This window comes from Prionailurus bengalensis, chromosome C2 (genome assembly GCF_016509475.1).
Source record: "Prionailurus bengalensis isolate Pbe53 chromosome C2, Fcat_Pben_1.1_paternal_pri, whole genome shotgun sequence".
Classification (NCBI taxonomy): Eukaryota; Metazoa; Chordata; class Mammalia; order Carnivora; family Felidae; genus Prionailurus; species Prionailurus bengalensis.
This window is the reverse complement of record NC_057350.1, coordinates 110,838,964-110,960,859: the sequence shown is the minus strand read 5'-3', so window position 1 is coordinate 110,960,859 and position 121,896 is coordinate 110,838,964. Positions and strand designations below refer to the sequence as shown.

The 121,896-nt window shown below is 35.9% G+C and overlaps 1 protein-coding gene and 1 pseudogene across 1 annotated transcript; both read right to left on the bottom strand.

Moving 5' to 3' along the window:
• Positions 1-624: 624 nt before the first annotated feature.
• Positions 625-69,679, bottom strand: GPR149 (G protein-coupled receptor 149). The gene is made up of 4 exons (XM_043595079.1): positions 68,171-69,679; positions 66,854-67,046; positions 61,767-62,224; positions 625-2,092 (listed from the first exon to the last, which is right to left on the bottom strand). Exons 1-4 carry the CDS (start codon positions 69,185-69,187, stop codon positions 1,517-1,519), a joined length of 2,244 nt encoding a protein of 747 aa, XP_043451014.1. The 5' UTR covers positions 69,188-69,679; the 3' UTR covers positions 625-1,516.
• Positions 55,819-55,958, bottom strand: LOC122492558 (annotated as a pseudogene).
• Positions 69,680-121,896: the final 52,217 nt, after the last annotated feature.

The following is a 121,896-nucleotide window of genomic DNA, read 5'->3' as shown; positions in this document are numbered from 1 at the left end:
ATGTCAACTCAATAACTTTGGAAAATAAACACTGAAGTAATACATTTAATGTATGTTTGAAGAAAGATCAGAATAAACCTTTTTTTTTTTAATTTTTTTTTTCTTCAACGTTTATTTATTTTTGGGACAGAGAGAGACAGAGCATGAACGGGGGAGGGGCAGAGAGAGAGGGAGACACAGAATCCGAAACAGGCCTCAGGCTCTGAGCCATCAGCCCTGAGCCTGACGCGGGGCTCGAACTCACGGACCGTGAGATCGTGACCTGGCTGAAGTCGGACGCTTAACCGACTGCGCCACCCAGGCGCCCCCAGAATAAACCATTTTTAAGAAACAAATTAGTCTATAGTTTTTGAGATATACATTACTAATAATTGGACAAGGTGATTCCTACATTTTTGCAATGTAACACATTTTAAAATTAATCTTGAAATGTATATCTTACACTCATTTAATAATATATATTGAATTTTCTTGAGATACACATCTTTGAGAAAAAAAACAAAAAGTACCTAAACTTAGGACAATATTTGTACTAAAATTTTCTATACTTTAAGAATAGCTAAGAAAGTTTGCCAAATCTGCAGCTTTAGAAACATACAGTTTTACTTTTTACTTAGTGGATTTTCCTCTGCTTTACCTGGAAATTTGTTAATCTAGTTGAGCATCCCTCATGGAACTTAATCTGGCAGTGTTTTTCCCCAATTTCCATTAAAGTAAAACAATTCTAGAAATGATGATGTGTACATATACAACCTTTTCCAATAATATTTTAGTTATGGACTACTAATTCCGCTTATAACACACAACATTTTGTTTCAAGGGCAGTCTTGACATAGTAAAAAGATGAAAGGAAAATACATTTTAGAAAGGAAGAAAAACATTTAGTAAGCAATTCATATTTTATGGAAATGAAGGAAACAACTATTTACAGATTATGGACATGCATGTTTCAAAGATGGAAGCTAGCTAGTTTGCCATTTTACATGAGAATATATTTTCTAGACATCAGTGTAAAGCTAAAGCAGTTAACTGTAATGAGCTTCTTTTGCTAGGCACATGTAGGCAAGTCTCTTCAAATACAACTCAGAATTTTGCTACATTTCTTCCATTCCCAAAATATCTTTTTATCCTTTGCAGTAAAGTCTACTATTACGTGTTGAAACATGAGAATGGGAATAATATATTTATTGAATTTATACAACTTTCTGTTTACTCTGAAGATGACAAATAGGCAAAAACGTTAGTATATGAGGCTGATATTTGATCTGGAAAACAGCCTAGGAATCAGATAAGAAACAAACCTTTAAATACCACAGTGTGTGATCTACAGGTAATACATCAAAAGCACTTAAGTGTTTACACTAGTTCTAGCTGCTCCTCCTAAAAACAATTAACTACTAAATCTTTAATGCTTATGTAAACCAACAGGTTATAAAGGAAATCAAATAGCCTCAGAACAAAAGCATTAAGTAGTTTGAACTTGCAGATTCGTTCTTGCCTTTATTAGACCAAATGATCACAAGTTACCCTTGCCTTCTTCCTCTCTTTTTCTGTAAGCTTTATTTAACAACTGGATTTCCTCCTGGTAGCCTTCCTTCTCTTGATGCTGCCTTTTACTGTTCTGCCTGTGTGCTTCAACAGTGTCCGGAATGGAGATGTTGATATCACCATCAGGATTACTTGTAGGTAAAAAGAGAGAGTATGAGGCTGTTTCCCCTAAATCACAAGAAACGAATCTGTTTTCTTTCCTCGAGTAGCGTAGGGATGGAGATCTGACCTGAGTAGAGGACTGGCTGATGTTGCTAATGATTGACACGGTATCCAAGGCTTCTTCGTTATCACAAATTTCAAGAACTTCCAAGTGTATTTTCACACTGGTGTCCGCAAATGTGGAGGGAGAATCTTCTGAGTTTGGTTCATGGCCAACACTTTTGGATCGATAGACTTCTATTTTCTTAGAGGCTGGGGTTATCTTTTGTCCTTCAGCACTTACCTCATAGGTAGAAAGAGATAGGGTTTTCCCTGTAGGTGCTTGGAGAGACACAGTCCCCTGGAATGCACACAAGGGAATGGCAAGGGCACCACCAGAACGCTGGGAACAAAAACAAAATTGTTACTATTGAAACCTAGTTTCTGAAATTAGGCCATTTAAAAATTTACTTTATTCATCAAAATGGTAAAGTTTTTTGTTTTTTCTGTTTCAGACCCATTTCCCTAGATACCTTTATAGATATGGGATTTAAATTTTGCTATTAAACCACTATAGTTTAGTTTCTCCTAGGTCAAATATAACACCTAAATGAGGACAGCCAGGAACCTTTGTTTGAAGGTAAAGAACATAATTCCACAGTTTAAGGCAAAATTTGTGTTTTGATGGGGGCAGTGGTAGGTGTTTCCAAAAGCAGAATTTGGGCATAAAATTGAATGCAAATTTACAATCTGGAATTGCTTTTGTATTTTTTGTTACAATAAAAAGTTTGCATAGGTTGAAAGAAATGTAGACTGTAATATTCAAAATGTACTTTTTGTTTTTCCTGTTTAGTATGTCAGAGAGAATGATAATTGTGAAACTATGATTCAGAGGTAGTATAAAGTATATTTCAGCTGTTAGTTTTGAGTACACAGAAGAGGAACCAAATGTCTCCAGAACTGTGCTACCCTGTGCTCACTTTTCCATAGAGAAATCACAGTCATTAAATTATATCCAATAATAGAGAACTCCCCCACATCTCAGCAAAAACTTTCCTGCAAGTTAGAACCTTTTATATTATATTTAAAACTTTGTATGTTATGATTTTTTAAAATTTGTGCTCACCACTGAAAAGTGCTTAAGAAATGAAAAAAAAAAGACTAAATCTTAAAATAGTCTGTATTTTAATTTTTTTTTCAACGTTTATTTATTTTTGGGACAGAGAGAGACAGAGCATGAACGGGGGAGGGGCAGAGAGAGAGGGAGACACAGAATCGGAAACAGGCTCCAGGCTCTGAGCCATCAGCCCAGAGCCTGACGCGGGGCTCGAACTCCCGGACCGCGAGATCGTGACCTGGCTGATGTCGGACGCTTAACCGACTGCGCCACCCAGGTGCCCCAAAATAGTCTGTATTTTATATTATTGATTCATGCCTTCATGCTTCCAATTGACTTGTTTTCTTTTTTGATTACATGTTAATCTCAGAAGAAGGTAGTAATATGCCAAACTTCTAAAGCAATGGTTCTCAAAGCTAGGTCCCCAGACCAGTGTCATTATTACCTGATAACTTGTAAGAAATGCAAATTTTTGAGCCCTACCTCAGATCTATGAAATTAACCAGCCTTTTAGGTGATTCTGTTGCATGGTAAGGTTTGAGATCCCTAACTAAAGAAATGTTACAGTCCAGAAAAAAAGGGGGAAGGAAGATGGTTAACAGACACTTTTGTACTTGTGCTGACCACCTAAAAAGCCTAGAGTTACTAACTGGATTGGCTTAAATGTGTCTTTACTGGGGAATTGGCGTGAAGGCTCATGGTATTTTGCCAATTTAGGATGATCAACTTTCCTATTTGCCTGAAACTATGCCAGTTTTAGCACTGAAATTCTTGCATTTTAGGAACCCTCTCAGTTCCAGGAAAACCAGAATAGTTGGTCATCCTGTTTGCTATAGGCATTTTATATCCAAACCTAAGTGTGGCTAGAGGAAGCCCAGGATTAAAATTTGCATTCTTTTCTAAGAGAAATTGTTAAGGGAGAATGTATCATGAGCTTCATTCAGGTGCCTTCATGCCCAATTCTTTGAATTTAGGGACAATGAAAAATATAGCCTAGGGATGTGAGACATGTTACCAGTCTTTTCTAGTTACTCCCTGTGGAGAAGTCTTGAATTCTCTTTATTTTTTAAGGGTCCTGGGAACCTAACTTTAGGGCCTTGTACCCTAAAGGGCTGAAAACTTTGCACACTCACACTATAAAGTGCAGTTTACCCTTCTGCTGAGGCAAAGAACTTCAACTTCACATGTGTGGCTGAAGCAGGAGAAACAGAAGGACAATACTTAGGTTCATTACCGTACCAAAGCATTATTTGAATGATAGCAACTTTTGGCAAAGGGGAAATGGCCTTAATTTATTTTTTGTTCATCCATTCATTAGATTGACATTTGCTGAGTACCTATTTCAGTAATCTTCTGATCACAGTTTCACTTTTCATAATTTTAGTTACCTACAGTAAACTGCAGTCTGAAAGCAGATGACCCTCCTTCTACAAGATGGTCAGAAGGTCAGGTGTAGCCTAACACTGTGTCACAATGCTTACGTCATTCACCTCACTTTATCTTATCATGTAGGCATTTTATCATCTCACATCATTACAAGAAGGGAATGAATAAAGTGCAATAGGATATTGAGAGAGACAGAACACATTCACATAACTTTTATTTCAATACATTGGTGTAATAGTTCCATTTTATTTTTCATTATTTCTATTCACCTCTTACTTTGCCTAATTTGTAAATTAAACATCATCATACGTATGTTTGTGTAGAAAAAAAGCATAGTATGCACTGGTTTGGCACTAACCATGATTTCAGGTATCCACTAGGGGTCTTAGAATATATTCCCCCATGGATAAGGGGGGACACTGCAGATTCTGAACTTGCATTGGGTATACAGATATACTGTCTCTTCATTCAGAGACCTGACAGATAGAATTGGGTGACAACGGCATGTAAGGAAGAAAATAAAATTTTAGTTCCAACTGTATAAGTAGAGATAGGAACTGAGCTCTGTGGTGTCCAAGGAATGACCACTTTTGGTACAGAGATTTCATACAGGGGTGGCATTTGAAATTGATCTTAAGAATTAAGAAAACATTTACAGGTTTAAAAGTTTTGCATTCTGAGTGGTAAGTCATGAGTGGAAGGACCAACCTAAAAACTTACTATTCTGAGAAAAAATTTTATCAAAGACAGAAACTTCTATTGTTTTTAAATAAAAATTGACCAAAATATGATTTAACCAGAAAATTTGACTGTCATTTCATGTTATAAATATAACCTTCTTCATCCTGAGAGCTAGTCAATATGGAAGGGGGACTTCCTTACAGTACACTCTATTGCAAGAATAAAAAAACAGCTCCATCTCAGTACTTAAAAAATTCTTTTCCTTTGATATGGCACACCGAATAAACAAAGTCCTATGGAGTATACCAGTTTCAAAAAGAAAAATGGGATGAGAAAAATGAGTTATCAGACAGGGCTCAGCAGTATTGGCATATCTACCTTAAAAGAACCTTCACTAGAGCATCAATAAGCATAGCCAGGTCTTAATTGTACCAACTTGCGTCACTGGTGAGCAGTTAATATAAAAGTAAATGTGATAAAGAAATTTTTTTGCATCTGATTTTACACATCCCCGTAATGCAGATTTCAATAACTGTCCCATGCTAACTTTACTTCAAATGAACAAGTAAGGCTTACTGAGTTATCAAATGACATCTCATTAAAATTGACATTTGGGAATTGCATAGTGCCAGAGTTCAGCTAAAGTATGAAGTCTGAGTATTCTGAAATAGCACAGAAAGCCTTGAGTTATCAAAATTACACTCTGAAACTTTCTTATTCTAAGGGATAGTCTCCATTTGAGAGTCACAGAAGTAAATACACAGAGATAGATTATATATAAGTAGATTTACCTGTGCATCTTTACACTTAAAATATTTTTTAAAATGTTTGTTTATTTTTGAAAGGCAGGGGGCAGAGAAAGCAGGGACACAGAATCTGAAACAGGCTCCAGGCTCTGAGCTGTCAGCACAGAGCCCAATGCAGGGCTTGAACTCACGAACCATGAGATCATGACCTGAGCTGAAATCAGATGCTTAACCAACTGAGCCACCCAGGTGCCCCATACATCTTTACATTTTTAATTCAAAATTGGCATGTTAATTTCAGCAAAACGGTACTGTCACTTTAAGCCAATTTAGTAATTTTAATTTTACTGATTATAAAAGTATTTAATGTATAAATTTGTTTTGGCTTTAAATTTGTATAAGAACTATAAGTGTAAGGAATTTTACCAAATATTGTTTGTATGTTTTTAAGCAAAATCATAAAAAGTTGATTTGACAGTAAGATTAATAGAATTTTTTTCTTTGAAAGAGACTCATCTATTATTTAAGTTAGAAAAACCTTGTTCCAGGTGAGGGAAAATGGGAGCATGAATAAAGAGAGAAGTAATAAGGGCAGAGATTCAGGAAGAGATCTAACAGAATTTGAGTAAAATCAATAGAATTTCCACCTCTTTTAGAATATGGAGTGAGAACTAAATGGAGAGAAATGGGAAGCAAGAAAACAGACTAGCTGAACCACTATTATGTACTAGTACTGGGTTAGCTGGTAGGTCTGTAAGAATGAAGAGGCTGTCATGTCTTAAGAGCTCATAGAATACACAAATACCTAGCTCATAAATGATTGTATTTCCATGTGACTCATGCTACAATAGACCCTGGCTGCAGAATGACAAGAATATGGAATAAGAGTACTTAACCTAGATGGAGTGAGGGAAAAGGAGACCTGGGCAGGGCTCAATTTTTATAGATGAAAAGAAATACTTGATATCAGTGCTGTCCTTTAATAGCATTGTTCTAGAGGTCCTAGAACAGTCAAGAAAAGGAAATATGAAATATAAATATTCAGAAGAAAGAGAAAATTATCATAATTTTCAGGTGAAAATATTGTCTACTTAGAAATTCATAGGAAGAAACTCTAAAAAAAAGAACTAATATGGGAGTTTAGTAAGGTTGCTGAATTGTAGGTAAATGTTAAGACATCAATAGGAGTTACCAATCAAAAGATATGATTTAAAAAGGGCCATTCAGAATAGTAACAAAAGTATAAAAATGTGTGAAAATAATATGAAAAAACACTACAATGAAAGAAATCCTGAATAAAGAGGGGACAAAAGAAACAGTATTTCCACATGGGAAAACTCTATATTGTAAATATGGCAAATTTATTTTATCTTATTGATTTAATACATTTTTTTTTTTTTTGAGAGAGGGAGAGAGAGAATCTTAAGCAGTCTCCCAGCATGGAGCCTGATATGGGGCTTGATTTGATGAATGTGAGATCATGACCTGAGCTGTAATTAAGAGCTGGATGCTTAACTGACTGAGCCATTAGGTGCCCCAGATTTAATATAATTTTAATAAAAATCTTAGTGGAATACCAATGGAATATTATTTTAGAACATAAATAAATAATAAATAGATTTATTTGCAAGATTTATTTGCAAGAATAAATGTGTATAACCTAGAAATTTTGGAATTTATAAACATAATATGAAGCTACATTAATTAATACAAGTTGTTAATGGCAAGATATAATAAATTAAGCAGCCAAGAAACCAAATATAGTTTATCACAAAGATGCATTTAAAAATAAGATTCAATTGACTATCCATTGCAGAATTAAATTAGGTTCCTTTTCATGTTATATGCAAAAATAATTTGAGTCTTAATGATTCTTTTAAAATAACATGTGAAGAAGACTTTTACAAATCTGGAATGAAAAACAGAAATGACAAAGTAAAAGAGTGACAGATATGATTGCAGAAAAATTGAAAATGTCCATGTAGAAATATATGCTGAAAACAAAGGTAGAAAGCAAATGGCATCCCAGGAGAAAATATTTGCAGCATATAGGAGGTAAAGTTTAATAGTTATCATATAGAGAATTTTTCCAAATCAGTAAGATAAACACCTCAGCAGGAAAAAGGGAAAAAGGAAATGGGTAAAGCAATGGAAGGAAGAAGTACAAGTGGAAAATAAACATGTGAAAATATTCTTAGTTTCACAAATTATCAAAAAAAAGTAAATAAAAACAATGGGTCATCTTTAGCATCTCAGATTGCCCTCCACCACAAAAAAAAAAAAAAAAAAAAAAGAGAAGATGAAGAAATAAAAAGATAAATGCCATCTTTAGGGTACTTTTTAATTGTATCTCATTATGAAATAAAAACTGCATATGCTTATCAGCAATCCTATTTCTGTGAGTCAGTCCCACCACCAAATATCAACACAGAGTTTTGTTTATTTCAGCACTGTTGTAAGCCCCCAAGTAGAAATAACTTAAATGTATCAGAAAGCTGTCTTGAAAGAATGAGGTAAAGCTATAAGTTCTCCCTGGGTAAAATAATTTCAATACATTTTGAGTGATAATAGCAAGTTGCAAAATAATATGTAAAGTATGACCCCATTTTCTTGTAGAAAAACACCTACCAGAAAACTACTCAGCAAATTATACATATATAGGAAAAGATATGTAGACAAGCCCACGTATATATTCTACATACAGAAGAGATCTGAAAGGCTACGTTCCAAACAAATGTTTCCTCTGAGAGTGGATGGAGAAAGGGCTTCAACTTTTATGTTTTATATGCCTGAGTTGTTTGATGATGGTGATGGTGATGATGATGATGATGATGACGACGACAACTTTGCTTATGGAAGTTTATTAGGTAATAGAGGAGGTAGAGAATGCAAAATGTTACTAGAAGGGCATCCAGGATGTAGGGGTAGGGTACTGAGTACGGGTTGCCTATGATGGTAGTCAGCTCAGAGTTCAGTTTGGTAGTCAGTTTGAAGTTCACATAACATTTGGGGTTTGTGCTATATTGGAGGTTTGTTTGTGCTGCCTTTGGGGTTTACAAATCAATACTCTGGATTTGGTGTTTGTGCTATTTTTAGATTAGAAGACAAAGTGGGTGCAGGGCATTATCTCAAAATTTTGCCCTGATGGTTTGATTGATTAGAATGAGAATCCTAATTGGGTTATAGTTTATTTTCTATTCTTATTTACTTTTTAAATGTTTCTTCTTTTTTTAAATTTTTTTAAACGTTTATTTATTTGAGACAGAGAGAGACAGAACATGAATGGGGGAGGGTCAGAGAGAGGGAGACACAGAATCTGAAACAGGCTCCAGGCTCTGCACTGTCAGCACAGAGCCCGACGCAGGGGTCTAACTCACGGACCGCGAGATCATGACCTGAGCCGAAGTCGGACGCTCAACCGAGACGCCCCTATTCACATTTTTTAAAGAGTAGCAAATGGCACTTGTGAAAGAAAACTATTTTAAATGATCAGAAAGGAACTGGATCATCTGATCCTACACAGACAAAATAAAGTGAATATGGTCTGTAATGAATCAGAATCTCCTCACTCATTTTAGTGTAAAAACTATTATAAAATTTGAGTCCAATAAGCTGTCAATGTAAACATTTTAAATAGCTTTAACATTTAAATAATGAATCCTATGTCAGAAGAAGAAAATAGTATAGAATTTGAATCACAAAACACAAAGTCACCCACGGATTTGTAGCCATTCAGAAAGTTCAAGAATAATTTCAAAATGAGACTAAAAGTAAAAAGCATTAAATCTTAAGTGAAAATTAACATTAATTATGAGGAGATAAAACAAAAAAAAAACCCTGTTATTATTGGTCTAATTTATCTTCATCTTTGTACTGGGTTGACTAGTGTGTCCCCTCCAAAATTCATATCCACCTGCACCCTGTGAATATGATGTTATTTGGAAATAGAGTCTTTGCAAACCTAATCAAACTAAAATGAGGTCATAATGTATATGGGTGGGCCCTAATCCATTGACTGGTGTCCTTTTAAGGAAGAGAAATTTTGACACAGACTCACATAGAGGGAAGATGGCCATGTGAAGAAGAAGACAGCACTTAGAGTTTTGCTATTAGAAACCAAGAAGGAATACTCCCCTAGAGCCTCAAAGGAACATGGCCTTGTTGACCCCTTGACTTTGAACTTCTGGCCTCCGGAAATATGAGACCATAGATTTCTGTTGTTTTAAACTATCTTAAGTTTAAGTAATTTGTTACAGTTGCCCTAGGAAATTAATACAGTGTTTTATGCAAATAGGTAAAAAATACATATGTAATGAAACATTTGTAAAATTCTACAACTGCCCATTTTCTTTTGGAGACTGGAACTGCATGGCATTTTTGTCAAATCCACATAGAATGTAATCTCGTTCAGGGAAAGGAATATTTCCTCGATATTTATTTTCTCTACTATCTATACCAGTGTCTGACACATGGTGGGTCCTCAAAAAATATTTGTTGAATGAACAAATGTGTGCATGAATGAATGAACCTGCAACATTGACCTTGTAGGTTTTAGATTCCATATTTTAACTTCCTAAAGCAGAAAAAAATAAGATCATCTTTTAAAAGTATTGTGTTTAAAATTTATTTTTTTTTATATTTAACAGCCCTATATAACAAATGATGATAGTTACAAATGCATCAGAAGGTCATAGTCGAACATATTTTTTTTATAAAAATAAAATAGAATATTATGGGACTGAATTATATGTGAACGTTTACTGCATGATAAAAAATAATGATAGATTCAGGGAACATAAAACTAGTCATTTCATAGTCTCTGCTTTCTTTCCATTTCAAAGTCTATGAATTAGCATATGCTGTCAGGAATAATGATAATCCATTATTGCTGTACTCCTGAGCGTAGGTGGCTGGGAGCTTTTTATTTAAAAATGAAAAGCAGTCTCTAAACCTCACAAATGCTTCAGTAGGAGAGAGCATGCCATGTAAACACATTAGCACAAATAATCTGCTGTGATAATTGATTCAGACTTACTGACCTTGGGCATATTGAGGTTTTTATTTCTTCACTATAAGCCTGGAGGTGAATTCAGGGTGAAATTACAATATGAAAGAGTTACTTCAAATTTCTCTCCTCACAAGGTGAAGTATTGTGTTGATTGTCTGAGTCACTGAACTTAAGAAAGACATAACATGTAAAAATCATTTCACTTACCCGAAACCACGGAGTTCTGACTTCTCATTTTATAATTGAGAATTGACAGCAGGGGAAGCCACTTTCCCAGGGTCATGCAAGTAATAGTAGTGGGACTGGCACCAGGACTCAGGTGTTTTAATGCCTAGTTAAGTGTTCTTTCCAATGTACCATGTTGTCACTTGAAAAGAAATCTGCTTTAGGCAGAGATAGATCATGGGTTTTCTGCCCTGGAAGCTAGACTTCTATCACTAACTCATGAATAATCCCAGTGACTGACAATTTTAATGTAAATTAAAATCATATGGATGACTTTTAGATTATTTAGGTGACTTTTAGGGGTCTAAAAGTACAGATATTTGAGGAAGTAAGTCACTCAGACCATCTAAGATGGGTTGAGGGAGAAGAGGTAAAGACACTAAAACCAAAAATAGAGTGAGTGAGAACTTTGTGAGAAAAACAATAAACTAAAGTTTTAATAATTTACTTTTGGAATTTTATTTAAAACTGTGTGACCGCAATACTTTCGTATATTCAATTTCTATAATATTCCTTGTGTCATCTTGCCACCTTCATTTAAATGTTTTGTAAACCAGAATAAGGAAGACACATGAATTACTCAAGGCAAAGAGAGTAAGGGCAAGAAAGTAAGGGCCTTCATAAAGGGCACTATGTTTCATAGTGCTAGGTATTTGAACACATTTCCCATTTAATCCTCACAAACCTTCAATCTATAAATTTAGCTTTTTTAAAATGATTTTTATCACAACTGAGTAACAAATTTAAAATTAATATTCATCATAACAAATATTTACTGATATTGCTAAACGCAAGCCATATATGTTAGACTTCTTACTAAGCACTTGATATACATTTTCTTACTTGATTTGCATATTAACCTTGTAAAATAGAGACACTACTATCCCAATTTTATAGGTAATATAACTGAGTCATGGGGATAAAAGTAAATGTCATAGTCAAATCCAAATCCAGGATTATCTGTCTCAAACACTCTGCTCTTAGTCATTCTGCTACTTCAAAGCATAATGTTTGTGATAAAATATGAATAATACCTCATTCTCCTAATTCAGCTAGACCCCACCATGTCCTGTGGGAACAAGGGAGAGGTGGGATTAATTCACACACATTAGGAAGTGAAGGGAATATTTAGAAAAGATACTTGAGAAAATGGTTTCTAAATAGGGTTCCCAAAGATATTTCCAGTAGGCACAAATGCTGGAAAAATGTATTCCAGGATAAGGGAATAGCGAGAGCAAAGGCAAATGGAATTTGAGGGGAATGACATAATGTACAGGGAAATGAGACTGGAAACAGAGGTTGGGCCCAGGCCGAAGAGCCCTGTACACCACAATAATGAGTTTTGACTGTATCCCAGAAGCAAGGGGTAGGGGGGAACCACTGATTTTTGTTTTCACATTTAAGGAAAGGAAAGAAATTAAGATATATGGAATGTCTACTATATGCAGGCAGCACACTTGGTATTTTACATGTGAAATGTAATTTAATACAATAATCTATAAGGGAGGTAAAATTATTTCCATTTTACAGGTAAGTAAATTGAGGTGTAGAGAGTTAACCAACTTGCTTACATCATATACAAAGTTAAGTTTTGAGCTGTGATCTAAACTCAGCTCAGATTCCAAATGTTTTCCACTATGCCACTTAAGGTTATAAGAAGATAATGGGGGACCCTATAAAAGATGGATTGAAGGAAGGACAGCATGGTGTCAGGGAGATCAGTTAGCATATTTTTGAAATCATTATGTGCAAAAGGAAAGGGAATCTGAGCTTCTGTACTGATAGTAGAAATGGCAAATGTGGGATGGACTCTGGTGGAATTACAGAGGCAAACCTTGAGGGTCATGGTGAATTACTGCTGTGGAGTCTCATACACCTGCTGTAGAACTCAGTTGAGTAACTATTGCTGTAATCCTTACCTCTCTAAGCCTCATTTGCTCATTTCCAAAATATTAAGAATAAATAAATTAATGGATGTAAAATGTTTAGTTGAGTGTCTCACACAAAGTACATGCTCCGTAAGTGTTAGCTATTAGGTATTATTGGGAGGTAAGAAAAGAATGCATGACGTTTTTGAGATTTCTAGTCCTAGTGTCTAGTACCAGTAATTGAGATAAGGAGCTTAGGAAGATGTACATAATTTAATGCTACTTTTGCAATCTTTATCTCCTAATCAGACAGTGTATTCCTCTGCAGTATTTTATTCTCATGGTCTAAATATACCAAATAAAAGCCAGAGATTACCATGATGGATTAAAAATATGACAATTATATACTGTCTACAAAAAAATCACTTCCAATATAATACTATAGGAAGGTTAAAAGTTGAAAGATAGAAAAAGATACAACATGCAAATATCAATCAAAGAAAAACTGGGTGTATTAATATCATATAAATAGATGTTAGAGTAACGGAAAGTTACTAGAGACAGAGGGTTATGATAAAAAGATCAGTCTACCGAGAAGACACAGAAATCCTAACTCTGTATACACCAAACAACAGGAGTTGAGAATATGTTAAGCAAACTGATACAACTGAAAGGAAAGATAGTTAAGTTCACAATTACAGCTGGAGACTTCACTACCCTTCTCTCAATAACAAACAGAGCAACTAAGCAGAAATTCAGCAAGCATATAAAAGAATACCATCAACTATAACATGATCTAATCAACATTTATAGAAATTGTTATAGAAAAATCTTTTATTTATAGAAAATTGTCCAATGAGAGCAGAATACCTATTATTTTCAAGTGCCTGTGGAACATATACCAAAATTGGTCATATCTGGGACATAAAATAAGCCTCAATAAATTTGAAAGAATTAAAATTGTATTCTCCAGCCACAATGGATTCAAGATAGAAATAAATAATAGAAAGATAACAGGAAAATCTCCAGACTTCTGGTAACTAAAAACACTTCTCAATAATCCAAGAGTCAGAGAGAAGTCATAAAGGAAATTATAAAAAAAATACATTGAGCTGAAGAAAAATGAAAATACAACATATAAAAATTTGGGAGATGTATCTAAAGCCATGCTGAAAGGGAAATTTAAGGCACTGAATGCATACATTAGATAAGAGGAACAGTCTCAAGTCCATAATTTAAGCTCCCACCTCTATAATCTAGAAGAAGATGGCTCAGTCGGTTATGTGTCTGACTTTGGCTCAGGTCATGATCTCATTCTTCATTTGTTTGGGCCCCACGTTGGGCTCTGTGCTGACAGCTCAGAGCCTGGAGCCTGCTTCAGATTCTGTGTCTCCCTCTCTCTCTTCCCCTCCCCCCCTCAAAAATAAATAAACATTAAAAAAGTTAAATAAATAAATACACATGAGAAAAAAATTAAATCTAGAAAAAGAAGAACAAAATAAAATCCAAGCAAGAATAAGGGAAGGAATCATAAAGATAAGAGTAGAAGTCAATGAAATTGAAACAAAACAATAGAGAAAATCATGAAATAAAGAATTGGTTTTTTCAACAGTTCAATAATATTGACAAACCTCTAGCAACACTGACAAAGAATAAAAGAAGACACAAATTATCAATATTAAGAATAAAATGGGACATCACCACAGACTATGCAGGGGTTAAGGGAATACTACAAACAACTTTGTACACTTAAATTTGACAACTTAGAAGAAATGGACCCATTCCTTGTAAAAGACAAACTACAACAATGGACCCAATATGAAATAGATAATTTGAATAGCTCTATAACCATTAGGGTAATTAGGGTAATAATTTTAAAACTCCCAAAAAGAAATCACCAGGCCCAGATGGTTTCACTGGAGAAATCTGCCAAACATCTAAAGATGATTAATATAAATTCTACAAAATATCTTCTCGAAAATAAAAGAAGGAACACTTCTCAATTCATTTTGTGAAGCTAGTTTTGCCCTGTTACTAAAACTAGACAGTACAAACAAACAAAACAAAACAAAACAAAAAGCTACAGGTCTGTATTACTCACAGTATGGACCTAGATATATGCATAGTACAGATGTAAATATCCTTAACAAATATTAGGAAATGGAATTCAGCAGTCAATAAGAATTGTAGTTCATGATTAAGTGGGATTTATTATAGAACTGCAAGGTTAATTTCAGTATTCAAAAATAAGGTGATGTGATCCACCATATTAATAGGCTAGAGAAGGAAAATCACATATATAAATTGATATGGAAAGGCACCTTGACAAAATTCAACATTATTCATGACAAAATAAGAATAGAGAGTAAATTTCTCACTTTGATAAAGAGCATCTATAAAAACCCTACAACTAACATTATATTTAATGCTGAGAGACTGCTTTCACTTAAAGATCAGGAACAAGGCTAGGATGTCAGTTCTTACCACTCCTATTCAACATAGTGCTGGAATTTCTAGCCAGTGCAGTAGTCAAGAAAAAGAAATCAAAAGTAGACCAGAAAGGAAGAACTAAAACTGCAGATGATATGATTGGTCTATTTAGAAATTCTCAAAGAATCTACAAAAACTCCTAGAACTAACAAGTGAGATAATCAAGGTTACCTGCAAGTTAAACATACAAAATTAGGGGGCATCTGGGTGGCTCAGCTGGTTAAGTGTCCAACTTCTACTCAGGTCATGATCTTGCCTTTCATGAGTTCAAGCCCTGCATCAGGCTCTGTCCTGACATCTTAAAGCCTGGAGCCTGCTTTGGATTCTGTGTCTCCCTCTCTCTCTGTCCGTCCCCTGCTCGCACTCTGTCTCCCTCTCTTTCTCGAAAATGAATACAGATTTTAAAAAAATTGAACACACAAAATCATTTGTATTTCACTATAGTAGCAGTGATCATACGGACATCAAAAAAAAAATACAATACCATTTACAGTTGCTCAAAAAAAGTGAAATATTTAGGTGTTAGTCTAGCAAAACCTGTATAAGACTTATATGTCTATAACTACATGATTCATGAAAGAAATCAAAGATCTAAATAAGTGGAGAGATGTCTTGTGTACATGGACTAGAATACTTGACATAATAAACATGTCAGTTCTCCCCAAATTGATGTATAGGTTTAATGTAATTCCTATTAAAATCCCATCAAGATTTTTTTTTGCAGCTCGAGACATGATTATTAAAAAATATGGAAAGGCAAATACAGCTACAATAATCAAGACTATACTGTTGGTGGAGCAATAAACATATAGATCAATGAGAGAACTCAGAAGTATAAGACCCACACAAATACGCCCAACTGCTTTTAGACAAACGTGTAAAAGCAATTCAACAGAGGAAAGATAGCAAATGCTGGAGCAATTGGACATCCATAGACAAACAAAAAACCTAGAACAAAATTTCATACTTAAGTAAAAACTTAAAATGGATCATAGTCTTAATGTAAAACTATAAAACTTTTGTGGTGCCTGAATGGCTCAGTAAGTTGAGCATCTGGCTTGATTTCTGCTCAGGTCGTGATCCCACAGTCATGATCCCATGGTCATGGGATCGAGCCCTGTGTGGGGCTTCATGCTGAACATGGAGCCTGCTTAAGACTCTCTCTTTCTCTCTCTTCTTTTGGCCCATCTCCCCCACTCTCACACACCGTCTCTAAAAACAAAACAAAACAAAACTATAAAACTTTTATTAAAAACGTAGGAGAAAATCTTTGAGACCTAAGGCTAAGCAAAGAGTTCTTAGACTTGGTACCAAAAGCATGATTCATAAAAGAAAAATTGATAAATTAGACTTGATCAAAATTTAAAACTTTTTTTCTGTGCAAATGCAGATTCAGATTCAGCAGGTCTGTGGTGGTCTGTGATTCTGCACTTACTGAAAGCTCTCAGATGATGCTGAGGCTGCTGGTCCATGGACTACACTTTTTGAGTAGCAAAAGACATACAACCTGTAAGGTTCCTTACAATTCTAAAATTACATGACTTCATCAGTAAATAGATTTTGTTATTTTATCATGTTAGCAGTTTAGAGAATTTGAGGAGAGAATTCAATTTCAGTTAAAGGAATAACAAACCACCCCTCCCACGAAGCCAACTTTGTAGCTGAATTGGATGAAAAAACAAAATCTTATCCTTTTGAATGCCTTTAATATATTCTAATGCTTTAATCAAATGGCACTTGTATTAATGAGTGAGCCATTATGATGAAAAACGATAAAGTTTTAGCACCAAACTTCATTTTACATTAATCTTATGGCCAAAATGTAAGCTTCTGAAATGAATATATCATTACATTTAAATAACTTTCTTTCTTTCTTTCTTTCTTTCTTTCTTTCTTTCTTTCTTTCTTTCTTTCTTTCTGAAAATTGGTATTCTCATATTTTCAATTCATACTTTTCGGCTTTATCTGAGTTCATGAGCACAACCATCACAGGCTACGAGAAATCCTGTGCGAATTTTGAATTTAAATGTGTTGCTGCTCTTGGGATTATTGGGTAAGTTTTTCTATTCTTTGGCCTAAAAACTGAATCTCTTATCTCTATTAAAGACATTTCATCTCTGATGTGATATGTCCAAATTTATTTCCAGTGTTTTCAATTCTTTCTGTTTTTCTAACAAAATAAAGAATATAGCTTGAAAGGAAGCACACACTGATTCTATTTAGAAAAGAAATAATATTTTGTCAGGAATAAATGAATCCTATGAAATGAAATAGTTTTTCTTGTCTTAATGATATGCATTCATTCAACTGGGTGCTGTGTCAGAAGTGTCAGAAGAAATTTAATGATTGCATGAAAAAAATTTTCTCAAAACTCATTGACTAGAATTAGGTCAGGAAAGAAGATACATATTTTCATTTTTTTAAGTTTATTTATTTTTGAGAGAGACAGAGACAGCATGAGCTGGGGGAGTGGCAGAGAGACAGGGAGAGAGAAAATTCTAAGCAGGCTGCACACTGTCAGCACAGAGCCTGATGCGCGGCTCAAACCAAAACACCATGAGATCATGACCTGAGCCAGAATCAAGAGTCGCACACTTAACTGACTGAGCCACCATGTGCCCCTATATTTTCATTTTTAAGATAGTTTAAATGCAGTGTTTTTGGTGAGATTCCTATACTCTAGAAAATGTGTTGAGATCCATGTTGATGACATTTGTAAAAAGTATAGAAGACAAAAATGTTTTTATCAGCATAGTATAGTAAAAATATCAAACCAAAAAAAAATCTGTGGAGACAGATTAGAGGTATCCTGGGACAGGGAGTGGTGATAGATTATGTGTAATTGGGCATGTGGGATCTAATTGATGTGATGAAAGTATTCTAAAACTGATTGATGATGATTGCACAGCTTGGTAAATTTACTAGAGACCGTTCAATTATACACTTGAAATGGGAGAATGATAAATATCCCTCGATAAAGCTTTTTTTTTTTTTTAAAGAGTGACTGATATTCAGGACACGCTGAAATACAGCACTTGTTCTGCTACCAAATAAATAGCTGTGTGACCCTAGACAGATATATACTCACTATAGGCCTTCATTTCATTATCTATATAAAGAGGGAGTTGGGCAGATCAACACCCAAGTACCTCTTGTCTCTTCATATTTCAATATTATCTGACTCTATTTTGGCAAAGTTAACCTCAAAGAAAGCACTTTGTTCCTTGAAAAATATCTAAGTGGGGATGTTCTTCTGAAAGACATTAAAATCACAAAATTTACTTTGAATGCTTGCCAAAAGAAATTATAGATCCAAGCCCCTTAAAAGGCCCTCCCTTTTTAAATCAATGAGGTACTATTGCTGATGGAACATTTTCTGTGCTTTCAAAATACATGAAATCTAAGTCACAATGTACTGTGTACAATGAAAATGTCTGTTGTGGGGAGATAAAATAACAAGAAAGCAAATGAAGCCGTTTATATGCCAATGTTTAGAAAGAAACCTATAAGGAGGGTTTAATGATGTTTATATATAGTTCTGACTTAAATCTTAAATCATAGGAAATAGTTATTGAACACTAGACATTGGTAGGAGACCTATGTGTATATTGTGTATGTATGTCTGTATTGTATGTGTGTATAACTTATAGTTTTTTCTGATGATAAAAATGATACATTATAGCTTAATTTTTGCAATTAAAATTGTATCTGAAGAATATGCACCAAGCAGTCCCTGGGTTATAGCAAATGAAGGATGACTTCCATGTGATTATAATTTTGTGAATTTTAATCCTTTTGAAAAAAATAATCATTCAACTTTGTATAGCCTATTATAATTTATCTAAATTAAAGGGATTTTCTTTTAGTTTTTGCAATTTTTTTGAAAAATGGGGGCAAAATTCTGTATAAAGTTTTTTTAATGCTTTTTACATAGAAGATCATTTGATAAGGCTAATATTTATACCTTAAAAAAAGACAGTATATGCCCTTAGACTCTGGCAGTTTGTGCTCTGTGAGGTAGGTAAGCTGAGAATTACATTTTCCAAAATCCCCTTCATGTATGCTTTCAAGTTAGAATTGGCCAAGATAGGAACTTGTCCAGTATTTGGAAGGTAGAGACAAGGCAGTTACCATAACCATCTGGAGCTCTTTCACAAGCAGATACAGAGATAGAAAGAAGACGTACTTGGCAGGTGCCGGCTTGTTGCTTCCCTCTCCTGCTCCACATCTACTTTTTCTTCCTGACTACTGGCATTGTTGACCAACAGTGGCCACAGATCCACCCCCAGATGCTTGGCTGTGGACTCACTGAGGTTGTGGTTTATTATAGGTAATAGTTTTTCATAGACCTCTACATAAATTCCCCCTTCATGTTCCTACATTGGTGGCTGGACACATATGACTGCTTGGTAACTCCATCTCTGACCCTCCAACTTCTCACCCAGACCTTTACTTCCAGCTTTTCCCACAATTCTAAATAAGTCTCTTACCCTGTAACACTCATAGTGCTTCTGCTCCCTTGGCGAAACCCTGATGCAAAGTCCTGTTCAATGGAAGAGAATCTCAAACTTAATAGTAAAAGAAAAAATGCGGTGATTTTTAATTAATTATAAAACCCCAGTACACTTATGGATAAAGGTGGTTGAATTTAGTACAAACACAGAATCTCTCTCATCCAGTAATCAAGTGAAGAAAAAAAGCATAGCCATGGATTAAAGCAGCAACCAAATAAGAGACTCAGCCTCATGTGTAAGCTTCTGAACGTAGTGATCACAAAAAGAAACAAATGGTTACCCATTTCTATAAGCAGCTGTACAGAAAGAAGGTGACTTGAAAATATCCTGATAATTTTGGCTATGCATTCTATTTGCAAGAGGTGGTTTGAAGCAGAGGTTCTCAAAAAATAGTTAAAATGATTTTCATTGTAATACTAAAGCTTTATTTGGCGTTTTCAGTGTGCTGACATGTTCACTAATGGTGCAAAAGCAAGGATGGGTAAAACTGTTGGTCCTTTAACATGAATCAAGGCAGTGGTATCAAAATCTACTAGTAGGCATTCTGTGTTTGCTTGCCGCATGTGCATGTGTGCATACACACACACACACACACACACACACACATTTTCCACTTTCACTTAAGATTGTCCTTGGTGAAGATTAGTGTTATTACTATCCTCACTTTATAGATGAGTTAACTGAAGCACAAAGATGTTTAGTACCTTTTATCAAGGTCAAACAGATACTAAATAGTAAAAATGAAAGTCTAATCTGGGCAGTGTGACTCTAGAAAAAAATTATACAATCCAATTCATTCATTCACTATATTTTTTTACTGAGTACCTTTTATGAGCCAGAAAGTATTCCAGGGACTAGGGATATAAAATGATTTTCCTCCCTCCCTCCCTCTCTTCTCCCCTTCCTTCCTTCCTTCCTTCCTTCCTTCCTCCCTCCCTCCCTCCCTCCCTTCCTTCCATCTATCCATCCATCCATTCATCCTTGTTCTCTCCATTTATGTGCATAGAGAGCTATGGTTCTTTCTGGGTAGTATCTGATCTTGATTAGTTGCCTCTCTCTTTTTTTCTGTACTTGCTTGCGTTTGAAAAATAGTGAGCAAGTTATTTTTACAAAAACGATAGAGTCATTATTCTTAAGACAGAACCTAATGCAACTCATTGCTCTTTTGAAGAAATACAAAGTTTCAAATCTTAAACTTAAAGAAGTATAAAAAGACTGCCCCATTCTTTCTTCTCACACTTAAATTTTCTTTCTTCTCACTACTTACAAAGCAATAGAACATGACATGTGGAAATGTTTTCTAAGACTGATTTAGAAGGCAAGGTCTCCAAAATCTTTCCATCCCACACAGCTAATACTAAGCAATTCTTTTTGAAAACATTGTTACAAAGATTCTTTAGAAAAAATTAACTAAAAACCTTAGTGATATCATTAGGTCTCCAAAAAGGAGAATAGTAATGATGCATTTATGCATAGAACATCACACATTTGCACACTCTGGAAATTAACCACTTGCCTTCAGAGAAAATAAGTCCTGTGAAAGTGAAAATGGCATACATATCTGACTACTCTTTCTTGTTCCTGGGGAGAGAGTAATATACATATATATAGCAACACCAGGAATAGATAAAAATCCTTGTCCTAATAAAATTTACATGTTTGTAACATGCACAATAGTGTTTTTTTAACTGCTGGAATTACTAAGATATTTACATTTAATTTTTTTATTTTGGTTTTAATTATATTACTTGTGTAGTAGATGGGACAAACATATGCACAAACACCTGTTTTAATTTCACAGGGTGAAAAGTGGTGATGCTCCAGTCTTTTTTTAAATTTAAAAATTTTTATTTTACTTTTGAGAGAGAGAGAGAGAGAGAGAGTGAGACAGAGAGAGAGCATGTGCAAGTAGGGGAGGGGCAGAGAGAGAAGGAGACACAGAATCCGAAGCAGGCTCCAGGCTCTGAGCTGTTGGCAAGGAGCCCGACACGGGACTTGAACTCACCGACGGTGATATCATGACCTGAGCCAAAGTCAGATGCTTAACTTGACTGAGTCACCCAGGCACCCTCTAGTCTTTTTCTTTCTCTTTCTTTCTTTCTTTCTTTCTTTCTTTCTTTCTTTCTTTCTTTCTTTCTTTCTTTCTTTCTTTCTTTTAATTTGGAGCAGTGAATAGTGTTTTTCTTCCTCTTCCCTCTCAATAATTACTAACATTTCAGAGTAAGTTTGCTATCCTAATGTGGGAGTCCTGGGAATCTGCAATAGGCTGCCCAGATTCTTAGATCCAGTGATTCCTTGTATCATAAAATTGTTTGAAGAAAATTAAATCCAGGGATTGAGACTATTTGTACTTCAGTGAGTCAGACCTACAACCTGGTTTGTTCAGTTCTTTAGACCAACTGTTCCCAAATGCCACTCCACTGACCACATAAGAATCACCAGTAGAACTTGTTAAAAACACAGATTTTTGGCTTTGCTCTGGGAGATTCTAATTGAGAAAATTTAGAACTGGAACCAAGAATTTATATTTGTTAAGGGCTCTCCAGTTGATTCTTCTATATAGCCATCTTTAAGAACCATTGACTTAGGAAGATACTAGAAAATGAATATTGAGCTGTGATGTTACACAGAGTAAGCAGTTTCTTGGTTAATTTACTCAACACCTCAGAGAAGGACATTAAGAAATACTCGCTACATGCCTATATTCTCCGATTTCCTAAATATTACTAAAAAACCAAATGGGAATTTATGTTAGTTGGAGCACCTAAAGACTATTTACAAATATCAAAACAGGAGACAGGAGAACACAAATTCATCATGAAGATAACATTCCAGAGCCATTCACAAGCATGGGCTAACCTGAGTGCTGATTATTATTGGAAGTTGTAGTGTTGTGAGAAGGGCGGGGAAGCCAAGCTGCAATCAGAAGGCATTTCTTAGGTAAGTGCATATGGGAAATGACCTAAAGAACTATCAGAAGAAAGGTACCTTAATCTCCAGGGCACCAGTACATTTCTTTTCTTGTTGTGATTTCTTTTCTTGTTCTAAATAAATATTCGTTTTAATACCTAATTTTATATTCATTATTTGTCTACTTTAAAAAAAAAAGATGTGTCTTCCAAAAGATAATATCCAAGCCCCACATAACCTGTATGAATGACTGTCTCAAGGGTCAGTATTAAGAAATCACAGCAGGGACCTAGGTGGCTCGGTTAAGTGGTTAAGCATCCGACTTCAGCTCAGGTCATGATCTCTAGGCTCATGAGTTTGAGCCCCATGTAGGGCTCTGTGCTGACAGCTCAGAGCCTGGAGCCTGCTTCAGATTTTGTGTCGCCTTCTGTCTCTGTCTCTCCCCTGCACTCTCTCTCTCTCTCTCAAAATTAGACATTAAAAAAAAAAGAGAGAGGTACCTGGGTGGCTCAGTTGTTTAAGCCCCTGACTCTTGGTTTTTGGCTCAGGTCATGATCTCAAGGTTCATGAGTTCCAGCCACCCATCAGTCTCTGTGGAGCCTGCTTGGGATTCTCTCTCTCCTCTTTCTTGTGTTCTCTCTCTCTCTCAAATAAATAAACTTTAAAATAAAATAAATACAAAGAAATCACAGCAGGAATTATAAGGCTTATTTAGAGACATGCCATTGGAGAAAGATTAGATGTGAGATCACTCAATAACACAAATTACTGGATAATCATTGAATAATCCTCTAAGAGGGATTTGCGCTCTTTGTGGTGGGAAAAAAAACAGCATGGCATAAACAAGGAAGTAAAATTATTAATACTTAGAATGACTTGAGCAAAGACTTCAAGATGAGGTTGAGGAGAAATGAAGCCACAGGAACCAAACACTTAAGCCACATTAAGGATTTTCAACCCTGATCTGAATGAGAAAGGAATCACCAGAGTGTTGTAAGAGGGATTTGACATGATGCAAATTACATTTTTGCATATTTATTCTGGACTATGGTCAGTTAAACAGATTGGAAGGGTCCAAACCCAGAGTCAGGAGGACCAGTAAAGAGGCCATTAAGAGAGAGTGATGATTTAAATTAGGAAAGAGACAATAGCTATGGTGAGACATGGGAATAGCAAGACATATTTAGGATGTAGGATTTGGTGAATGATTCGATATGAGTTGTGACACAGAAAGGGAATCAAGGATATTGGCCAAGTGTCTGACTTGGGCAACTGGATGGGTGATGGTGTTATTTCCAGAGAGAGGGCACAAAGAAGAGAAGCAAGTTTGGAGGGATGGGGATGGGGGATGGGGTCAGGAGATCAGAAGTACAGTGTTGCAAAGCTGAAATTGAGGTGTTTCTGGTGTGTCCATCTAGAGAAACTCAGCAGGAAGTTGCATATTGGGGCCTGGGGCTCAGGAGAGATTTGACCTGGAATATATATTTGAGTATATATTTGAGATGAAATTGAATCAAGAGTGTGTGAAATGACAAGAGCATCCTGGGAAGCATGAACATTTAAGGAATGGGCAGAGATAGAGGAGATCATAAAGGAGTCCAGGGAGTGAGCCACAGTGGTAGGAGAATAATCAGAAATGTAAAATGTAATCAAAATCAAGGAAAGAGTAGAAGAGAGATACAACAGTGTCAGATGTTACTAAGCTGTCAGATGGGATAAGGACTGAAAAGTTCACTGATGCCTGAAAAGGTAGGGAATACAAAATGGAGAATCAAGCCATTACAAATGGAATCAGTGCAAAGACACACATATAAGCCCTTTCCTCTCAGGGCCCAATACAAGGACGGTGGCGGATGAAACCCACATTGAAAAAAAAAAAGCCCTTGGGAAATTTTGAAAGAAGCCCATGAACCTTTAACACTGATTGCCAAATGTTTTGATCAAATAGCATGGGTTTTATCTGACAGTTTCAGTTTGAAAAATCTTTTCTTGTTATACATTTTTATTTTTGTCAGAAGTGGCAATCAAATTTTTTGTTACTGTTCAAGGAAACATGGTCACGGTATATTTTAGAAATAGATATGACAAGAACAGAGATAACAGTTCATCCTGCCTCTTCTCTTCTTGTATACCAAAGGCTTAAAGAGAACATACATGGCTTTTTTCCAGAATTCCGTATCCTTTCCTGCTTCCCTCAGGACTCCTTTTTTCAGGCATCTTCCGCTCTTCTGAACCAATATGATATGTGGGATTTTAGGTAACAATAATATGCCATGAAAAGAGGTAAATGTCTATTCATTGCTACAGTCTCAGCACCTAAGACACTGCCTGCCCTTTAGTGGGCCATAAATAATTATTTATCAAATGAATGAATAAAAAGAAAATGGAGGAAGCAATTTTAATCTTTATGTCTAATAAAAGAGTGAGGAAAAAAAAAAAGAAAAAAAATGCTATAGAAACTGTCCTAATTAGAGTTTTTGCCTGATCAATTTAAAAATACTATGAGCTCTTTGAGAGCTTGACCACATATCTAAAGTAGCTCACACAAGTCTTAACTTTCTCCAAGAGTCCTCAAATGGCAAGTGTTGGGGGCAAGGACTTTAGTCCCTCACAATACTCAGAAATAGAGGGGTGTTCCCAACTCAAACCAGGTTTGGTCAAATATCACAGGAGAGGAACACAGACATATCGAATTTGTTTGAATTAGTGTATATAGCTCAGGGGCATGTTTTGGTAAAAAACTATTCTTGGAAAATCTAAGGAAAGATTGAAAAGCAGTTGGCTGTTGGTTGGTTTCTTGCTTTTGTGATACCATCATTAGAGATACAGGTTTAAATCCTCAGACAAACTCTTGGAATGAGCTGAGCAAACTTACTGGCACTTGCAATAACCCACCCATCCTTTCTAACAGAATGCTATTGCAGAGACACTTAATAGCCTTGTTCTCTCTGACTAGCCTTCCAAGGCTACATGAGATGTGATACAGTTTGAAGATAAAATTTTAGAACTAGCTGTATAGCAGCTTTTGATAGTGGTTTGTTTCTAGAAATTCTAATATCCTGTGCTCCTTAGGAAATATTCAATATGAAATTTTAATCCAAATGTCCACCCAAGAGTCACATTTTAATATTGCTTGCTTCCTGTCCTTTTCCTAGTAGGAGTACATTATGTGTTAATATGCAATTTTATTTGTGTTAAGTAGGAAACATTACCTTAAAAAAACTTAAATGATTTGAGAACATTTTGTCCTCAATAGTTCCAGGCCAAAATATGGCATTGTGTAAATATTGTATTTTTCAAATGACTTTCATCTTTTTAAAAGTTTTTCCTCCCCACTGACCTCTATTCAGTGCTATCATCAAGACTCACTACGGGACATCTTTGTTCGTATTAAATCTGCATAAATTCCTGTGCAAAATACCTTTAGGCTATTTTGTCAGCTTGAAACTAGGATGTTATTTTCACCAGAGGACTAGATGTGCCAGAACGTTAATTTTTAAAATGCTGAACAGATCTTAATCCAAAAGTTAACATGGATCAAGATCTGTTCAGCATTTTTAAATGGGTGATGCACATTAAGGAAAGAAGTTTTGGGGATGAGCACTGAGTGTCATATGTTAAGAGATGAATCACTGGGTTCTGCTCCTGAAGCTAGGACTATACTGTATGTTAAGTAATTTGAATTTAAATTAAAAATATATTTAAAAAATAAAATGCTAAACAGATCTTAATCCAAAACTTAACATGAATCAAATCACATTTTTCTCACATACGGGCAGTCAGATTAAACAAAAATTGTAAAAATGAGCTATGATGAATTTGGTGTATATTCATATATCTGACTATGTTAAGTATAAAACATGACTTTTTTTTTTTTCTAAGCATTTATTTATTTTTGGGACAGAGAGAGACAGAGCATGAACGGGGGAGGGGCAGAGAGAGAGGGAGACACAGAATCGGAAACAGGCTCCAGGCTCTGAGCCATCAGCCCAGAGCCTGACGCGGGGCTCGAACTCACGGACCGCGAGATCGTGACCTGGCTGAAATCGGACGCTTAACCGACTGCGCCGCCCAGACGCCCCCATGACTGTTTTTATCTTTTGCTCTTTAATTAATTCAGCTTTTAGTTGCTGGAAGAAGCATTTCTTATAAACCCTTAGTGGTATTCTCATTGTTTTTAAAGAAGTTATATAGTCAGGGCTTCAGTTTTCTTAGAGACTCATTTCCTGTTACAAAGTTTCTAAAAATGCATCTCTCTGTTCAAATTGTTCCTCCTTATATATATTATACATGTCAGAATGAAGCAATGTGTATAAAGAAATTAGTTATTGGGGTAAAATTCAAAGTTCTACCAGGAAGTAAAATAAACACTTTTTAAGTATGTGTATGTCTGTGTCTTCTTATTCATTTTGTCTATGTGTGTTTTTAATAACTTTTCCCAATTACTAACACCAAACAAACGTTATGTTGGAGAAATGGATATCAAATTCATATAATGTCTCTACATATTTCATGGTTTGTCTTAGGGAAGCTGGAGGGAAGGAGTAGTATACACCAAACAGGGCATTCCTGTTTTAAACAACTATATCTACTTTGTCAAAGATTAGTGGGTGCATTTTTGGGTTCTCTATTCTGTTACATTGATCTCTGTGTCTATGTCTGTGCCAGTACCATACTGCCTTGATGATTACAGTTTTGTAATACACCTTGAAGTCCTGAGTTGTGATGCCTCGACCTTTGGTGTTCTTTTTCAACATTACTTTCGCTATTTGGAGTCTTTTCTGGTTCCATACAAATTTTAGAATTGTTTGTTCTAGCTTTGTGAAAAATGCTGGTGCTATTTTGATAGAGATTGCATTGAATGTGTAGATTGCTTTGGGTAGTATAGACATTTTAACAATATTTGTTCTTCCAATCCATGTGCATGAATATGGATCCACAAATGTATGGCGAACTAGTCTTCGACAAGGCAGGAAAGAATATCCAATGGAAAAAAGACAGTCTCTTCAACAAATGGTGTTGGAAACCTGGACAGCAATGTGCAGAAGAATGAAACTGGACCATTTTTGTCTACCTTACACAAAAATAAATACAATATGGATAAAAGACCTAAATATAAGATAGCTAATTAAAATCCTAGAGGAAAAAATAGTGAGCAACCTCTTACAGTTTCTTATTAGACATGTCTCTAGAGGCAAAGGAAACAAGCAAAAATGAACTACTGGAACCTCATCACTTTAAAAAGCTTCTTCACAGGGAAGGAAACAAAACTAAAAGGCAACTAACAAAATGGGAGAAGATATTTGCAAATGACATATCGAATAAAGGATTAGTATCCAAAAACTATAAAGAAGTTCTCAAACTCAACACCCAAAAAACAAATAATTCAGTTTAGAAATGGTCAGAAGACATGAATAGACACTTTTGCAAAGAAGACATCCAAATGGCTAACAGACACATGAAAAGATGCTCAACATCACTCATCATCAGGGAAATACAAATGAAAACCACAATGAGATACCACCTCACACCTGTCAGAATGACTAAAATGAACAACTCAGGAAACAACAGATGGTGAGGATGCGGAGAAAGGGGAACTCTTTTATACTACGGGTGAGAATGCAAAATAGTGCAGCCACTCTGGAAAACAGTATGGAGTTTCCTCAAAAAGTTAAAAGTAGAACTACTCTACGATCCAGGAATTGCACTACTGGCATTTTATCCAAAGGATATAGAAACATTGATTTGAAGGGGCACATGCACCTCAATGTTTATGGTAGCACTATCAACAATAGCCAAATTATGGAGAGAGCCCAAATGTCCATCAACTGATGAATGGATAAAGAAGATGTGGGGGGTGTGTGTGTGTGTGTGTGTGTCTGTGTGTGTGTGATGGAATATTACTGGGTGATCAAAAAGAATGAAATCTTGCCATTTGCAACACTGTGGATGAAACTAGAGTATACTATGCTCAGCAAAATAAGTCAATCAGAGAAAGATAAATATATTTCACTCATATGTGGATTTTAAAAACAAAACAGATGAACATAGGGGAAGGAAGGAAAAATAAAATAAGATAAAAACAGAGAGGGAGGCAAACCTAGGAGACTCTTAAATATAGAGAACAAACTGAGGGGTACTGGAGGGGAGGAGGATGGTGGAAGAGATGGGTTAAATGGGTGATGGGCATTAAAGAAGGCACTTGTTGGGATGAGCACTGGGTGTTAATCAGTGAATTCTACTTCTGAAACCAACACTACATTATATGTTAGCTAACTTGAATTTAAATTAAAAAAAAACATAAAAAAATAAAATCACATCAGTAAGAAATTACACATAAAACAGGTATATCTAAAAATATACAAGGCAACAGACTCCAGTACTAAAAATGGAAGATAATATGCAAAACACTCTCTCTCTCTTGCAGTGCTTCTGAGAAACTGTTCAGATCAGTGGTTAAAAGTTGAGCTTAGAAACCAGGGGTGCCTGGGTGGCTCAGTCGGTTAAGCATCTGCCTTTGGCTCAGGTCATGATCTCACAGTTCATGGGTGTGAGCCCCGCATTGGGCTCTGTACTGACAGTTCAGAGCCTGGAGCCTGCTTTGGATTCTGTGTCTCCCTCTCTCTCTGCCCCTTGCCCGCTTGTGCTCTGTCTCTCCCTCTCTCTCTCTGCCCCTTTCCTGCTTGTGCTCTGTCTCTCTCTCTCAAAAATAAATAAACATTAGAAATAATATCTTAGCTCTACCACATAGATATAGGTAACCTTGGGCAATTTATCCTTGCCTCAGTTTCCTTTAACATAATATAGGGATAACAATAATGTCTGTTTTATAGGGTTATTTTGAGAATTACATGAAATAAAGCAAGAAGTAAATAAAACAGATGCATATTCAGAAGAGTGTATGTTTCAAGAAACATTACTGGAAGCTCTAAGCATTGGTAGTCCTGCATTAAAAAAAAGACATCAGAAGATAACAATCAGTAAAATACATAGGGTAATTGGGGGTGATAAATTGTGGCAGGTATTTAGAAAGTAAAAAGTTGTGAGTTGGCAACGGAACATATTTAAAGTGAGTGGGAAAAAATGGATTGTATCATTACTTACTTAATATTTGATAGTAGGGCCCGTGAACAGGAATAAAGTATTAAAAGAAAAGAGATTTTAGGTAAAGCATGTTTTGGCTTTAAATTTATAAAGCGTATCTGTAAGCCAGCATGAGCAGTATTCTCTGGGCTGGAATATCTTCATGCTGTGCTCTGCAATTATTTTTATTTTTACAAACAGTTTTATTAAGGTATAATTTACATACTGCTAAATTCACTCACTGTAAATATACAATGTAATGATTTCTAGTCAATTTATAGAATTATGCAACCGTCACCACAATCCTGTCTCAGAACATTTCCATCACCCCCCTGACAAAAAGTTTCCTCATGCCCATTTGTAGTTAATCCTTGTTTTGGCTTCCAGCCCCTGGAAACCATTATTCTACTTTCTGTCTATATAGATTTAAATCTTATGGACATTCCATGTGGAAGGACAGAATATGTATGTAGTCTTTTGAGTCTGGCTTCTCTCACTTTGCATAATGTTTTTAAAGTTTTTTCATATGGTAGTATGTATTGGTAGTTCACTCATTTTATTGCTGAATAGAATCCTGTTGTATGGGTATACCATGTCTTTTATCCATTCTCTACTCGGAGACATTTGGATTGCTTGTAGTTTTTGGCTGTTATGAATAGTGCTGCTGTAAACATTCATGTACATGTCTTTGTATGAATGTGTGTTTTCATTTTCTTGTGTATAATACTAGGAGTGAAATTGCTGTGCTATATAAGCTTATGTTTAACTTTTTTGGAAATCACCAAAGTTTTTTCCAAAGTGGGCATATAATTTTGCATTGGCACTAGCAGTGTATGAATGTTGAAATTTCTTTGTATCCTTTTCAACTCTTATTACTGTCTGTCTTTTCAAGTGTAGCTATTCTAGTGCATGTGTTATGGTATCTCATTATGGTTTTAATTTGTGTTTCTCCAGTTCTCTTGAGAATTTTTTCATGTGCTTATTAACTATTCTCTATCTTCTTTGGTTAACTGTCTATTCAAATGTTATGCTTCTTTTAAAAATTGGGTTGGTTTTCTTCTTGTAATTGTTTGTAAGTATTCTTTACATATTATGGATACAAATCCTTTATCAGAAGTATGATTTGCAAATATTTTTTCCCAATCTGTGGCTCATTTATAAATTTTCTTAATAGCATCTTTTGGAGCACAACAGTTATTTATGAATCTACTTTTTAAATCAAAGCTATTTATTTATTTACTTTGATGTTCACTTTTATCAATTTATTCTTTTATGAATTCTACTTTGGTGTAACATCTAAGAACTCTTTGTTTAACCCAAGGTCATAAATATTTTTTTGTTGAGGTTTCTTCTGAAGTTTTGTGGCGTTAGTTGTTGCCTTTATAACTTTGATCTATTTGAGTTAACTTTTATGTATGATCTGAAGTAAGGTCTAATCTCTCCTTCTTCCTCTTTTTTTTTTGCATATCGATATCTAATTATGAGCACCATTTTTGAAAATTCTGTATCTTTTACCTATGGAATTGTTTGGTCTCCTTGTCAAAAATCAATTGCTCACTAATGTAATTTTTTTCCTGGACTCTCAATTCTGTTTCATTTTTCTACTCTCATTATGTCAGCACCAAACCATTTGAATATTGTGTCTTTATAGTAAGTTTTGAAATCAGGTAGTGCAAGACCTCCAACTTTGTTGTTCTTCCTTTTGTGCTGCTATTTATAGCATTGTTTACATTAAAAAAGTATCAGATTTAACACAAAATCAATTCTGGGGGGGTGTGGGTGCGCGCGCGCGTATGTGTGTGTTTTCTGTTTAGTTTTTGGTAGAAAAACAGCAACAACAAAAAAAGACAAAATAAAAACACTCCTCAACCCTCCTCTGTTTTCTAGAAAATAAAGGTTAGGCACAAATGGTAAATGAATATGCATGTTTTTGTTTGACATTTATATAGTTGACATTAGTTAGCTCTTTTTTACTAACATCTCTGAGTAAGTGTATGTGTTTTCCTATTCATGAAACTTGTAAGCATTAATGGTGTGCAGTTTCTGGGGAACTGAACTTTTATTCAGTCTACTTCCAGGGAGTTAACTGCATGCATTATATTGTGCTTCAGAAAAAGTGTAATTAATTAATTGCAAAATTATTTTTTGGTGGAAAGATATTTCTACTGTTTGAACAGATGCCCATTTCCCCAAAACCCTTCTGTTGTCACAGTCATTTAATGCAAATAAGGAACAAAAGAAAATTAGGTTAAGTAAACAGGAAATGTCCTTTTTGCAAGGGAACTGCTTTTATACTATTTATTCCTACATTTATGTGATTACATTAAATTACCTATTTATGTGATTTATAGAAATAAAGCAATATTAATGTTAATGAATACAATTAAATAATATTGATATTAATAAAACCATATATTAAAAAGATATGTACATCCTAAGTCTGTTGCAGTGTTATTTATAATAGCCAAGATATGAAAGCAACCCAATTGTCTATCCATAGATGAATAGATAAAGAAATAGATACACACACACACACACACACACACACACACAATGGAATATTACTCAGCCATAAAAATGACTAAAACCTTTCCATTTGCAACAACATGGATGGACCTGGAGAGTATAATGCTACCTGAAATAAGTCAGTCAGAGAAAGAGATGTTGATAACCATATGATTTTACTCAGATGTGGAATTTAAAAAACAAATAAAGAAAAAAAGAGATGAAAGAGAAAATAGACTCTTAAACACAGAGAACAAACTGGTGGTTACCAGAGAGGAGGTGAGTGAGAGAATAGGTGAAAAAGATATAAAGTCATTATATTTGGAACACTGAGAAATGTATAGAATTAAATTATATTGTATAGCTGAAACTAATATAACACTATATGTTAATAAAACAAAAACAAAACCAATATTATTTCATCTAAGTCTCCATTAAAACTCGCTTTTACATAAAAAATTATTAAAAGATTATTATGATACATTCTTTGACTTAATTATTATGCTCTCCTCCTGCCTCTCACACCAGTATATACATTCAGTATGCCGTGGTTAGCTTACTGATAAGAGATCAAATATAAACATAGTGCTTCTCTTATAATATGGAAATATTAAGGCATGAATAGCAAGATAACTCAAAAAGGTAGTGATTTTATTATCTAGACGGCTGTCTTCATTATTATCAGATTTGTTCAAAGAACCGAGACAAATCTATTTGCTCAATCTTCTTGAGGCACTTTGTGATTGTCTTTGTACTTTAACTAAAATTGGAGATAATAGCTCATTAAAGATTAAAATAGAAATAAACATTTATACTGATGAGAATCATGCAGGTCCTACTATGGCTGAGAAAAATAGAGGTCACTCTTTCATCGTGTGTTTCAGCAAATAGGCTCTTCTATTCTGCAAATATCCCTTTAATGCCTCCCCAGATCAATTTCTCTTCTTCCTATCCTTCTTTGAGAAATGAACATGTTTTGATTTTAATATTCTGAATTACTAATTACATAAATTAATTATTTCAAGGTCAAAATTGTTGTACCTAAGTAAGTTAAATCCAAACTGCTAATATCCAATTCTGTAATAGAATTTAAGTGTTAGATCATTCATGTAGAGTTTTTTTTTTAAGCCCATTAGCTTAACCACCAGCTATTAGTCTTTGTAGCCAAATAAGTCCCAAGCAAACCTAAACCCAACATCTTCTGAGCTAAGTCAATGTCAGATACAGGATTTTAAAAGCAGGAACATTAAAGCCAATGACTAACCTCTGGGGCAGAAAAAGTGGGAAGAAAATTCCTACAGTTGTATTTTTTGGGTCTGGCAGATACTTTGCTCTAAACTAGTGTTTTCCAAGTCTAGATATTCATCAGAATCTCTTCAGGAAAACTTTTAAAACACAAATACCAGGATTCCACACTGAGAAATTTTGATTATTAGGTAATTATTAGAAATTTTGATTGTTAGATTTTGATCATTAGGTAATTCTAATGAACAGTCAGGTTTAAGGACCATTGCTCTAAATAAAACCTCAGAAAGGCAGCTAAGTGTGTATCTTGACTGATGCAAGTGAGATTTTTTTTTAATGGATTAAAATATAGTGAATACAATATGGGTTTCCTTGGGAGAAGGTTATTACATAATCAAGGTGCATTCACTGGACCTCAGTACCTTTTGCCATTCATGTGACCTTATCTGTTCCATTCATATTGCCATGATCATCATATACTTGCTTTTCACATGACTTTTCAGATCAGCAACCACTGTATCGTTTAGATTTGAGAAATTGAATTTTTCAGCTAGTATTTTTCTTGAATGTCAACAAAATAAGTTTTTACTATTTGAATTGCTATGTTTTCAAGTTAATTCAGTTCTGTTGGTTTCCAAATACTTAGGATTTAGTTTTTCTTATAACTAATAATTATTTTGAAATGTTCCCTACCATACCAGAAATGTCTAATTGCTTTAAGATATTGAATATAAAGTCATTATATTTGGTGGTAGCAGGGGTGAGGAGCAAGATAAAACAGACTCTAAGGTGTGTGGAATTGGAGAAAATAAGATAGTGATTTGAAGTCCACTTATGCAAGAGCAGTGAAGCCATATGTTAAGTCATAACACTCAAAATTGGATTTCATGATACTCTTTTTTTCTGGTAAGAGAGTTACTATTTTTATTTATTTTTGTTTTTATTTTTTAAGTTTTTATTTGAATTCCAGATAGTTACACTTTTTTTTTTTAAGATGTGATTATTTCCTAGCACAAACCTTTTAGAAATGTACATTTGTCTTACAAGGGAGGAAGGGGAAATACTGTTTTCAACCTAAATGAATCAAATTGATGTTAAAATTGCCTATTTTGCTGCCCAGCTACTTCTATCATACTCCAAACAATAAGACATCTTCTAACAGGGGTTACTCTGCTAAAAGGTAGTAAGATATTTTTTCAACATAAGGAGTTAATATATTTCCCTGTGGATTTTCAAGGTTTCTTATAATTCTGGTATTATTATGAGAGACAAGGAAACATTTAAGAATGGGGTGTTGGAAAGAAAAAGAAGACAAGCTTCTGGCTCTTTTGTATCTTGAGATTTGTCATTAAAGCTGAGCAAGAGAGAGTGGGAAGAGTTGAGTCTCTAATATATGGGTCCATTTGGGTAAGATAAGACAGTCAACAATGGCATTTCAGTCATAGGTAAGACCCAGCTAACTTCAGGAAGTGGCAGTGTCCAGTCAGCACCAGTGGCCATATGTAGCAGAGCTTAGCCAGGGGTGGGTAGAGAAGAAAATACTCTGAAATCCAGGAAGACTGACAGTTGGTATAGGAAGCCTGTCTATGGAAGCACAGACACAGCACCCAGAGAGCTCTATATCCCTTTGCCAAAAATCATGTTGCAGAAAGCCAATTTATTAAAAGATCAATTTTTCAAATGACAGTTTCATGAAATTTATCAATTATCAAGTTCTTATACTAAGAAATAGTTCTCTTGAATATATTCAATTAATAAAATTTACTCTATATTTTAAATAATGTTTAATTTATTAGATGCTGAGGGTCATATGGGTCATTAAGTTTTCTTATGAGTATGTTCTTAAAGAACAGTTTCGTAAGTAGAATATTCATACTTAATGTATTCAAGAAGAATATATTCTTGATCGTATTTGAGTAAGACATTTTCTTGAATATAGTCTCAATATGAATATCTCCAAATTCATTTAATATATTCAAAAAGAATGTTCCTTAAAACAAATTGTTGATATATTGATAAATTTATTAAATTCAGTGAATTAGCCATTCAGAAAATTGCTTCTTCAGGGAATTGATTTTTGGCAAGTCGCTCTGTCTCCTACGTGAGCTGGAATTGAGAGGTAGGATTAGGGCTGAAATACGGGTATCAAGATCTGGAAAGAGTAGAAAATGACTCTAGTTTCGATTGTAGCGAGGGTAACTCAGGACACAGTGCCCATGCCCTGTGTCTGGGACCAGCCTGCAGGAAAAGGGATACTATAATAAGCCTGGATGAATGGAGGCATTTATAGCCTACTAAAACCCAGATTGCTCTGAAAATAAATAGTGAGGCTGGATTTGCAGAAGATGAAATGAGTTGACCCAGCTGTGAGAGAGCAGGGGAAGGTGGAAGCTCAGAAAACAGGCCTGGGGCTGAGAAATTCCACTGAGTAGGCCACGTTTACACCATCTCAGACTGCACACTATCATCTCTGCTTCCTCTAACTCATGGGCTGTCCCAAGATCGGAGATAATGCAAGTACTCTTGGCTGAAGAACCTGCTTCTATACAGATTTCTTTCCCTGAAAGGAAGCAGTATTTTCAGTTCTTATTTTGTTTCAGTCCCTGGCAGTGAATATGGAGCACAGTGCCAGGCACACTAAAGTAGGTTAAAAAAAAAAAAAAAAAAAAAAAAAAAGCTTGTTGATACAGTAATTTGTGGACTCTTGAAAACTCTTGTCAAGTGATTTGACGCTTTCCCATGACAAAGTTCTGATTTATGCTTTGTATGCCAAATTCTCTGGTGCTCAGAATCCCATATTCCACAGGCATATGCTTGAGAAACAGAGGTGCTACAGTTAGGCTTTGACCTTTAAGGAGGAAATGAAGTTACCATGGCCTCTGTACTTTGCTGAAAATTCAGAGGAGGTTTAGAAATTCTTGAAGATTAAAAAGCTCCAGGCACTTCCCTAAAGCCTTACGTGAGATTTCATTTCTTTTTTTTTTAATTTAATTTAATTTAGTTTAAACATTTATTTATTTTTGAGAGAGAGAGACAGAGACAGAGAGAGAGAGAGAGAGCAAGCGGAGGAGGGACAGAGAAAGGAGACACAGAATCTGAAGCAGTCTCCAGGCTCTGAGCTGTCAGCACAGAGCCAGACATGGGGCTTGAAGCCATGAATTATGAGATCATGATCTGAGCCAAAGTTGAATGTTTAACCAACTGAGCCATCCAGGCACCCCAGGTGAGATTTTATTTCTATAAACTACACTTGAAAGAAGCAGAGTTATCAATCGCTACTACTAGTAAAGTAAAGGTGTAGCCATTTTCTCATGTAGAAACATTTCTAGGCTCTAATTACATAGAACAATCAGTAACACCTCAAACATAAAAATAATTATTCAAAGCCAAAATCTGTTTGCCTCCTCAATACTGCCTTAGGGTGCATAGCTTTGTAGTAGATATAGACCACTTCAATAAGAAATACCAACTGAGACCATTACATAGTTGCTGTGGAAGCCCAAAAGTTGTACTTAAATAACTAGAATAGGGAAAACCCTACTACTCTGGAGAGAATTTTTTGAAGTGAGATCTGGGGACTCTGCAATATATGAAAGAATTATAGACTATAGCATTTTAGGGCTGGAAAATACTGAGGTTACCTGAGTTCCAATCTTAAGTTTTTTCTCAAATGTCTCATATTTCAGATAAGAAAACAAGGGCAAAGAGCTTGCCCAAAGTCACATAATCATCCCAGAACCAGAGCTAGAAACCAAATTCTGCCAATCAATAAGAAATCTATCCAAGGTTCTGGGCTTATGTGCTTTTATGTATGATTACTCTCATGGTAGAGCTAAGATAAGATAGATTCCATGGTTGGAATTGCATCATCAGGATGATGACTTTTTTGGGCTATAGAATAATTATGAAATAATTATTAGTTCTTCTCATAGACAGAAAATGGTGAAATATGAGCTATTACTGACTCCTTTTCACCTTTTCTCCTGCCAGCTTCTGTGAACTTCCCCCAAATGGACATGTAAATAGACTACAGTTTTGAATACATATTATCTGTTTTATGAGTGTGGTTGTATGCATGCTTGTGTGCTTGTGTTTTGAAAAATACTGTTTCTTTTTTTTTAATGTTTATTTATTTTTGAGAGAGAGAGAGAGAGAGAGAGAGAGCGAGGGAGGGGCAGAGTGAGAAGGAGACACAGAATCTGAAGCAAGCTGCAGGCCCTGAGCTGTCAGCACAGTGCCCAATGAGGGGCTCAAACCCATGAACCACAAGACCATGACCTGAGCTTAAGTCGAACATTAACCAACTGAGCCACCCAGGCACCCCTGAAAAATACTGTTTCTTAAAGGATATAAGTGTGCAGTGCATATCTGAGCTATGGGTTATGTAGGGGTCATTCTGTGTCTGGGGACTGGTGTTTGCTGAAAAGAAACTTGCAATATGGCAGGGGAAAGGATGATGAATCTGAAGGCTATTTCACTTGGTTATTATAACCACTCCCTGGGAACCCTTTGGAGATAGAAAATCCAGAGTAGACATTCATATTTTTCATACTGGTGCTGAGTAGTAAGAAGCTTAAAACTCAGAAGAGGAACTCTTACATAGGCAGGAAATTATTTATAAAGTTTCAGTAAACCAGTCAGTGTCCTTTTTGTGAATTACTTCCTTGTCCTCTCACAGATAGTAGGGGGAGTGAGTAGGGCAAGAAGAAAGGTAAAAGTGAGTCCTAGAATCTGACATTCTGGGTAGAGTATTGACTAGGCTTTTTATCAGCTGCATGATTTGGAGGGAGCTCTTGTTTTGTTTGTCTGATTACCATCAAATCTAGTATATACATTCTCCCCTTAGGAACTGGTTGAGAGACAAGCATAAATCTAAAGACCTCCAGTGCATCTCCAAGGCAATATCTGTCACAATTTCTGTAACTCTGACTCTGGTGCATATAAGCAGAATGACTAATGGCTCATAACAAATATTAGTTGAATGAATTCATGAATACATACATATTTAATTAACAACAAACACCTAGTATTTGAAAGATGCTTCATACTTTTAGCTTGTTTCACCTCAATACCTATGGCTGTAAGTATTTTTATCCCCCTTTTCAGTTGAGAGTATTTAGGGTCCAAAAGAGGTTGAACAATAGTTATGGATCAGAACTAGAAAGTACCAGTTTTGAAGTACATGGCTCTGACTCCAGAGATCCACATTGTAACTTACACAACTACAAAGAGCTAGATGTCATTCCTGAAGATGCAGGGATACCTGTTTATCTTTGCTTGCAACCTTATAGGCTAAGCATGACAAATTCCCACCAAAATGATTCATATCTAACCTCAAAGGAATACTCTACTGTGAGAGGAGGATGGTGCAGTCTCATGGTGCAACTCCATAATCATAGGAAGGGGCTATTTGTATAGATGTGTTAAGACATTAGAGTTCCACAGTGGAGCCTATACTCATCTCTCCGACTACACAAGAAGCCTTTTGTAGTGTAAACCAATTCCTTAAGGCAATGTGAGTCATTCCTTATGGGAGACCACCTCTCTGATTCCAACTGGGGCTTGCCTTAGAGAGACACTGCATTCTAGATGGGCAAGATATCCCTGTGAAAGATGTTGCTGAATAAAACACAGGATTAGGGACAAAAAAGAAACATGGCCACTGCCAATTTAATCCTCATTGACATGGCACTAAGATTTAGTTATTTAAAAAACATTAATTTGTAATTTTTCCTGCAGAGGCATTTCCAATTAATAAAGCTGGGGATGTTTGAACAAGAGAGTCAGGATCTTAAAAATATTATAATTATGTATTTCCCTGTTATTCATCTGGGAAAAATTCAGCTTTTCTCTCTTGGAAGAAGGAGTTGAAGTGTATTTTTCTCTTTTTTTCCTTTAAAAGAAATATCCAAGACAATCTCAGGATTATGCTATCCACATGTTAAGTTTTAAAATGTGTAACTGGGGGCGCCTGGGTGGCGCAGTCGGCTAAGCGTCCGACTTCAGCCAGGTCACGATCTCGCGGTCCGTGAGTTCGAGCCCCGCGTCGGGCTCTGGGCTGATGGCTCGGAGCCTGGAGCCTGTTTCCGATTCTGTGTCTCCCTCTCTCTCTGCCCCTCCCCCGTTCATGCTCTGTCTCTCTCTGTCCCAAAAATAAATTAAAAAAAAAAATGTGTAACTGTATATATATACCTATCACTGCAATTTTCAAACAGAAATTTTATACCAAAATGTAATGTGGAAAGTTCCTCGACTTCTCATGCCTCTGTGTGTTGGAATGTACTCTCTTCCTCCACCCCTTCTGCAGGGTGGACTATTATTCCTTTCAAGGCTCACAGTGAAAGTTGTGATGATTTCCACTCTCCCTTTGGCAGAATTAGCTGTGCCTATAGCACTTTTGGACAAGCTGCAGTAATCAATTTTTTGAAATATTGTTATTATCTGTACCCTCCTGCCCTTCCTGATCTCTAAATAATTTGAAAGCCAGGGTTCTGTCTTATTGTCTTTGAATATTAGTACCTAAGCCCTGGGCTCAGTGAATGTTTGTTTGAGTCAATGATGTAGGCACAGTCAGAGGTACCCTCACATTCTCCCCACACTACCTAACGTTGAGATGCAGTGACCTGACATGAACTCAAACCTGACTGGACCCAAGCATAGGTCAGATCTCACATCTCCTTTAATTTTGGTAGAGTAGGAGTCAGTGAGTCTAAATTATTTTTCCAGTTCAATCATCCACTATCTCTGGGTGTCTTATTAAGCTTCAAAAAGCTGTACCTTCCCCTACCTCATGGGATTAGTGGAAAATAAATAAGACCACATCTGAAGAACCAGGTTTCTTATTGGAGAGTACATTATTATCATCACATCAAGCAAGCTATCCTGAGCGCTGAAAAATCTACCCTGAGAAGAAAAAACAACCTGGAAACATTTTCATTCTGCGAGCACTGTTTTCTATTATTAAACAGTACACATCCTGTGAACCCCTATGGTATGACTCTAGAAAAATGAAGCTAAGGATAAGACAAATGTGAAAAAAATAAGCCAGAGGAGTTTTGGGGTTTTTTTTTTTTGGAGGACCACTGATTTTTGTAACTTGCTTCAAGGTGTGCAGAGATATTTAAAATAAATAATAATTTGTTGCCTACTTCGAGTTGGAGAAAAGCACACTGATATGTGAACTGTAAACCATACACAGTATACACAGTGTCTAATAAAATCCATTAAAAATACCACTGCTTTTTCAGATTCTTTTGAAAAATCATATTTCAGTTAATCACTTATTTGGAAAATCCCAATGATTCTCTGGTACCTTACATTTAAAGCACATTTGCATTTAATTTTTCTCATCTATTAAAATTAATTGTGGAAAATTTAATTGTGAACTGCTGAGTAAAGGGCAACATTCCAAAATGTGTATACTCTTATTGATTATAACTTGTGGGAAATATACTAATTTGGAATCTAATTTTCCTTTTGTTTTTCCTGATTATATCAGGAGAATTTCAAACAACTTCTCTGTCTCTTTCCAGTTTCTATTGCACTACAATTCTTTTTTTTTTTTTAATGTTTATTTATTTTTGAGACAATGCGAGAGACAGAGTGCAAGCAGCGGAGGGGCAGACAGAGAGAGGCACAGAATCTGAAGCGGGCTCCAGGCTCTGAGCTGTCAGCCCAGAACCCGACGCGGGGCTCGAACTCACAAACTGTGAGATCATGACCTGAGCCGAAGTAGGACGCTTAACTGACTGAGCCACTCAGGCACCCCCACACTACAATTCTTATTTCTGAATTTTCTGGGTTTCTAAATACTTGGATCTCCAACTATGCTTGTACCTGAGGACTCACTTAGGAATGACTTTCTGGCCGACCTTGGAAGCAACATTCAGAAAACATAGCTATTGTCCCCTCCCCAGCAAGGACTGTAGAGTTAACAGTCAAGAACAGGGTCAGGCGGGCCATCATCTCTTACTTACCATCCCTTATTCTTTCACCCAACTCTGTTGACCTGACCTTGACCTGACCTTGACCTGACCTGACCTGACCTTGACCTGACCATGTGACCTGGAGGTTGACTATACTAGCACAGAACTATATCATTCATGGCACAGATGGAGGGGGTGCAGAATTCTTCCTGATGAATTGACCACTGTCTGGAAAAGCAGGATAGAATCACTATTAAGCTAAATACTTTAAAAATATAAACATGTATTTAAATAAAATAATAGAACCATTTGTCTTTACCAGGGCACTACCTGGTGAGTGAGAGTGAGAGTTAACACAGGAGAGGAAAAATAACAAATGGTTTCCTCAGAATTCCAAGAAAAGGTAACCACTTGTAGAAAAATCTGGGAGAAAGTGGTTGAGCCCCAGATCATGTATTCATTTATTCATCATTATGGAATACTAAGTTCACAGCTGGTACCATACCAGACTCATACCAGAGACACAAATATTTAATCATAATCTAGTAAATATGGCAAATACATAATTACAAAAACACATGATTAAAGACAGAGTAGAGAGGGGTATTTAAAAAGGCACAGAGGAAAGAAAGAAGAGTAACCTATGCCAGGGGTAGAGTACATCCTGACTTGCTGAAGTTACCCAGGAAATGGTCCAACTCATTTTGAAAATGACCTTATCTCCTATGAGTTTTCCCTTCTAACAAGGGAAACAGTAGGTCTGCTGGGATCATTATATAGAAAAACAAATGTTTTGTAGATGTTTTAGTGCAGACTAAAGCCTCTCAGGTTTGGCTTGACACTAATCTTGGATTGGGAGTGGGTAGGATAGATGTGAGTCCCGAGTCTCTCTGATCTCTTCTTTATAATAACCTGATTTTGGCAGTAATGGATGCAAGGATAAAACATGCATTTCAGCTATTTAAAGAAGCTTTAGAACAGCTCCATCCAATAGAATGTTTTGCAAAGACAGAAATGTTCTATGACTTCACACTCCATGAAGTAGCCACTGGACACAAGCCACTAGCCACATTTTGGGTGGAATCATTTTTAAATCTTATTTAATTTTAATTTAAATTTAAGTTTGGCCATATATGGCTAGTGGCTACTTTACTGTACAGTGCATCTTTATAGCATAGGAGACCTGGTCTCAGAAAACCTAGATGGAATAGCCAATAGTAGGTTAACAAGTATGAGTTATCTTAAAATGCATTTGGAAGAAAGTTTTGGATACTATAAAGCTTAAGCTCAAATCTAAATGTTTTAAACATTCCAATTATATATTGGAATGCATTGACTAGCATTAACCAGTCAGCTGTCAGAGGCCTTAAGATAATTGTCTTCTAACTAGTATTCCAACTCCCCAATGATTAGATTCTGTCTACCAATTATCATTCAAACTGAATCCTCCCTTCTTGCTTTGTAAAAAGAGTAATTGCTTTCTCATAGATCCCAATTCTGAAATTCAGATCAGCAGGTCTGTAATTCTTATATGTGGAAAACTATAATGAGGAAGAAACTATAAAAACTGGAATATTTTAGAAGGAAAAGTGAGTGCTGGGATACACACCTGATAGGAAGCTAAGATAGGCCTGAAGATACTGACCTAAAAAAGCAAATAAATAATACTCTTAAGAACTGACTTAATTCTTAGGATGTAAACAGAAAGGTAAGAAGGTAGATTTGTGGAAATATCTTTTTAATCAGGTTGTTTAGTAATTTATAGACCAAGACCCAAACCATCCATGCCTAAAAAGTCATATACTCTGTCAATTAAAGGTAATGTTTTTTTAAACATTTATGTATACAGACCAAAGGAAAACAACAACAACAACAACAACAACAAAAACCAGATGTGGAAGAATAGGAAATCATTTAAAAGTAATTTATTGGTAGGAAAAACACAGCCAGAATACTTATTTAATATTTGAAAGTTGTATATTTCTTGACTATAATTTCCCTGATTCCTTAGGCTCAGATAGGGGCAGGAACTATCAAAAATTATAAATATGCTAATGTGTGTGTGTAGTTCTGAACCTAAATCTACATAGTGCTGAAGTGGTGTTTATTTATTTTGAGAGAGAGTATGCGTGCATGCATGGATGTGAGTGAGGGAGGGGCAGAGAGAGAGAGGGGGAGAGAGAATCCCAAGCAGGCTCTACACTGTCACTGCAGAGCCCAACACAGGGCTCCATCTCACAAACCGTGAGATCATGACCTGAACTGAAATCAAGACCAAGAGTTGGACACTTAACCAACTGAGCCACCCAGGTGTCCTTAACCTCCATTTTTTATTTGGGAATCTTTGTTTAGTGTGAGATCAATATAACTATTGCCATTTTATAAGTGAGTTAACTTAGACACTAAGAAATAAAGTCAAGCAGCTAATTGTCAAGGAATAGTAGAGGTCACATATTATTGGTTTATATATTAAGGAATTTATATTTTCAAGATATAAAGAAACAGTATTCTTAATTATATATATATGCACATATATATTCTGTGTGTATATATATACATACATATATATATAGATACATATATAGATACATATATGTATATATATGTATCTATCTATCTATATATATATTCTTTTGTGACTTTTACTATGATGGGAGGCTGAAAAGAATTGCTGTCTATAATGAGTTGATTTTCATACTCCTCTTTTACTTGAAAGGCTCCCTAAATCTAAAACTTATTTCAACTCAGTATAGGAAATAACTATCTAAATTGAACATTATGTAATTTGATACGATGTTATATTCAGATGGTTTAAAAATCTAAATTCTGTCTGAAGGTGAATAAAATATCATGATTTTATAAACATAATTTCAAATAAAGCTTGATACTAATAAAATATTTTAGGAATATAAATATTAAGATCAGATTTTCATTATGTGTGTAAGGACTTTGTAGGGGATAGAGATCCTTTCTTTCTTCCCCTTGCTTTTTAACCCTTTAGGTCTTCATCAATTATTTCCACCAGGCTGGTGTAGGGAAGGAGACAGCTTAAAAAAAAAGAGAGAGAGAGAATGAATTCTTCTATCAGTTACTTCTTATTTCAAAGAATATGTATGTATATATATATGTGTGTGTGTGTGTGTGTGTGTGTGTGTGTGTGTGTGTGTGTGTTTAAGGATCACTAAACATTGAACCAGAAGATACAGCCTTGAGTTTTACCTTATAATACTAGCCATGTAACTTAGGTGTTTGTATCTTTCCCACTGTTCTGTATGTCCATTGGGAATGGTGGGGGGAGGTGGAGAAATAAGTGTTTATGATTCAGACATTGCATTTGAAATGGAAGCAAATTCAATCCCTGTTTTTTCGGAACGTTGAGAGTCAAGCTAGGAAGACTAAACACCTACATCAATTCTGGGGTGAAGTGACTGGTAAAGGATAGATTCATAAATGGTAAAACAGAGAAATAATGAAATTCTAAGAAGAGATAGAGTTAGAAACACTCATGCCAAGAAAGCAGTCTGGTAAGAAAGAATCTAGGACAGCAGGCTTGGAGAGACTAGGGCTCATGTGATCAGACACTGGGTGTTACTGCATGTGGTTTATGTTGAATGGAGTATGTCATTGGTATACTGGAACTGGCTTTTACTGACTCTAAAAATTTCAGCAATCTTGAGATCCAGTTGTTAAAAAGTAAACTATATAAACCTACAATAAACTATATTAAAAAGGAAGATTACTAATACCCAAAATTCACCACCGCCTATTTATTACATTTTTTAAAATTATACCTGCTCTTGAAATCGTCTGTGCCTGTTTTATATATTGGCAATACTGTATAATGTGCTGCTGCACATTTCTCCCTAACTCTGCATTCAATGATCTTATCAGTGTTATCCTATGCAAATAACCATGGTGAGAGTATTTATACCATAGAAGTCAGCAATATGTAATCTAATATCAAATCTAATATCTAATAGATATTTAGAATTAAAAGTGTATCTTGCATATTACATTGCACATTACATGTTACATTGTGAAGAACACAGAAAATAGAAAACTGATTCAATAAAAGTCACATATCATTGACTACAAAAGATAACATATGTATTTGTTGTTTCAATTTCATCTTACTCATTAATGTATGAGAGTTATAGCCAACCTTCATATCAGAACTGTATCTCTCATTTGCAACTATAGGGGTCTATGTGGAATTTACAATAAAGAGTAGTATCTATTTTAATATTATTCACACAAAGGTTTTTAAAGTGACACAATCATTTAATGTAATAAATATCACCTTTATCCTTAGACTAGTCTTGGACTCCTTTCTCATTCTGGATAGGATCTCATTCTGGATCCTATCTTGAACCCCAGTCTCTCCTGGAACCTAACTCTCCATGTTGGAATCAAAATTCCTATAATTGTTTTCAGGGTTGTTGGCAGCTTTCCTCTGTCCCAAAGATATATGGTCCACTTGCCCAGGTAAGACTGTTAGAAGTATTTGAAAGCATGGGCTGAAGTATCTCTATGGCACTAATTGTAAAAAGTCCTTGTTCTTTGACAGACTGAGTTCTCTTTACTAGAGAGCAGCGTTACCGACCATTACCAACACCTCAGTCACCTCCACACTTCGGCTTGAAACATAGTTGCTTTCACTGACAACCATTCATTTGGAACAAATATTATTCTAAACAAAATGATATGTAATGCCCTTTGTTTTAATCATGGATTATAATGTATTTTCACTCTAGTAGTGACTGGTCTCTTATGGAATGTGGCAGATGGAGCATGGGCTTTGGAAACAGGCAGACCAGAATTCAGTATTGCCTCTACCTCTGTACCCCTGTATCCTGTTCTATAATATAGGGAAATTATAAAACTGATATTGTGAAGATTAGATAATATATATCAAATACTTATTTCACTGTATAATATGCCATAATAATAAATAAACACCATAATAATGAACACCATAATAATAAACACTATATTTGGTGCATAATAAACACACCATATTTGATACTATTATTTCATTTCATTCATTCATTCAGCAACTATTTATTGAATACACAGTAGCTTTCAGGCATTATGCTTGGTGCTGATGATAGATGAAATAATTAAGAAAATGAATACCCATGGGGCGCCTGGGTGGCGCAGTCGGTTAAGCGTCCGACTTCAGCCAGGTCACGATCTCGCGGTCAGCGAGTTCGAGCCCCGCGTCGGGCTCTGGGCTGATGGCTCAGAGCCTGGAGCCTGTTTCCGATTCTGTGTCTCCCTCTCTCTCTGCCCCTCCCCCGTTCATGCTCTGTCTCTCTCTGTCTCAAAAATAAATAAATGTTAAAAAAAAAATTTTAAAAAGAAAATGAATACCCACCCTGTCATCACAAAGTTAATTCCTAACACAGGAAAGTTAAATAAATGAGTATTTAATAAGTAGAGGGTATAATATGAGTGTGTAACTGGAAACATAGGAAAGGCTTCCCAGAGTATAAAATATTTAAATGGAGACCTGAAGGACAAGCAGGATTTAGCCATGTAAAATGGGAGGGAACACATCCAGGAAAAGATCTGTCAGACTCCAAAGACTGAACACTGAAGGTGTTTCTAAATAAACCAAAATGAACAAGGGGACTTGTTTATACAGTGTGCAGCAGACCTCTCTCTTTTGCCCTGTCTTGCTCTGCATTTTTAATCAACAGTTTGAATAAAAGTATGAAGGGTGACCTGTTAAATCCGTGGGTGATTCAAATTGTGGAATGATAGTGTAGATTCAGGTCTTAGAATCATCTGAAAGCATTTTTTGATAGCACTAGAAAAGGCTACCAAAAGTAACGGAAGAGTGGGCTAAGTAGAACAAGATGAAATTGAACAGAGAGACGATATAACTGGGTCCAAGCAATAGACTGCAAATGTACCAAATGGCTAAGTGGCAGCATGAGCAAAAAGGGCATAAAAGTGTTAGCTGATATTAAACACAACAGCAGCACAATATGACTGCTAAATGAGTGAATTTGATCTTAAGATGCATTAAGAGAAGTACAGTTGACCCTTGAACAATATGGGTTTGAATCACACAGGTCTTACTTATATGCAGATTTTTAAAAATAAATATAGCACAGCACTGTAAATGTATTTTCTCTTCCTAATGATTTTCTTAATAGTATTTTATTTTCTCTAGCTTACTGTATTTTAAGAGTATGATATATAATACATATACAAAATTTGTGTTAATGGACTGTTTATGTTATTGGTAAGGCTTCTGGTCCATAGTAGGCTGTTAGTTAAGTTTTTGGGGATTCAAAAGTTATACATGGATTTTCAATTCTGGGTTAGTTTGGCTTCCCTAATCCTTGTATTGTTTAAGGGTCAACTGTTTAGGTCATAGTGTAAAGGAGGAGAGACAACTTGAATATTCTGTTTGATTCTGGGTTTTGCATATTTAAAGGCTATTCTAAGTGAATTTATGATAAGAACGGTTGAAGTAAGTAACAATATTTAGTTAGCATAATGAGAAAAGACAGAAACATGAAAAATTGGATAAGCATATTCCATTAGCTTAACAGCAAGGGAAAGAGGTAAGAGAATGATTCAGGAGGGATTCAAGAGGCAGAAGCAAGATGTGGTGAAAGGCCTTGGGCAATGGATGCTCATCAGAAATGATCTGGGCAAACTACTTATTTTTAACTTCTTTAAAATTGTGAAACATAACACACATTCAAGACACCATTAAGAATAACTATGCAGTTAAGAAACTATAATCACTCCCTAAGATGAGAAATAGAACATTTCCAGCACTCCAGGGGACCACATGTGTACTTTCTTGCATAATTTCTTTCTAAAGACAAACACTACTTAGACTTCTGTGATAATTACCTTCTGGTTCTTCTTTACAGTTTTACCATTTTGTATTGTCCCTGAATCATTTAATTCAGTTGTGTCTGATTTTAAGCTTTATTAAATACAGTCATAGAGTGTATTTGGTTACGTTTCTTTGATATACTTGCAAAACTCATTCACATTTTATGTAGCTTTAGTTTTTTTTTTTTTTTTTTTAATTTCGTTGTTTTTTTGATTAGGGCTTGGACTAGATATCAAGAGCCTTGAAGCTTATATTACTTGTCTTCTTCTTTAAGGAAAGGAATACACAAATATGATTTTTACTAATTTTATAAAAACATATGTCCATATTAACACATTGCTAGAGCCCCTCCCAGACTTGGAAGCGATCAGGCAAGTTTCTTTGGATTAATGTAATATACACTTCTGCACATGGTATTCTTTGTAGAAATATTCAACAACTTATTTACCCATTATAACATTGATGGACTTTTGGTCTATTCCTAAATGTTGAGGCTATTGCAAACAGAGCTTCCGGAAACGTAAACATGTTCTAGTGTAGCACTGTCCAATAGAACTGCAGTGATGGAAATGGTTTATATTTGTGTTGTCTGATACAGTAGCCACTAGCCATATTTGGATATTAAGCTCTAGAACTGTGAATAGTGCAACTGAGGAATTGACTTCTAAATAAAAAATTAAATAATTTAGATTTAAATAGATACATATGACTAGAGGCTACTGTATTGGACAGCACAATTCTAGAGTGTATGCCTGAGTGGAATTGCTGGGATATGAGGCATCTACCTTTTGTAGATGCTGCCAGACTGTTTCTCATCAACCTTGGCATTGTCAGACTACTTTTGGCTATTTTTGTGGGTGTACAGTGGTGTCTCATTGCTATTTTAATTGAGATTTCCAGATTATTAATGATGTGGCATACCTTTATATATCTGTATGGTTATTTTCATTTCCTCTTATGTGAAGTATGAGTTTAAATCTTTGGTCATATATGATTGGGTTGTCTGTTGCTTCTCACTCACTTATTGGTGTTCTTTATAAATTATATATTCTAAATGCAAGTTTTTTGTTGAGGATATATTTTGCAAATATCTACACACAGTTTTTAAAAGCATTGATACCCAAATCTTGCTGTAGACCAATTAAATCAGAATTTCTGTGGGTGGGATTGGGGTATTTTTAAAGTATCTCCAGGTGATATTAATCTTCCTGTGTGAGGGGAATGGATAGGATTTGGTATGAGAAATGATTTTCTAACTATCAAAATTATCACTCTAAAGCAGTTAGGATAGTTGCATATGTGGACTATCTCTGGAGTCAGATGGCCTGAGTTTACTCTCAGGCTCTGATAAACTTTTCTGTGCTTCAGTTTTCCCATCTATTAAATTGGATAATAATGCCTACCAAATAGTCTTTGTGAATACTAAATAAGCAATTATATGTAAAGTGCTTAAAACTGTGTGTGACACATAGCACGTGCTCAATAAGTATTAGTTATCATCACCATTCTCATTATCATCATAATCATCATCATCAAAGATTAAATTACCTGCTTTATAAAGTAGTGAGAGCCAGTATCTTCTTTAATAAGAAAGCATCAGAAAGCTTTCACTAAGATCAGTAATTAGGTAAGGATGCCCTGTCTCCTCCACTATGCAAAATTGTTCGAGAATTATTGGCTAATACAACCAGACAAGAGAAATTAAGGAGAGGTATAAGAGGGGAGCCTGGGTGGCTTAGTTGGTTAAGTGTTTGACTTTGGCTCAGATCATGATCTTGAGGTTTGTGGGGCCCGTGTTGGGCTCTGGGGTTGAGCTCTCTGCTGATAGCTTTGAGCCTGGAGCCTGCTTCAGATTCTGTGTCTCCCTCTCTCTGCCCCTCCCCTGCTTGTACTTTGTTTTTCTGTGTGTCTCAAAAATAAACAAAAAATTTAAAAACATTTAAAAGTGAGGTATAAGAATTGATAAAAAAGTAAAACTATCTCTTTGATGATGATATGACAGCATGCCTAGAAAACCTTAAATAATGATAATCAATGATTTTCCTGAAACAATAAAATAATTCAGTAGTGTAGCAGAGATAATATTAACAGGCAGAAATCAATATCCTTAATATATACAAATAATAACCAGTTAGAGGACATAATGGTAGAAGAACCTCATTTACAGTGAAAATAAGATTGAGTACTTTGGAATAAACTTAGCAAAAAGATATAACACTTGTAGGAAGAAAGCTTTAAAGTCTTTCAGGAGAAAGATAACAAGAGTAGATTAGAAAAAATGGAAAGACATTCCCTGTTCTCAGATAAGACAGCTAAATATTATAAAGATGTCAGTTCTCTCTGAACTAATTTATAAATTTAACACAATCCTGATGAAGCTTTTTTATGGAGTTAGACAAGTTGAAAGCAAATTTGATATGAAAAAGCAAACATTCAAGAATAGCAAGAAAAATACTGAAAAAAAAAAATACCGGCCAGGTGGGGGTGGGGGGAAATCAGCCCTCCCAGACATTAAAACTTGCTATAATATGGGGGGTGGAAGGAAGGGGAGGGGAGGTGATGGGCATTGAAGAGGGCATCTTTTGGGATGCGCACTGGGTGTTGTATGGAAACTAATTTGACAATAAATTTCATATATTTAAAAAAAAACTTGCTATAATAGTCTCTCTAATTAAGACAGTGAGATACTGGTGTATGAATAGATAGTGGAATAGAATGGAAAGCCCAGAAATAGACCCAAGTAGGTATGAAAATATAGTATAAGGTAAAGATGATATTTCAAAACACTGTGGGTAATGGTGGACTTTTAAATAAATTATGCTTTTTTTTAAGGCAAGTCTTTTTTTTTCTTTAATTTTAAAAAATATTTATTTATTTTTGAGAGAGAGAGAGAGAGAGAGTGAGAGCGAGCACATGAGCAAGGGAGAGGCAGAGGAGGAGACATGGAATCCAAAGCAAGCCAAGCAATCTGAGCTGTCAGCACAAGCCCATTGGGCTTGAACCCATGAACTATGAAATCATGACCTGAGCTGAAATTGGATACTCAACTGATTGAGCCGCCAAGGCACCCCAAATTATGCTTTTTAATAAATTATGGGAAGGGGCACCTGGATGGCTTAGACGGTTGAGCCTCCCATGGGGCTCTCTGCTGTCAGCACAGAGCCAGCTTCAGATCCTCTGTCCCTCTTTCTCTCTGCCCCTCCCCCACTCAGTTACATTCTCTCTCTCAAAAATAAATAAATATTTTTGAAAAATAAATGATGGGTAACTATTTAGAAAAAAAGACAAAATTGGGGTCCTGGGTGGCTCAGTTGGTTAAGCATCAACTCTTGATTTCAGCTCAGGTCATGATCTCAGGGTTCCTGGGATCAAGCCCTGCCTCAGGCTCTGCACTGACAGGGTAGGGCCTACTTGGGATTCTCTCTCTCTCTCTCTCTCTCTCTCTCTCTCTCTCTCTCTGCCCCTCCCCAGCTCATGTACTCATGCTCCCTCTCTCTTTCAAAGTAAATAAACATCTAAAAAAAAAGACAAAAAACAAAATTCTATTAATATCTTGACACCAAATACAAAAATAAATTCCCAATGGATCTGAGATCTAAATGTAAAAGTTGAAACCGTACAAGTAATAGAAGAAAACAAAGGTGAATTCCATTTTAAATTGTTTATCTGACTCAAAAAAATCCAGAGGCAATTAGGGGCACCTGGGTGGCTCAGTCAAGTGTCTGACTTTGGCTTAGGCCATGATCTCACGGTTCGTGAGTTTGAGCCTGGCATCGGGCTCTTTTCTGACAGCTCAGAGCCTGGAGCTTGCTTCGGATTCTGTATCTCACCCCCTCTCTGTCCCTCCCCTGCTCACATGCTGTCTCTCTCTCTGTGTCTCTCAAAAATAAACATGAAAAAAAAGAACTCTTAAAAATCAAAGGATAAAGGGACAAAAACCTGATAGAAACATAAGGAAAGGATAAGAACAGACAATTTACAAAATATAAAAAGACAAAATGGCTCTTAAATGTGTGAAAAGTATTCAAACTCATTTATAATTACATAAATATAATTTAAAACAACTCTGAGATTGTATCCTATCAGACTGGCAAAAATTTATTTATTTTTAATTAAAAATTTTTTTTAATGTTTCCAGTTTTTATTTAAATTCTAGTTAGTTAACATATAGTGTAAAATTAATTTCAAGAGTAGAACTTAGTGATTCATCACTTACATACAATACCAGACTGGCAAAAATTTAAAAAGCATAATAATATATTATTACCGAGATTGTGAGGAAAAGAGGCCTCTGATGGGAATGCAGACTGGTATGACCCTTCTGGAAGAGAATTTGGCAATTCCTAACAAAACTATATTTTTGACCCCCAAATCCTAATTCTAGGAATTTATTCTGAAGATACGCCTCCAAAAATATGAAAATATATGTGCATAATGTTATTTACTGCTACAATTTTTAATTGCAAAATATTAGAAACATCATAAGGCCCATGTAAGAGAGTGATTGAATTAACTCTGGTATAGCCACACTATGGATAATTATGAAGATATAAAAAGTGAAATCTCTATAAACTGGTATGGAGTAACTTCTATGATATATTGTTAAGTGAAAAAAGTAAAGTACAAAAGAGTTATATGTAAGGAAGAAGGAGATATAAGAAGGTATGCATGTATCTGCTTATTTGTGCAAAAAGAAATACAGGGTAGTTAAACCAGAAACTATGAGATTGATTACTTACAGGGGATAGGTAGGTACAGGGTGGAAAGAATGGGAAAATGAGAATAGGGAAGAAGGAATGAGGGAATGAGGGAGGAAAGCACATATTTTATGTAATTCTGATTCTTGGAATCATAGTAATGTTTCACATACTCAAACATAAATAATCAAAATCAAAAATAAAGTGGGAGGAACTCATAATATAAAATGAAAGGAATGAAAATGAAAATAACCTAAGTCAATGGGGAAGATTGTATTTTGACTATAAACTGTAAGATTAAAGATGAAAAGAAGTGTATACAACCATTATATTCTAGTCAGTACTTTTCTTTCCCCACAAGAGTATAGGTGTGCAATTGAGCAAATAAGTAAATCTGTTTCTGGAGAATGAAAGTCAGTTTTCTCACTGTTAGAAAAAGAAGTAACAAGAAAAGGGAAAGGCATTAATGAATCTATGGTATTTGATTGGACTTGGAGGTATCAGTATAAGTGCATGGTTTTAAAGGATTTATACAGAGAAACTGTTACAGAAATATTGATGTGTACATGAGTATACATATATCCATTTCCTAGATCTGTCCAATGATAGGGTCTAGAAGCAAGACACCCCAGCAGCAATGAGCATATGTAGCACCCAGATGTTGGTTTCTAAATACCATTGTCCAATAAAAGGAACCAGAACTCCTTGGAAAAATGCTTGATTCTAAGGATGCATCAGGGATAACAGAAGATGAGGCTGGAATTTCTTGTGCTGCTAGAAAATAAGGAAGTGTTAAAAAGATGAGGATAGCATGCTGTATGGCTATAAGGCACCAACCTGAAAGAGCTTCCAATGGCCAAATATAGGACAACTGGAGTAGCAAAGTAAAGAATAGTAGTATGGCTTATAACCTACAGATTAAAACAGAATCTTTGAGCCCATACTGATATAAATAAATAAGCAAATGAAGGAGAAGAGATAGCTTTTTCTTTCAGGACAATTCCAATAATAAATATAGAAGGAATGATAGAAATAGAAAATTACCTTCATATAATTGTTGCAGGCAAGATTCATCAATTAATGCTGAAATTAGTGGGCAATAGTATGACATGAAACAATATTTGCATGGTCTCAAAATATCTCCTCATAAGATATTATAAATTACAAATAAGTTACATATAGATTACCAAGGGAAAATAGTAATTTTACATGGAGAAATCTGGAATGCATCACCTATATGAAATTGCCATCACAAGACGTATCAACACTATGTACTTCTTGATCTGATGCACTGGGAAGAGCAAACATCACTTCTGTAGTATTCTCGTCAAAAATGCGTAACTTCAACTTAATCAATGGAAAACATAACACAATTGAAGGACATTCCAGAAACAAAACAAACTGTCTAGTAGTTCACACATGTCAAAGTTGTATAAGACAAGGAAAGACTGAATAACTGTATTGGAAGCTGTAGATTGGAAGAGACTGAGTAGTCATAGCACCAGATGCGGTATGGGATCTGGGATTAGATTCTGGACCAAAAAGACAACATAAGCAGGATGACTGGCAAAATTGAAATAAGGTCTATAAATTAATTGTGAGTTTTCTGATAATTACGTTACTGTCACATAACATATTAACATTAGTGGAAGCTGGATGAAGGATATAGAACTCTCTGTACTTTTTTAAAACTGTTTTGTAAGTCTAAAATTAGTTCACAATAAAAAGTTTAAAAAATGTAATGAATTTCCAGCCGTTTGAGTTCAAGTGAGGGATAACCACTCAATAGGAGGTTGTAGAAGAGACTCAAGCCATACTCGGCAGTTCTAGTACATAGCCTTTTAAGGTCTCCTTAAATCACAAGGTGTTTTTAAGAATGTTAACAAAATTAGCTTAAAAGGTGAGTTATAGGAGTCCACATGAGCTTGGATCCGATGATAATCCCCCTGAGTTTGTAGAAAGTGAACAGTTAAACAGCTCAGTTTTACTTCATTTTAGCAAATGATACACGCTGTGAGGATTACAAAAATTTTATGACATATTTGAATTACTTTACAATGAAATTCCCTTAGCTTCAACTTTCAGTACTTTGAATGCTTGAGAACAAATTTGCATTCATGGATGAGTTTTCAGCCACACTCCAAATAGCCATTCTAAACTGTCCCAGATAATCTCAAAAAAGTGCTTAAACAATTTAAAGCAGGAAGAAATTAATTCTACTCTTATGCAGAGAAAATCAGATTCCAAAAGAGCACATGCAATGTGATCCTGTTTTTTTCAAAAGTAAAAGTATATGCATGGGAAAGAGCCTGAAGTTTTATGTGATAAAATGTAAACAGTGGTTAACTTTGGGTGGTTGGAATTGGGTATTTTTTCTTTGCTTATCAGTAATTTCTAAATTTTCTACAATAATTATATTACTTTACAATGATAAAACAATAAAAGTTACAAACACTTTTGAAAAAATAAAGCAGTAGAGGTGCCTGGGTGGCTCAGTCAGTTGAGTGTCCCACATCAGCTCAGGTCATGATCCCCCCGTTTGTGGGTGTGAGCCCCATGTTGGACTTTGCACTGACCAGGCAGGGCCTGCTTTGGATTCTCTTATCTCCCTGTCTCTCTGCCCCTATCCCGCTCACACTTTCTCTCTCAAAATAAATAAACATTAAAAAATATATATTTAAAAAGCAGTGTAACAGTTTTTTTTAGGTATCTGAACAGTGAGTGATGAACTAAACACTGTAACAAATGGATGTAGCTAAATATAAAATATCTATACTCCAGACAGTTATTTGCTGTAAGATGACTGTCTTGAGGCTACAAATAAGTGACAAATGATTTCTCCTACAGTCACTTCAGTGAAAAATGTCACAAATTACTCAGAGAATAGGTTTAAGCATTTGCCAATATTAAGTTAACAATGTCATGGGAAACACTATTTTATGCCTGATTTAATTTTTTAATAGTTTATTTTTTACACTTGATCTTAGCCAAAAGGCCGAGAAGCGATAATAGTTTATTTTTTAAAATGAAAAGAGAAGATACACTCTTTTTGGGGAGAGGTAAGAGATATGCATACAGGTAGCCCCCTCACTTATCCAGGCCTCACTTTCTGTGGTTTCAGTTACCCATAGTCCACTGTGGTCTAGAAGCAGATGATCTTGCTGATATATCATCGGAAGGTCAATGGTAGCCTAATGCTACATCACAATGCCTGTCACTCACTTCACTTCATTTCATCATGTAGCATTTTATCATCTCATATCATCACATGAAGAAGGGTGAGTACAGTACAATAAGATATTTTGAAATTGAGAGAGTGACCACATTCCCATAACTTTTATTACAGTATGTTAATGTAATTGTTCTATTTTTTGTTATTATTATTAATCTCTTACTGTGCCTAACTTATAAATTAAGCTGCATCACAGGTATGTTTATATAGAAAAAAAAATAGTATATGTAGGGTTCAGTGCTATTTACATTTCAGGCATCCACGGGGAGTTTTGGAACATATCCCCCACAGATAATGGGACACTACTGTATTGGAGTATTTTCTTCTAGTCTTACTTTACTTTATGAGGCATATATTAAGCGGAAAGGATTAATTTTGCCCTGTTTTTTAAACTAGTATTTATCTCCCAGTGATTAGATGCTAATGTGGTACTTCTTAAATTTTAATGTGCATTTGAATGAGCTGGGAGATTCTGATTGTATAGGTCTGGGATGGGCTTTTATTTTGCACTCCAGTCAGCTAGGGGTTTGTCAGAAATGCAGAATCTTGGAGCCCACCTCAGATTTACTAGTCACAATCTACATTAAAAAAATTGTTTATATTTATTTATTTTTAATTTTTTTTCAACGTTTTTATTTAATTTTGGGACAGAGAGAGACAGAGCATGAATGGGGGAGGGGCAGAGAGAGAGGGAGACACAGAATCGGAAACAGGCTCCAGGCTCCGAGCCATCAGCCCAGAGCCTGACGCGGGGCTCGAACTCACGGACCGCGAGATCGTGACCTGGCTGAAGTCGGACGCTTAACCGACTGCGCCACCCAGGTGCCCCTTAAAATTATTTTTAATGTTTACTTTTGAGAGACAGACAGAGCATGAGCAAGCAGGGGGAGGGGCAGAGAGAGAAGGAGACACAGAATCTGAAGCAGGCTCCAGGCTCTGAGCTGTCAGCACAGAGCCCAACACAAGGCTCAAACCCATGAACTGTGAGATCATGACCTGAGCAGAAGTCGGACACTCAACCAAATGAGCCACCCAGGCACCCCCACAATCTACATTTTAACAAGACATCCATTTGACTTATTTGCACATTAAAATATGAGAAACTCATATGTGGAGTTTAACACAACAGATGAACATAGGGGAAGGGAAAGAGAAGTAAGATAAAAACAGAGAGAGAGAAACAGTAAGAAACTCTTAAATACAGAGAACAAACTGAAGGTTGCTGGAGGGCAGGTGGTAGGAGGATGGGTTCAGTGGGTGACAGGCATTAAGGAGGGCACTTTTCAGGATGAGCACTGGGTGTCATATGTAAGAGATGAATGATTGAGTTCTACTGCTGAATCCAAGACTACACTGTATGTTAACTAACTTGAATTTACATTAAAAGAATGAGAAGCTCTAATTTAAAGATCCCCAAATAATCTAGTTTGATTTCTGGTTTCCACAGTTTTTTATGAAAATTATTTAAAGAAACAATAATATTAAAAAGTTATAGAAACCATTGTTGCCACTTCACTCTGTCAGCAGACACAACTTGGATTTTAAAACTATTTTTAGATAGTTAAAACATTTCACTTAAAATGAGAATGAAACTTTTTTAATGCTCAGATGACTTTAAAGTTAGTTCTTGTTTGTGTATACATCCTTCTGCTAAATGATTTGTGTAGCTCATTCAAATGTAATCACTTCTCCCTGCTTGGTCTCTCATTTGAGAAGAATTGTTTCAGAATCTGTTTTTCTATATTCTACTGGCTTAATGGAGGACCTTTCACCTTTCAGATGCTATGATGCTAGGATTACAAGAGGAATTAAGTGATATAGTTACAACATATCTTTGTTTCTGATTGATTATAATAAACATATGAGTTTCTAGAGCTTTAAGACAACACATTAAAAGAAAATGGAATTTATTGATGAACCTTAAAAGAGGTATTAAAAGAGAAAATTAGAGTTAACACCCACAAGCCACCAAATTATAAGTCCAATTTTATTTATTCATAGATGGCAAAACTCTTAGGTTCTGAAAATCATTATTTCATTTGAAGAACAGTCACACCATATTAAAACTTTGTAACTGAAGAGCTCCAACATTTCTTTTTTTTTTTTTTTTAATTTTTTAATGTTTATTTATTTTTGAGAGAGAGAGAGACAGAGCATGAGCAGGGGAAGGGCAGAGAGAGAGGGAGACACAGAATCCGAAGCAGGCTCCAGGCTCTGAGCTGTCAGGACAGAGCCTGACGTGGGGCTCAAACTCACCAACCATGAGATCATGACCTGAGTTGAAGTCAGATGCTTAACTGACTGAGCCACCCAGGTGCCCCAGAGCTCTGACATTTCTAATTTTTATCTGAATATTTTAACAGTGGACTTCTTAGGATTCTACCTATTAGGGATCCGAAAAGGAGTGGTAATGTGGTTAACACTGAATTTCAGTCTTACTAGCACTTTCAACTCCGATAACTTTTATTGGATCACATTTAAACTCCCGAAGGCATTCTACTACCATCTTCTTTACACCTTAACGTTGATCTGATGCTTTCACTCCTGCCAGGATTTCAAACAAAATACACTGGGAATTCGTTTACTAACTTAAACTCTAATAAAAAATTAAGCAGCATGTATTGTCAAAATAAAGTAGGGCTCACTAAATATATTTTAAATCAAACCTGTGGTTTTTTTTTTTTTTCTGAAATTTATTGACAAATTGGTTTCCATACAACACCCAGTGCTCATCCCAAAAGGTGCCCTCCTCAATACCCATCACCCACCCTCTCCTCCCTCCCACCCCCCATCAACCCTCAGTTTGTTCTCAGTAAACCTGTGGGGTTTTTTTTTAAGCTTAAGAATAAAGAAGACACACCATTCAATGTAGAACCATTAAACATGAACTAATAGATTCGGACTAAAAATGTGAAAGTACAACCACAGAAAATCAGAAGAGATAGTGTTTTTATAGACGTATTGCAGTGTCTACTGCAGTTTAATGTATCACTTTAAGATACATAAGTTAACATTGCTTTCAGAGCAAAGAAGGTATTTGGAAGAAAAGGATAAAATGAAAGTGCTTTCTAAGTCATCATCTACTCCCATGAAATATCTGTGGTGAAGAATAGGTTAAGAGTAAAAACCTGTCTTTGGTCATGGAAGTGTTTTCATAAGCATTTCGTCCCTAAATATATTTTGGTTACATGTCAACCTTAAAGTTCAGAGGCAAATTTGCTAAAAGGCAAGGCCTATCAATAACATCAGCCTATAATCCAAGGATTTCTTACTGTTGTTTGAAAATTTATGATAGTATTTCATTTAATTTCAGTTAGTCTCTGAAAATATAAATTTTATCTTTCCTGAGTGTTCCCTTATTTTATCACTAATCATTTTTTTCACAACCATCATTTTAGATCAGTTTTTTTTTAACTACTTGCTCCTCAGAGATGTTAAAATATTAATACTTAAGCAAATCCTTATAGTTGAAAGGTATTGATTGGTATTTGATCTGGACTGATCCAAGTTTTGTGCTTTCTATATATCATTTTATTTATGATTTATAGAGGCTTGTGGATAAACTGTGTTTCATTTTTCTCATAGGACAGTATATTATGTGTAAACAGTGTCTGATCCTTTCATAAGATTCTAGGGTAATTGATTATACTCTCCAGACTATAATCAAGACTTTTTAATGAGGGTTATAAGTTGTGATACTTTAGATGATAATTCCCAATGTTTTTGGCAAAATACATAAGAAAATGGAGTCATTTAAAGTAACGTTGAGTGGGAAAAAAACAAGTCCCAGAAAATTAGGTACAGTATGACACCATCCTTAGAAAGCTCAAAATAAGCAAAACTAAATAATATATTATGTTAGAAATGCACTCATTTGTGATAAAATGATAAAACAAACAATGATGATTCAGGATAGCTGTAACTCCTAAGAGGTAAGCATGGGGATGGAATAAAGGAGTAACACACCAAGGTATTTGCAAGTTACTGGGATGCAAACACACATACACACAGGCACACACACACACACATACAGACACTTCATCATGATATTACTTAACAATTTTTAAGTACAAGAAAACCAAGAGATTTAGATTATTCGGGAACAAATTGATGATGAAACTGTAGGGATTTTCCTCTTAGCTGGGGTACCATTTTCTTCTAAAAATACTAAGCATTGTGTCCCTGTGGCCTGTCAATAGTATACTTTTCACTGTTATTTTTAATTTGTGGCAAACATTTAGCGATTTTTTTTGAAATACTTAATTACTAAATAATAGGAATAATTATTTTAATAATATATTTTGTATATTTTGTTTTATTATATAACTTACTTTTTATTTTTTTTATTTTTTTTTTTTTAAATTTTTTTTTTCAACATTAATTTATTTTTGGGACAGAGAGAGACAGAGCATGAACGGGGGAGGGTCAGAGAGAGAGGGAGACACAGAATCGGAAACTGGCTCCAGGCTCTGAGCCATCAGCCCAGAGCCTGACGCGGGGCTCGAACTCCCGGACCGGGAGATCGTGACCTGGCTGAAGTCGGACGCTTAACCGACTGCGCCACCCAGGCGCCCCTATAACTTACTTTTTAAACAGTGATATTAGAATAAGACTAGCAGTTTTAATTATCACTGAGAATAAAGGAAATCTCAGATTATTCTATCCATGTTCATATTTGGTGTTATATGGTCATATTTTGATCAATGAATGCATTATTCCTTATACATATTTCTGGAATTATGTTTTTGTTTTGACAAGTGGAATTTGATTTCCATTAAATCTTGTAGAAAAGGCTCTTCTTTCCAGTAAATCAGTAGTGTGGAAAGCACGGGCAGCTTTAATTAGCAGATATGAAAGTTTGGAATAAAGAACAATCTCATACCAACATTAGACTATAGTTTCAATAAAGTAAGAAGTATCCCTCATCATTCTAGGCAGGCTAGAACCTAAGATAAAATGGAATAAAATTAAGGTGCAAATTCTTTTGGTTTATAAAACATTATAAAGCCATTCTTCTATCCTTAAAGGGATGGAACATTTAGCAGAGTTGGCAAAGGCTCCCTTCAGTATATTCTGGAATAGATCTTTTTTCCCTACTGGGTATTAGAGGGACTAGTTCTGGCAAGAAGAATAGGCAAACTGTCTAGTTTACTTGCAGCAGGACTGCCCTCCTCACCACTAGCTGTGTAAATATTTGCCTTTATGTCAAAAAGAAAACTGACCTTGAGCACTTTTTGTGGGGCAGAGGGAAAAGGAAAACTTCCAGGTTAACTAATTTGAAACAAGTTCTGAGAGTCTAGTCTGAATTTAGACAGATTACTTGAGGTTAAACTATAAAGCTCTACCCTTCTCAAAGAGCCTGTTTAGCTCTGTCAATGCCAAAACACACAGATTTTGAATAAAATGTATAACTTAAAATTTTAAAGCCCTCAAAAGAACACCTTGAAATAAAATTTAATATTATGGAAATTAATCAAAGCAAGTGAAATTGAATGAAATAAGCAGCTGATCTTTTTTTTATCCCCATGCCTATCATATTTCGCCTCACTTTTTATTTCACAGAAAGAACAACCTTTACTGTACCTGACGAGGGGTTCTTTCTGATTTACTCCTACACCATTCCCAGTCTGAAAGGTCTGGCTTCTGACTCTCCTCATGAGAAAGTCTTCTTTCTGGCCCTTCCAAAAAGGTGGTTTCTTCATAGTTTGTATCACCTCCTGTTTCTTCAGCAATCAGTGGATCAACACCCTTTCCACTGTGGCAATCCTGTTTAGCCTCCATAATATCAGTATTTGTGCATTTGTTGATCCCTTTTAGTACAGAACTGTCCTGAGAGGGTGTGGTGCTGATTTCCACTTTTATGGCATTAAAGATATTATGAGTGTCTCTCTGAGAGTCTTTTGTAGTTTTGCATTCAGAATTCATGAGATTGTGATAGGATGTAGAATTTTCATCATCATCATAGTAATCTTCACGTGCTATTTTATAAATCCCATAACTCCTTTGGAATGACAGATTGAATTCAAAGCCTCTCCTCTTGGCTAAGTAAAAACAAAAACAAAGTTCCATGGTTAAGAAGGTAGGTATAAACAATTGGATATACATAGGGACTAAAAGTAGGAAAGTGCATTCAAATTATTATGATTTTAAAAACTATCTTCATTACCTGTCAATTATGTATGAAAGTAATTACACCTTATAAATTCAAGGTATCTAATTACTCTGGGCCTAACTTTTCTCACTTGTACAATGAGAGGCTGGTTTAAAGTACATACAATTCCAAGAACACTGCAGTCTTTAAAGCAGTTTAATGAACAAAAATCTAACCATAAATTCGAAAACTCTCACATATATGCAGTTTTAGTTTTAGCTTTTTTAATCTATCAGTTATCCATACATTACTTTATATGGGGATAAAAGATATCATTTCTAAATTTTATTTTGCTAGAAATTATTAAGAGGGCCTTAATATTACATGAGTTATTCATCTGACAACATCAGCAACAGATATGACTGCATTAAATATTTTCATGTATTCCATTTCTGACATTTATATGTTTATATATGCATACATTAAAAATTAGGAAATGCTGAAATACAGTTTTTAAACTTTTTAAATGAACATATATTTCTGATACAAATAAATTTGGAATGAATTATAAAAAATAGTGAATAGATTCATATTTTTGTGATCTAAAGCACTTTGCAACGTGTCTCTAAACCTGGTTAATTACAAAATGCATTTAGTAGGAATGCATAAAATTTTATGGTTTAAACCAAGAGAAATGTTAAGAGTATCTTAATATAGTACTACTGGTTGGTGGATATGGTATGAAATCTTAGTAGAAAAGTGAGAATGTGGCAGAAAGTGATACAATTTTTATGTGTGAATGTCATTAAATACTAGATCATTACTTTATGTATTAAGAATCAAGTTACATCAGGATAGTAGACAAAATGCAATTTAATGTTTTGGTATTCATCTTTCAAAACATGGCTCATTTCAAAGTATTTCTTCTACTTGGATAATCCTGTATCATATACCAGACATTTAGCTATCCTTGGTGGTAAGGTCTATGAAGTTATAAATTTTCTGTGGGAACAACAAATAAAATTTGATTCATTTTACAATAAATCCTAGTGCCATTCATATGCTGATTCTATTACCAAAATTTTTCCCATAACTGAAGATTTACAAGGCTATTCTGCTGACTGAAAATAGAATTTATAGGTATCATTCATTATTTGAGACAAAACATTCATTGTTTGAGCCAGAACACAAACAAGAATTTCTATCCAAAGAAAATACAAAGTAGAAACATATATTAATATTTTATATCCTGTCTTATGTATAGTTCTACTTACTTTTTCTAGTAATATAGTTCAGTGAAATTAAATTAGGATTTTTAACTTAGTTCAACAGTGTGAAAGTGGAGGAACTAAAAGGATATTTTAATTATTGATGGGTTTCCATTTTCTCTCAAAAAAGATACAAAGTGACAAATTGTGAACTCCAGGACAGTAAGCAAACAAAAACTCATAAATCCCATTTTATCATATAACACAATAAAACTGGTGTCTGTGGCTATATATCTGATTAGCTGTATATTATAATTATGAAATGTGTAGAGAAAAAATGAGTAATGTTTTTGAAGGAGTGTGCAGACTGTCAATGGAGAATCTGCCTCCAGGTCATGAAGAGGCAGTCTGAGGTAGGCTATGAGAAGGAAGAATGATTGTGATTTACACCATGGAGAAACAGAGAACTCCAGGGCTAATTTATGCCCACAGGTCATGTCATTTAACACAGCAACAACACTGCATAATAAAAGGCTTATGAGTTCTATTTTACAGTTGAAAAAACTGAGGCTGGTAGAGGAGACCTACCTAAGACCTACCTACCTGGTAAAGAGATTTGAATTTAAAGTCAGCTGATTCCAGAATTTGAATTACTAACCTTTATGTGAAATTGCTTTACTGCTAATTAGACCCATGAGAGAACCTAAGGTAAATTCTGACTGAGGTAATGAATGGAGATAATAGGTTATAACAATAGAACAGTCGACAACAGTTTAATAACAGAAACTTAAAGATCATCAGAATACAGTCAGGATCTTTTGAAGTTTATGCTCTCTATAAAAAAAATGTGTGTGTGTGTGTGTGTGTGTGTGTGTGTGTGTGTGTGTGTGTATAATGTTGTATTTGTTCTGAAAAGCTAAGCCCTGGATGAAACATGAATTAGCTTTAGTCTTTTGCCTTTAGTCACACCTTGCTAATTGCAATTTCAAACATTATTAGTTAATTATATCAGCTTATAAAAATAAATAATTCTCCAGAGTAATATGGCACTTAGCAGATATTTTGATTTTGCTTACAATAAAAGTTGAAAATCTGATTTTATAGAAAATATTTTAACTGTTTATTTAATTAAAAAAGAAAACATCATCTCATGCAAAGAAAATGAGTCTGAAAGCCATATCCAGTCCATATGTCTGCCACCTGAGACCTCTTTGTTAAAATCATCTTTGTTTTTTTTAACACTTTTGTTTTGAGACACTAGTAATACAGGTTAATGTTGGAAACAAGAGAGAATTGTTAATCTGCAAATTATTTCCCATTACTGACATTCATTTTTTGATTGCATGTCTCTCCACTTGCATTCATGAAGGCTGAGATAGAAAATGATGTTTACATCTGCAAAATGAACTTATAGTCAATATGAGTTAGGAAGCGTCCTTGCTTTTTGAGTTCACTGATGAAGAATGTAAAAAGGGGAATCTTAGTTTGTTAAGGAGAAAAAGCCTAAATGTAAAACTGGAGCCATACTCCCAAAGAATCAAGGCACTTGATTAGGCACTTGCCTACCTGAGGAAGAGTATCTTTGGGGTTTGAAAATTCTGTTCTTGTGTCATCCTAGCAACAGGAAAGTATATGATGGGTTCTCAGACAATGAAATTACATCATTCTTGTTCTCAGAGTTTCCCTACAGCAGAATCTGGGATCATAAAGAGAATGGAGCCATTTGGACTACAAGCATTTGAAACTAATGTTTCTCACAGTGTTTGATTTTTGAAGTCATGCCTCTTTTTATAAGCCTACAATATTTCAGGGAGTTTTTCCCTGAAAATTTAAATACAAAGAAAAACGATGGTAATTTTAGAGGAAAAATATTATTTTGATCTTGAAAAGTGTGGTTTTAATTTCCAGCATGAGAAATTAATGTGATTATTGATTCTTCCAGCCTGCCATAGTCTCTTGTAATCTTATACAGTACAAGACAGAATACTTCCTAGACCATTTGCAGTGATAGGTCTGTTGCATTGCTTTGTTTTCAGCTCTGATATGGGTGTCCTTTACTTCTTAAAGATGACGGCCCTACATCACTTTACTAAGACTTTTCATTTTCTCTGGCATTCAACTTTTATTATCTCTCTCATAACCTTAAATACTATAAAACAATGCTGACTCATTAATTTAGTGGCAAAAGGTTAACATTTGATAGAATGCTAGAACTTCCAGTCTTATAAATGAATTTTATATATGTTCTTGGTGGCTCAGAGTATTTATTATTAATTTTCTGTGTCACTGTTGCTCTGGATAGTAATCTCCGGAAGCACAGAATTGTTATAGAAGTTCCATGGTTATTTTGTTTTAAAAACATAGATAAATTTGGCATCTATTAACAATAAAACTTTATGGCATCCTTAAAAGTAAAGAAATCCTCTCATCATTTGAAAAATACCTAGACATAATAAATTTTAAATGTCATCAATACAGGGAAAATGACCAGTTCATGATTAATTAATGTTTATAAAATAATACTGTTGTAGAATTGATTGTAGAATATATTTTAATATTCTCCAGTTTTTTTTTTTACCTCTGAAATAGTCTGAGATGAACTATTTTTACTTACTTTTTTTTCCGTTAAAGTTTTTTCTACACAGACAAACTCTGCCACCCTTGTCCCTTCTTGACCTGAGAGTTTTTTGTGTTTTCTGAAAACAGTGGCATATACTTCAAATTTGTGGGTTTTTTTTTTAAGATTTTATTTTTAAGTAATCTCTACACCCCATGTGGGGCTCAATCTCAAAACTGATTTCAAGAGTCACATGCTCTCCTGCCTGAACCAGACAGGAGCCCCTTAAATTTTGTTTTCAGGCACGCTACTCTGAAAACTTCTTAAAACCCCATAAGAATGAATACAAGAAGCAAAATAATAAAAATACTTTTCTTTCCTGTTCCATTACATAATAATGGACTATAATATAATGTGTTTTTAAACTCTTCAAAGAGTTAATCTCTTTTCAGATACAGGTTTCTCATATGTAGACTTGGGAAGGGAATTTATTTTCTACTCTGGTCTAAGAACTACAGTGGATATAACATCTAAGGGCCTTTTAGACTTCATGCTGTGTTGAATGAATTCTGTCTGTTCCTTTCTTCCCTAAAATAATTATTCAATGTACAAACACGTCACAGAGTTGTTTTAAACCTGACTCCTTTAAAACTTATCCCAACACTGTGCTAAGAATTGTTTCACATTATAATTTCCTCTCTTTATTTACATTTATGCTTGGATTCATCATTCCCTACTCAGGCAACTTCTCAATAGACCACTTTTCTGTGTTTGTATGCTTATTGGCCCCAACCCCACACTGTCAAGGACTTACTTTTTTCCCCATCAGATGCCACTGTATATGCGTTCTGCTTACAGTTGATGATGCAGCCACAGGGCAGATGGGTCCAGCGTTTGGACAAGACAAACACTGGGGTTACAGTGGTGGCCAGCAGGGTTAGTAGAAAGCTGAGTGTCTCGAAGGGAGGGCTCTGAAACCCTACCACGTGCTGGACCATCATGTGGATCTGCAAAGGCAAAGAGCTTCAGACCTATCCCAGGATACAATTTTCCACTTTGCCAGGCCTTTCCCCCAAGCATGCTGCCCCAGCACCCTTCTCCAGGCTCCTTTCCTGCCTGAGAGTCAGAAGCTCAATTTTGGTGATGGACCACTGGGATCTCTTGGGATGAATGAGGCCCCCTGATTTAGACCACAGGGCTTTGGGTGGTTTCCACTCCTGGGTGCCTGGTCTGTGCCCCTGCCACCTCAGGTCTCCTCCAGAGAAGCACAATTTACAATAGTGGGGACGCTACTGGGAAAACAGGCAGGCATCCTGAAAACCTGCATCTGGTACTCCAGATGGCCTTTGTCACATCCCTGGGCCCTCACTTCACCCCACTCCCCAGCCTGCTTGTCACAGCAGGACACCACCTTCCTGGGTCAAAACTGGGTTCCTTCCTGAAGGCTTGAACAAAAAAGCCTGTTTGCCTCCTCCATAAGAGACTCTTAAAAACTAAGAATAAACTGAGGGTTGATGGGGGATGGGAGGGAGGGGAAAGTGGGTGATGGGCATTGAGGAGGGCACCTGTTGGGATGAGCACTGGGTGTTGTATGGAAACCAATTTGACAATAAATTTCATATTAAAAAAAAAAAAAGCCTATTTGGTCCGCTCTCTTCCCTCTCTAGTTCTGATTGCAACTCTCGGATCTCTCTCCCTGCTGAGGATGGGCGGTGTCCTTACTAGGCAGAAATGGATTGGAGAGAAAGGGATGACAGAGGGTTGGCTGGAAAGAAAACCCTTTTACTACCTCCCTTCTTTTCTGAATATTCCCAGATATTGCTACAGGAGAAGAGAACAACACCCTTGGCCACGTTAGATCTAGGAAAACTGTCCCCCGCGCCCAAAAGTGCTCCCTGTCCCCCTCCCCAATTTTGAAAGGAGAAGCACTTAGTAGCAAAGGCTTCGAAGTCTACAAGCTCTACCGGTGAGCTGCCTTCCCCCAAGTGAGAGTCTAAACCCAGCAGATACATTTGGAAGCGGACTTAACTGTGCGTCTCTTGGGGACTCTCTCAACCGGGGACGCTATTCCCAACACGCACTCATACTGTCTGGTACACACACCCGCGCACGTGAGAAACTGCACTTTTACCATCATGGGCAGCCAAAGGATGACTTTCGTCAGCGCTAGGATCAAAGAGAAGCGCTTCTGCGCTACGCTCACGGTGAAGCTCCTGGTGCCATAGAGAGTCCCCCGGTTCTCACGCCTGCAGGCTCCAACCACAGCGGCAGCCTCGTGTCCCGGCCCCTGCCCCAGCTGTGCCCTCGCTGGTGGACCCGGTCCAAACACAGTGTCGGAGCTGGGGGAGCATCCCCCAGAACAGCGCAGCGCAGGGCCGGGAGCATCATCTGGAGACAAGGAAAGCACTCCCCCTCGACTTGGAGGGGTCCCAGGAGTGGAAGCTCCGCGGGAAATCTCCTGGTAGTTGGCGTGGAGCCTCGGCGGCTCCTCCGAACACAGCAACTGGTGAGTGAGCGGGACAGAGAGGCCGGCGAGGAGTCCGAAGGCCGAAGAGTACACAGCGAAGAGGAGCAGCACGTAGGAACTGGAGCAGTCCGCCAGACAGCCCCATGGCGTGCGCACGAAGGTGCCCCAGCCGCACAGAGGGAGCGCCGAGAGCAGCAAACTGGCTGCCCACACGGTCAGCACCACGCCGAGCACCTGGCCGGATCTTCTGGAGGCTGCCTGGCTCCCCACAGCCCTGTGCATCGAGTAAAAGTTGTAGGAGACTAGGAGAGTCGCCTTTAAGTTGCTCGAGAGGCCCTGGCATAAATATAGTAAGGCAGAGGTGGTGCACAGAGCCTGGAAGTAATCAGGGACCTGGTTTGGCCACTGCAAAAACATGAAGATGGTCACCGACAGGACACTCATGAGATCATCCCCAGACCAGGAAGCCACAAGCATGGACACAACGGTTCTGTTGTGCGTTTTCAGCAGGGAAACTAGTGAATAAATGCTGCCTGCCAGGGCTGCAACAGTCATTAAGCATGTCAGGCAAAACAGATAGATATTCAGAGTTCCTGGCAGATTTAAAAGGTCCGTCGAATTATGATTTTCTTTCCACAGGGTAGAGTCATTTGTTGATAAGTTACTGGAAAATCCAGACATTGTCTTTGGTCAATATTTAATTTCCCTTTCAGTGAGTCTGTAAATATTCTCAAAATAAAGCATGATTGTTAGTTGCAAATCAGATCTCATTTTCTCCTCCCAAGTTTCCCTCTAGAAGTTCCCCGTCAGTCCAGCAGAAAATGATCAGGCATGTCTCCTTTAGATCTGACTCAACCCATATTTAAAAATTGAGTTCCATTTAAGAGCATCAGTAAAAAACTTTTCAACATTCCAATTAAAAACAAACCCCAAACTTCCTCCTGAAACCATCAAGTTTCTGGCATAAATGCAAAAAGCTTCTCAGGTAGATTGAAAAACAATGATGTCTGGCTCCTTTTGTGTCCTTCTTAGGGAGCAAAGCAGCTTGTAGCTTGAGGTAATCAAACTCTATTCACTTTTTAAGAGCAGTAAAGCGATGCATTTGGTTCCAGAGCTGCATTCAAAGGCAGAGAGATTATCAGGTAGGTGTCAGCTTTGCAGGTTCAGAGAGAGACACAAGCAAAACAGAGCGGGGGAGGGGGGACGGTGGGGGGTGGGGGAAGGAGAGGGAGGGAGGGAGAGAGAGAGAGAGAGAGAGAGAGAGAGAGAGAAGGAAAATAAGAGAGAGACAGACACTGAGCACAGCTCCCCGTCGAACCGCTGTGTTCTTCAATCAGCCTGTGATCCTCAGAGCTGCAGGAAGGAGGAGTCAACTCCAAGCAGGAGAGAAGCAGGAACAAAAGGGAGGGGAGTTCAGTGTGTGAGCAAAATGATGTACATCTTCTTAGCCTGCCTCATTCAAAGCAAGAAACGGTGTCCTTGCTAAGCCTTCAGTTTTGGTTCTGACATATAAAACTAGCCAAAATACTCGCTCAGGCTTGATATGAATGACAAATATCATCTTTGAGAGGTCTAAGCTACTCCACTAAAGGATTGCTTCTATTCTTATCTAGACCTCTCTGATACATAATGCTTTAGAGAAAGAATAGTCTCAATGCCATTTTAAAAGAATAGGATGTGCCAGCTTTTGTTTTTTAAATATATATTGTGCTTAATAATAAGAATGTCATTATGGTCTTCATTACACTAAACAAAATTTTGCAGAATCTTTGGACTTCAGGCATGTAACTATTTTCTGTCAATGTCATCCAGTAAGCAAGCTGCCATTTGAATAAATAATGTTCTCTAGTTGTTAAAGTCAGATGATATTATATAGGGTCTAAAAGGAGATTACCCCCACAAAAACATTCTTAACGGGTGTATTGAGGGTGTCACATACAATAATTGCACCTCTGAATTCATTTAAAAAATCGTCAGCTTTGCAAGATGAGTGGCTCAGCAAAGAAGTAACTGGCAACAGTAGTTCTGTTACCAGAGTCGAGTACTTAATTAAGCCTGACAACTGAAACGACCAGACCCACAAATCAAAGGCACAAACAAGGCCTTATTGGGGCTACAGCTTCAGCTGAAGGGTGACACATCACCAGCAGAGAATAGTTAAGGCTGGCCTCCCAACATGGGAGAGGCCCTGCTTATATAAAGTTCCCGTTCCAGTTCCCACCAGTCCAGTATGCTAAGAGGAAAAAGGGAAAGAAGAAAGGCTTGGTCCTGTTCAGTTGGAGGAGACTCACCTTGATTGGTTGATATTGGCAGGCAACTCAGGCAGTCAGTCCATGGGTGCTTTTTGGAGCCCAGGTCCTCTGTTTTAAGTCTGGCTTGTATATGGCGCTGCATCCCAGTTTTGCTCTTGTAAAAGAAGCAGTTTAACAATAACAGCCAATAGAAAGTGCCCCAAGTGAATAATGTTTTTCACTTAAGGCTTGTTCCCATGGTCTCTAACTGTCTCACTTCTGGTCAGGCATTTCCCAAGATGCTTGAGGGTAGCATTCCTCCTCAACTCAGCCTCATGAGCTGAGGGTGCCTTTCCTCACAGTGCTGGGGTCTGAATGAAAGCAGGGAAGAGAAAGTAGAAAGTTACATGATGATGAACTAAGTGAATGGAAATGGTAATAGAACTCTGATCATTCCTTTCATTTTCGTGGTAACTGAAGCTATATTTTGAACATGAATCTGCTCATGTGGAAAGTGATTGTGTTAGTCATTGCCATCCATACCCTTCAGTAAACACAGTAGGCACTTTGCTTATGACATGTTGTTTTATTTCCCCTTCACTCAGCAAATGGAAACAAAACCCACCTGTTACAGCTATAGCTCAGCACTCCATTTCTCCTTACCGATAGTAATAGACCTTGCAGCACAGCGTGGGTAAAGAAGAGTCTGAGGATAAATTCATTTTCAAATAGTGTTGCTTCAGAAAGCACAACATGATAAACACGACTTTCTTTTTAAAATCATTTTCAAAGTTCTGCGGTATGCTTTTCTGTCTCTTTTCTCAGACCTATTCTTTCCTCCTCTAAGCAAAAATATTATTTTTCAATATGGAATTTAATCCTGGATTTTCAATTGAGTTGGATGATAAGTATCACACTGTTAAAATACAAAGAGTAGAAATTGAGAGTAGCTGTGGCAATACCATTGGAGGCCTGGAGACATTTCCTCTATCATTAACATCATTTTTGGGTTTTCCATTCAATGTAAATTTAGAAAAGAGACACCTAAGCACCTTGTTGCCCTGGTCTTTAGGATATGACAGAAGAGGCAAGAAGGTTGGAACACTTCCATAGGTTGTGGTAGAATTGCAGCCATTAGGGAGCTAGAAGGGATATCTGTATTTGAACTTCAGACTCTGCTATTGCTGGCTGTGTAATCTTGGGCAAAAATTGTTATACTTTCTCTTCTGTTTCTGTGTCTGTTTCCAAATCTGTAAAATAAGGGGGCTTGTCTGGAGTATTTTTAGGCCCTTTCAAGTTCTAAAATGAGATGATACAATTTTAAAATCAGGTTAACTTTATCATAATTCTATGCCTACTTCACAATAATCAATATTGTCATAATAGAAAAGGGAAAGCCTGTAAGACCTGATGCTTGGGTTCTCCATGCTTGCTCTGACCCTGCTGTGATGGGATGGAGGCCCTTATCAGTATGAAGATTCTATAAAATTCAAGCAGCCTGGAATATTGCACCTACTGAAGGATCCTGGCTGCCCTGGAGATCTGAGTGAACCTACATAAGCTTTGTATGGATGGGAAGTAAAATTTATTTTGTAAGTCACTCATTTTTGGTGTTGAGTTTTACTGGGTGGTAACCTAGCTCATCCTAATATGGTTAGGTATACCATTGCCCCCACACAGTCAGTAAGTGGTAGAGCCAGTTTTAAAAATCATAATCTGGCTCTGCATTCTGAATCACAACCGACATATATTTTCCAATTATTTCCTCTTAGCACCTCATGCTTGGGAACACTTCCAATGGATGTTGATTATCATAAATTTGTTTCTCAGAAAGAATGTTTGAAATGTTTTATTTTCCACAATGTTTTATATTTCAAAAACATTTTTCAAAATGTTAATTTATAAACAACCTTTTACCAAGGTATATGTTTTATAATACATATATTATATATATGGATATGTTACATATCTATACACATATATTTTATATATGAGTTTCTTGAAAGTAGTAATTAGCCATAATCTGAGCCATAATCTCATTTTCTTTACAATATCCTCTTGATCTTAAAAAAAAAATAAATCACTCTAAATGCTTTTCAAATAACCAGTATAACTTTTAGTAGACTAGGAAGAAAGATTTCCAAGAGACCTCTTCGTGCCTTAAAAAAATTTACTCAGTTCCTGTGAGTGAGCCTCGTTCCTCTGTCTCACAATAAAACCTTATGTCTTCAATTATTTAAAATCCAGTCTTCAAATCATTTAATAATATAAATTTATATTGATTTACATAGAAATTATGATTATATCAGACCAGCTGAAGTGAAGCAGTAGTCCATTGCTGCTTTGGTTACTTTAAAACGTATACTGAATATAGCATTACAGCCTAGGAAACAACCTACAGAGAATTACATGGCAGTAATTTCATTAGGTTTTTAGTTTATGAAGTCCTTGATGTAATGATACCTTTGCAAAGCACTGAAGGCAATTCATTTCTGTAAAAGTCTGTATTATTTATATCTGAAAATCCTGAAAGAGTAGAAAACAGCATAAAAAATTCTTGTTGAATAAGGCAAAGTAACATCCTTTGCTATATAGGGCTTTAGCAATAAAAAAGTAACCACGGGACCAAATGGAAACATTTAGCTTTGTTTTATAATTAAAAAAAAGCGTCATAAAGTTAATCGTGAAGGTATAATATTTTTTTTTTGTTTCTAGAAATATAGTGTTATGCAGGCAAAATATTTTAGAGGACTGGCCCAGCTTAAAACTCTTACTAACTTATTATCAAAACTCAAACGAAAGACCTCATAAATTATCCAGCATATGTACAATACATATAATATACAAATAAAATCTAAATTATATAAATGTAATAAATATATAAATTTATTATGTATATATATAATTATATAAAAAGTATATAAAATACATGCATACTCTACTTTAGCTGATGGTTTTCCAAAAAAGTGACTAGCAATTTGGCATCATAGGAGAGCCCTAATGCTGTGATTTATTTTCTTCTTTTTCAATATCTTATCAGAAACCTACAATGTTTAATATGGTCTAATAATTATGAATAAGGGCATAATTTAACATGGCTCAAAGTCAAAGACTAAGTTCATGAATTTAATCTTTAGCAACCTGCTAAATATCCTGTCAACCTAAAAATGCCCCTCTATATTTTGGGGGGTTGTTTCAAAGGTCTCTCAAATGGGAGATTCCATTATTTTTTAAAATCTATTCCCTGGATGAGACAAAATTTGGAAGTATGTACATATACAGTTAATATATGTAATACGTTAATGTAGATTAGCTACAGAAAGAAATAAGATTTGTCATTATGGGTCACTGCTTACTCAGTTTTTACTCATTTTGGGCAAGGACCTTGACTAGGATAGTTATGTAAGGTCCACCTAGCTATATAATAAAGATGGTATCTGGAGGAGAGTTTTTATGTAAAACTGTGTGAAGCTATTGAATGGATTGAAAATAACAGTGCATTCTGTAGATAAAAATATAAATAATATTTGACTACTCTAAACACAATGGTAAACTATAAACTTTCGTTCATTTATTCCACATCTATTTGAATGTCTGAAGGTCAGTCAGACAGTGTGCATTAGTGGTAAACAGAACATTATGTTTTCTGTCCTTGTGAAGCTTATGATCCAGTCATTTTTCATACTATCTTCTCTCTTAAAGTCCCCTCTGATTAACCTTTCATCCAGGGGATTCAATACAATAAATATTTGATGCTTAGGATTAGAATGTCCTTCTGCACAACAAATTGAACAAGTCTTACATTAGAAATGAGGTAATGCAGGGGGACCCCTGTAGCTTATTTTCCCAAGGTCCATTTAAACTACAAGTAGTTTCAATTTTAGTATTTCAAGGATAGAACAATATCCTGAGCTAAGTACTATCACTATAAGTGATATACAAAGGAATTCTGATACTAATTTTTAGTTTCTTTTCAGTAGGGACCTGATGAAAATTCATAAGTAGCTATGAGATTAGTTCTTGGTTCTAGTCTGGTCCAGATTTCTTTTCATCTTGCATAGTCCCTGTTATGCTAGTCCTCAATTATTATGTGACCGCCCCTTCCCCTCCCTGCCACCATCATTCCTGTTCCACATCCGCGTGTGCTGGGACATTGCTTCTTTAAGTAAAGCCTTTCTTAGTGTTTTCAGAAACTTTACATCTATAAATGCTAAAGGTTTGCTTTAAGTACCCAAACTTCATCGACCATGTTCTTAAAGATGGTTTCTCTTTCCAGTCCTTTGTGAGATAAATGCCACTCATTTCCCTAGGAATGGCTTCTCTGTGTTCAGTGCTCTGGCTTTGCTTTCTTACCCGAGCAGTCTGCCCTATAGGAGCATCATCATCTTGCCTTGAGGTGATATCTGGGGCATGGTAATAGGAAATATGTTTTATCTCCTGTCTTTTGGCAGGAAGTGTACTTATTGAGGTCCCTTACTTCATTAAGTAAAGGGAATGACTTAGAAATATTTCTTGGTTTATTTTAGAGGTTGGCAAACTATGGTCTGTCTTTATAAGTACACTTTTAAGGGAACATAGCAACACCCACTCATTTAAGTCTCTTTATGGTTACTTTCAAGCTACAACAACAGAGTTGAACCCTGAGTAATTGTGGCAGAGACTGTGCAATCAACAAAGCCAAAAATACTTATTATCTGGCCTTTAAAAAAAATTGTTGAGCCTTGGGTTATCTAAAAGAGGAGCATGTTAATGCACAGTGATCTCAAATTGATAAAATGTTTGGGTCATTTGTGAGAGTCAGCACATCCACATCTTATGTATTCTAACATATATAAGAATATGTATTATATAATTAATTTTATATTAATATGTAAATACATTTATATGTAATTAATAATAATGTCAATAACATCAATAACAATGTCTAACATTTATTTTAGTTCTTATAATGTGCTGGACAGTCTTCAAAGTTATTTACATGTATTAACTAATTTCACAATTCTATGATGTAAATATTAGTTTTAGCCCCATTTTCCAGACAAAGGAACTGAGGCACAAGAATAAATAACCCATCTAAAGTCACACTGCTGTTAAGTGAAGGGATTCGTTTTTGAACCCATGTAATCCAGAGACAGAACCCTGGCTTATAGAAGAGGCAGATTGTATGTGCTTTATTTTTCTGCCCTATTCTCTAGATTTCTTGCCTTTGCAAACATCCTGTGAACTTCAATAAATCAGAGGGATTGCTGGGGAAGAGAATGTCCTGAGGCAACACACATTTCTGAGGTCCTAACTCAGTAAATAGAATGATGCAGATGGCCACCCATTGTTTCTTTTCATTTAGTATCATTGAACTCCAAGGGTTTTAAAGACATTATCTCAGTAGCTCTTACTTCCCCAAGGAGTAGCGAAGCTTTATCCAAACTCTACAGCTGACAAGTTAGAGCATGCAAGCAAAATCACATGCTCAAGATGATACTATGATTCAGTGACTAAGGTAAAAATGGACCTTCCTTCTTTTCCTCATTTGTTACTTATTCACAAGGGCAAAGGTGTCTGGATTTTGTTCTGAGAAATACCCCAGGTTTTGGGTTGTGTTTGAATGGCAATTTTATTTATTTATGAGGAACTTATAAAATCTTGAATGAAAGAAAGACATGGTAATGGCTTAGAACTAGTAGTCCTATAATGGTGAAAGTGATACCAATTCTCTGGTCACTGTGGTAGAGAAGCTGGAATCCAAAAACCTAGATGTGATTTCTCTCTCTTCCTTTTTTCCTTCCTTCCTTCCTTCCTTTCTCTTTCTTTCCTTTCTTTCTTTCTTTCTTTCTTTCTTTCTTTCTTTCTTTCTTTCTTTCTTTCTTTCTTTCTTTCTTTCTTTCTTTCATGTTTATTTATTTTTGAGATAGAGAGCACCAGCAGGGAAGGGGTCTAGAGAGAGGGGGATAGAGGATCTGAAGCCAGATCCGCGTGAGCCAGAGGCCAGCCCAGGGCTCAAGCTCACTAGCTGTGAGATCATGACCTGAGCCAAAGTCAGAGGCTCAACTGCTCAACCGACTGAGCCACCCAGGTGCTCCACCTGGATGTGATTTCTAACGCTCATCAGGCTTGCTTTGAATCCTTCAACAAGCCACTTAATCTTTTCTATAGCTCAGCTCCTCTATCTTCATAGACAGGATAATAATATCTATCCTGAAGAACTTTAAGAGCTCAGATGAAAAGCATCATAACAGCTTAGAATAAATAATGGTGAGTTTCTGGTATGCTTATCTTCATAACTGACAGTTATCTTCAAAACATCATCAGCCTGGGTTCTCTGGTAGATAATAATAAAGGGGAAACAGTTATGATGAGGAAACAGTTATCTCCTTCCTTTCCTTCCATGTCCAATACATAATCAGAACCACAAAGTCACTGCACACATTATGCCATTTCTCATTTGACGCTCAAATTAAAATGTGCAATGAAAAGAAGGAAGAGAAGAGGAGTGTGTGGGGGGAGAATTATAGTAGACCTGTGGTATCTAGGCTGATACATTTTGGTACTGGTGGTGGTAGGTATTGGGGTTGGAGGAATATGGCCCGCCTAGCAAGGTCAGGGGTAAGAGATACAAACTGATAAACACAGATTGTATATTTTAAAATTGATTTGTCCAGGAAGGATTTTTTTTAATGTTAATTTATTTTTGAGAGAGAGAATGTGAGCAGGGAAGGAAGGCAGAGAATCCAAAGCAGGCTCTGCACTGTCAGCACAGAGCCTAGCGTGGGTCAAACTCACGAATCGCAAGAGCATGACCTGAGCCAAAGTCAGATGCTTAATTGACTGAGCCACCCAGCTGCTCCTGTTCCAGAAAGGATTTGAGATGAAAGCCATTAAGTGAGACTCGAAAATGGGTTAAATATAGATACAAAGTGATGACAACAAAACCCCCAAATAAAACAAAACAATGCTCTCGCTATGCAGAAGTTAATTCCTATTATCAGTTTCATGTGTACATACAAATGGAATCTATATACATATGTGATCATACTTACATCTTTTGTGTTTTTTTATGGATCAGACTACAATGGAGATCACTTCATATCAGCATTTCATTCCTATTATATAGCTGTTTTGTATTTGACTATGTGAATGAATTATACTTTATTTAATTAGTTACTTAAAAAAAAAGTTGTAAGGGGCACCTGGGTGGCTCACTTGGTTAAGCGTCTGACTTAGGCTCAGTTCAAGCCTTGAGTTGCGCTCTCTGCTGACAGCTCAGAGCCTGGAGCCTGCTTCGGATTCTGCGTCTCCCTCTCTCTCTGCCCTACCCCCACTTGCACTCTGTTTCTCTCTCTCTCTCAAAAATAAATAAACATTTAAAAAAATTTAAAAAAAGTTGTAAGGGTTTTTTTTCTGATTGTTTTGCTGTGAAAAGTAATATTGAATGAGCATCCTTGTACATATATCAAAGCATTTTTTATAAGTACATATCCAAGGTAAATTCCATATATTAGAATTGCTGAGCCAGTCACTTTAAATTTTGACAGATTTGACTATGTGCCTACCAACAAGTTGCACCAATAGCAATAGCATAAACTCAAACTGTTAGAGTTTATTAAGACTGCCTGTTTTTCTCACATTTTCACGAGTACTGAACATTTTGAAAAATTTTAATTTTTCATCAGTCTACCAGGTTAAAAAAATATGGATTTATAAGTGCCTGTTGTGTGTGAAGGGAAAAAGTTTATATGTTCAGATATTTATTCTGAATTTGTCAGTTACATTTTGATCTTGTTTATGATTAATTTTTATTTTTTAAAAAGATTATATTTTATTTAGGCTATTGCACTTGAAAGAGCATTCATTAATGGGAAACCACTCAAAGATAAATGGGGGCCTGGGTTGTATAGAGGCAAGTGAACAAAGGAACTACCAATAGAGTTGGAGAGGGGTCTTATCTGGAAAAATGCCAGAACGTGGTTGTCCTTTGTATTTAGTGATTTCCAGAACATAAAGGGTGGGAATCTCTCAACCATTACTGTTCTCTTGGAGCCAATGGCTCAGATAAAGTTCAACGTAGTCATACTCCCCTTTTGTTCAAAATAAATTTGGTCACTGAACAACTTCGAGATCATCAAAATCTTCATGAGTGGGGACAAGCAGGATCTAAGAAATAGTATCTCAAGGGAACTTGTTAATCTACTTATTTTTTTTTAAAGAAGTTTTTACTTTTTTTTCAATGTTTGTTTATTTTTGAGAGAGACACAGTATGAACAGGCAAAAGGAGAGAGAGAGAGAGAGAGGGAGGGAAAGAATCCCAAGCAGACTCCACGCTGTCAGCACAGAGTCCGACACAGGGCTCCATCCCACAAACCACGAGATCATGACCTGAGCCAAAGTCAGACACTCAACTGACTGAGCCACTCAAGCACCCCAAGAAGTTTTTACTTTTAAGGCAAATTATTAATATTTTCATTTGTGTCACACAAAATACTTCACATCAAAAGCATACAGTAAATTATGTCATTTTTTGTACTAATATGGAAGCACTTTTTGCATTTACATTTTTACTTGTTGAATATATTTGGTATGAGAATTTAGAAGAGAATTTAGAAAAGGATTTTGCTTGGTTTTTATTTCCCAGGTATCTATCCAGTTGCTCCAACATATTTTATATAACCTATCTTTTCACAACTGATTTGATATGGCACCTTTAGCATATAGGTATAATAGTTTCCCATTGAAATAATGCCTATTTCTAATTCTCCATTCACAGATTATTTTCTGTTGATTTCTTTCCAATGAAATAATATTTTTACATAAATTCCGTTGGACTATAATATGCATAAGAAAAATGTGCAAGTGGGGCACCTGGGTGGCGCAGTCGGTTAAGTGTCCGACTTCAGCCAGGTCACGATCTCGAGGTCCATGAGTTCGAGCCCCGCGTCAGGCTCTGGGCTGATGGCTCGGAGCCTGGAGCCTGTTTCTGATTCTGTGTCTCCCTCTCTCTGTGCCCCTCCCCCGTTCATGCTCTGTCTCTCTCTGTCCCAAAAATAAATAAACGTTGAAAAAAAAATTAAAAAAATAATAAAAAAAAAGAAAAATGTGCAAGTGATAAATGTACAAATCAATAAATTTTCACAAAGTGAGCTCACCTGTGTAAATAGTACTTGGGTGAAGAAATACTTTACTAAAATGTCAGAAGCCCTCTGTGCCCCTTCCATTTACCATTCGCCCCAACCCCAAGAGTAACCAATGTCCTGACTTTTCGTCTGTAATTATAAACTAGTTTTCCTTGGAAATGTAAAGTATGCACTCTTGTGTGTCTACCTTCATTTGCTCAGCATGATGTTTGTGAGATTCATCCATGTTTTTTAATATAGTATTTCTTTCTCTTTGGTATATAAATTCCAAATTTATGAATATCCCACAATTTATCAATTCCACCAGAGATGGACATTTGTGTTGTTGTCAGTTCAGAGTTATTACAAGCAAATGCTTGTAGATTTTACCCTACTTGCAAGCTAATAAGTTCGCTTGCTGCAGTTTCATGACAAAATACAGGGGATTTCTGGTTCAGGAATAAAGAATTTTACTACAGCAATAGCAATAGAATATCGGTATTTTCTTGTGCCAATTTCCCAAGCCCAACTTTCCTCTGGGTAACACGCAGAAGGCCAGATGACCACCTGTACACACAGTGGAGATTGGTTTGCAGGAGAGAAAACCTTAACTAGCTTAGGTAATACAAATAGTTTATCATGAGCAGTAAGCATACCTGCCCTTCACTCTTGAGGGAGACACTATTTTTTCTTCCAAGGCTGTAAGCAAACCTGCCTTTTACTTTGGAAACACATCACTGAAAAGAGAATCTAGAAAGACAGTCAGTTCTCTGTTTGTAAGACATGTAGAAACATGAGATATGCATGGATAATTATCTCCCAGTAAGAACAGAACAAGTATACCCACTATTACCATTACTGTTGCACATATCGATGGGGGTCCTAACCAATGTTATGAGGAAAAAAATACAAACGATTTTGAAAGGGATGAAAGTTGAGGAAGAAAACTAGCATTATATGCAAACGATAATGATCATAAACCTAGGAAACAAAAGAACTTACAGACAAATTATTACAACTAAAAAGAGAATTTGTTGGGCAAAAGATCAATTTTTAAAAATCAGTAGCAGCAATAACCAACTAGAAAATGTAATAAAATACTTATTTTCATAATTTCAGCCCTTGAAGCAGTAAAAATCATGAAATGTCTGAAGAATTAATTTAACCATGAACACTCAAGCCCTACTTGGGAAAAACCTTAAAACTTTAACAAAAGGTCTAAGAAGATGACTTAAATAAATGAAAAGATATTCCATGATTCTGGATAATGTGACTTAGTATTACAGTGATAGGAATTCTTTCTAAATTTATCAGCATATTCAAAGCATTTCCAATCAAAAATCTAGTTGAAGTTTTTTTGAAGAACTCAATGAACAATTTAAAATTTATTTGGAAGAATAGAAGTTCATTAATAGCCAAATTAGTGTTATAAGAGCAAAATAATACATGCAATGAAGCCCTTGTTCTAAAGGTGGCATGATATTAGTACAAGAACACATGAACTAACAATGCAACAGAACAGTGAGTTCAGAGACAGGCCTGTGCATTTCTGACAACATACATTACAAACATATCACCATGAAGCTATAGAGTAGGTGATGGCTTCCTTTATGGAGAAAAATAAAAATGGACCCTAACCATGTACCATGTATGAAGGTGATTTTGGATGAATGAGAGACTTAAATGTAAAAGGCAAACTATTAAGATCTTTTGTAATCCAAAGAAGTGAAGGTCTACTAATTAAAACTGAAAACATACAAATCAAAAAGGAAAAATATTGATGAAGCTTTTTACACCAAAATTAAGAATTAAATATTTCTGCTAAAAACCAAATACCGTGGACAAGGCTGGTAGAGAGATTACGAAAGGAAAGAATATTTTTATGATTGCTAAAACCAAAGAAAAACAAAAGATGATTAATGTCTATCAAACGTAATAGCTTCAGGGTTCCTGGATAGCTGGCTCAGCCAATTGAGTGTCTAACTCTTGGTTTCGGTTCAGGTCATGATCTCAGGGTTGTGGGATGGATCCCCATGTTTCTGTCTTTCTGTCTCTCTGTCTCTCTCTCTCTGTCAGGGCACCTGGGTGGCTTAGTCGGTTATGGTCTGACTCTTGATTTTGGCTCAGGTCACGATCTCAGGAATTGTGAAATTGAGCCCCACATCAAGCCTTGCTCTGAGCTCTGAGCACGGAGACTGCTGAAGATTCTCTCTTTCTTCCTCTGTCCGTCTCCCCCACTCACATGTGCTCTGTCTCTCAAAATAAATAAATAAACTTCAAAAAAAAAAAAGATCCTCTTTCTGTCTCTCTCTCTCTCTCTCTCCCCCTGCCTCTCCCTCTGCGCCTCTACCTTGCTTGCTCTCTCTTTCTAAAATAAAAATTAAAAAAAAATAATAGCTTCATCTGTAACTGGCTTATTTCACTTAGCATAATATCCTTAAGATTCATTTGTATTGTCACATATTGGAGAATTTCCTTCTTTTGTAAAGGCTGAATAATGTCCTCTTTTATGTATAGATCACATTTTCTTTATCTACTCATCTACAAATGCACATTTAGGTTGTTTCCACATCTTAGCTGTCACGAATAGGGCTTCAATGAACAAAGACGTGCAAATATCTCTTCAAAATGACTGATAGTACTGTATAGGACACTTGAACAAATTAAGAGAGTAGATCTCATGTTAAGTGTTCTTACAACAATAAAAGAAGAGAAGAGAAGAGAAAAAAAAGAAAAGAAAAGAAATAGCTCTAAATAAACATTCAGAGGACAACCATCCCAATGTAAAAACTGGAAAATGGTATGAACAGACAGTTTATTGAAAAGGAAATCCTAAAAGCCAAGAAACATATGAAGAAATATAAAAAATAGAGAAATGCAAATTAAAGCAATGATCAAATATTTCGCACCTATTGAATTGACAAAAATAAAAAAGCTGAATGATGCCAAAGTTTAGCAGGGATATGGAAATATAGAAACTTTCTGCATTGCTGGTTACAGTTATGGCGTGATGCAGTCTTTCTGAGAAAGCACTTTTCTGGGGAGATTAAGGAAATTCAAATCTATAACCTGGTATTTATATGAAGGTTTCATACATATACATAAGTGGACATGTACCAGTGTGTTTGTCATAGTCTCGGCTGTGTGAGTGGTGAGTTGAGGTTATAGTGTCCATAACTGGAAGAGAGAATAGCCAAATGTGGTTGATGAACATAGGCCGCTGTGAAAAATACTGGTGAGTCACACACAGAGCAATAGGAATGAGTCTTAGAAACTTCGGTGTTTAAAAAAAGCCAGTAGGGAAATGTAGGTACGATACTATTTACATTTGTTGGAAATAAATGCACATAAAACATTGAGTCACATTTTATAAGGAGACACTGAAACAAAAATGTAAATAGTAAACACAATAATACATTGGATCCCTAAGGGGTAAGGGAAATAGGATCAGGGTATAGAAATAAAAGGAAAAAAAATTATTTCATTTGGGTTTTCAAATATATTTGCATAGAGTTGAGCAAATCATTCTCCAATATTTTTTTATGATTTTCCCGGATCTTAGCTATTTCTCTCCTTCTAAGTTCCATTTTGAATATATATTTTTTATTTTGGCACTCTACTTGCTTGATTAGATTGTAGTGGATGATCTATTTTATTGCTTTATATAAAGCACCAGCTTCTGAATTTATTTTCTAATCCACTGTTTTTCTTCTTTTAACTCATTAAATTTAAAAACTATTTTGGGGGTGCCTGGGTGGCTCAGTCGGTTAAGCTTCCAGCTTAAGCTCAGGTCACAGTCTCGCGGTCCGTGGGTTCAAGCCCCGTGTCAGGCTCTGTGCTGACAGCTCAGAGCCTGGAGCCTGCTTTGGATTCTGTGTCTCCCTCTCTCTGCTCTGCGCCTGCTTGCATTCTGTCTGTCTCTCTCTCAAAAATAAATATTAAAAAAAAATGTAAGAAACCACTATTATTATTTTTAACTTCTTGGATTACATAATTATTAATTCCATTTGTTTTTGCTTCACAATGTGAATGCTTGAAAATATATATACAATGTATATATTAATATATACAATTATTTTTTAAAATCTATACTTTGTTACAGCTAAATAGCTAAATCGCATAGATTCTGATTTGAAGTGAGAACGGAAGTGTTAGTCTGTTATGTGCTGGAACCAGATGGTATTTTCCCATTGTGAATATACTGCTGTGTATGGAGAATAATTCTGGAGTAAAGTAGCATCTTCTCTTTTGAGCTCAAATTAATCTTGTTTCTTCATTTCCAACTATTTGGATATGTTTATTTCATTGAATGAACATCACATTAAACCCTTATTCCAATTTCAGTGGCAAACCCTACTAATCACAATAGGATTTATCTGTTGCTTGAAAATGAATAACTTTCTGTTTTGAGTTTTGTTTCCTTGGGTGTTCCCTGGCTATGGTGGATACTAGAGTCTTCTCTGATGCCTCCTCAAAGAACTGGCAGATTTACATGGTATGAGCAACACAGGAGGGGAGATGAGGGAGAATGTAAGGGTTCATATTACTTTCATTATCATCATTTAAAAATTTATATGCAATTTGGCTGTTTTTCATTTGGATCCAAAGTTATTTGAAAGGTTTTCATTTTAATTGCCAGGTGGGAGGATTAAAAAAATATTTTCTCCATACTTCTAGTAGTATTATACTGAATGAGAGAAAATGACCACACTATTTATAAATTTTGGAATGACTGCTAGGAATTTACCCAAGGGATACAGGAGTACTGATGCATAGGGCCACTTGTACCCCAATGTTCATAGCAGCACTCTCAACAATAGCCAAATTATGGAAAGAGCCTAAATGTCCATCAGCTGATGAATGGATAAAGAAATTGTGGTTTATATACACAATGGAGTACTACGTGGCAATGAGAAAGAATGAAATATGGCCCTTTGTAGCAACATGGATGGAACTGGAGAGTGTGATGCTAAGTGAAATAAGCCATACAGAGAAAGACAGATACCGTATGTTTTCACTCTTATGTGGATCCTGAGAAACTTAACAGAAACCTATGGGGGAGGGGAAGGAAAAAAAAAAAAGAGGTTAGAGTGGAAGAGAGCCAAAGCATAAGAGACTCTTAAAAACTGAGAACAAACTGAGGGCTGATGGGGGGTGGGAGGGAGGGGAGGGTGGGTGATGGGTATTGAGGAGGGCACCTTTTGGGATGAGGACTGGGTGTTGTATGGAAACCAATATGACAATAAACTTCATATATTGAAAAAAATAAATAAATTTTGGAATGAATTTAGGTTTTTGTGGTCATATAAGATTTAATTCATTTTTTTGAAAATCCATAGGTATTTAAAAAGAAGCTATATTCTCTATTTCAAGGTACAGCATTTCACAGACTTTCATACAACTCTACTCTGGACTACAGTGTTAAAAGATAAACTGAGGCATATTAAAAATTTTAATAATTTATTTTAGCAAAAATTGATTTGAATTGGGTGGCCCGAACCAGAAGTAGTTAGAAGTGCTTCTCTGAGAGGAGCTAGCAGAACTACTTATAGTGGGAAGGTATGGAAGCAAAGAAAGGAAATGATTGATTGACTATAGCTTAAAACCTAGTTGGCTATTTTGCAGTTGGTTGTCCTTACATTTCCATTTCCAAACTTGGAGGCATTTGTAGGTTTAGATTTTGGTTTGTTTATGTAGGCCACCATGGCATTAGAGTCACCTCCATCTAATGGCCTCCTCGTTTAAGTTAGCAATGGAGACATAGGATTGTTCTTGTCATCCTCTCACCACTTCTGTACAAAATTTACTTGTTTGGACAGCTTCATTAAAGGTGGAGTTTTATTCTCTGTTTTTCATTGTTCTCTTTTAGGGCAGGAGTGGTTAGTTTTTGTTTTTTTAGTGTTTGTTTATTTTTGAGAGAGAGAGAGTGGGGGAGGGGCAGAGAGAGGTGGGGGGCAGAGGATCTGAAGGCTCAAACTCACAAACAGTGAGATCATGACCCAGCCCAAGTGGGCCACTCAACCGATGGAGTCACCCAGGTACCCAGGAGTAGTTAGTTTTATAGAGGACAGTTGAGTAGAAAAACCTTTTCACTATTATCTTTCATTGGAAATCCCCCTAATAAATACAGTTTGAAAATAATAATGATAATGATAATGAAGCCCAAGTTAAATATCTAGAGCTCAAGAATTCATTTGCTTTAAGTGAAAGCAGAGAGCCTATGCTGTACTCATGTTTGACAGTAAACATCCTTCAAAATACTTCCCAGGACTCCTCCAGTTCTCTCTTTATACTGACATTTTATTGTACTGAAGATTCTCAGATTCTTAGAATCTTAGGGGATTGTTAGAACAAAACCTGATGTATATAATAATAATAATAATAATAATAATAATAATATATATATGTATATATATATTAATAGAGTTTGGTTATAATGGGATTCAGCCAATTAAAAAACCTAAAATTTGCATTTTATAAATATTTATAATATAAAATTAATATAAATCCTATAGTCAACTTTCTTAAACAAAGCCAATGAACACTACCAGTTGGTAACAGAACTGATTAATAGTAAGGATAAGAAAAGATCTTAATATATATCAGTAGTGGGTAAATAGATAAATAATAATTATGAAAGAGCAAAGGAAAACCTGCATAATGATTTTCTCTTCTTTCAGAGTCCCCTGCTAGGAAGATTTCAGATTGTATTGTGTCACACGAGCACCCAATATTTGTTTTATTGAGTTGAACTAAACTGCCTTTGTAAACAAACAAACAAGAAAATGGCGAAGAAATAAAGATGTAGCTAGAATCATAGCATCCTATCATTTTAGGTCAGGTTCTCAATCTCTGAAAAAAATTTGGGTGTCTTGACCATGTTGAGACTGAGAGGAGTTTTTAAAGCATTCTAAATAAGGGGCTCTTGAAGAAACTAGGTATGGAAAAGTCTGAGGAAAAAGCATTTTTAGGGTTTTGATGGTAAAAGTAATAATAGCTTGCATTTATTGAGTGGTCATTACATGCAAGGGTCTCTTCCAAATGCTTTCCGTACAGCCACTGCTGAACATTTATGGGGTTTTCACATGGAAGTGAGATTAGATATGTTCTTTGATTCTCCATCTGAAGAAATTAGGACCATACTGTGCAAATTAGAAAGAGGCAGATTTAAAGTGAATAGATAAATTTTAAACCACCAGGACTCTTTGAAGTGGAAATGACGATCTCCCAGAGTAGTGAGATTCCCTATCATGGGAAGTGTCCAAAGAACATGCAGGTTCTCACTGGCCCGGGACGTTTTCAAGATAATTCATAATTCCAATTGGCAGTTAGGCTGAGTGACATTGAAAGCCTCTCTCCATTCTGAAAAATCCATGATTCTAGGATCCATTTCTTGGATCTTTTTAAAGAAATTAATCATTTTTAGAAACAAAAATGCAGGCTTTCAGTATTGAGATGTGGAAGTTATTAGTAAATTTAAACTTGTCCTACAATATTTTAGGACAGACATTAAAGTTGTAAGTTGCAGGCCAGTTTGTATTTGATTAATAAAACCAATAAAATACACTCATCTCTCTAAAACATAGCCCTATAAGAGAGTTTTTACTGTTAACCTAGCCGATAACCAACATACAATTCCCATCACTGTATTGAAGATGACAAGCGTGCTATGAGACTATAAAATATTCTTTTGGTAGTGCCACTTACCTAACATTAAATACATGTAATGTATAAATCTAGTTCTTTAGAGATTTCAGATTTTTCCCTCTCTCCTTCCCTCCCCTTCTCTCAGTCCCTGTTTGTGTGTCTCTCTTCTTGTTTCTTACGTAGTTCTTCCAGACACAGAATTTTCTTTTAGGAACTTGTGGAAACAGAAATGGTATGGAGGCAAAATATAATTAGAACTTTTTGTTCTAAATATAATTAGAACTAATACATAAATTATATAAATTATATAAATTATATAAAATATAATTAGAACTAATTCTTCTGAGAACTACAGAAATGGATTCTTTATCCTTTATTACACTCCAGCATCCTTAAAATGAGGATGCATCAGTACTTTTTTTCTATATTACTTTTAATATTTTTATTTGTAAAGTGACTTACAGTTAACTAAGAAATTTCACCCATGTTGTGATCATCTTTACTCTCAATAAAGTATAGTTGAATTCACAAATATTTGCCAGCATTCATTATCACTTGCCTTTTGCATATGATAACAGACCTTTAACATTTACAATAGCTACATTTCAGACTATTTCAGTGTGTACAAGGAATTACGATGGCATATAATTTCCCTCATAGAATTTTTTTTTCTGGTCAAGAACTATCTCTTTTTGGGAAGCTCCTAATTCTCTGCATTTTAGTCACCATCTTGAGCATTTGACTCTGTTTCAGAGAACACTTTAAATAAAGAACAATGTTTCTGTGATTACAAATAGATTGCAACAAAATTTGTGGAGTTTGAGATGCTAGATTTACTCACCAGCTAAATGTCTCACTCTTACACAAAAGACTTGTCATGCACAAATTGGCAAAACTAGTGATAAATTAATACATGGCATGAACTTTTTAGATGCTTAGAAATACTCAACATGATGAATGGATGAATGTTGGATTGGGAATGACAAGCCCCAGCTATGTGTCAAAGAAAGAACTGACTTTCAGTTTCTGGGAACTGCTTTCATGTTTGGAGTGTTTATCTGAAGTCAGTGTTGACAGGAACATAATATTTTATGGGGCTTTAGAGACTTTGATAACATGGAAAAATATTCCTTATGGAATTAGCAAAATAAAGAACTTGTTTCTGCCTTAACTCTGTGGTTCTGAGGCTGTGCATTTTATGGCCCCAATAGTAGTTGGGTTGTGAGTAATTTTTGAAGGAGACTCTGGAGGTTTGTCTGTGCTTTGGAGGAATGGCTTGAGTGCTTTAGAATCTAATGAAGTGTTTCTCTGAAGCTATCAAGATGGCTAGTATGGTGAACTTTTCCCAACTGAGATTTCATGTAAGAATAATCAGAGATAGCACATTGAGGGCATAGTAGGCTTTGTGGTAAAAATCTCAAATATCTGATGTCTTTCTGCAAAGAGTAAGATTGATTGCCTACACGCACTGAGACTTTGTAATTCAAGTAAATAGATAAATCAGTTTCCACCATTTAAACCTGAGTTTGACACAAATCCCTAGATGTGTTATGTGCAATTTGCATCTAAGCATAAAAGTCACAGAATCATGACTCATTCTTCTTACCTACCTACTCCAGAGTTAGTGATTGATTTTTTTTGTAAGTCTAGAGAGCAACTATAATCCAGATGATGAGTACAGCTTTTTAAATTTTACTAATAAATTGTTTAAGAACTAAATCAGTATTGTGATATTTTCAAGCTAGTTTTTACAAAGACTCTACAGACTGTTAGGAATTTCATAGCATTTTGCTATTACCTAGTTGTGATGGGTGACTCAAAGTTAAAAATAAATGTGGTCTAGTGCATTAAGCTCTGTATTTTGGTAATTATCCTAAACTGAGTGTCAGTCCATGTCATTATAAATAAAAGTTTAAAGCACAGGACGAATTTTAAGAGTAGTCAGTATTATTAAACGCAGACAAAAGATACAGGGTCCCTGAAATAGCCCCATGTATTTTAAAGGAAAGTATTTTTATTTTTCCTTGGAAGAGCTTAAAGTCTCAATCTGCTGTTAGAATCAAAGGACTGCACAGCTGTAAAGGACCTTTGGATCATTAGTCAACGCCTTATTTTGGAGAGTTGGAAACTGAGGCTCAGAGAGGCTAAGTGACTCACTCAAGGTCAGGAGCGAGCTAATGGAGAGCTGGCCCTGATTCCACGTCCATCAAGAATTAAATAATGCTTTAATTTCTTTGGCAGCAATTTTAAGAATATGAACTTTCCTGATTCTGATAGGCCTGTGGAAACTGCTTCAGACATGACTTTCTGGTGCTCTAAGCCTTTTTTTTTCTTCCTCTTCTTCCAGGAAGAAGAAGACGAGGTCTGTCCAGCCTCATTTCCCTGCCTCTCTCCCTCCCAGCATATCTCTGATAGATTTTTCTGCACATCCAGACCCACCTGATTTATGGCTAGATATTAATGAGGGAGGATGTGTAATGTAGTCCTGTTTATCTTTTGCCTCCAGCTAGGGACACTTTGGCTTAAACCACCATCTCAAAACTGTTTATTTCCTCTTAGAAGATATCATTTGAAATCTTATTCTCTATAAAGAGTAAAAATCAATGAATGAAATGAATAATCCATCATTAGTTCATTTATTTAACAAATATTTATCGAGCAATTCCTGTGGGCCTGACATCGTGCTAGGAAGTGGAGATACAAAAATGGATAATCCATAGCACATGTCTTCAAAGACTTGGCAGTCTAGTTACAGGAGTTATAATAATGTTGTGTTTCCTGGAGCACAGGTGAGGCTTACTTGATGCAAATCACCTCCCTCATACCAGGAAGCCCTTGAATGCCTTATGATTCACATCAAATGTTCCAAACCAAGCTTTAAAATTTTTATTTAACAAATACACAACACTTAACCATGTGCCGGGCACTATTCTAAGAACTTTACAATTGGTAATTCATTCCATCTTCAGTCAACCCTAAGAGGTAGGTTCTATTGTTATTCCCACGTAAAGATGAAGAAACAGGCACAGAGAAGTTAAGAAAATTGCCTAAACCCACAGAGCTACTAAGTAGTGAAATTTAGGATTTGCACCCAGCTAACCTTTGTGCCTAGCCACTATGTTAAGGATGTGGACTAAATGAAGAGGGAGCACTGATGAATTCCGTGTTTAGTAATAAAAAGGGGAGGAGAAAAGAAGGACATTAGAGCTTCTGGAAATTAGTTTAAGAAATAATTCAGAGAATGAAAAGGGTGCTATGAGAACTTTTAAAGATTTGATGCAATTGTAATGTGTCCATATTTTGATATTTATGTTATTTTTTTTTGTCTGTTTGCCTATAGTAAACTACAGAAAGATTTTTAGATAAAATCTGGTGTGCTTATTTTGGGATTCAACAGAAAACAGGCCAGGAAAATGGCAACAGATTTTCTTTTAAAGCTTCCCCTTTTCTTTGATAAGTATCATCACTATCCACTGAGTCTCCCCAACCAGAACCAACAGTCTATCATAATTGGACACTCATTGATATCACCTGAGGGGAACTTTTAAAAATCCTGGTATTTGGGTCAGAGTCTGGCCCAATTAAACCAGAATCTCTGGGGTGGGAATTTTCTTTTTCTAAGCTTCCCGGGCAATTTCAGTGTGCAGCTGTGTTTGGGAACCAATAGCTTTAAGTGCATTTCAAATTTTAGCATGCATCAGAATCCCCTAGAGGGCCTATTAAACATAGATTGTTGGGCCCTATATCCAGAGTTTCTGATTTAGAAGGTCTGGAGTGAGGTCAGAGAATTTATATTTCTACAAAGTTCCCAGGAGATGCTTATGCTTTCTTCCTGGGTACTCTGCTTTAAGAACCCCTGGCTTGGAGCACCTGGGTGGCTCAATCCGTTGTGTGTCCGACTTTGGCTCAGGACATGATCTTGTGGTACGTGTGTTCGAGTCCCATGTCCGGCTCTGTGCTGACAGCTCAGAGCCTAGAGCCTGCTTTGGATTCTGTCTCCCTCTCTCTGCCCCTCCCCCATCTCAAAAATAAATAAACATCCAAAAAAATTTTTAAAAAAGGAACCACTGGCTTAACCACTTTTCCATACTCTATCACCTCCCCCCTTTTCTTAAAGCTTATTTACTTATTTTGGGAGGTGGTCAGAGAGAGAGAGAGAGAGAGAATGAGAGAATGCCAAGCAGGCATTTAATGTTTATTTATTTTTGAGAGAGACAGAGTGTGAGCAGGGGAGGGGCAGAGAGAGAGGGAGACAGAATCTGAAGCAGGCTCCGGGCTCTGAGCTGTTAGCACATAGCCGACGCAGGGCTCGAACCCACAAACCGTGAGATCATGACCTGAGCCGAAGTAGGACACTTAACCAACTGAGCCACCCAGGTGCCCCATTGAACAATTCTTTAGTGAGGATTTCAGCAAACAGAAACTTACACATGATCATTGCTAATGTAATTATCACTGTAGTGATTTTTTTTTTTAAGTTTATTTATTTTTAGTAATCTCTACACCCAATATGGGGCTCCAACTCACCACCTCAAGATCAAGAGCTGCATGCTCCTCCTACTCAGCCAGCCAGGTGCCCCTGTAATGATTTTTGGATACAGACTGCCTTCTGAAAGAAATTAAGAGCTTTTTAAATCTTAACATCTAAAAAAGTTGACATGTTTTCCAGAACTGGATGTTGTAAGTCACTATATGAACATAATTTAAAATATTTAGGTTTTGATTCTCTTCATTATAGTCAGATACACTTTGTGTGTGCATAGTGGAGTGAATTGTGGTCTTTCAGTAATGGGATGTATTTATGATACTAAGCATACCATTCAGGGGTGCCTGGGTGGCTCAGTCGGTTAAGCGTCCAACTCTCCATTTTAGTTCAGGTCATGATCTCACAGTTTTGTGAGTTCAAACCCCATGTTGTGCTCTGTGCTATCAGTGCAGAAGGAGCCTGTTTGGGATTCAATTTCCCTCCATCTCTGCCCCTCCTCTTTTCACTCTGTCTCTATCAGATAAACAGACTTAAAAAAAAAGCATACCATTTAAAACATCCTCTAACTTTGGCAGTGAAATTTTACATAAATTGTATATAAATTGTGAGAAATTGACACATTCTCAAATTGACATGAGGAAGAAGCTAATGATGTGTATATTTTTATTAAAAAATTTTTAAAGTTAATTTATTTATTCTGAGAGAGAGAGAGAGACAGAGAGCACAATCAGGGAAGGGACAGAAAGAGAGGGAGAGAGAAAATCCCAAGAAGGCTCTGCACTGACAGTGCATAGCAGGGCTCAAACTCACAAACTCATGAGATCATGACCTGAGCCAAGATCAAGAGTTGGATGCTTAACCAACTGAGCCACCCAGGGGCCCCAATGATGTGTATTTTTTAAATCTCAACTTAAAACTCTAAATTGTTGTGAGCTCTGACTAGAGTTAACCACAATTACATATAATCTAAATCTTTGAGTAGAAATTTAAGGGTTTTTTTGCATGTTGATTTATATTTTATTCAAGTGATTTTCCAACTTTATGTGTATCAAAATCAACTAGAGACCTTTATAATAATTCATAAGCTGTCCCACACCAAACACAACATATCAGAATCTCTTGGAGAAGGAGCACAGGCATCTATATTTATAACAAGTTCTCAAAGTGATTCTGACACATAAAAAAAAAATAATAAAGCTGTTTTGTTTTCTCATTATAAACTTTTCAACTACCCCTAAAAGGGACTTATTCAACACTTAAGAGAGCGGTAACGGGGCGCCTGGGTGGCTCAGTTGGTTGAGTGTCCAACTTCAGCTCAGGTCATGATCTTAAGGTTCATGAGTTCAAGCCCCGTGTCGGGTTCTGTGCTGACAGCTCAGGTCCTGAAGTCTGCTTCGAATTCTGTCTCCCTCTCTCTGCTCCTCCCCCCTCTCTCTCTCTCTCTCTGTCTCTCTCTCTCTCTCTCAAAAATAAATAAACATTAAAAAAAAGTGAGAGGTGACTATTTACTAGATCTTTGTTGCATCCTCTGTACTGTTGAATAATAATAATAACCATCCAGAAAGATAGGTTATTGGTCTTCTGAATTGTATTTCAAGGAGAATGAGAGTGAAGAAGGCCCTTTGTCAAGATCTGAATCCAAGTGACACTTTTGACTATAATAATCTCAAGAAAATAAGCCAAGAACAAAATGGTGGCCATTATCCTTTTTTTTTTTTTTTTTTTTTGCTGTTAAGCTGCCACAGAGTCAGTCTAAATCTCAGTTCCTATACTTCAGGATCATTAAATAAACTAATATTTAAGTTAATTTGTGATGCAATGATACATTTCTGTCTTCTTAAATACATGGATCATATTTTGATCAAAATGTTGTCTCAATATGTTCCTTTCTGTCAGTACATAACTAATTCTTATGCCCAAGCTTAGTGTAAAAGCCCAAAGATACTACTTGATTCAATGTTCTTTTTGGGGTAAACTTTACACTCTTAACCCAATCACACCCATGTGCATACAGGGGATGGATGGACAGGCAAAGTATGAACACTCACAGTGTCTGTTTAATGCTTTGCTCTGCTGTGCAGAAGAGTAAGTCATGGGTAGAAATTTAGTTTTGATTTAGGGTGTAACTGAAAGTTTTAAAAGCCAACATTACTCTATCTTTTTATATGTATCCTTAGTTTATATAAAACTACACACAAGGTTTAAAACAAAAGTTTCTGGGGTGCCTGGGTGGCTCAGTTGGTTGAGTGTCCAACTCTTGATTTCAGCTCAGGCCATGATCTCATGGTTTGTGGGATCAAGCCCTGTGTTGGGTTCTGTGCTGACAGCATGGAGCCTACTTGGGATTCTGTCTCTCCCTCTCTCTCTCTGCCCTTCTTACATTCATGTGCATGCACACGCTCTCTCTCTCTCTCTCAATAAACTAAAAAAAAAGTTTCCTATTTTCTTAATATGGTAGATACTTGTTTTTTTGCTACCCAGCCTTCATTCTCTTACCTGTGGTGAAACACCCCAATTTTCCCTTTGGGGAATTATTTCTCTGTTGTGTGCAGCAATGATGCTTCTGGTATAATCTTAATTTACCACATTTCCAAGAAGATTCTACTTTGTTTTTTCAGCAGTACTAATTTGGGATGTTTCCCTGGTCAAACATATAATTATAATAACCACTATTTATTGGGCAACTCTGATTTGCAAGACACTATAAATATTTCAGTATGTAACTCTCAAAAATAAAGACTGCTTTTAAAAACATAATCTGAATAAATCTGCAGTTGAGACTTCGAATTGTATTTGCATACTTTATTGTACATGAAGAGAGACAAAAAACTGATCATTGCCTCACATCAGACAAAAGGAAAATGTCTGAGGAAGCATTTCCTAAGTTTGTCATTCTTCATTCATTATGGACTCCATATTTCCCAAGTGAGCTTGATTGCCTAAAAACATTAAGAAGCCACATGATAATGACAGTCAGTTTTACCAGACATCTCAAAGTTGTGATTATTTCTTTGTAATAGAACATATAAGCAATGAAATGAATATAGAAAGAAATGGTAGCAGAATCTGAGAAGAGATAAGAAAAGGAATGATATCCTGTCTAGGAAGATTCACAAATCATGTGGTTGCCCTTTTAACACTTCACATGATAAAGGTAGATTCAACAACAACAATAACAATATCAATCAGGTAGTGATTGTTTACTATCTGTCAGTCGCTATTAATACCTTACTCACTTACTGCATTTAATTTTCAGAGTGGCCCAGAAGGTAGTAGGTACTCTTTCATTATGCAGATGAGAATAAAGTCCGAGAGAGGTTAATTGCTATATGATGTATCACTCAGCTAGTTAGTGGTGGAGCGGAGATTGAAAATCATATTTGCCTGAATAAAAGGTTCATAGTCTATTAACACTACACTGTCTTGAAATTGCCTTAAGAGGGTAAAAATGTATTTATTTTTCATGCATTAATCCCATCTCGTATTCCTTTTTACTTTATGTTGCATTAAAACAAAATATAATTTCTGATATTTATCTAACTACTTGTTGGATATTCGGAAATTACTAAATAAAATTAGTATATATAAGAATAAAAATGTATACTAATATACTATAGTATATTAATGTATACTAATATACTATAGTATATTAATGTATACTAATATACTATAGTATATTAGTATATAGTATTATACTAATATACTATAGTATATAGTATATAGTATATTATATAGTATAGTATATACTATACTATACACTATAGTATATAGTATATTATTGTATATACTATACTATAGTATAGTATATAGTATATTATAGTATATTAATATAGTATAGTAATTAATAAACTATATAGTATATTAATAGTATACTATACTATATTATATAGTATATATATAGTATACTATAGTATATTAATATAGTATAGTATATTAATTAGTATAGTATACTAATAAAATTAGTATAACATGACTTCAAAATAAGTAATTTCATTTGTTTGCCATAATGTGTGTTCTAGCAGTCAGAGAAAATGTCAATTTTAATCTTTACTTTGCTTGAAGCATTGTTAACTAAATTAATACATTCACATTTATCCCATGAAAGTTTTCAGACTACAATGAATAATGTGCTTTTCAAATATAATGTAGCAAACTATAAAATAGGGCATAATTAGGTTGAGTGAGTTATGATGCTTAAAATCCAGAACTGTCATAATGTCAAATAGTAAAAGGGAATGAAGCCACATATACAATGCAGAATCATTTATCTTTTATGAATCTGGTGAAAAGAGTACTAATGAGGTCTCTAAAATACCTTTGGAGAAGATAATATATTATCTTTGGTGTCCCATCTCTGAAAACACATTGACACAGGAAAAAGAAGTTATGATAAACTTGAAAAATTAAATGCTAGAACTCTTGAGTTTGAGACATTGGGAAAATTTTGGTTGGTGATCACCACTTAACTACTTCTTAGTTTGGATCACCAACATACTTTCTAATAGTCAAACTAAGTCAGTTTTGCATAATGCTAGAACATCTCAATATTGTTGAATAAAATACTTTTTTTGGAAACATTTTGGTTAAATCTGATTTAAAAGGATGCAGCTGATTATTCCTGTAAAGTACTGAAATATTTTAAAAAAATATTCTGCTTTTCTGGAAGCATTTGTTATTTATTATAATCAAAAGCTTTAATTGAAAGCCATTGTTTTGGTGGCTTATTATGAGGTTTTGCTACACCAGTGATAGACATTAAGTTCTAATGGTAAGAGCACCTTGCTTCTCTAACAAATGTGCATGGCAATGGCCCTTTAAATAGCAATAATCAAGAAATTTTTATTTTAAAATGGTTCACTTGATTAATCAAATTCCTTTTTCCTTAGAATGATTCTTCTAAAATATGCCCCCCCCCAAATAAAACAAATACAAAAAACAAACAAAAAACACCATTACCAATTGTTTTGAACTGAACGTGTCTTCACAAAATACGTATGTTGAACACTTACCGCCAAGTGTGATAGTATTAGGAGGTAGGGCCTTTGGGAAGTGATAAGGTCATGAGGTTAGAGAGTGGATGAATGGGATTAGTGCCCTTGTTTTTTTTTGTTTTTTTTTTTTTTTGTTAAAAAATTTTTTTTTAAGTTTATTTATTTACTTAGAGAGAGAGCACACATGCACACAAGCTGGGATGGGTCAGAGAGAAGGAGAGACAGAAACCCAAGGTGGCATAGAGCACAATGGGGGGCTCAAACTCAGGAACTGCGAGATCATGACCTGAGCTGAGATCAAGAGTCGGAGGCTTAACTGACTGCGCCCCCCAGGGGCCCCTTGTGCCCCTGTAAAAAACAGCAGTCCTCAAAGAGCTCTTCACTGTTTCTATGTGAGGATAGAAGGTGACCTTAGCTGTCTACAGACTCAAAAAGGGCTCTCATCAGAACCTGATCATGATGATACCAGGTTCTTAGACTTCTATCCTTCAGAACTGTGAGAAAATCAGTTTCTGTTGTTGATAAGCCATCCAGTTTATGGTATTTAAAAAAATTTTTTTAACGTTTATTTATTATTAAGAGACAGAGCGTGAACAGGGGAGGGGCAGGCAGAGAGGGAGACACAAAATCAGAAGCAGGCTCCAGGCTCTGAGCTGTCAGCACAGAGCCTGACGCCGGGCTCAAACTCACAAACCACAAGATCATGACCTGAGCCGAAGTTGGACGCTTAACCAACTGAGCCACCCGGGCGCCCCTAGCTATGATGTTTTTAATAGCACCCCAAGCTAAGATACCAAGTACATTAATTTCCCAAGGCTGCCATAGCAAATTTCCATAAGCTTGGTGGTTTAAAACAACAGAAATTTATTCTCATAATTCTGGAGGCTAGAAATAGGAAATCAAAATGTGGGCTGGGCCGTGCTCCCTGCTAAAATTTCTGGGAGAGAATTTTTCCTTGCCTCTTCCAGATGCTGGTGTCCCCAAGCATTCCTTGGCTTGTCACTGCATCACTCCAACTTCTGTCTTTGTCTTCACATGGTCGCCTCTTCTCTCTGTGTGTCTCTCCTCTTTGTGTTTCTTTTAAGGACAGTTGCCATTGGATTTGATGCCAACCTGGATAATTCAGGATGTTCTCATTTTGAGATTTTTAATTACATCCGCAAAGATGCTTTTTTCTAAGTAAGGTAATAATTATAGGTCCCAGAGGTGAGGATGTAGACATATTTGGGGAGGAACCATTTAACCTACTGTAATAACTTTACCCAAACTTTATGTTTAGAGTTCAAAACTGGGCGTTGGGATCTGAAAACTGTGGAATCAAGTATTGGCTCCACCACCCACTAGCTGTGTTACCTAGTTCAGTGTGTGCATTTGGAAATGAAGAATGATTAATAGTGATTACAGAGAGTTCATGGATATAAGAATTTTGGTATGAATTGATAATTGACCTTTTTCTTGTGTGGTAAGTGGATTTCTTTTGACCATCCACATTTCACTCTTGATCTCTCTGTGTCATTTGACATCATTGACCACTTTCCGTTTCTTGAGCATCCTGACTTTCTTAACGTCTAAGACATCACGCTTTCCTGATTGTTCTCTATCCCTCTGATTATTCTTTTGTCTTTTTTTGTGCTTTTATCCTGCATTTTAAATTTTGTTTTCCTAAGTTTCCTAGGACAGGCTTACTCTTTAATTATTCTCTATACTTTCTCCAGATGACTTAATCTATTCCCAGGATTCCAATTAACATCTGATTTCTGATGATGCTGAAATCTACCTCTCCAGCTCAGATGTATTCCCCCTCAGCTAGATACCTGTGACTGCCCCCTCAGCTACTACATCTAGACTTATCACCTCTAAATCTTCATATTTCACATTCAAAGCTAAACTATAATTATTTGATCCGGAAAGAATTGTCATCTGGAAATCTATGCTTTCCTTATAGACTTACTTATTGTTACTCTCCAGTCATATTGGCCAAGCATTAGTTCCCCAAATGTAGCATGTTTTTTTTTTTTTTTTGCCCCTTCTTATCTTTATCCATACCTTTCTCTTGCCTGGATTGCTCTTTCCAAATTTTGTTAACACTGCTTATTGCTCATGAATTAGGTCATTCCTTAAGGTGACCATTTACTCTTTTCTTTGTAACCCCACTGAATCTTATACCTATTCCATCACATCAAATAGGAGTTTTTCTGCTTCATTAAGACTATGAACTCCCTGAAAGATAAGTATCCATGCCTCATTCATCTTTGGATCTTACTTTTTAAAATAGTATCTAGCACACAGTACTCAATAAACATTCATTAAGGCCATCTTGCAATTCTTTTGTTGTGCTTAGCTTATTCTTTTTTTTCAACATTTATTTATTTTTGAGAAAGAGAGAGTGAGTGCAAGGGGCAGAGAGAAGAAGATAGAGGATCCAAATTAGGCTGTGTGCTGACAGCAGAGAGCCTGATGTGGGGTTTGAACTCATTAATTGTGATATCATGACCTGAGCTAAAGTTGAATGCTTAACCAACTGAGCCACCCAGGCACCCCTGTGCTTAGCTTATTCTTACAAGCACTTAATAATATCAATAATAACTAACACTTACTGAGAACTACTGTTTCAGGCATCAGGCTTTTAAGATGCCTTTTAACGATTCCTGCCTGCTGGTATTCATGTCCATGTATAATGCCCCGCTTTAACTATGGGTTGGACTTTGTACTGTGCTTCTAATGAATAGAATATAGCAAATGTATCTAGCTCTCACTTCTGAGATTAGGTTACAAAGAGAACATGAGTTCCATTGTGTTCACATTCTGTTGTTTGATCTCCTTGATGAAGCAAGATGTCATTTGTTAGCTGCTCTGTGGAAAGTCTCACGTGACAGGGAGCTAAGGGTGGCCTGTAGCCAATAGCCAGTAAATTTCTCAGTTCAACAATCTGAGAGGAACTGAATCTTGCCAACAACCACATGAGTGAATTTGGCAGCTGATTCTTCCCCAGTCAAGCCTTTACTGAAGCTCTGGCCAACATCCTGATTGCAGCCTTAGAAGTGACCCTAAACTAAAGGACCTAGATAACTACATATGGATTCCTCACCCAGAAAGTATGAGATGACCAATAGTTGTTGCTTTAAGCTACTAAATTTTGGAGTGTTTTCCTACTTAACAATATATAATTCAAACCCATTGTTTCAGGCAATTCACATGAATCAATTAATTAATCCTTACAACCTTATGAGGTAGACACTCTTTTAAACCCCATTTACAGATGAAAAAAACTGAAGTTAGTTTTGGGCCTGGACACAGCTTAACTGCCCCTCTGTTCATGTCTCAGAAGGCTATAATCAAGGTTTTGTCCCAGGCTACAGTTCTAATCTTGAGTTCAAGGTCCTCTTCCAAACTCTTTAAGGTTGTTGTCAGAATTCAGTTCTCTGTGGCTATATGATGAAGAGTCCCATTTTCTTACTAGCTGTCATCCAGCAACCATTCTCAGCTACTGGAGGGTGCCCACAGTTCCCTGCCACATGGTTTCCACAGATAGTTCACAACACAGATGTTTGCTTTCTACTGGGCCATCAGGAGAATATCTTCTGTCTCTAGACTCAGCTTATCTGATTATAATGAATTTCAATAGTCTTCCTTTTGATGAACTCAACTGATTAGAAGCCTTAATTACATTTATAAAAACCCTTTTGTCATATAATCATAGGAGTGGAATTCTATCCTATTCATAGTTTCATCAAGGGCATAGGTCATTAAAGATCATTCTGGAGTTCTTCCAACCATATATGTTTCTTCTAGGTTTTCATTAAGCCTGTTTTTATATAGTTGTAATAATGTAGCACATTTAGATATGTATACCCTACTTTGAACTTTACCTTATCACAAGTATTTCCCATTATTATGTAGGCTTCATAACCATAAATTTAATGGGTTTATAATGTACAATATAAAATTAATTTGACACATCTCCCTGGTACACTTTCATGTCTCATTCTGGGGAGATTAAGATATTTAATTTTGAAGTGAGACAGTTTTTTAACTTTTTTGTCTGTTATTTATAAGATGGAGATAGTCAAACTACTTATTTCATATGATAGTCTTAAGATTAAATGAAATGATGCATATAAAATGCTTAACATAATGACTGCCACATAATAAGCTTTTAAATAGCATCAACATCATTATCATTTCTTCTGACTTCATTGTCATTTTACTCTAGATTCTTGTAGACCTATTTGATATAGAAATTTCTTCTTGAGGTCAGTAAGAATGCAGAAATATTTGCAATATGAAGCAAAATAACCAAATGGTAATTTGAGTTTTATTTACTAGCTGTGTGACTTTAGGTAAGTAGGTCAGTTAGCTTTCTCTCTATACAATGGACATAACAATATGTATCATACAGTTTCTTTGATAATGTATGTAAAAGAACAAATACAAGTGACATAATTTATACTCAGTAACTTAGTTTATTCATCTTGAAAGCTCATTAAAATATCCCAGGGACTTTGTACACATACTTAACAGTAAACATCTTTATTATATGATCCATATTTCTCTTACATTCAGAGCTTATAGAAATAAAATAACTTATAAAAGATGGATTATACAATTAAGGAGAGTTTGATTTGAAAGCAATAAGACAGCTGTTTTAAAGTAGTTTTTTTTATTTTTTTATTAAAAAAATTTTTTTTCAACGTTTATTTATCTTTGGGACAGAGAGAGACAGAGCATGAACGGGGGAGGGGCAGAGAGAGAGGGAGACACAGAATCGGAAACAGGCTCCAGGCTCTGAGCCATCAGCCCAGAGCCCGACGCGGGGCTCGAACTCACGGACCGCGAGATCGTGACCTGGCTGAAGTTGGATGCTTAACCGACTGCGCCACCCAGGCGCCCCAAAGTAGTTTTTTTTTAAAAGCAAGCAAGATTTGTAAATTAGCATAGGTACACAGAATTTTGTAGTTTCTATGTTTCTTAAGGATAATTTAAGTAAATATACATCTATTGTTAAAAATAGTCACTTTTGTTAATAAATAACATTTCTTGACAATTTTCCCTGTGGATTTTTATAGGGAATAACAAATTTTCATTCTGGGGTGTGTGGGCGGCTCATTCAGTGGTCATGATTTCACGGTTGTGAGATCGAGCCCCACATTGGGCTCTGTGCTCAGTGTGGGGCCTGCTTAAGATTCTCTCCCTCAGTTGCACTCATGTGCACTCTCTCTCTCTCTCTCTCTCAAAATAAATAAATAAATAGATAGATAGATAGATAGATAGATAAATTCTGTTAAAAATGAGCTTCTTTAGTTAATAGTTAATATTTACCATGTTTGCATCAATTAGTTGCTATATTTTCAGTAAATTCATCTTTATTTTTCATTGAGGTTTGTTATATTCCAGTCTTAAACATTCACATCGAAACTGTGGGCTAAAATGCTGAAATGTTCAATAAATCATTGGCATGCTAATTAAATTCAGTATTATTGGAATCTTTTAGTTCCTTTTTTACAGGAAGAAATCTAAAGATAATTGATGGAAATATGTTATATTTAGAGAAACATTTAGGCCTATCTCCATTATAAACACCAAAACAAACCAGCTTGTAAGTCAGAGCACGAAGGCTGATTTTGTGAGAAAAAATCTCATTGATAATTTGGAAGTTTGTAAATTTAGTTAAAAGTATTTTATTTCAGTGAAACTGTTCATAAAATGGGAATTTCTCAAACAATCTTTTGTACTGTTGATGATGTTGTGTTACATTAGACAAGTGATCACTTAAGAAGACAGGATTCTGTTGGCTGTTGGGCACACAGCATGGTGGGGCGCCATTCTGTGTTGGCTAAAAGCAGAGGGTCAGAATGGCTCTGTGTGAACCTGCTGCTTGGTATTTAAGTTTCCTCAGTTACAAAATGGGGAGTACATTGTCACTTAAAAGGGTTTTGTGAGAAAACAATGAGATCATCTTTATAGAATGCTGAGGGTTAGTATATTGTAAGTGCTCAAAGTTAACTTTTATTCCATTACTGTGATTTATGGTACCATCTTCATAGACAGTTTCTGAAATGCTAAACCATTGCTTTTCTAATGCCTCCCTAATGGCATTTCTTTGAAGAAAACCTGATAATATTTAGTCATTAAATTGAACTGTGGCTGCCAGATCACAATTCTGTTGGGATTTCTCTATGCTTTAGTGCCAATCCTCATTCTAGATGAGCATGAGGAAGGGTTTAGTTGGCCAGAGAAGGGACTTTAAAACTGTTTCCTTTTAAAAATTAATGGATATAAATCTCCCCAAAACCATTCATGCAAAAGTTTTTTAAAATATTGTGATGTTCATTATATAGAGGAAACTGTGGGGTAAAGACTGACATTTATCCTCTTCATCTTCTGCTCTATGGAACTAAGTGAATTATAGTCAACTTAGACCAACTCCTGTTGTTCCAAAATTATGCATATTTGTAGCAGTTTCTCTTCCATAGGAAAGGTTTCTGGCACCCCGTAAAGTCCTGTAGTTATATTCCCATACCTCTGGGAAATACTCCTGGCTCTGCCTTCCACTTTCCCTTAGTCATGTGATTGCTCTGCTATATTGTTCCAGGTTCTTCTATAACTATGCAGATTTTTTGTACTGGACAAAAGAGGCATTCTGATTCTGATTTACCCTTAGATAGTCTCTCTTTCAGTTCTTCCTCTTAGGTGCTACGTTCTACAGCCCATGGACCACCATTCTTCTCCATTCCTAGCCCTGGTCCCCAGAAACTTGGTTTTGGTAAATTATCCCAGAGGGTATTCTTGCCTGCCCAGAGACAGAGTTAGCAAGCATCCTAAGTCTTGAGTATTCCAGCATACATATTGTCTTGAATAACTTATGTAGAGTGGCCCAAGGTTGTGTGAATGAGGCCTTCAGGGTCAACTTTAGTGACGAACCTCCTTTACCAACCAGGGGAAAATGAGATGACCCTGGAATACTAGATACCTTTGATTGATGGTAGCAAGATTATAACAAATTCCATAAATGCCTCAAGTGAACCGAACCATACTTTAGGGCTTTGATTTGGAACTACACAGACCTCTTGATATGGTGAAACAAAGTTTGGGGGGTATTTCTGAAGATCAGACTTTTAAGAGTTAAGGAAATATCTAGAGATGATGCCCCCCCGACCCAAAAAAAATTTTTTAATGAGTTTGTTCTGTATCATACATTTCCTCTGACCCAGCCCTCTTGCATCTAGCTTAGAGGTACACTTTTTAGAGAACTTCCCAGCCCAACGATAGCTGTCTTCTGTGGAATATGAAACCATGTCCCCTAAGGCAGTACCAGTACCATAGTTAATAGCTCTGTAGCTCCAGTCTAAATTATCAACACCAGTTACTAAACTGGCACATTTTTTTGGAATACATTTTTTCTTCCATGTATTTCATTGTTAGGCTTTGTGGGAATTACAAATGTATGGATATAGCTCTTACTCTTGAGCATATCATGACCCATGAAAATTCACAGAAAAGTGAAGAAACATGTTTTTGTGCTCTAAGATATCAGAGAAGGAAGTGATCATTTCAGGTTGGGGGCAAATGGTTTTATGGGTGGGATATGGCTAGATAAAGCTGGGGCTTGAACAGTATTGAGGGTTTGCAGATATGGTAAATATTGGATGGGGAATATTCAGAAAGATTCACATTGCAGCTGCAAGAAAGCTGATTATATAATTTTTATGCTTAAAACCATCCAGTGTTTACCAGTTGTGCTTCTTGAACTTGAATGTGCACATACAATTAAACAATTCAGATTCAGTGGGTCTGCAAGGCAGCCTGAGATTCTGCATTTCTTTTTTTTTTTTTTTAATTTTTTTAACATTTATTTATTTTTTGAGACAGAGAGAGACAGAGCATGAACGGGGGAGGGTCAGAGAGAGGGAGACACAGAATCTGAAACAAGCTCCAGGCTCTGAGCTGTCAGCACAGAGCCCGACGCGGGGCTTGAACTCACGGACCACCAGATCATGACCTGAGCTGAAGTCGGCCGCTTAACCGACTGAGCCACCCAGGTGCCCCGATTCTGCATTTCTAACAAGTTTTCTGCTGCTGCTGCTGGACTCCAAATGGAACTTTGAGAAACAAAATTCTATACTGGGGGTGGGGGTAGGGCAAACTACAGCTCACAGACCAAGTCTAGCCTACCACCTGTTTTTTAATAAAGTTTTATTGGAACACAGGTACATTGATTCGTTTGCCTATTGTCTATGACTGTTTTTACACAACAGTGGTGGCATTAAATAGTTGTGGCAGAGACCATATGGCCCACGAAACCTAAAATTTTTACTCTTATACTTTACAGAAAAGGTTTTGCCAATCTCTTGAGTATACAATAGGATAAAATCTAAATTATTTTTTTTAATATTTAAATATTTAATAAACATTTAATAATATTTTTAAATAAAAAATAAACATTTTTTAAAAATTAAACATTTAAATATAATGTTTATATTTATTTTTGAGTCAGAGAGAGACAGAACATGAACAGGGAAGGGGCAGAGAGAGAGAGGGAGATACAGAATCTGAAGCAGGCTCCAGGCTCTGAGTGTCAGCACAGAGCCCGATGTGGGGCTGGAAATCATCAACCATGAGATCATGACCGGAGCTGAAGTCGGACACTCAACCACCTGAGCCACCCAGGCACCCCTAAATTCTTTAGGAATGTATGCTAGGACCAACAAAATTTGCCTTCGGTATAACTGTCCAACCTATTTCTCTGCAATCTGCCCCTTTAGAGTAGATTACTGCCATATGATCAATTTGATGGTACCTGAACCTACATGGTCTATTTCATTTCTCTGCATATACCTTTTGCCTGAAATTTCAGGATAACATTTCAGGATAACATTAGTTATCCTTGCATTGCTGACTCACTCATCTTTCTTCATTCCTTATGATACGTCTTCTGAGAAGCTTTCTCAAGGCTGGGCTAGATTTTTGCCTATGCTTACCATTGGACCCAATATTCCTCTCTGTCAGAGCACTCATCTTTATGTACAATTCCTGCCTCTTGGTCTATCTCATTGGAAGGCAGGGGTTGTGTTTCATAGTGCACAGTATATAATAGATGTTCAATAACATCTGAGTGGTTATTGGGAAATAAGGTTGTGAAACAAGAGTGGTGGGAAATAAGGTTGAACATAATAGGATGCAGCACAACAAGGATGACCTTGAAACCAGACACAAGAACTTGCTTTTCTTATTTAAGGTCAGCAATTCTCCAAATGACTTCTAAGAAATTCTGAGACTATGAAATGCTCTTTGAAAACAGGTCTTCATGGTCAGAATATTTTCAGAACCTCAGTACAATATGTCCTCCTTTTATAGATTCTTAATACACAGATTTTACAGTAAAGAAACCAGTTTCACTTTGTTTAATCCAGGATAATTCTAACTTTCTTGACTGGAATATTTTTCTTTGTTGAATTAGGAAGTGCATTTTGAGGAGCTTATACTCTATGGAGTTCACTTTGGGAGATGTTGATTTGGTAACACATAGCCTGAAAGTCTATAATTGAAATGATATTCTATGAAGACCCTTCTGGCAGATGTAGAGTGCATGCTTTGGAGAGAAAGGGAATGAGGCACAAAGGTGTGCTCTGAGGTTAGGTATGGGGAGATGAAGAACATATATATGTATATCATGCCTAATAAGGAGGGTCAACATTTTTTTTGACTACTTCCTCCAGTGGGTAGCTCTCTAATATAAACAGCAATTCATTTTACATACTGGAGGGAGGTTTGCTTTGGTAAAGCTATTTGTTTTTCCGTGTTTTCTTAATTAGCAGTAATTCTCAGGTTAGAGTAATCTGATACACAATAGTAACAGGGCATCCAAAAGTCTAGAAATATTAGAAGAACAGTTATTCTCATATCTTTAATTTCAGAAGTATGCCATCTGAAAATATAATAAGCATGACATTTGAAAATCAAACTAACATTGTTTAACACTAAGTTTGTCCTATGTTTCCTAATTTTGCAGACGTCCTATAGAATATTACGCATTCATTGTCTGGCGTGCTGCTAAGTGGGAAATGGGTGATGTAGGGACAATAGCTATAGGTGAAAAACTGTTGGAAATTTTCTGTGTTTTTTAAAATTTTTTAAATATTTATTCATTTTTGAGAGACACAGAGAAAGAAACAGAACGTGAGTGGAGGAGGGGCAGAGGGAAGGAGACACAGAATCCGAAGCAGGCTCCAGGCTCTGAGCTGTCAGCACAGAGCCTGATGTGGGGCTCAAACCCATGAACCATGAGATCACAACCTGAGCCAAAGTTGGATGCTTAATCACCTGAACCACCCAGGCGCCCCTATAGTTGTTTTTTTTTTTAGTGGCAAGTTTTTAATTGGATTTTAATATTTATTCTGCATCTATCAGAGATACTGGGATATTGGCAAAAAATCTAAGAGCGTTGTGTTTCCCAGACTATGTTGCATTAGTAATTCATGAAGTGTTATAATACACACACACACACACACACACACACACACACACACACACTCACACACATTTGGAACATACTGGTTAGACAGAATTCTTTACTGCAGGAATTCTTTGGGCCCCCATATATAATGTGCATTGTGAATATGCAAGAAGAGATTTTTAACATGCCGGGTTTCTTAAGATTATTTGATCATGGAATCTTTTTGATATGAAATACCATATACCTTCACTAGTATTTTGTGGGATACCATTTGAACACTGCTGCACTAGTATATAAAGATGCCATATATCCTTAACAGAATTACTATACAATTGCAACATAGGGCAGCTTCAGAGCTAGAATGATATGCTGGCTCTACTACTCCGTAAAAATAAGACCTTGGGCAAGTTGCTTAATCTTTTGCAAGTCAGTTTCTGCACATGTAAAATTGATACAATAATACTGTAAGTCCCTATGTTATAGAATTGATTTTAGGATTAAATAAGATAATGTAAGCAGAGTGCTTAGCCTGGTACCTGGTATGCTGTAACTGAAGGCACAGACTGTCTTTTACTGTAATACTGTTATTATCACAACTTGCATCTACTGTTGATTTTAGCACTACCAATGTTTGTCATTATCCCTCTGTTTTCCTGCCATGTGTGATGACTTTCAAACAGTCTATTATTATGTACTAGATTATGTACTAAATATAGATCACTGTGGTAAAATCAGCTTTAACGTTAAACAAGATAACATTGTATCCTATAATTTCAAAAGATTATGTTTCTGTAAGTTTTAGAAATATTTCTCATCATGTGTGGCAGCTGAACTTACAATTGTGGTCCTCTAAAATCCATGAGACAAAGAAAGAGTTTCTCATCCCATTAAAAGATAACAGGAATATTTCTTAAATTTGTTCCCTGAAATATATCATTGTTAAATGAAAAAGAGAGCTGCACATTTCTAGAAAAGCTAGGAAAAAAATTTTCTTATTATTTATACTGTTGATATTAGAAGGCCAGGGAACAAAAGAATCCTTGGAAAACTATAGTCTTTCCTATAATACAGGCCTCTAGGAATTGAAGAGAAACTTGCCATTGCACAAATCTTAATACTAATATCAATAGAGTATAATAGTTTGTATTTGTATTTGTAGTTGTAAATTTTTTTTAACTTTAATGATCTCTCTGATCAAATATATTCTTGTCCTGGTAGCCCTAGATTTAGAAATTATGCATGGATTTATTTTGAAAATCAATGCATATAAGGAATATGTAAGGTCAAAATGTAGCAGAAATTTGTGTAGGTTTCGTCTCTTTTAAAAAAGTCTTATTAAATCTTTCAGCATCCAGTAAATAATATTTAAGTGTCTATTGTTTAAATTAGAAGGAAAATGCAAATTTTAAAGGCAGTTTAAAAGAGCATTATCACCCCTCAAATCTAGATGACCAAAAATAAAACTTTTAAATTAAAAACTATAGTCAAAAACTTACAGGTGAATTATTTGTCTTTATCTTTTACAAATAACTGAAACCTAAAGGTAATTTTGTTCCTCTTTCTGTCCTCTCTATGACATTGGTGTTACTTGACTTGAGAATATTCATTTTCTTTGGAATCACAGTAGCAACAAACTGGGTCAGGAAGAAATGATTGCCAAGGCCCATCTACTGAAACCTGTCTTTGGCAAGCTCTTAGACCTCTCTTAAGCCTAGTTTCTCACCTGCAAAATAGGCCAAATAACACCAACTGTACATCCTCTACAGTATTATTGTGAGGATAACAAAAATCAAATCAATGTAGGTGAAACAGAAGTGAAAGCCACAGATTACAATATCAGTGTTAAGGATTATCGTGGATCATGAACTATTCAAACTGTTGTTGGCCCCCAGATCTTTGCAAGGCTGGCTTCTCATCCTTTAGGTTTTAACTTAAATGTCATCTCTTCAGAGAGATGACCAGTTAATCTAAAGTAGAAATTCACAACTTCTACAAGTCGCTCTTTGTCTACTTCCCTTTTCATACCACTCTTGTCTCTTTGCCTACTTGTTGTGTGTGTGTGTGTGTGTGTGTGTGTGTGTGTGTGTGTGTGTGTGTTTGCCTCCCTGTTCTGTAGTGTGAGTTCCACGTGGCTGGGACTGCTGTGTTCTATGTTCGTTGCTGACCCGCAAATGTGTGGAACAGTGTACAATGAGGGAATGTGCTATTTACAGTCACTCCTGTCTAGATACATCTGTTCAAATGGATTTAGGTCTTAGAGCTGAGTCAAACGAACATTTTCATATAACTTTCTGTGTAGTTGGCAATAAATGGTTTCAGAAAGCAACACATGCATCCTCCCAACCTAATGAGAAACTATCCCAAAGAGAATTGTTTTCTCTGTGGAGTCACTTTCACCTCAGAAAAGGTCACTTGATTTAAAATGCTGAACAGAATTCATCTATCTCCAGACAGAAGAGATCTATTTTTTGATTCTCCCTTTTAGAACAGCTTAGACCCCTCTTCTGGTATCTCTCTCTTCAGGGCCAGCCAGGAATTATGATTGAAAAGCTGCTAGGTCAATCTGGCATTCCCAAATGGCACAAATACACTGTGCATGTTGGTTAACAAGCTAGGCAGTTTATTCCTATTAAATAAAGAACCCAGAGGTTTATGTTACTGGGGAAATGAAATGCCCACACCTTACAAAAATAACAAACGAACCCCAAAGTCTTTACAATTCCTTGTAAACTCTTAAACCATCTAGCCTCTTGTTAGTGTCTCTGGATTTTTGCCTACCGCGCCTCTCCTCACTCCTTTAGCTCCAGCCAGGCTGGCCTCCTTGCTGTTCCTACAAGCCTCTACAAGCTCCCTTCCCCCAAGTATCACCAAGCCTTGCCTCAAATAGCCTTCAGGTATTTGCTCAAATGTCACCTTAGAGATGCCTTCCTGTCTACCCTTTTTAAAATCACAAAAACTGCTCTACACACCCTATCACCTTCCCTGCTGCTTCATTTTTTTCCCATAGCCCTTATCCGATATATCTGCTTTATTTATTTGTTTATTTTCTGTTTCTTCTTACCATAATCTAGTCCTATGAAAGCAGAACTTTTTGCAAGTTCACTGCTATGTACTGTCCAGCACATGGTAAGCAATTAATAAATATTTACTGAATTAATGAATGAAGAATTTAATATGCAAAAGAGTAGTATCAGTTGAATAATTAAAGCTCAAACAATTCATTAAAATTGATTATGTACAGTTCTCCAACACTTGAAGCTGAGTGTTAATTAGACTGCTGCAAGGAACAGAAACTGTCGGGTTACTCCAGGACGCAGGATTTTATTTTAAAGGATTTAGGGAGAGTGAGTAAGAAAGTAAGGAAATGGAATGTCATTCAGACTGTGATTCAGGATACAGCACTGACCTAGTGCTGTGGTTCTTGAACTTTATAACACATCAGAATCATCTGGGGTGCTTATTGAAAACACAGTCTGCTGGCCCCCACCCCCACCTCATTTTAGATTGAGTAAATCTGCACGGGCCCTGAGAATTTGCACTCCTAACCATTTTCCAAGTGTTTCTGATGTTGCTAGAGCAGGTCTGCACTTTAAGTACCCTAACCTAGTAATATTAAAGCCACTATGTTGACCTTAGGGCAGTCTAGGACTAGTGACTTGTTCCTTCAACTTTGCCTCCGTATTCCTGTTTCATTTTATTCTGACACCAATCCTTATTTTTATCTCAAGTCCTTGGCTTACTCAAGAGAATCTAGTGCCTCAAGACTTCTGCTTTTGCTTTTTGTTTCCCTCCGCATTTGTACCTGTCAACTATGTCTCTTTCCTTTAAAGTCCCCCTGAGATATTTCAGTCACTCCTCAGTAGAGAGTAACCCTGTAGGGCACAGCTCTTGAAATACATACCCTTTGGTCACACAATGATCCTGGACTAGCAAAGTCATATGAAATAAGGCATAATCACCTATATGTAACAAATCTCATCTATCTGTTCGGAAAGGGTCTGTGAGAATCAAGACATTTGAGGGTTTTCAGAATAGGGCTCTGTATATGACAGGCAACTTGCCTGCAGTATCTACTTCAAAGTGATTAAAGATATTTTGAAACAGTATTGAAGAGAATGCCTTTATTTCACTGCCAAGTAATCCATAAATTAGCCTAGTAATACTGCACAAATTTTTGTTTTTCTGGACCTTAGTTTCCTCCGTGATAAAGGGAAGGAAAGCAAGTTCCTTTCCATATACAGTGTGCTGATTTGATTAATCTAATTTGCTAGTGTATATACATAGATGCATGGCTAGGTCATCCTTAATCTCCAGGGTGCTATGATCCAATCTATTTTGGCTGAACTTTATATTCTCTTGCCTTCTTCTCCTCCCCCCTCCCTCCCCCTCCCTCTCCTCTTTCTCCTTCTTCCTCTTCTTCTTCCCCTTCCCTTCCTTTTCCTTCTTCTTCTTTAAAGAATAGATACAGAACCAGCTTGTTTGCCAAGTGGTTCTGCCACCTACCATCCATGTGACCTTGGGCAGACGTCTTTGTCTGAGCTTCAATTTCCTCATCCATAAAACTTGGACTATAATAGCTTCCTTACAGTGTTGTAAGATTAAATGAGTTATTATGTGCAAAATTACTCATAATAGTTGGGGATGAAATGTAGCTGGCATGTAGAAAAGACTATGTAAATGCTCTTAAACTTATTTTCATATATAGTAGTCCCACTTATCTGCGGTTTTGCTTTCCACAGTTTCAGTTATCTGTGATCAACCACAGTCTGGAAACAGATGATCCTCCTTCTGACAAATGGTCAGCAGGTCAGTAGCAGCCTAACGCTACGTCACGCTGCCTGCATCATTCACCCCACTTCATCTCGTTTCATGGGCATTTTGTCATCTCACATCATCACAAGAAGGGTGAGTACAATACAATGAGATATTCTGAGAGAGAGAGAGAGAGAGAGAGAGAGCGAGCATATTCACATAATGTTTATTATACCATGTTGTTATTTCTGTTCTACTTTATCATTAGTTATTATTCATCTCCCACTATGCCTAATTCATAAGTTAAACCTTATCATAGGCATGTGTGCATAGGAAAAAAACATAGTATATAGGGTCGGTACTATCTGCAATTTCAGGTATCCACTGGGGTTCTTGGAACATATTCTCTACAAATAAGGGGGGACTACTGTATTTTCATCTGTATTTAATATTTTGTCCTTTTCAATACACATGATTATACTGTGCATTGGATTTTTACTTAGAATTTCACTTAAAATATGAAGTTATCAGAAAGTCCTATAGTAAAATTCTATTGTAGTGAGGAAATTTCAAAGTGTTTTAGAAATACCTATATCCTTTTAAAAGATATTTCTGGAAGCAAGGAGGCATGTGACACTCTGTAAAAGACAAAACTACAAGAACATGAAACATATCAATAATCCTTGGCAAAGGCTAGGGAGGAGGGGAGAATATTGACCACAAAGTGGCACAAGAGTACTTTTGGGAGTGATGGCCATAGTCTCTATCCTGGACACGTGGCTGAATATGTTTGTCAAAAGTCATATACAAAAGAAGGAATTAATTCTATTGTATCTATGTTGTAGCTCAACAAACCTGACACTTATTTTGAAAACTGCTTCTTTTGATCTGAGAGGTTCTGTAGAACATGCAGCTGTGTATAATTCTGATCCTGAAAAGTGACTTCCTAAACTTGGATTCATTTTTATTTCAAGTGCTGGAAATATAACATAAAATATCAGTAGAAGCACTGCCATAGCTGCCACCATCTTTGTAGCACCTGCTATTTGCATGTTGGGTTAGACAGTCTGTGGCACGTTCTTATCAAACAGCTCTAACCTTCCTTGCACCACTGCCTTAAATGCCATCTCTCCTCCACCTCTATCTGCTCCTACTCATTTCTCCTTGTGTGCTTAGGCTTCCCCTCACCCAGGAAATGGGAACAAAATACCTATTTGATATTTTTTTATGTTATTTTGAGTGATACAATTTTATAAGGGTTATTTTCCAAATTGTTGCTGCTGGTGTTCTGAAAAAAGTTATTGTATGTGTATCTTCTGTTCATTAACGTAGATAAATTTTATATTTTGTAAATATTTTTGTTATCATTTAAAAATCATATTAAGGAAGCTTCTAGTTTGCTATTTTAAATTATGAAAATGTTAAATCTTATGCAACTTTATTTCTGCATCTGCTGAAATCACATTTTTTTAATCTTCATTTTGTTAATGTGAATTATGCTAATTTTTAAGTGTTAAAACAACTTTGATTATTATCATCTTTATTATATTTTATTTATTTTATATTTTTTGAATATGATTAACATCTTGTTTAGGGTTTTGGGGTCTATGTACATGGGTGGTATTGAGCTTAATTTTCTTTCCTTGTGGTTTCCTTGCCAGATTTTGATATGAAAATTATGGTAGCTTCACAGAACAAGTTAAATAATTTTCACTTCCCCCTTTATATTCTAGGGGTTTTTGTAAGTTTGAGGACAACTGTTTCTTAAATGCTTGGAAAAGTTCACTAGGGAAGCCATCTTGGCCTGTAGTTTTCTTTAAGAAGTTTTTCATTATGGTTTTAATTTCTTTAATAATCACAGGACTATTCACATTTTTCTATCTTCTTAGTTCATATTGGTATATGTTCTTTATTAGAATTGTGTCCATACCACTTAAATTTTCAATATTTTATTGGTATGAAGTTGCTGATTACATGCTCATATATATTTTCAATGTCTGTAGGATCTATAGTGATGTTCTTTGGTTGATATGTGTTGTCTCTTGTTTTTTTTGATTATTCTTCCAAGAATTTTATCAACATACTAGTCTTTTCAAAGAATCAGCCTGTGGCTTTGTTGATTCCCACTAATGTGTTTGTTTATTTCATTAGTTTCTGCTCTTATCATTCTTCCATGAATGCTCTTATCATTTTCTTTGAGTTTATTTTGCTTTTCTTTTTCTTCCTGAGATACATGCTTGGCTCAATTTTCAACCCTTGCTTTCTGATTTATGTATTTAATTTTAAAGGCTATAAATATCCTTTAACACTTCTTCATATATATCACAAAAATTTGGATACTTAATCATTTGTTATTTTGTTATAATTTAGATTAAAAACTTTCCTAACTTTTACTTTAATTCATTATTTGACACATAGGTTATTTATATTTCTTAATTTCCAAATATAGAGATATTTGCTAGTTGTCTTTCTATTATTGATTTCTATGGTTTAGCTTCAATAAGATCAGATTTTAATCCCTTGAAATTTGCTTTTACACCCAGTATATGGTCAACTTTTGTGTGAGTGCAGTAGTTGGCTTTATCTGGGATTTAAAATCTGATATCCATTGACTTCCAAGAAGCCCACAGATAAGAATTCAGGAAGTTTGTGAACTTGAATGGGCAAAAAACTACATCTTTATTTTTATCGATCTCTAAGTGAAATTTAATGTTTTCTTCAATAGTGAATCAATAAATCAGAATTGGCTACCAACATAGATATTTTCAAATCACATAGCAACTATTGGAAATATCGTAAATGTTGTTTCTCCTTACTATATTAAAATGTGTTAGTTACTAGAATACCTGCTAGATCATTGTATAATGCATTGATAAAGAAACACATGGAGGCAGCTGGGTGGCTCAGTCAGTTTAGCGTCGGACTATAGCTCAGTCATAGTCTCATGGTTGATGAGTTCGAGCCCTGCTTCTGACTCTGCACTGATAATGTGGTGCCTGCTTCAGATCCTCTGTCTCCCTCTCTCTCTCTGCCCCTCTCCTGTGCTCTCTCTCTCTCTCTTTCAAAAATAAATAAACATTAAAAAAGGAAACACATGTATTACTGTACTATAAGTTTTTAAACATTTTGATAGCTGATTTTTAATATAATTGGTTTCCTTTGTATTCCTAAGCATTGTTTTATGCATTTGAGAACATTACTCTGAAAAGAATCCATAGGTTTCACCAGACTTCTAAAGGGTCTCATGGTACACACACACACACACACACACACACACACAAAGTTAAGAATGCTATTGCAACAGAAGGGAAGGCAGAGTATATGGATACAGAAGCAGGGAGTTGAGCAGAGTTGGTACTGGAGTTTTTTTTGCTGTTGCTTCTAATTTTCTGAGTGCTACAGATGTCAAGGTCATCAGGAGAGTGGGAAAGGAGGGAGGAGATAATGGAAATTTGAGTATAGGAAAGAAGGTGTGAATTAGTTTTCCACAAGAAGAAGAAAGTTAATTTCTTAGGAGAATGCAGGGCAGTGCTGAATGCCCACTCGTATTTTCAAATTTAAAGGGAGAGAATCACGTGTCTTTCTCCTGCTCTGTTCAACTGCATGGAGCAGGAGAAAGACTCTCTCCCAGCACTGCAAACTGAGTAAAGAGTCGAACTAAACAGAATTAGGATTTTTTCAAAAGAGAAAGGTTAAGGGAGAGATGAACAAGGAAATTAATGATCTACATAAAAGTGATACCAGAGATGAATTCCCAATACCCAGCTGGGTAAAGAGGGAAGTGAGAACACAAAGGAGTTATGGTCAGTGGTAAGATCAGTAGATACGAGGTTTCCATGAGGTGGATGAATCTGTAGAGTAAGGAACACTGCAGTAAATAAACTGGAGAGAGAAGAGATAGATTAGAGAGAGAGAATGAAAAGAATGTTCTTAAATACACTAATAGAAATTATGGTTTAAGGGAGTGAGAAGCAAGTGAATATTTTAGGGAGGTTTATAAGCTTACAACTGTAATTTTGACATTGAAATCAATCCCTCTTTTCTTGACTCTCCCTTTCTGAAGTTTCCATGCCTAACCCTCAAGGCACACTGGCATTATCTTCTCTGCCTCTGATTTTTTTTTTTTTCCTGAAGAGAGGAAGTTGGCTTCCCTCTCAGTATTCCTTAGACTTATGCTGTTATGGAGTAGCAATCTTGCAAATTAGTAAAAGAGTGGCTGAGAATATATCCTTTGCATTTACTGTGTACTCTGTACCATTAGGTACTTTTTGTGTGTCTGTCACACATAATCCTATAACAATATAGTTGAATAAGCTGAAGCTTGAAGAAGGAAATTAACAAGATTAATGTAACACAGGTATACCTGATGGAACTGGAATTTAAAAAAGTATCTGACTGTAAACCCTTGATTTTCTAATGCTGTTACCTTGTTCAGGACTCTTATTTCACCACCATTTGTAGGATAGACTTATACCCAAGCCTAACTATGGTCACTGCTGATGGTTCCCTGGAGAAGTTTATTCATGTTCTTAAATAATACTGAAACATGAATCTTAATTTTGCCACAGTTTTTAAAATTAGTGACCCTTAATTTTCCTTTCCTTTCCTTTTCTTTCTTGTCTATCTTCCTTGAGCCAGCGATCTGTTTTGACACTATGTAAATAGAATGTTCCCCCAAGTCCCTCTACTTAAAAGTATTCAAAATTTATGTGTCTTCCCTTTTCCCTTTTACATTACATTATTCTCAGTGTTATAATTTCGGTAAATTGTGATTCAGATAGTTCCTACACAATGTCAGAATGGCCAATTTGTTATGTAATCCATGGAGGGAAAATCAAATTATTTGTTTAATACTACGTATATCGAGCATGTTGTAGAGTGACCAGATTTTTAAACTGTCATTGGGATGATTTTGTGCTGCCTAGATTTAACTCATGTGTTATGATGATAAAACAGTTTAATGTAAGACTTCTGGTGCAGCTGAACATATTCATTCATTCATTCATTCATTCATTCATTCATTCATTCCTGTAACCCCCCTCCACTAATTCCAGTGTATTGAAAGGATATGGTATGAGAAGTAGTGCTGTTTCTAAAGTTACTCTTAGCTATGGGAAGTCCTTAGGAATCGTAAAGAGATTTTAAAAATAAAAATTGTTGGGGACCCACCCCTATATATTTTAATTCAGCAGTTCTAGGGCGGAAGTACATTACCTTTGTGATGATAGGAAAAGACACCCTTCTGTGAATGCTGCCACTTGGCACCCCTCCCCCTAGGGTGTGGGGCTTGGCAAGTAGAGCATGGGATGGATTTTAGCTTTACCTCTTTGATCAAACGTTTGTGCAGCACCCCAAAAAGCAGCACTGGGTCTTGGGATCTTTAAAATGCTCTCTCTCTGTCATTGTTAGCAGCACCATTGTACTAAATGCTCTCCTAAGTGAATATTGGCTACAAGCTTCTGACCCTCTGACCACTGTATACATTTGTATTGGGAAAGTAGGACTTCTGAGTTATTTTTTACATTGGATATGTTCTAATGCTGTACAGAATTGACTCTCTTCCATCACCTGTGTTTATATGATACCAAGTATTAAAACAAAGTAAATATATTATCTATGTATGCCATTTGTGTGTTTCTAAGTTCCAGAATTACCTAAAGTTTTCATGGTTGAGTACAATTAATAACTTTAATTATAATGCTAATAATTTAGTAAATTTATTGCCTATTCAGAATTGACCACTATTTACTGAGTTCTCCTGGGATGATATTCTGTGGTCACAAATATAGAGATACAAAAAAATGGTCTTGCCTGGCAAAATTAGCACTCAGGACGAGAAAATCTTGTGATTACAAACTTAAACTTTAAAATATCTTTTTAGTTTTGGAATTTGCCAAGTTATTTCTAGGAGGGATGGTATAAATTTGTCAAATCTAGGAAACAAATAATGCCATAAAGAGCAAAATAGAATTGATCAGGAGACACTATCTAGGGCATAGGATAAAAATGGCTTTGAATTCTCAAGGAAAAAAAAAATCAAGGATAATTACTTTTTAGAGACTTTGGCTATTCTGAAGTTACCCTGTCCATGACAAAAGTAATGATTTTGAAAAGTAAATGCAACAGCTCAAAATAGCTCTCCTTTAAAAAAGATTTCAATGTAATTGTCATCTTCAGGAAGTAGAGATGGATTTTGCACTTTTAAAAATGAAATCAGAGTTCTTAAGAGAAAGAACAAAGTAGAGAAGAAAAGTGTAGAAAATACTTTAATAACCATGATGAAAGTTCCTAGGATGATCTCAGGTCATAACTAAAAATGAATCTATACCTGAAATAGATTTTAAGGTTTTAATATCAAACTAAATAATCATAAGTACACATCATTTTTCCTGCAAGCTCCATATTGGTTATCATTTTTCTACTTTGTAAAATCTTGATGTGCATGTTTTCTGGTGATAAATGGAAGATTGCTCCTATTTTACTCCCTATTCTCCAATTAAAAAAACATTAAAAAAATGTCTCGTATCATGGGCATTGTATTTATACAATGTTACCTACTATTCCTTTAGTTACTTATTTATATTTTTAAAGAGATTAAAATCTTAAAATAAATTAATGTTGTTTTTCTGTGAAAATTTTCATGTAAAAATAATATTAATATTTATTTTTCAAATGATAGAATTCTCCCCAGATTAATGTGAGATTACAAAGAATGAGGTGGGTTTCTGAAGTCATAGTTGTGTTTTCTTATGGAGGCTGGCAAATGAACAAGTGTGTATTTCAAGATGATTTAAAATTCAAGACCAAATATGCTATTTGAAAAGCAGCCATTATTATTTCAGTGAATATTATTGACTATTTACTATACACCAGACTGTAGGAATATCAACATGAAGCAGGATATTACCAATGGGGAAAGTTCTTGCTCATTAAAGTGATTCTCAAATGTCAGATAATGAATTATCTCAAAAATAGAATCACAGAGGTCTCTGTGAGTCATATGAATCATGGTTTTGTTATAAAAGTTATTTAAGTATTTAAAATAACAAAATATGGTATTTTCTCCTATATCAGTAACCCATTATACTGGATTTTTACAAAACCATTTTATTTCAAAGTAAAACACAGATACAGAAACTCTTCACAAACAGATGGATAGTTTATTGATGTATTTGAGGCGAGCACCATGTAATCAAGAAATAGAACTTTGTCAGCTTCCCCAGAATCCCTCCATGAAAGTTAACATAACTTTCCTGTTAAAAGTCCTGAGTCTTTCTTTCAGTATATTACAACATAAGTGGGAGTTGGTGTGTGTGTGTGTGTGTGTGTGGGTGGGTGGGGAGAGTGGAACATGTAGTGAAAAAACTGCAAATTAAAAAAATACTTTAAAAACATTTATTCCAGGGATGCCAGGGTGGCTCAGTTTGTTAAGAGTCTGACTTTGACTCAGGTCATGTTTTTGCAGTTCGTGAGTTCAAGTCAGTCTCTGTGCTGACAGCTGAGAGCCTGGAACCTGCTTCGGATTCTGTGTCTCCCTTTCTCTGTCCCTCCCCAGCTTGTGCTCTCTCAAAAATAAATAAATGTTAAAAAAAAATTTATGCCAATTCCTAAAGTAATCACTCTCTTCTTTTCTTTAAAGTATTCTTACCCAAGTGTGAATTCCTACAAAGTATAGTTTAGTCTTGCCTCTTTAAAAATTTTGTTTGAAATATTTTTAAAGTCTCTTTTAATTGGTAGTTTTTTTTTTAATTTTATGTACCCCCCCAGCTCCCACTTACATTGTTTGTGGTGAAAGACTCAGGACACTTGACTAGTAAATTTCCCACTGTCTAGATTTGGTTAAATGCATTTTCATGGTCAACGTCATCATGTACCTCTGTCCTTGTAAATCGGTAACTGGTACCTGGAGTTTATTTTATTTTTTTTATTTTTTATTTTTAAAACTTTTTATATTTATTTATTTTTTATTGGGGGTGAGGGGCAGAGAGGAAGGAAGACATAGAATCTGAAGCAGGCTCCAGGCTCTGAGCTGTCAGCACAGAGCCCGATGCGGGGCTGGAACCCACGAACCATGAGATCATGACCTGAGCTGAAGTTCGCCACTTAACTGACTGAGCCACCCAGGCGCCCCTGGTACCTGGAGTTTAATCCATTGATTGACCTCAGATTGTATCCCTTTGGCAACACTCTAGGGCCTGGTGTATTCCTTCATCAGAAGGCATGTAATGTCTGCTTGTATCTTTTTTGTGATGTTAGAAGATGCTCAGTGATCAAGTGGGGTCCTGAATCCTTTTGTCATGAGCTTTGAAGTTTTTGATAGCTTCTTCACTGTGTGATTGGATAAGCTTTCTAGGTTCAACATTCACATTTTTGTGTGAAATTTGTTTTTGAAAGGGGCTTTGCTCAAATAGCTTTTTTCCTTTCACAGTACTCTCTTATCTCTTGTTTTAGCATCGTGTTCCAAAACATGGCAACTTACTTTCTGAGAAGATAGCAACTTACTTTCTGAGATTCCCTGGCTCTCTTCCCCTTCCCTACTTTTATCTAGACCTTCTATTTCCTTCATCTCTGTTACATACCCTGCTTGATTTTGATTCTACTTCCAGCAATTTCTCCTCAGTGTGGGCTCTAGCCAAAAAAAAAAAAAAAAAAAAAAAAAAAAAGGCCATGGCAAGTTGGTTTCAAGAGTACACAGGCTCTAAGGGCTAAACTTCTCAATCCTTTTAGTTCCCCTCATGCAATCCTCTTATTCATCCAATACTGAATTGGGCAGAACTTCTGATTTTAACTCCTGTTTCCTAATCAGCTTGATGTACTTTCCAGTGATTAGCTGTTGGCTCTTTTGGGTTTTTATTTATTCTTAGATCCATCAGATTCCCTACTTCTTTCCTCTGCTTTCTCTTGCTCAAGTGCTAATGCCATCAAGTCTTGGGGCTATAGTTTGTCTTCATCTGCTTTGTATTTTGAGGTTCATGAGGGTAATCTGTCACCTCATGTTTTCCATGGCTTAGTTACTGTGGTTTTTCTGTCTGTTTTTATGTTGGGATTCAAGGCTTGTTGCTGTCCCTATCCTTCCAGACTCCTCTTACACTAGATTTTGGTATTGATAATTTGTAGTAGGTACCAAATTTTAATAAACATGTATGGAAGAAGATTGAGAAGATTGTCTCCATTACTTAATAGGAGTAGTACTTTTAAAACTTCAGAAAATTGGATTATACTTTATTTGTATCAGCAGAGCAGCTGTTGATAGTGGATACTGGTCTCAGAAACCTCTAGGAAGCTAAGATAGTAATACAGGGAAAATAGTGGTAGAAAATAAAATAACACATTAAAACTGACATGGTAAATAATCGACCAATAGTCAGAAAATAGACTCCATGACATTTTTGTCATGCAAAAATCATAAGAATATGATGATTTTATTATCTGATGAAGACCTACTTCTGAATGTTTACTCATTTTGAAACAACTAGCTATTTTTAATGTCGTTGTGGAACACTTTTAAGGGAAAGGTAGAAAAACTATTTCAAGGTTCTTTTTAAAAATAAGATCCTTGTAAAGACACCAAGCTCTGGGGGACTGAAATAGCCTTGCTGGATGAGTGGATTGAATAGCTTGGAAGGCAATATCATCTCTTTCAGGTCATCAGAACATCATTAAGTAATCACTGATAATACTGCAAAAGATATTATCCCTGTGGTTCTTAAGAGCTAATGCAGCTTC

Bases quoted from the DNA above. Each gene is read 5' to 3' on its own strand.
- GPR149 (XM_043595079.1), bottom strand. From the start codon at position 69,187: ATGTCTGGATTTTCCAGTAACTTATCAACAAATGACTCTACCCTGTGG. The intron at 62,225-66,853 runs GTAAGTCCTTGA...GTTTTTACTTAG, and splicing joins GGCATCTGATGGGGAAAAAA to CCAAGAGGAGAGGCTTTGAA. The intron at 2,093-61,766 runs GTACAGTAAAGG...TTTTGTTCCCAG, and splicing joins CAGAAAGAACCCCTCGTCAG to CGTTCTGGTGGTGCCCTTGC.